General features: G+C 47.7%; 1 protein-coding gene across 1 annotated transcript; it reads right to left on the bottom strand.

Moving 5' to 3' along the window:
* Nucleotides 1–15,008: 15,008 nt before the first annotated feature.
* Nucleotides 15,009–75,684, bottom strand: MMP17 (matrix metallopeptidase 17; the record flags this gene model as incomplete). Its single annotated transcript, XM_080628814.1, has 10 exons — nucleotides 15,009–15,337; nucleotides 16,162–16,419; nucleotides 18,599–18,751; nucleotides 22,729–22,811; nucleotides 24,947–25,046; nucleotides 25,179–25,355; nucleotides 28,179–28,462; nucleotides 34,941–35,067; nucleotides 36,896–37,028; nucleotides 75,556–75,684. 10 exons carry the CDS (start codon nucleotides 75,682–75,684, stop codon nucleotides 15,009–15,011), a joined length of 1,773 nt encoding a protein of 590 aa, XP_080484940.1.
* Nucleotides 75,685–111,613: the final 35,929 nt, after the last annotated feature.

Below are 111,613 nucleotides of genomic sequence, written 5' to 3'. Positions count from 1 at the left end.
TGCAACACACCAAAGCAATGATCCCTCATCCTTGTTCATTTCTAGGAACCAGAGGGACGATTCTGCAGCACAGGAGCTTGAAGCATTGCATCTGTTTTGGTATTTAGGGCTTTCTAAAACTTGGGAAGAACCACCACCACAGCACAGCGCTGATCTGCCAAGATGCAAGACCCACTGATACCTGTACCCCAGCATTGATTGCCCCACCGCAAAGAGGAAGACCCAACGGCAAGGAGATAATGAAATAAGAGTTATTTTTAAGCTGATTTTTTCCATTTCTTTTCTGTTTGGACATACGAGCTTTCTGGACAATGAACTCGCATAGCATTGCCCAGAAATGCAGCTTAGGTGAAACACTTGGCTGGGACTGAAGGTCTCTAGCTATTGACTTCCTGCTTGACAAAGCAGAGATGCTTTTCTGAGAGGTATTTACGTACTTCAGTCCCCTAGATTGCGGTCTCTTCTTTTCCCTCATGTGTAAATAGCAAGGCCTTTGTAGACCTGATTTCTCATAATTATTTCTGTACTATTTCTGATTTTGTTATTGACTAATGCAGTAATGGTTACATCCAGTTAAAGAACAGGAATGTACCTCTCAGCACTTGTCATTTGCCATGTGTCAAATGGTACAATCAACTGATAAAAACTAATATCTGAAGGAAAGCAAGAGGAAAAAGACCAATCCTGATTTAGGAATTCTCTGTCAATAGCTAATGCTCTCCCAAGGGCTAGATACAAGCTGCGAGAGTTGCTCTGCTAATAAGCCAGGTTAATTCTAACATTTCCCACTAAAGGATTTTGTTCTTATTGACTCTCTAAAATGCTGCAGGATGCATTCATGATGTATGTCCATGCATTGAGAAGACACTTGGCCTGGCAGTACTGGACAGCAAGATCATCCAGAATTATGAGGGCTACGGAGCTCATGATATTGTAGTCAAATATTCCATGACTCATGGATTAACCTAACAAAACCCAGAAGAAAGAAAAGCTATTGGGTTGCTGTTTGATAAAAGCCTTTTAAAATTAACATGGCATAATAAGCAGGATACTAACATCCTCTGACTCTTGGGAAGCATAAGGAAGAGTTTTATCCACTCACTTATTACCAAGGGACCTCAGCTGAGGTTGTGTAATTAGGATGGGACACTTTTTGCAGCTTCGAGGCTTGAATAGCAACATTAATATAATCAATTACAGAAAGCATGACCACATGCAACATGCCATTAATACTAACATATTTAAATGCAGCTCCCTTCCATTCTAGTGTGAATAAACAAAATCTCAAATGCATAAAAACCAGATTATAGCCATTAATGAACCACAAGATAAAATACAGTAACACAAGGTTAACTGTCTCCCCTTCTGCCAAACTGCTATGCACTTACTTAACACTAACAAGAATAGTCTAACCCCATGGACAGGGCATGGAAAGGGAGTCTGATAATACATTCCCAGAGTCCTGGGTGCATTCATGCTCCCTGCTTTGCAGTTAATTTCCTGGGAAGCTCTGGGCACCTCTGCAGCAACAGGATAATCATGCTGATAAACTAAATAGTGCAGACAAACCTCTCTAACCTCTATTCTCTCTGTAAAATAGGATGAGTGGAATTGCAGGGGCCAGTGATCAATTGCAGTATATCTATAGATAGGCCTGGGATGCTGCTGGTAAAACAGGTATAAGTTGCATAGGAATACAAAGGGATTGGCAGTGGAAAGCTTGTCCACTGAGAGACTTATAAGGGATAGATTTTTGATTTGGCATTCAGTCTCAGCCTGACCCTTACCCTATCTGGGGTTCTAATGGCCTGTTTGAATTCTTTTGTATAGACAATATTACAGGCCTAAGTCTAGGGAGCAATACAATAGCTTTTGCATTTAAAACATCACAGTTACTTTTGTTGGAACAATACAGTATGTTGTTTAAACCATACTGATAGGTTAGAGCTTTTCTCCTTCAGAAGCTATATATGATAAAGATTAAAAGTAGGCAGAAGAACAGTTTAAATGGCATCCAGGGGAAAGAGGAACACTGGAACTATTTGTTTTAAGAGAACTTGTTTATTTTCTGATGGCATTATCCTGTAGTTTATAAGGTTAGGATTTGCTTGGCATGACTTCTTTCAGATCTCAGGGTTTACACTGAGAATCAGATATTTCTGTCAACAGTCTTAATCTTCTAAACTAATATAGCATCTTTCATGAAAAAATCCATAGTTCCCCATTCTCAATGCGGCACTTGTATAGGAGCCTAGAGCCTCAGCCAGATGCAACAATTCCAATTATACTGACTTGTGCCAGTGAGGGAGCTGGCTAATGCCAGCCACCACGCTTAGGACGAGAATCAGCTCTAAAGACATGTGTAATCACTGTGGCATCAGTTTAATGTGTCATGGGACACTGAAGTAAGGCCATGATAAAATGAAATCTGCCAATACCTGTATAGGTACAAACTGTCATGTAAGGCATAGAAGAGCCACCCCTGTGACTCTGACACAGAAAGAGCCATTGCACATGAGTAGGAAGAATAGCCATAGCAAGATGCACACTCATTTTCTCTCATGTGTGCATATTCATTCTGAACATTCCATGAGAGTGAGAACTGGGAGGATTAGGTCTTTGTAGATGGGAGATTTAATGTTTCTTACAGTGAGCTTCAGAAGCAGGGTCCCCTTATCTAAGCAGGATGCCCCAACAGCATTTAAAGAAATATGTGCAAAGGGAAATGTACCAGAAACAAGACTAAAAAGAAAATATACCAGAAACAAATCAAAACACAGACACTACCAGGCACTTCAAGTCAGCACTGTCACTGAGGATGAGAGCTGCTACCCACAGACCCACCCATATCAAACTGACCTGCTTAATTTGATCAGAGGAATTCTTTGTGGTTGGCTTCAGTTAGAAAGACCATGCACAGACAGGCCCTGGAGCAAATTATACCATTTTAACATAAGTGTGCTCTTATCTGAATCATAGAGGAGCTCTTGTTACACAATGAATCCAGTGTCATCCTTATAATTGTTTAGCCAGTTTCCTCATGATACAGAGGAGGCACACGCTGTCTGCGTCCCACAGGAAACATCCTGCCCATCCCTGGCTATCAGCACAGCATCGGTCATGTAAAAGCATCACTATGCATTGCAGCAGCAGCGAGTTATTTAAGATCTCTGCTGGCAGGTCCTGAAATGCACACCACATTCTGGATTTAGGCTAGCCATTCAGTGCTTTTCTTTAGCAAAGCTCTTGCCAACTCTTTAGCTTTTAAGATTAGGCTTGCCAACATTTGGCTATTTCAATACAAATGGCTCCCCAGTGGAGCAGGAGAGGTTGCAGGTGGGAATGAAGAACCACTGGGCTGAGAGACTACAAGGCTGCCAGAATACCTGCCTGATTGCTACTAGCAGGGGAGAACAGATGAAAAATTTCAGAACACAGGTAATTAAGATGTTCCAGGTTCACAATGTACTATGATTAAAGCCAGCATTAAATCTATTCTGTAACTACACAAAATGACTGCCTTATATGCTGCTGACTTACATAATGCCTGCTTTTTTTCCTCCTTCTGTTATCCAAGAAACCAAAGCCTCTTCACTGTTTACCCATTATCTCCATTGAAGTGCAATGTCTCTTATCAGGCAGCTCACTAACAGGTTTGCTGTGTATATGTTTTCCAGAAAAAGTTTCCAGCTGTACTCCATGTGCTGATTGCAAGGACTGTTATCAATTGTTTCTAAGTAGACAGTGATGCATACGTACCCTCTGCAGAGGGTTTTTTTTAAACCTATATTTATCTTGAAAAAGGAAATACGTTTATCTCCTTGTGTCTTTGGCTTTTATCCACTGCCAGTGCTAAAGAACAAAGGGCAATAAAGGAGTTAGCCATTTGCTACCCACTCCTTAAAGGTGTCAGTCAGTGGACATTAAAGTCAGGCTATGCTAATGAATTGATATAAGCATTTTTAATGTGGACTATGCAGTGTCTACCCACCTTCTACTCTCTGCCTGAGATACCTATATTTTAATACATGCTTTTATTACAGCCCCAATAGGCACATCTGTTAGGTGTCAGGTTGGGCCTAGAAACAAATTAGGACAGCGCACTTAGAAAAGCAAGCTACTTAGAAAACCTCAGCTCTTATATGATCACAGAAAATACCTAAGTAAGAAGGAGGGAGCTTAAAGAGACAGCCGGAATGGGTCCTTTTTGGAAATACGGACAGCAGCTGAAGCAGACTCAAACAGTGCTGCTTGTCTCTGTTGCATATAATATATAGGTCAAAAAAGGAAGCCAGAAAAAGCCTCATCGCTGCCATTATTGTTTTGCTGAAGCTCCTGGGATATTCGATATCTTTTCAGTTACCTGAACTAGAAATAACTTCATTGCTTACTGAGTAAAGTGGAATGTTGGAGACATCTTCCACAGTACAGCACAAAGAGAAGGTAATTCTAGACAGTATTTAAGCCTGAAGAGTCAGTCCTTGAAGTTTCAGGGCTAATGAATTCCTGATAAGAAATTTCTGAGCCAGGAAACTCATGGTGGGACTAATGGAAAATACCAAATTAGCTTGAGAAGGCAATCAGGATGTGTCAAGCACAGGTAGCTATCTAGCCCAGACTGATGCTAGGGAAGGCTGGCAGCACTGTGGCTGTCTGGGCACGGTGGGAGACCCAAAGTAATACAACAAAAGATACCAAAGGGGGTGGGGAGAAAAAAAGGAAAAGAAACACCATCTGGTTAGAGATCAAGCCTTGCCACAGATTACAGCATCTTTTACAAGAACTGGCAAAAACCTGCTTGTGTGTCCTACCAGAAACACCCCAAAGACATTCCCAGTTCATTTTGCAGCCAAAATGCCATCAGCACATCATGCCTATCCCTCTGAACTGAGCCAGGTGAAGTGCCTCAGGGCAGAAGCATCCACTATACCCACTCCTGAACAGTTGCACAGAGCCAGGCAGACCCCACAGTAGAGGACAGCAAGGGCTTCCTTAGGGTTGTTTTGAACTGCAGACATTCAACTCATGAGCACCTTGTGCAACATCTATTTCTGTACGACAGAGAAAGAGAAACTCAGTCATTGCCCTAATGGCTACTTACCTTGTCCTTCTGTGTTAAAGCAGAGTTTAACCTACATTTCTGTATAGCTGTAGTTGGATGGTTGTACTCCCTGCAATGCTTTGCTGCTGATCTGACATGTTGGCATGTGAAATTCCACAAGGATGGATTTTGCCTTTCCTGTCTTTATCCCCCAAATTTTGTGACATCCAAAAGTGGCACCAAACCAGCTTGTTTTCTGAGCTAGCTTGTTCCTGAGGCTGTCTCACCATTCTGGGTTTACTGAGTGCTGAAGCACAGCAGCTTCCTGGATACTGAAAAGTAGAGATTTGAAATTCATGATTTTATTAGCAAGCATCTTTGGCTCATTGATCAGCTCAGCCAAATGGAAGTAAGAGCTCAAATCCTAGAGAAATTCAGGCCTCAACATGGCTTTGAGCTTGGGATCTTCCAAAGAAAGGCAGCTCTGAAACATTTGCATGCAGTCTGACAGCTTGCATCCCGGGCACTAGAACAGAAATCAGCAGCAGTGCTCCAGAGTACATGGTGAAAACGCTATTCTATGTGAACCTGCAACAAACACCAGACACTTCTCGCTAGACATGGGAGAAGTCTGATTTTTAAGGCCATATTTCAATTGCCTTCAGCCATTACTCCCCAAGGTAAAACCCAAATGTTAATCATAGGTGTTTCATCTTGATGCAGATGTGAAGCTGGTGCCAGTATGGTGGAAATCTGAGACTCTGCACCAAAAGGCTCTGCTGAAGCCTGTCATTTATCGCCTGAATGGAAAGATTAACAACCCAATACAAATATTTGAACTTCTTTTTGTTCTTGGCAGGGCTCTTGCACCATACACACGAGCAGATTGCATTTGGTTTTGCTAGGATGGGAGAAGCAATAGAGAAAGAGCTGGGTATCAGCCAGATCCAGCATACAGGAGAGGCAGATGCTGTTCCCAGGGCTGTGCCCACATTCATAGGGCTGGAGCAGCAGCACAGGTAGTTTTATCAAGACAGGACAAGTCGGTTTCTGGAGCCCTGTCAGGGTAGATCAAGGATGGTTGTTGATCATGAAGAGCAGCACCGGGCAGAAACTCCAGTGGGTAAAGCCTCTGCCTGTGGGGGCATGAGGAGAACTGAATCAGCCACCAAAAGACTCCAGATCTGAGCAAAAGCCCATGTGGTCCAAACCTAGACCTTCCTCAAGACTGCTCCAGCCTGGTCTCATCCCACTTGACCAGAGCAAAGCATTAACCAGACAAACAGCACCCATAAATCAGAAGTATTTTCCTGTCCTTCTTTCCAAGGAAGGGCAGGACCAGTGGAAAGCTCAGTGATCCCAGCTGCATAACCACAGAGCTGTTGTCCATCCTACTCTCCTTTTTACATCTGCTATGAGTCCCAATACACAGCACTGCTGCTGTAGGACTAGTTTGTCTTTACAAGCAGTTACAGCGTGGTTGCCTTGTGTTGGTGCTGGAAACCCATGCAAGATGTTTCCCCATCTTCAAAAAGCACAGGAGCAGGAGATCAGAGGCCTCCACCTGCAGACCAAGAGGCCATGAACAGACCTGGTTTCACTGATAGCACTGGTGCAAGTTAAACAGCCTGTGGAAAAATAAACAGCCTGTCTGTTGATAACCCTGATTCCCTGGCTGCCAGCCCAAGGCTTGAAGCTTGAGAGCACTGAGCAAAGGGTTCAGAAGACAGCCACTGAGTCAGACATCCACCACACAGGTCAGTGACCAGCGGCCTGCATACACACAGGGAACAAGGAGCACCAGCAAAGGCACTGTCTCCCCAGCTGGATGCTGCTCAACCATCCCTCCTGCTGCTGGACTTCACTAGCAGCCACAGGGGATTGCTTGTCTCTGTTAGAGAATACAAGTCCCTAGTGACATAACTTGTAATCAATATAAAAGGCAAGATTACAATTAACTCCTAATATTTCTCCTTCTGTTCACCCTGCCCTAGCTCAGCATGGTTTGCTGAATACTGCATTCAAGCTTTTGTTGCTTATTAAAATAAATAAGCTTTTGTTGTTTATTAAAATAAACAACTGCTCTGAACTCATGGCTTCAAGAGAAAAGAAGTGAAGGAGAATCCAATGGCAAAATGGTCTTTGTTGCTCTGCCCAGAAACATGGGCTCAGCCCAAAACAGCAACAGCATAAGCTGCTCTTCTGCAGCACTAGGAACAGTAATCCAAAATACGAGCCTTCAAAAAACTGGTGCTATGATGGATATCCACTGATACATCTTTGAATTGTTTCTTAGCATTCAGAGCTCTTCACATCCATCTAAGTCAGTGTGCTTCCAAAGCCGGGTTCAAGTGAGGTGAGAGCCCTCACGCCAGCAGAGAACAATCCTGCACTTTCTCTCTGCTATCTGCAGCCCCAGGAGCTCCACTGGGCACACCTGCAGTGTCCAAACAGAGCTAGAGATAACACGCACATAAACACATGTACATTACAAGGACAGGCAGGCAGCCTCACAGCTATGCCTTCTGGTGGAGTCTGTTGGTATTTGTTTGCTCACCCTTAGCAACACAGAGGTAGGAGGCAAAGTTGAATTAAACCTCAACACCTAAGATGCATTTGCAAGGCGCACAATAGCATTAGAGCACTTCCTATGCTCTGGAAGCACAGCAGAGAGGGATACTTCTTAGGAGCTAGTAAAGCAGCCCCCTCAGGTATTTGTCAAGCCTTTATCACTTGGCAGCCTCCTTTTGGGACCCAAGGAGACAGGAATTACTAAGAGATCAACATCTCCTGGCAAGCACTTGCTGAATCAGCCTGTATCAGTCTTCAGATGCTCATGGAAGGAGAGGCATTATCCCTGAATGGCTTTGCCCGGGATCTGTAGAGGTGCTGGCTCATGCAGCTGCAGTCACCTCATCCTGTCCATGCCAAAGGGACTGGTAGAACGGGGTGAAGCACAAAGCCCTGCCCTTATGGTAAGGTGGAAGGCGAGGAAACCTGCCCTGGCTCCCAGCAGTGGGGACAACAGTAAACAAACAGATTGCCTTTGACAGCATAGAGAAGAGCTTTTCATGTTGCTAATGGGAAACAGCTTATGCCAGTGCAAGAAGGGCACTGGGGCCATCTCTCTTCGCAGCAAACAGAACAACACAAGTCCCAGTGCAGATCCCAGTGGGGCAGTTGATTGATGATACTTCAGAGCTGCTGTGACAGCATGCAGAGTGAAGTTCTTCCATTACATCACTGCTACCTTACTTGACCCAAGGGTTAAGAATAACAATCGGGTTCCACTACCTCATGCTGCCAGAATGGAACTATTTAGAGACTGGGCAGCCACAGACTTGCTCACTGGCAGGGCTCACAGGGAGGAGAGCTTTGAGAGGTAGGGCTCTTTGGTACCCCTGAAGGAGATGAAGGCCAGTAGGGACATGACTTCATTCCTATAAATGCAAGAGGTTCAAGTGTTTGGCGTGTTCTTTGCACAGTAGGATTAGCGTTGGCCCTGCAAAGCTCTACTCACCTGAGCATGGCTTTTACTTAGGGGGTTTCTGATCTCACTTGTTTGTACATGATAATGAAAGCCTTCCAGAGCCAACAGATGAAGGAATTGCATTCCTGATGAGTCAGCTCCCTCTCTTTCAGTAGAGGATTCAGCAGCCTACATGAGGCATTGTGCTTTTTATGAGACTAGGAGAGGATCCATGTCCTGTTTCTAGATAAGACCTGCTGCAAGCTGCCAAATTGCTCCACTCTTTTACATAGTCTTCTACATATGTATTTATTGCAGCCTGGGAGCTCTGCTGCTGCCCAGCAGACACATTTGGACAGATGTTTTAAAGCAGCAGCAGCACCACAGACAGGTGTTAAACTCCATCACGCAAATCTCCCTTCCATACGTGTTCCCAGGTCACTCCAGTCCCGCTTTCTCCTACTTTCATATCCCTAGGTCAGATTCACCAAGTGTGATGTGGTATTCCTGATCCTCCTGGCCTTTGGCTGAGGTCATGCTATGCTTTAATGAGTGGTGGTCATCCATTATACAGAGACATGAGAAGTTCTCTAACCACTGATGCCTGCAGAGCTCCAGGATCTTTCCTAAGAGATCATCAGTTCCAGACCATCAATCAGCCGGACCTGTGCATTCTTGCAATAAGGAAGAACTTAATGAGGAAAACAGGAGGATGAACACAGCAGCAGAAAAAGGGAGGGTGAAAGCAGATAATTGCTGTAAAACAGTGATCCCTTTGCTTCTGCATGCTCAGGAAATTAAAGCAGTTAAGAACCCAAGCTGAGCATTAGCAATGACATTTCAGATAAGTTCAAGCACAGCAGTGCCAGTAAATGGGGCAAACAGTTACCATGGCTTGTATGGAACCCCTCCCTGTGAGCTCTGCTCAGAGGCAGGGCTTCAAGGCAGGAGTTTCCTCACAGCAAGCTCTCATTGGCACAGTTACTCCTTTACCTGGCAACTTTGGAAACAAGGAAACCCATCCCACAGCGCTGCCTCCTTGCTGACACCCAGGAGCTGATGCTCACAGTGTGTAGCTGACATCCAAGTAAATATGGAGTAGCAGGGTGAGTCCCCAGGAGCAGAGGAGTTGCGGATGGGAAATGGCCATGGTGCTTTACGATGATGATGGATAATTGGCACATGAAGACCACCCAACACCATAATTTTCTATTCCCCAGACAAACCTAGCATTAGATCCAGAAGAACCATCAATTTCCCGGGCTGGGAAGAGGAAGGAGACACTGTCACTTAGTTGTCCTGTAACCACCAAGCTCCCTGCCCTACTCCACAGGGAGTATTTGGGTCTTTCTATAGTACAGATGAGTTGGGAAGCAAACTAAGGCATTTGCACCCTTTGATATTTAGTGAAGGGATTACATACAAACAGGCTTCCACAATCATCACCTATGCTTCCCCTCAAACCCTCCTCTTGTTCTGACAGAGGGGAATAGGCCAAATGTCTGATCTAGAGCAAGAGAATCCTCTTGCTCCCAGTTTCCAGCTGCACAACACATTGGCTGGGTTCAGCTTGTCAGACATGGGGCGAGAAGGCCTCTCCCCAGGATGTGCATTTCCTCACATGAAGCCCAAAGATGAGTTGCCAGAACCCAAGCAGCACAACCCATAAATCTGGATGCATTTCCTTGGGAAGCTTGTGAAGCCTTATCCTCACCACAACAAAGCGACCCTGTTGTCGATGCAGCTCTTCCCCTGACAAGCCACAAATGCTGAAAGCAAAAGCCAGGCCTGCGTTTCACTTCATTGACTGGTTTGGGTGTATAGTCAAGCTCAAAGCCCTTAAGAATCCCAAAACAAAACACAAACCCCAGATCCTTCCATACCATTGAAAATAAGCCCCCCAAAGCCAGCAACCTGGTGCATACAGGGTCACATTGTCCCAGAGGCCTGGGATTCTTTCTTTTTAAACAAGGGGACAGAAATCCAAGGGAAGGACAGGGATCTGCTCGGGCAGCTCTTACAGCAATCTTGCTAGTGCCACAAGGTCAGTGATCACTGGCACTGTGATCCAGAGACAGTCCCTCTGCTTCCCCATATACAGCCCTAGCACATGCCTACAGAAATCCTTCGCATACCATCCAACTTTAATACTCTCTTCTATTCTTAGCCCAACCTGGTCTTCTTATAGACTATTACTCAGCTCCATAGTCCCTGGTTTTGGCTGTCCAATATCCCTCGCCAGCCTGTTTTAGCCCCACGGGGCCAAGCAACTCCCCCTGTCTGGAAATTTCAAAAGCAAGCAAGCAATCCACAGCACTGATCTTACCAGGAATTCCTGGGACATGGAGAGCCAGGACAAGCCCCCTTCCCCAGGACAAAACATTCCTTGGGATTGCTTCTGCTGCTTACAGCAGCACCAGGCTTAGCCCTAGGTCATACACGACACTCACCTGGCAGAGGGTATGGAAAAAGCAATGTGGCAGAGCTGGAGGCAGTTCTGGTATGCGCCCTCTCCCAGGCTGCCATCTGAGAAGCAAGACAGCTCCATCTCTAAAAGCTACAGCAAGGCAAAAAAAAAAACTTAGGAGCCCCTACCCTTGTGCTGATATAGGGCACCATCCAGAGCCACTCCACCTGAGCTATGGGGCTGATCCCCTCCACCTGCTTTCCTGGCCCACAGATGTGCAAGGATATTCTCTGATTAATAGGGGTTGAGAAGGTAAATGTCATTCCTTACAAGGCAGAAAGTCCCAATTTAGAAAAGCCTTCTGAAGTAAGGGCTAAGTCTTCTCCTCAGCTATAAGGGGGCTATAGGAGGCAGGGACCTTTTACAGTACACATGCCTGTTGTATGGTTTGAGTCAGTGAGTAAAGATGGGTCTCTTCTCAATAACCTTATTGTACATCTCAGGTTGATCCCAGGTCTTGTCTGAGATGACTTGTTATTGGCATTATTAAATCCAGGCATTGCTGTAGCTTTGTCCTCTGAAAACTGCTCTTTTTAATTTTCCTTCTGCTTTTCCTCATGGTAGCAAACTAAAAAAGGCCTCAGGTGCTGGCTGAGCCTGGGGATGGGGACAGTGGGAGCCAGAAAACACCCTGACTGGCACCCTGGAGCCTGCCCCAGCAAGCACAGCTGCCATAAACTCAGGTTTTCAGCTTTAAATACTCCTGTGTTCAGATGACCACCCCCCTATTACATAGGAGAAGTAGAAATACTTCTGAAACGACCTCACAAAATTCTCTGAACATTTAAATAATCAGAAAATAACCAGCCTGAGCAATAAGCAATGTGAGGCTCAGGTTATTAATTCAGAGGGTGGAGGTGGGCAGAATCGGAGGAATCCAGGCACAGGGACGCTGCCATGGAGCCCGGCAGCGGAGCACCAGCAACGTTTTGGAGTAGAGACCGCATTTGTGTTACATCCGTACCCTTCAAGCCGCTACGAGCGCGCCTGTGTCCCTGCAGGCGAAGCTCCGCGGCCCGCAGCGGTGCCGGCGCTGTCTCTGCTGTCCTCCTGCGGCCGCGCTGGGGATGCCCGCGCTGCCACCGTCACCGGAGAGGGCTCTGCAGCCGCGGAGCGATGCATCCCCCGACCACACGCTGCGCCACCACAGAGACAGTGGCCGGCGTCCCCAGACTCACAGGAACAGGCGGTGAGCCTGGCTTCAGAGGGAAGCCGAGAGAGTTCCCAAATGGCAAGTGCAGGCTGTGATTTGCACCTATTGCCTCCACCCTATCAGTGTTGGGGTTGGAGCTGGCCGGGGAATGTCTGAATACACCATGGCGGGGTGGCTACAGAGGTACTGTAGGGATGCCCTTTGTATCCTTCCCTTGGGTGCTGCAGAGCCACACACACTTCTGGGCACAGGGTTCTCTCTGCTTTGGACTGCAAAGCACAAAACCCTTTCATTAGTGAATCCGCATTGCTTCACCCACAGGGAACTGCCGTGTCCCTATGGGAGATGATGCGGCACCCAGAGCACCAGCACGCCTGCTATAGCGGTGTCTTTGTGCCATGGACATCTGCTCCTGATGTCCCAGCCCAGCCGACCCCCTCAGCCCTGCACTGAACCACTGACCTTGGCAGGAAATGCCCCAGATCCTATTTCCATCGTGGGTGAGCTCGAGCCTCCTGTGGCTGCGTCCAGAGCTGATGGCAACTGCAGGGTGGCTTCACCAGCAGCTGGGGGAATGGATGAGCAAGCCACATGCCATGAGGAGACTGCAGTGTTCCCAAGGGCTGTCCAGCAGCAGCAGAGCCCTGATTCTTGGTCCATTTCTGATCATCCAAACACATAATTAGAAGTAGAGAAGAGTGTATTGAAAGCCTTTCCACAGGCTTTATTTATAAATCACAGTCCCTCATGTTAGATAAACTGAATGCAACTTGACATCCCCGTTAGTGCAGAACCCAGCACCAACTGTGACCACATCAGCATAGCTGCAGGGCCACTGGTCCTTGTCACAGCAAGCTCCTGGGTTGGGCTGGAGCAGTTGTGGAAGCAGTGCTAACTACATCCCTGCCTCCTCTGATCCTTCAGGTGCAGCTTCTGGGTAGTTCTTTTGTGAATCAAGACAAAAAAAAAGAAGGGAAAAAAAAAGAGAGGCTGTGTTCCCTAAGATGCTGTGCTCCTACCTGGCTTCATTCCCAAGAGGAATCTGTAATATGCTGACATTCATGCAGTTGTCACCCCAGCAAGGACTAAAAGCTGTGTCCTCTTGACTTGAGAGAGGAGAAGAAGAAAAGTGATGTGAACTGAAGGAAAATCCCATCTCCCACAGTGGCAAGAGGTGGAATGGGGAACTGCTTTGGGCAGAGCAAAACTAATGCAGTGGGAATACCAGAGGCAGCTTCACCCAGCAGAGAGAGCTGCTATGTGTGAGGATTTCTGGATTGTATTCTTTTTAAAGGATATTTAATGATTTAATGGGATGTTTCCATTGACTCATGCCCCACAACATCACCCTGTAGCACATCAACTTGAAAACAGCAGCACCCTGCGAATGACTGTGACTATTTCAAAACACAAACAGCAGAGAGGAAGACTCAAGGTGACCCCTGTTCTCTATCAGGAGGCACTTCTGATAGAGTGCCACAGAGTGGCTCTGGCCCCAAGGCAAAAGCCCTGGCTGGCACCAGGGCCAGTGGAGCAGCCTTGGGTCCCGTAGTGACACTCACTGCCTGTGGCTTCCTGCCTCCTGATGAGTCTCTCCAGAGAGCTGGCCCTGGCAGAGGCAGCAAGAGGCATCTCTGTAGGAGCTTTATAGAAGCAGGGCAGGGAACAGCGTGTCCCAGCTGCTGCTGCTCACTTGTCTCCTTCAGCTCCTTGACAACACCAGCCTGGAGGACCCTGGCCTTCCTGACATCTCAATCACATGCAGTTCCTAGCACAGGTTCTCACTCACTGTTTTCAAGAACTCTCAGATGCCCAAAATGTACTGCAGAAAATGGATTAGGAAAAAAACCCACCAGGAACATCCTAATGCAGTGTTTGACCTTGCTTCTCTGGCTCCAAACCCCTGGCAGAGGCATCAAGAAGAGTTTGATGCTGACTATTCAGCATTCCTCCCTGCTCCAGCCCATCCTCCACAGGGCAGCCAGGTTGACAGAGTCACAAATGAATGCAATACATCTTGATCCCTCCCAAAACATCAACCAGCCTGAAACAGGAGCTCCAAGAGCAGTTCATGTGCATGGATTAGGCAGAGGTGATGGGTGTAATTGCATCCCATTTGGCTGCACAAGGTTGCTCCTTGCACAGAGTGAGGCTGGGGAGCAGCCTCAGTAGTCAGCACTTACTGCAGATGGCAGGCTTGGTCTGGCAGAGGACTGGGAGATCTCTGTGTAGGCAGCCAAGGTTTATTAGAGAAACTGCTAGATTCAAATGACTCAGGTACAAAGATAAGCTGCAGTGCCTTCTGAAAGGCAAAGGTGTTTCTGACCCATAGAAACTGATACAGGTTACTGAGACATCAGTGACCACAATGGGTTTGACATTAAATTATCACCTTGCAGTTAATCTTAGTGGAGTCAAAGTTTCTTCCTAGCTAGTACATCCAATAGGATGCATAACTACCACCTCTCGCCTATGGCCTTGCTGCCTTTCCTCCAGGATGTTGCCATCTGTCTCAGCAGCATCTCCTCTGTTCCCATTCAATCACAGTAGCTCTCCCCTCCCTCCTTTGCTGTGTTAACATCCAAAGCAACACATCTCTATGGAACATTCTAAATTCAACATTAGGCTGCTCTCCTCTTCAACTGCATGGGGAATAAGAAGGTGCAGAACTCAAAATCTGTTATTAGACCTTTAAACTAAAATTAAGAAGAAAAAAAAACCCAAAACAAAACACCACTGTTCATTTCTCATGGAGAATTCAAACCCTTCATTGGCAAGTTCCTAGGAATGTTTTATCTCTTGCAACAGTTAGCATCACGGAATCATATCATCCTCCCCTCCCCGAAGCACCATGGTGTTGTCTGTGCAGGATGAGACGTCATAGGGCTGGATGCAGCAGCGTTGCTGTCCATATGCTGGTCAGCAGGAGGCTGGCTGCCAGTCTGAGCACAGGGCACGCGCGGAGGGATGGGGATGCCGAGGTGCAGGAGCACACCTCGTAGCCATTCTCAGAGCGGCTCTCATCGTGCTGCCCCGGCTTGGAGCGTGCCCCAGTCCTCGTGCTCCCGGCCGCTTCGGGCGAGTCGGACTGCATGTCGCTGCACACCAGCCAGTCTCTGGCAATGGACTGCGGGTAACCAGGCTGTGCCTCCAGGTCACTGTCCAGCACTTTCCAGTACTCCTTGCCCCTGAAGAAGTAACTTGCACCTGCAAAGAGACCAAAGCCCAAAGGCAAGGTGAGCGTGATGGGCGCTTTCCAAGTGGAGCATGACGAGCACTCCCACCGGAGCTGAGCCCTGTTTGAGAGGCATATGCAATACTACTGCTTGTTGCCAATACCCTCGCTCACTGCAGAGCACAGTGGCTGCTGGTGGGATGCTCAAAAAGATGATGCTGTGCTCAGCTGGGGCTTCTCACACCAGCCAGGAGCCACCAAACAAATGGGTGAGATATTTCCTCTTTTATGGTGGGTCCTAGAACACTTGCATCCCCCTGGTATGAGGGTATGCAGGGTAAAAGCTCTAGTAAATCCACAGCTGCACACACCACACATATCTCTCAGTGGCCATCAGGGGCCACTTGTGGTCTTTTCAAGGAGAGGAAACCACTGAGAAATCTCATCCCTGCAAAATAAGTTGTAACTGGGGAAAAGATCTCCCTTAAAAATACTTTCTGTTCACATCCTCATATATTAGGCTAAAAATTCAATGACAACGAATTCAGTGAGGAGCAAATCAGCACATATTAGGATAAAAACTGCTGCAAAACAACATCAACTGTGTTCTTTTAATGAAATCAATTTATTAGGCCCTCAAGATATTTCTGTTGTCTGCTTGAAATTACAAAGTCTTTTCAGTGAGCATGCAGGGAGCTCTGGCTGGAAGCCTACCTCCCCTTCAGCTTTCAGACACCAGGAACTGTCATCCCATCTGGGGCTTAGCAGTTTATGTCAGAAGGGGCTATAGCTCAAGCGCAAATGAAGCACTGATTGTTTATTTCTTGTTGTTTTCTGGACCAGCATATGGACTCACCATCTGACCACCTCATGGCATCATCTAAAGGGCTTAGTATTCCCTTCCACGGCATGGTCTCTGAAGGGTACCCAGGATCCATCCTCCGCTCGTGGTCGTCGTAACGCCAGTAAAGATTGTCCTTAAAGAAGTAAGTCTTGTCATTGTGGGCCCAGGAGAAAGCAGCGTCGATTCCTCCCAGTGGAAGGCCAAAGTCCGAAATGGGCCGTGGGTACCCTTCCTCCACGTTATTGTCTTTGAAGACCCAGTATCTGTCTCCTGTTAAAGAAGCACAGAGCAAAATCAGGTTCGCAGCTGAAACCATCGTTACCCCACAGACGAGCTGATGTTTCATTATCTGTTGCCGTGACAATCCTCAGCACTGAGCTCTTGGCATTTAAGGATGGGAATGGTTCAGAATCGAGATCTTTGAATAGATAGTTGCCTGTTTTTGTGTCAGGCATAGACCCCCTTCACTCCTGAATGGCTGCAGGTGGTGGCATTTGGTTTTCTGCCCCTGCCTGATATCCAGCTGCAGGAAACAGGAAGTTACATGCAGCTTTAGTAGGCAAATTGAGTGCTTTCTGCCTACTATTTGACTCCTGAGAAGCAAAGTATAGTCCCACTTTGGAAAAGAAATCACCACTCTTTTTAGAGCCAGCCAGGCTGAAGAACCTATGGGTTTTAAAGGATGTAAGGGAGATACACAGGGGCCAACAAATCCCATCTGAGCAGCTCATTGCTCTTTAGGTGTTCTACACAGGCACCCCACACCAGCCCTACCCTAGGCAGGAGAGAACTGTCAATATGGGTTATTTTCCCCCTGATGAAAATGAAGCACAGCACGACTGGCCCCTGCTCTGTGGCAGAACAAGAAAGTGAACCCAGACCTCTTCATTCCTACATAATCCTCTAACCACTGGGACAGTCCTGTTTGTATAGTGTCTCTTCAGGAACCTTTTAGGTATTACACAGCCTATTTTAAAGACCAGGTCTTTTCCTGTCTTGGTTTTCTAGGAAATCTGAAGAGGCACTTAAATACATGCCCATGTATCAGCAGCAGGACCTTAGAGGCCAGGGTAATTTGTGTGCTTTGGTTTGTGGCCAGGGACAAATGAAACAACACTGGAGAGAGCGGGTGAGACAGTATTTTATAGCTGGAAATAAAATCGTGAGTTTAATCTTCAGGGCTTGGCAGACAAACCTATGCATGGTCACACATCATGTGTGACCACGCAGCGCTGTGCCTTTCAAGCCTCCAGCTGTGGCACAGCTGTAATCTGCCTCACAAGCAGCCCCTGGACCTGAGCTGCTGAGGTCTGTCTGTCCCTAGCACGGAGAGAAGGGAAGGAAGTGAGTGAGTGCTGCTATGGTCTGCAGACCAGGCTGAGGGTCTAGTGCCAGGCGCAAGGGCTGCCATGCTCCAGCTGGCCCCATTCCCTCCGGATTAATGGAAAGGCAGAGCAGGGCGCACTGCCCGAGGCAGCTGGAAACGTGCAGCAGAGCCTGTTGCGTGCTGTCCCTTGGGAAGATGCAGCGCTTGGCGCTGCTCTGTGATGCTCAGTGCATAGAAGGGCTTTGGCTTGGCTTAGAAACACTTTTGCGAGCACAGAGCCTCACACAGGATTAGCCATTCCTTTAGCATTGCTGCAGGAATCGAAACCAAATTATTGCTTTTAGAAGTGCTGGGTTCAGCATTTCTGCAACTGATAATTGCACCATGCTTGGAGCATGACGGTCAGGGACAAAAGCAGTTTCCAGCTGGGGAGCATGGAAGGCTGGGATGTGTTTAGCTCTTCACGCGCACAACCTGTCCAAAACAAGAGCTGGGGGCTTGGGTGACATTCAGCACATGGGTAACATTGAACCAGCATGGGCAGATGGTTTGTGGGGGACTTGGACGTTTGTATAGGAACCAAGGGCTAATCTCTTTCCTCCAGCTCTTCAGAAAGAAACTTGTTAGTTGTGGATAACAGGAGAGGATTATGCCACTTATTTTAAGGGAAAGAAAAAGTAACAAAAATATAATCAGCAAACCCAAGCTCTTCAGGTTTCATTTTTGTCTCCTCTGCTGCTGCTTCTCTTATCGGCAGCAAATACTAAAGGAGAAGAGGCCAAAGAAGGAACTTACAGCCTGTGGAGTGTGTGCATGGGTGATTCCTGCTTTTATTTCATTCTTGGAAAGCAGAGAGTTCAGTCAGGTGTGGCTGAACTTTGTCTTCAATGACATTTCCCTCATTTTCTAGGGAGCATGGCTGCTACCTTTTGCCTGCCCTCCCTCTGAGCTGGTTTCTCCTGGCCTTGCTCATGGACAACAGGTCTCAGACCTGCCCTGGGAGATGCTCAATGGCTGCTGCTGGTGTCTCCTGCCTTCAGGAGAAGTCAAAATGCTACCAAAGTACCTTGGCACTGGGCTCTACACTGAGGAGACATACGTGTTACCTTCATTTGGTCTCACCTTTGAAGAAGACGATCTTGTGGTCGCTGATTCTCTCATAGACCGCGTCCAGGCTGTCCAGGTTGAGAGGCAAGCCCCGCCAGAAACGGTGGATCTGAGCCGGCTGGAGGGAGACCAAGTGCTTATTGCGAGTCAGTCTCCAGAAGTACTTGCCTGGAGGGACAGACTGGACATTACTGAACCACACTGCAACCCACTGTCACCGGCAGGGATGAGCGCTGGGCACGTGGCAGCAGCCGAAAGCAAAGCACGTGAGATGGGAGCTATGAACTGGAGGCACATCCTGCTTTCCAGCAGCAGCTGCTCCTGCTTTCTATTTCTGGCAGCCATTATAAGAAATCCCCTTTGGGAGATCAAAATAACCCTCTGGACACTGCACTGGAGTGGTTATCCCGCTGCTGGTGGTGTGAAGCTGTGCTGTTGAACTGGAGCAAGGTGAGAGGAGCCTTTCATCTCCTCCCTCCCTGCTTTCATGTTTAGAAAGGTGTATGAGGTTACGGTAAAACATGGAAATATCAGAGGGTTTTTCTTTAATGAAGAAAGGGAGAAAGAAATTATAGGGGGTAGGAAGCTACAGGAATAAAACTGGAAGGGGTTGAGGTGCAGAAGGAGGCACAATTGAGGAGTTTGGTACCATCTGGAGGTGTAGGATGTAGGATGCTTCTACAGGGCTGAATGTACTGGTGGTGTAAGCAGACACACTTCCAGCACCTGCAGCACCATTACCCCAGCCTGAAAACAGTTTGGGTTGGGGTATTTCTGGAATGTTCTGGGTAATGGAAAAAGAAACAGCCTGGTTCTCTGTGGGAAGGATGCCAAACTTATTCCTGTTGAAGGAGCCTTATGTGGGATTTCCTGAGGGGTCTTATGGATTTTTAGGGGCAACCCAAACCCCAACTCTCTGCAGTGTCTCTGGGATTCAAAGCCTCAGTTTGTACAACACCGCTTGTGCTGCATTCTCCCCAGAGAGCTCCATGCAGTGAGATTCGAGCTGGAGCAACATGTCCGAAAGGCAGCTCTCAACTTTGTCTCACATTCGTTAGTGCCTGTCAGAAATTACTGCGTGTTATTTACATCTGCTCTCGCGTGGATTCCCACCGGGGGATAGGCAACAGAAACCCAAGATGCCTCTTCAGATTTGTATTCATGACACTCAGCCCTTCCTCCAGAGCTGGCAGATTGTGACACCATCTTTTAAAATATTATGGAAATTGGATTTTAGCCTAATAATGCAGGAGGCGAAACTTCAACACTTCAACATCTGCAGAGAGGGAGCTTTTATTCTAATTATAAGGATTTATATCATAGTCTTGTTCTTCTGCTCCAGTCTGCGTATTTGCTCTGACCAAAGCACACCAATGAATAATACATTCACTTGTGGTAGGAATTGCTGTAATTACAGATTCTTTTGAAGAATGTAAAAGAAAAAAGGATTCAAATGTGGTGGTCATTGTATATCGATGGAAACACATGTATTTAAATAAAGATGATCTCTGCATCTCTAAGTAGCGAGGCACCAAAGACAGATCTTCACTTTTGAACAAGAAATACAGCTCAACATAATTCCTTCTTTAGTAAACACTGAACTTCGGCGTGGCCTGAGCTCCTTTGAGACAAGCAGGGAAGCCTCAGTGCTCTTGATATTACAACCACTTGCAAGCAGTGGGCTCAGCAGGTGTGCAGCTGCAGCAAGCAAGCTTTAAATCTACCCTCAAAGTCAGGCACGGTTTGGGCTGGTGGTTGGTCTGGTTGGGTTTTTCGATAAGCTCTCAGCAAAGAAATAAAGCAAGTAGCAAGGAGTTCGGAATGCAACAGCCCCAGTCTGCCTGTGCTCATGCTTTGTCACAGCCAAGCTGCTTGCCAGAGTGCTGGATGATCATCAGCCAAAGCCAGAGCCATGGGGAATTGCTGCCGTTAGCATGCAGAAGTATAATAATAACACAAAAAAAATAATCCCCACCCCATGCTTGTTTCAAAAACTTGATTTAAAGCCACTGTCTGAGCTGGAAAACGGAGCAGGATGAAAGCCAGGTGTGAAGTCCTGCAGTCCCAAGCGTCTCATTTTATACGGATGAAGGGATGAAGCAATTGCTCGCTTTAATACCAAGTGATTTTGATCCCAGCTGCATATGATGCTCTCTAGACTTTGACTGCCTCTGGCAAGACTGCTGCACACACTGTGCAGACACACACAGAGGCCAAAGTCGTATTAAAAACTTCAGGAGTCTGTAGCACGGCACCTACATCAAAACAAGCAGCATTTCCAACCCACTGTTCCTTCAATACAAGCCTGGGAGCCCTGGGGAACTCTGGTCCCACTGCCTGCGTGATGAGAGATGCTGCTCTCCAGCTAAGGAACCATCCAGACCAGCTCAAAACAAGATGTCCCTTGGTGGAGGGAGCTCTTCACTGGAGGGGGGCATTAAAATCCTGCCTCAGAGGCAACATCCCTGCTCCTTGGTGCCCCGGATGGTTTGGTGGCAGCGATGGGAGCTCTGAGGGAGGATGCTGGACTCCGGGTGCAGTCGTGCAGCTGACACCCACTGACACTGTGCTCTTTGCATTTGCGTTTTGGCCCACAATAAATATATCCAAAAATAGACACCGAGATGGATTTCTCTCTACTTCTTATCTGTTTTTTCCCCCTCTCAAACAGAGACAGCCATTTATCCCGAACACCAGTTCTTGTCTCTTATTTTCCCTTCCTCACTGTGGCTTTTTGGAGCTGGCATCTCAGCAAATGCCACAGGGGAACAGCCTCCCTATTATGCTCCCCCAAGGGCACAGACACTGAATTACCCAGAGCCCTTTTGCTGTTCTTGCCTGCAACACGAGACTCACAGTGTAATACCCAGATGGGTTATATGCGCCAGGACACTGCTCTTGATCCTTGGGGAAGATGCTTCTGCTTCCCTGCTGGATGGCTTTGGGGTTGTCAAACAGTGCCCAGGGATGGAGAGAAGTGCCTAGTGGGCATTTTTCCATTTTGGAAAGATGGCAAAATAAGCTCCAGCCTCCCTGTGCTCTGTACAGCTGAGAAGGCACTGATGGGATCCTTGTCAACAGCCGGGTACCCCAGGGACACACAAGTGTTTGCTGACATGGAACCAGACGGCTCTGCAATCACATGCATGTTGTCTTTGGGTGATGCTTAGCAAGCAGCGTTAGGGAAGGTGAAGTGTGGGAGGGATGAAAGTTGGAGGTATCCATGGAAAAAAGCAGTGGAGGGCTGTTGTTGCTCTGCTCATCCTTGATTCTACCCAGATTTTGACTTTGAAAGTGCATACATGAGATTCTAGTTCTTCACTGCGCTGTGCAGTATGATGGATCAGAGTGTGGCACGGTACATGCTGGGCTGTTACCAGCCACTTCAGAGGGAAGCATTAAACCCCAGGACATGGTACATGGACACACACCTGCCCTGGTGTGAGGACATACATCCCTTGTGGGCATCACACTGCAGTGACTTGGCCAGGCCCAGCGCTCCCAATGGTCTATCCTTCCTAACCACCTGCCAGAACCCAGCCTACTTGTGCCACTGAGTTGTGGCCACAGATCCCACAGGTTAATTATGGTCTGGGGTAAAGAGCATTCATTTTTATAACTTTAAAATAAATTGTGTTTAAGTTTCCCTGGCTTTCTCCTTTTTGAATAGAAGAAATGCTCAATTTACTGCTCAGTCTTCTGGATACCTCTACCACATCCCTTCTCCTCCTTCTCCCTCACAGTGCCCATTTAGCTGTGATCTCTGACGGTTCCCCGGTAATGCCATTACATGTCCCCAGTCATGAGCCTCTGCTGTGCTGTGACAGACAGGGCACAAGCCGGGTGGTTTCCTTCTGCACCAGAGGCAGGATTTGCATTGATTTGCATTGACATTAACATTTCCTTATCACCCGTCGTCAGCCTCAGTGGGCAGATTAAAGGTTTAAGCCCTTTGATTTGAACCAGAAGCAATCAGTGGTATATGAGACACTTCCCTGGATCTGCTGGCCCCACAGCCTGCATACCCAGAGCAAGCTCATCCTTATCACCCACTCCAGCCTGTCTGACACTTGTCTCTGCAGTGTGTGCCACCACAGCAATGCCACCGCAGGGTGATATGGGCAAAGATCACAGCGTGTGCTTACCTTTGAAGAAGAAAGCCTCTCCCCGGATCTGTGCCACTGCATCAAAGTGAGTGTTGCATCTGTTGGGCACATCCCGCCTGATCCTGTGGAGAGAAACCCAGGTGAGCATGGCCCAGATGGGTGATGAGGGGCTGCCTCCTCCCTGATGCCTCCCATCCCATGGACCACATCTCCCAGGCAGCAGACTACAGGCTGCATCCATCTGTCATTGCTCATGGCCAAACCCAGCCATGCGCACAGGGATTGCCAAGGCGAGCTTGGGCAACCCTCAGCCTGAAGACAGCTTTGTGGCAGATGCTTCCTGAGACACCAGAGACCATCAGTGGGAGTCAAGCATGGACACATTCTACATCTACCAGCTAGAGGGACTGGTGAAGGCTGAGCTGGCTTCCTGCTCCCTGGTGGCACAGCATGGCTTGACCAGCTGCACCAGGCAGCAGGACACACAGTGGATAAGAGCCAAGCAGCATCTTGCTCCAGCAGCTGAGGACATTACTGCTCCAATGTCTGAAATGCCAATGAGAGGTGACAGAGCTACAAAGCAGAAAGTAGCTGAGCCAAAACAGAGGGACACAGAGGAGTGATGGTGCCATGGGATACTCAGTGAATGCCACCTGGCAAGTCACAGCAAGGTACTGAGCTGCTTTTAACAAGGTGGATGTGGAAGGCACAGAGTATGAAGGATCGAAAGAGCCACAAAGCCTATGTAAGAGATGATGATTGATGGAGGACAAGGAGAGAATGCTGGGAACATGCACAGAAAAGCTGCTGTGAGTGACAGGGAGTCATAAATCTAATTTGCTGATAGAAGAGTTGTGCTGGGCTGCCAGCACCAGCTTCACAACCTTTTTCAGCCACAAAGCAACAGACATGGAGGTGAACCCCATCCACCCTCCCAGTCACACGCTGGGCAGGAAGAAGCAGTTGGCATGAACAAGTTTCCTGCTCCTCCTGTTAGTGGTGTGAGATGACAGTCTCCTACAGCAGCAGGGAGAAATGCTCTCATGTTTCTAGGTCCAAACAGCCACACAGAGCCTTGTGGACAAACTCTGTTAGACACTACCCAGGAAGAAAGATAACTAACAGCATTCAGCACGTTCAAGGAAAAGGGTCCCTTGGGGCCCTCATAGCCTTTCTTCAGCCCCTGGCAGCTGGGACACCTTCACCATGAGCAGGTTCTCAGCACCTCTGTACTGTGGGCATCACACTAAGCTGGGCAAAATGAGATGAAAAAGGTGCTGAGGTGAGCAAAGCAACTGCAGCACAGGGATACATTTTCCAAGATTGAATTGTTCTTGGTTCAATTACTTTAGGGCCAATCTGGGTGTTCACGCTTCAGTGCTGTGATCCTCTCTTTGCAGATGGGTCGTTGAGACACAGAGAGATTAAATGAGTTCCTGAAGGTCTCACCCCAGATGGGGCAGACCAGGAGGTGAAGGTGACCTGCTCCATCTCTGCTGCTCTCACTTGGGTCACTCCTGGTATCTGGCAAACATATGTGTGGCCATGAACTCCTGCCTTTTTGCTCAGTGACCCTTCTTCTCTTTACTGTCCTGCTGCCCTGGCAGTAAAACAATGTGGTAACTCCAACGTTTATTAATGAAGTAGATCTAGAACATCCCTTAATGAGGGCACGCTGGTTGCTTGATGGCACTCAGCATAAGCAGTCCCTTGCCAATGCAAACCTGCGTTGGAGGCAGGCTATCGGCCCACTTGTTCCAATATTCACCCCCACAGGTACATTAGGGAGTTGCTCACCGTGGAGAGATTTAGTAAGTTATGCTTGCACAATCCAGGATACTGCAGAGGAACTGATTAAAGTTTCAGCAAGGAGGAGTTTACCTGAGGGTGATGAGGGCAGATTTCCATTAACACGAGTAAAACGTTGAGTCTCAGGGAAAAGCAAAGCACTGCAAGATGCTACAGAATTTCTGGACATGCCTTGAATGATAAGAATTACTTAAGAGATAAACAGCAACTGTTACTTGTTCTTGATGTTAACCCTCCAATTGTGGGCTGGCTGGCCACATGCTGCTTGGAAAAAGCGATAGTGTATGGAGGGGACAACCAGATGTGAGAAAGAACGAGCACTCTGTGTGTGTGTTTTCCAGGTGGCAAGAGGTCCAGAGGGAAATACTGGAGCCATAGTGAGCAGGCTTCACTAAATGGAGCTTCACTACTACATGTCCTCTGCAGGAAAGAGACAAACTTGACTTACGGGACAGTGGAGCGGTTCTCTGGCAGCTCTGGCAGGACGGGGTGGTCATCAGTTTTGCTTACATCAGGCTTGGCTGTGGGGGACACCGATTCCCTGACTCCTATGCGTAAAGACAAAGAAGAAGTAGTGGGGAACGCATCCTCGCACCAGCTCCACTCACCCCACAAAACAGCTCTTGCAGTGTGCCCCATGGCAGAAATGGGCCATTGATAGGCGAGGGACACAAATTTACCATAAAGTTGCCAGATTCGGACTTTGTCCTCATAAGGTAGGTCATACTTGAGAGGATCCCCCACTGGACCTTGGTAGTAGGGTCTCATGATAGACTCTATGGCAGAGATGTGAGTCAAGCCAATGGCATGGCCAAACTCATGGACAGCTACAGCAAACAGGTCCATCCCATGATCATCTGGAAATAAAGACAAAATTGATATAGAAGTCACTAGATGCTGGTTGTATTTTGGGGATTTGGGTGGGCTGTAAGAGAAAGTGTAGGTAGATGTTGGATAAACTGGAAAGAAAAGCTTTGGATAGGTGAAGTTTGGAAAAGACATTTCTCCAGTTGGAAAAAGGGGACTGAAGAGTATCGTATGAGAACGGAAAGCAAGGCAGACATCAGCCCACCGTGTGAGTCCTCAGCCCCACACACATAAGGGGTCACCCCTCCTACTCCCAGGTCACTGATGGCACCTGAGAAAGAGCTGGACCAGTGTCTGAGACAGCGACCTCAGCACAACCATCCGTCATCCCCACCAACCAGCACTGCAGGGGCCGGGCCAGAGCAGCCTCCTCTCATATCTCACCCTGCAGCACTGCCAGCACAGTCCTCGAGATCTTCACAATGCCACATTGCTGCAGCCGGTAGCCAGAAGCTCTTCAAAGCCTGTGATAGTGTGCCAAGTAAGCAGTGAGTGCCCAGCAGTGCCCATGGTGCTCTGCCGGGCTTTCCCTGCCTCACAATGCCAGCCAAATCCACAGCAAATGCCTTCCTGCATGCACACACAGAGCTGTTCACCCGCTCGGCACACACCAACCCTGCTCATCTCTGCTGTCCCGACAGGACATGGCAGGAGGGGAAGGCAACCACAACAGGCGTGGTTTTGGAGGAGTCCTCCCCTTCCACACCATGTGCTGGTGAGGCTGCAGCTCCAGGGTCTGCTCCCTTAGGAGCATCACTTGGATGCTCACACACCACACTGGGCACCAGGGGAATTTACCGGACATTGATACCTCCCCTGACGAGTTTTTCCCTCTCAGTCTAGGGTTTCTCTGTTCTTTTCCATCAAACTTTCTTATCTGCAGTCCAACCCCTAGTGCCTCACACTGCATGCACAGACCCATCCCATACTCTCAGAGCCTCAGACACTCAGAGCAGGGGGTTAATGTCCACTTCCAAACCTACACCAGTGCTGCTAAAGCACAGGAAGAACTGCTTCCAGGAGCTGTATGGGACTCATCCTGCCCAGTGCATTCCCACCACCCAGCTGAGCCGAGCATCCATCCAATTGCTGCTCCTTGCCGCACAGCAATGCCCTGCAAAGCAATACCAGAGGGCAGCAGTGATTTTAAGTACAGCTCTTACAAAGACTGTGATTGCAAGTATTGTAATAAACAGGCAGGGAGGTTGGAAAGGTTGGCAGAGCTCAGGGGAGTCCCATGTTCCATAAGCCGTGATCAGGACCAAAGGAGACATCACACAGGAGCAGGCATGGCTGATCCTGCACTGTCCTTAGCACTCCCCACCGGGTTTGGGGTGTTGAAGAGGGATATTTTTGCTGAATTCTGCTTTTTCCATAATGACTATTATTTATATGTCTGTAAACAGCCAGGATTTTATAACCTGTGCTGGTTTCCCCGGCACTAGGGGAGAACAAGACATATGCTTTCTGACATTTTAATGCCAAACTGACAACCTTGGGGATATTTTTATATCACCTCCAAGTTGTTATTTTTGAGTCACAAGGGAGAACAAAATAAATAAAAGATGAAGCTCGGGTAGCTCCAAGACCTTCAAAATAGAGGGCAGCTTTCTTGCTGTCAGCCTCATCCCCCTGTGGTGCTTGGTGGGATCCTCCCTGTGTGGCCCATTGCCCTGAGCTTGCTCCTCCATGAGATCCTCTTCTACAGCAGCTACAAAAGGAGCACCACTCCTTGCTTCATCACGTAACACATCCACCCCAGTGAGCCCCCAGACCTCAGCCCTTGCCTCCTCCCTGGGTGTCTGCACAGCAGAGCTGCTGCTTTTTTCCTTCCCCATAAACAGACGCAGCAGCATGAACCAAGCATCAGCCTGTCCAGACCTTTACCCTTAACCTCAGACCTCCTCCAGCGCATCTGGCTGACGCTCCTGCCCACGAGCACTCAGCAGGGCAGGGAGAGCACAGGGGTGGGGAGGAAGAAGGTGTTCTCTGGCTTCAGGAAATACAACAATTAGGTCTAAACGAAATCAATAAGCTGAGGCAGCAGCAGCCCATGGGGAGGCTGGCGGAGGAGGCGGCATGACAAGAAAATTAGCAGCTGGTGACTGCAGAGGATCTATTCTGTCAAAACACGCCTGACACTAAGGCTGGGGACCTGATCCCCACAGATGGCTTGCAGAGCTGAGGAGCTCTTGCTTCTGAACTCACTCTGCTTATTAAAGCTTTGCTCCAGCCGTATGAGATGGAATAAAAGGAGAAAAAGGAATAAAACTAGCTTGTAACCACCCTGATGTCAGGTCATGGACATGAGATGGCAGGAAAAAACTAGTGTTCACAGCAGGCTTTTTCCCTGAAGACCACAGAGCACTTTCCAGGCAGGCCAGCTTATAAATACGCTTTGAAAATAGGAAACCAGGATACGTGGCAGTGAAGCCACCCAAAAGACACTAAAATCAGACAATGCAATCTTCTTCCAAGAGCTCCAACAGCCCTTAACTGTCCAACCTTTAACTGTCCAGGTCCCATAAGAGATGGGGACTCGGGAGTTCTGCAACTGCCTATGTGGTAGGGAGAAACATGGAGATGTCATTGAGGCTTCCAGCAACACAGAAGGTCCTCAATGCTAACTACTGTTGTTTCACTAGCAAGGCTGGTTTCCCTCTTGTTTCATTCAGGAGGAACCAGAGTACGGTGCTGGAATCCCCAAGCTGAAGGTGTAGGCACAGCAAAGGCCACACCACTCTAAGCAGCGGAGCAGAAGGAGGAAACAGGGAGCCCTTGCGTTTGTCTGCAGCAATCCCACCCTGCCCTACCTGATGATCGGAAGGTCCAATACTCATCATCATCAAAATGAGTGTCTCCTGCCGTGTGATGGTCTCCGGGGAAGAAAGCGTGTGCCACTGTCCCGCCAGGCCCGTCAAAGGGGTAACCGTCATTGTGATCTGCCTTGGAGAAGTCTATCTGGATGTCAGCATTGTTACCGGCCACTTCATGGAAATTCAGCGGGGTAATGTCACTCCAGACCTTCAGGGCATAGTACATCAGGGCTCGGACGGTGTCGTGGCCCAGCTGGGACTCTTTTGGGAAGGTGCGAACTCTGAAATAGGGAGGGTAAAGAAGAGGATGGGTCAGAAACATGAAACATCTCTGAGGACCACCTGGAAGGGCTCTGTGGGTAGTTGGTGCTTCACAGAGCCTCAGTGAGGCCTCCAGAGCCCTTAGCACTCCTCCAAAGTGCCCTCACACCCTTTACAGATGTATCTTTAAGTCTCTGAGTCACGTTGGTTCCGGAGCTATGAGGATTTCAGAGGCTGAGTTTGGGTCCTCTGGAAGTTCCGAGCCAGTCTTGTCCCACACATGTGAAACACAACCAGGGTTTGAATCCCAGTACCTCCTGATCCTGCTGTACCAGGTGTCAGTCAGCCTCAGAACCACACTTTGCTGTTAACACCCAGGAATACAACCGTTGCCCAGCCTGGGAAATGCCAATACCATGAATTCCTTTCCAGAACTTGCCCACTTTTTTCCCAAGCTCTCTTTCAGACCTATTGACAATTGTTTTCTCCTCACTTATTCATTCCAAGTGCAACCCAAATATGCAAAGATTACCGACTTCTGAAGCCTTTGCACCACACGGACCGATGAGTTTTCCTGCAACAAACAGCAGGTCATTGCCCATTCTTATTACATGCACACAGAAATCCAGTAAGGATTTGCTGCCTCTGTATATTTCTCAGCATGTCTGCTGGAGGTATAAAATATACCTTGAAGGCAGTAAGCGCCAGCAATGCCCGAGCCTGCAATCCATAGCAAAGAGGAAGAGAAAAGGATTCATTTGATGGAAATCTCATTTCAAATGCCTCCAGCCTATTGCCTGCAGGAGACAGCCTATCTGATGGAGCACTGCGGTTGAGGAGCTCTTGCCTTGCTTCTTGGTAGAAAAAGCATTTGATGAGCAGGGGCTTACGACACTGCTGCACACATCACAGGGCTTTTATAGTCTCCCTGCAGCAGGACTGCATCCCCTGGTCTCCCGCTCTGCCTTGCCCTGGCAGAGAAGCCAGGTAGGATGAGCTTTGTGCTGGTGTTTGCCCTGCAGCTGCAGGATTCAAACCTCCCTTTTGGTCTGAGCTGCAGTGAGAGAATGTCAGCATTTCCCATATAACCAAGCCTTGAGAAAGAATTCCTAATATTGTTGGTTTAATAGAGGAGATGAAAAAGACAAAGATGCAACAAGGCACCTTGGCTTCTGAAAGAGTATGCTTAGATAATCTTTCAGTGACAATTTTGACTAAAATAAACACAGTCCAGGATAATGCACTGTTGACTGAGTAATGATTGACAAAACCCAATTCTGCTGGAAAATTCCTGACCAGCTCTGCCCCAGTAATAACAGATATTTTATTTCTTGTGTACCAGCACGCCAACCAAAGCGATCATGAAATATTCATGGCTTGACAGATTTTTAAAGGCTGAAGCAACAATTATGATCACCTCACTTGCCCTCCTGCATAATACAGCTGGGAGAGCATCGCTCAGTATTACACCACTCCCCAGCACCAATGTGATGTAATGACCCGACTAAACCTCTAGAGGTAATTACAGGTGTCAGAAAGGGATATCACGTCACTCAAGCTCTTCCTACGAGCAGCGATTTGGGAGCATGGATCAGAGTAGGAACCACTCGCTGGCTGAGGTTGGATGCTCTTCCTTTCACAGATATTTGCATTTACCCCATGCCCTCAGAGACACGCAGCCCAAAGTGGTACCACCTCCTGATCTGGGCAAAAGCAGTGAGGGTTAAATCCAGGACAGAGCAAACAGGGATTCATGAGAACAAGCAAAAACCTCACTAACAGTTTCTCCGAGGAGCTTGGGATCCCCATCCTAGAGACTGAGAATGAGAAAGGAGAACCAGGCAAAACACACACAGCCAGATGAACAGAAATCACTCATCTATGGCTCCGCTACTCCTAAACTAGTCTGGGCAAACAAAGACCTTATCTACTAAAGTAAATTACTTTTAGTTTAGTAGATAATTGTAGGGCTTCAAACAAAACACATTTCTAAAGAAGACAGCACAAACAGTTACAAACAGTACGAGCATGCGATTAGAAAAGACGATTTTCAGGTAATTTTTAATATCTAGAAGAGCCTGTTGCTGGTGTAAACCTCTACAGTACAAAAAACCCCCATCCACCTGGTTTCCACATATTCTTTAACTGTGCGTCTTCATCTTCCAAAGCACTCGTCTGGATTTAAGTAAACCCTTCACTGCTTTAATCTCTACTGAGCAAGGCATTATATGTATAAAACACAGCATATTTAGTCCAGGAATTGTGACCTGTCTCCAAGATCTTGGTGCCTAGGGCATGGGCTCAGATTCAGAAACATTATGAGCTCCTTTTTCCTCTCCTTTCTTTTCCTTTCCTTTACCTCTCTTTCCAGCTGTAGAATGAAGACAAGAAATCTGATCCCCCTTGTAAAAGGATGGTGGATGAAAAGCCTGGTCTACAGAGACAAACATTATTAACATTCTTCCCAAGCCCTGCTCTAGAAATGTTAGATGAAGGCAGAAACAGCATCAATACTTATTTTGCTTCTTTTAAAAGGTCCTGCACCTCTGAGCTGTCCCTCATTCTGTTAACATGCTGCAGGTGTAAATGAAACCCCCCCATCCTTTATTCATTCCCACTGTTATTTGTCAAGAAAATCCCATCAGGGTTTTTCAGTTCAGCATCTGATTTGATTGCTGGAGCTCTGCTAGTTGTTTTCAATGAGATTGGGAGAAGACTATTATTGCGATAGGATGTTCGTCACCGTTGCCTTACCCAGTTCCACTGAAGGAAGCACGTTTCTAACATCATGCAGATGCAGATGGGACTAAATAAGCTTCTTCCTACCTTGATTATTATTATTATTTGTAGTAAATGGTGCTTAGGTACCCAGCAGAGAGCAGCACTCCTTCTTGGATGTCAATCCCTCCTGAGACTCCTCTTACAGAGCTCCAATCTCAGGCAAAAGCCTGATGTGAGTAATTGAAGGGAAAGCTCTCTCCTCCAGATGGTCCCTGCGAAGCCACCGGGAAGCTGATGAGGACTGGGCTGCTCAGCCCCCTCCATCCACCCCACCAACACTGCCCTGCGCTGTGGGGTCAGTCACATTCCTCTGCAAAGCCACAAGCTGGGACACCCTGAGGAGCATCTGTCCCCATCACAGATGGAGCTGCGCTAGGCAACATCAGCCGCGCTGCTTGACACAGCTGAGCAGTACATGGATGTAAGTGACACAAATAGATGCCAAGAAGAGCATCTCTGCTCTGCTTTTAGAGCTCACCCAGGCAGCAGCACCGCCACACAGACAAATGAAAGCTGACTTTCACCCAGCTGCTGCCAGCCCTTCACATACCCCCTGAGTCCCCCCTTTGCTTGTCCCATCCCAAAGAGCATTTGGGTCCAAGCTGGTTAATAAGCAGAGGCCAGAGATGGCTGATCTGTCCCTGTTCGCTATTGAGGGGCACCCACAGCAATGCTTATTTTGATTTCTGGGTTCCTTTTTGAGTCTTGTCCTCCCAAAGACAGAAGTGGAAGAGTGTTGGGATGAGGTTAGATGTATGAGAAATCAATTGCAGTTAATGAATGAGCTCCTTTACCTTCTGCAGCCCTGAAACCACAGACATATAAAATAAATGGTAATAACTATCAAACACAGCAGGATTGCCTGATAAACCCAGATTGATCTGGGCTGGGGAGAGAAGAGGGGACAGCTGAAAAGGTGGATGCTCGCTGCCTTGCCAAAGGTGCTTTCCCAGCTGTCCAGAGCCATCCATGGCACAGCAGTCCTGCCCTGGTGCTACCGCAGTGCCACAAGAGGAAAGAAGAGGGGATGTTTGCGCCCTCCATTACCCCACCCATCACATTGCAAAAATCACTGAATATTTTGGATTGATAATCCTTCTCCTATCCTTTAACATGTATGTAGTGGTAGACAGCTCCCTGCATCCAGGAGTATTGGTACCCATTCAATCCTGCAGAGAAGAGGTGGGTGAAATCAGACTTCTGAGCCAGTTTCTCAGTCTGTGAGAGCAGCGGCTGCTCCAGGGATGCTGCTGGACCATGGTACACGGGTACCACGTCTTGCGCTGGCTGCACACCTTTACCCAGTGGTAACTGCCACCCCTCCACACCTCAGTAAATCCACATCTTGGCTCAGGCAGTGGCACACCTCCAGTGCGGGTGGGCTCAGGATGCTCACAGCCATGGTGGGCAGTGACTGACAGACACCACTGCTCCCCTGCCGCCTGTGTTTGCTCCAGCTCTGGCACCCCGTGCTCTGAGCATCGCAGTTCCAAAGACTGAAGCTTTGATGAAGTAGCACCAAGGACTTGTCCTTCAGTAAAAGTGGATGGAAGTCAGCTCCGTTTGGCACCAGGCTGAGATTTCATCAAGAGAGGAAATGGGAAATGTAGAAAGCTTCAGCGCTTCCCCCTGCCCCAGGGAGTTTGAACCATGCAGAGAGGGGGCATGGCCCTGACACTGCATTCCTGATGGCTGCAAGGAGATGGTGAGTGCCGGGGAGGAGATGCCGGCTGTGAGCTCCCCTCCTGTGGGGCATAACCAGAGGCACTAAAGGAAAAGGAGCAAAAGGAAAACCAGGCTGCAAACGCGAGGAGGAACTCGCTGCGGGCAGCTCCGGGCGCTGATGCCAGCAGAGGGCATCCACAGCACGCTCCTCCTGCATCCCAGCTCTATCCCACTGCTGCCTGTCAGCCTACCAAGGACCTGAGTACCTACATACAACGCAGAAAACATAACAATAAAATCCCGTGAAAAGAAGATTTATATGCTGTAATATCCTGGAAACTTCCCGTGGAGATGAGGCACAGGAGACCGTGTGTGCCTGATGCTGTACCAGGATGCTGTACTGCGGGCTGTGCAGGATGCAACCTCTACTGTTCTGCTCCCTGAGCGATCCAGTCCCACAGGCTGGCTGTACTCAAGGGGAAGAAGAAGAAACCTGAGCAACCTATATGCCTATATTGCTAAACACTGCCTTCTCCATCAGTGCGGACACCTATCTTGAGACCATCCTTTTGTATAGCTCAGCTTTGCTCGCATGTTTATTCCAGCCTTGCAATTGTTCAGGTTTTTCTTTAATTTTTAAATGCATGGTTTGGTTTTCTTCTCTTAAAACCTTTCACCAATGTGTAAAAGGTAAAACTTAATGTCTCTATTGGTGGATTTTCACAACACTTTCAAAAAAGCTGTTTTAATCTCAAGTGCTGGGTGTAAATAAACACTATGTTGGAGTTTCTATAATGATATAGCCTTCTATTGGCTTATACAACCTCCAGTTATAAAATACAGCCCTTTGTTGAACAAAAGCCAAGATCTTGGAAAGGATCAAAGAATAAAAAGCAGAAATGAGTTTGTCAGGAGATGGATTTTTTTATGTCACATATAAAACTGTCTTAGACCTAAACCCCTTTTTATGGCCATCTTTGCTGCAGCAACGATGTTGTCCACCAGGACAGTCTGCCCCTATTTCCCTTCCCTGCTTTGCTCCAGCCTGGGACTGAGGATGTTGTGCCAGGATTTGTCTCACCCGAAGGGATTTTCTCCTCTGGAATACAAAGTTTATTCCTCTTACCCATCAAGAGGGGGCTGCTCAAGAGGGGAACAGCATTACAGGAAGCTGAAGCCAAAGTTGTTTCTTGCTGAAGCTGAATTATGTTTATCTTTTAGGAAAATAAGGTCTCAGAGGGATGTGTTCAACATGGACCAAATCCCTGGTAAGGCCACAGTTCAACAGGTATCGACAGCCACAGCCAAGATGAGATTTGTTACTGCAGTGGGAGGCAGACTCACCCTAGGGACTATGTCAGGATCAGAGAAGCTTATTATTAATAAGGAGACTTCTCCATAGCATCCACATGTGTTTCCAGGATAGTACGAGCACCTTATGGTGGGACAATCTTTCTTGGAGGAACAATCACTGCAGCACATGGGCTTTGAAGGAGGAGAAATGAGTCCCAAAAAGCACAGGTCTTGGTGGGACAGGGATCAGCTTGTTTGACAGCCCTGACCTGCAGTGTCTCTGGAAGCTGGACCAGAACTTCTGCATGGCACAGGTTCAGAGCAACCCATATGCACTGCTCCCTGATGTCAAGGTGAATATACTCACCCATGGCAAAGACCAGGAGAAAGAAAGTGACTCTATTACCTAGCAAATGCTCCTTCGTCTGTGCTGAGCCAAGTCTGTGGCAGCTGCTTGAGAAACTGCAAAGTCCCAATGAGCTCAAGAGAAATGATGCTCTAACCATTGCAATGCAGCAAAAAGCTTCTAGCTAACACATGAGCCAAAGCTGCACCATTCCCAGCCAGCAGTCAGGCGGATCTGAGTCATCCCAAGGCTGGGACCAGCAGGAAAAGAGTTCAACTAAATAGTCAGTGGGGTCCTGGGAGCACATGTTTTAACACATCACCTTGAAACTCATCACAAAGCTGTGTTTAGCCAGGTCTGTGAGGAATCAGCCCTTTGCTGCAAGATTTCAGTGGGGGAAGCTGAATTCCTACCTCCAAGACAAGTTCCTTTTGCTCCACTTGGTGACAGCCTGCACAAATCGCTTCCTCCTGGTCTCAGCGGTGGCGAGGTCGGGCAGAGAGCAGCGAGGGGTCTTCATCAGCTCCAGCGTGGCTTCATCTAGGGTGAGGAAAAACCCATAAACTCAAAGGAATGGTGCGTTATTAAGTCCTATAGCGAGATGGGAAGTGAAGTGCTAAGGATTCAGCAGCAGAGCAAAAGGCGGTGCCCAAGAGCCTACTGGGGCACAGCACGGGCTCCAGCGTCACTTGTGGTGACACCGTGGGGCACTGAGCCCCCTCCGTGCCACTGTGCACCCACCACCAGCAGTGATTCCTGCTGAAAGCCCGTTCCTTCATGCGCCCACCAACTGGGGCTGCCAGGAGGTGACACCCGTGGCTGGGGGTTCGGCACTGGCTCTACCATTAGTGTCAATGGATAGTTAGTGATTTCAGGAGAAAACACAGCAAGTTCTCTCTTGTGACACTTCACAGATCTCAGAAACTCGTGTGGAAACCACCTATGGCTGGATCTGATTATAGTTAAGAAAATACTTTTTAAATTACTCTGTTTTGTCCTCTCTTGCTGAATTTCCCATTAGTCCTCTGGCAAAGCAGAGACACATTCACATGTAAATAACCTGTCTCTCTATTCAGCTAGGAGCTCATATTCCTTCTTGTTCATTTTTATAACTGAGTGAAAGCTTAAAGCCCCTATTCTCAACTGCTGAAACAGATGAGTTGTTGCATTCACCCATTCTCTGCACTGGCTTTACCCCTTTAACACTGTTTTCAGACACAAACCACATCCATGACCTGCCCAGGGCAGCCCCTCAGGCCTGTTCCAAACACCCCTTCCAAAAACGAAAATGCAAATGCATCTGTAAAGCCATCCTTGCTCCCGGGCCTGCTGCAGCTTGTGATGAGGCGGAAGAGAAATAACTTCACATGCTCAGTTAAGAGCAGAGGGAAAGCCCCATTGATGGGATGCAGACAGTGTCTGTGAAGTGGCAGCTGCTCTGGGGGACCGGTGGAGGGCTGGTGGGGTGTTGGGATTGATGGATGGGCAGCAGCCCCTCTAACTGGAACTTCCCCTTAATCCTGTTCCAAGCAGCGGAAGCAAGCTGGCCCCCAGCAAGGGGTCACAGCCGTGTGTCAGGGATGCAAGGAGAGCAAACAGGCACGCTTCTGATGGCCGGGATAATGCTGGCTTTCTCCTCCCCTCAATGAGGACATTGATAGGAGTGACCTCAGCCAGCTGGGGAACTTGTGTTGCTTGATGCTGGCCTTGGGCTGCTCCCTTCCAGCCACCACATCAGGCAGAAGCACTCATTGCCTTGTCCCTGCTGGCTGGTGGAGCTGGTGATGGGCTCTTATCTGGCCACAGGAGATGGGGGGGTGCCCAGGGAGTCAAGGAGACCCCTGCCAGCTCTGCAGGCACTTCATGGCTCTGCATATCATGGGCAGGAGTGAGCAGGGCTGGGGTGATGCAACAGCGTCTTCCTCCCTCCCCTGCGCTGTGCCCCAGCAGCAAAGAAACCAGAATATCTATATATACAAATTGGGAGGCTTAATCAGGACTTTTGTTGAATTCCATTTGATGCTGCAGTGAAGGCTTTGAACAGGACACCCTATCAGCCTTAGTTTCTCTGTCTTTGTTATCTTTCAACACACCAAGAGCTATTTTTAGCACAATGGGATCCCCAGGGTGTGTGGGTCTGGTGAAATAATTGCTTGCCTCAGGTTCTTGAAAGCACAAGGCAACAAAGCACCTGAGCCATGTAATTACTCTTACAGCAGCAAACTGGGCCGTATGTTACACCCGCGTGAGCTTCTCCTGGAGATGATGCTACTCCACAACTCAGTGCCAAGTCTCCTTGTCCACACCTGCAAGGAGCTGTCCCTGCATCCCTCTACATCAAAGAGAGGAAGGACCAAGAGCCACTGACCTAGGACCCCTGTCGCCTCGAGCCCTCCAAACCTCTGCATGGCAGTGATGGCCTTGGTGAGCTCCTCCTGCGTCTGCAGTCGTCCTGTGACTGGATCCGGAGGGGGCAGATACCCAAATTTTGTCAGCCAGTCCTGTGAAACAGAGAGAATGGGGGTGAGAAAAGGAAGGGAAGGGGATACAGACACAGGGAAAGATGCTCCTGTCTGTTCTGATTGGAAGTGCTTTTCCCGTTTATGTGTTTTATACCCAGCTTCCCCATGGAACTGCATGGTCTCTGCTAACGAATGGGCAGATCTGTTCACATCAATACTGGTATCTGGTGACCCTCACGCGTTCCAGGGGTGACATCCAATTTGCCCACGCAGCTGCAGACCACCTCTGATGGCAGCGCAGCCCCAACCCTCGGGTCACACAGGAGCCTTTGATTCTCCCCTGCACATGGGGAGCTCTGACTGGAGACCGATTGCAGCAAGGGGGGGAAAACTGCCCATGACAGGGGCCAGGCGATGCCACCTCCCTCGGGATCCCACTTCCAGTCCTAGCCCACAGGGGGTCCTGGGGTTGGTGCCCTGCTCTGATGGAGGAACCCCTCTATCCATGTGTGCTGGGCTTTGAGCTTTCTGCTGTATCCCACAGGCACCACAGTAAGGTCCCATAAGAGGTGAGAGGAGGGGACTCTGTCAGCACAGGGAACCCCTCCATGACCAAGCCATGACTCTCTGCAAGTCCCCTCATGTCCCCACACCAGCATGAGGGCTATGCCTGCTCTACAGGTCCTTTCAGCCAATGTGCTGCAATGCTTTCATCCTGCTGTGCATTATTTGAACTGCTGTGACCTCCGGCTGCTTTCTAATCCACACATGGCTGGGGGGGATGAGCTCTGGGGATGCAGTGCATTAAGGATGCAAAGAGCTTGGCAGCAAAGGCTCCCTTCACCCAGTGGAGACAATCTGGGACACAGGGTTAAGGACATCCCTGCAGTCCAAGACCCCTCCATGCACCCTGATGGCTTGAGGTTGGCAGCTGGACTTGATGATGTTAAAGGTCTTTTCCAGCCTAAAACAATTCTATGAGGGTGGCTTGTTCTACCTTACCTTCACAACATCAGGTCTTTGATTGGCAACAAACCCAACAACAAAGTCTCCGACCCCTATCTGGGCCACGCAGTCATCCAAGACCAGAGGCAGATGACCTCAGCATTGGCACAAAATTGAGCCCAGCCCTCTGGAGAAAAGCACCATGGAGACAAAACACGCCAAGCTGCTTCCTTGGAGGCCACCATGTGTGGTGGGACCTTGGCTTGGTCCCTTCCCACCAGTTCCCTGGCAATGAGTGCTGCAGCTGTGAAGTCTCAGCTTCCAGGAACCTAAACACAGCCCCAACAAGAGCCAATGGTTTCCCAGGGGTGCTGTCACCCTTCCACCACAGCAGGAAGGGATTTGGGGACAGGGAGCATGAGAAAACCCTGCAACAATCTTGCCTCAAATCTGGTCAATGCCAAAAGTCATTCCTGGTGATGATGGATGGCCCTCAGACTAAAACTGATGAAGAAAACGCCAAAAATCTCCTTCTTACACCCACTTTTTAAATGTCTGGCAAATCATCTTTCTAAATCCTTTCTCACTCCCCTCCCCTACCTCAGTGGAAGGATCAGCAAAGAATAATAATACCACATGCAGGGAAAGCCACAAACACCTGCCCTCTATTTTGTTTATCTGTATCAAGGAAGCATTGATCTCCTGAGCCTCTTGCAGAGTGATAATGATCTGGACTTCCACCGTGGTCAATACACCGCAAATATGTTGTAGTCAGATTAGTGCCACAAGTCAGTACCTGCTTATCTCTAGAGGTTGAATGTCTCACAGCTTGGTGTTCCCTGAATGCCACAGCATTCCCAGCCCCAATCTGGCAAGCCAGATGGAATGATTTCACACTTACAGAGCTTTATGGCAGATCTCCCCATGCTTGGTGTGGTTCTACATTGGGGAGCGTGTTCTCTTGTGCCAGGTTTCTCACCAGCAATTCACTTTGCTCCTCACCCTCCTTCAAAGTTGCCTTATTTTAGTGGGATGGTGTGCTATTACAGCCAGAAAAAGCAGCTTATCAATGAGGCCATTTCTCATTGCTTAACGCAACAACATCAACCACCAATTTGCTAAGAGCACATTAGTATTGTTGCAACCTTCCCTCAACGTAAGGCTGAAGGACAGGCCAAGAGTTCTTTCCCCTTCTCCGCGCTCCTATTTGTCCCTTTTCATAGCAAAAACATTTGTGACAGGAATTAGAGGTACAATTCACCCCTGATTGTCTGTGAGAAATCAGCTGTGGCAAGGAGCTCGGCAGCTGGCCCATCGGCTGCTGGGGATCATGGAGACAGTGTCATTTATCCTCTAACAACAACAGGGATGCTGCTGCGCTGGTGATGGACACAACTGAGCTTTGCTCAGGCTCTCCTGGAGAAGGAGGCGGCAGCAAAAGCCTGGGGAAAGCAAAGGCACGGTGAGGTCCAGCAAAGTCCTCTTCATCACCTCTCGTTCTTAACCAAAGGGGGCAGAAAAAGGACAGACACAAGTGGGCACCCCAGAGCTAGATGGGACAAAAAGCCAGAGAGCACAAATCCTTCACCTGATCTCCCTTGCAAGCCCTGATTTTCCTGCATGTGATTTTTCATCTGGACCATCGTTTGTCATGCCTTACTCAGGTTCTCCGTAGTTTTATAGACCTCTGTGATATCACTCTCATTCATCTCTTTTCCCATGTACAGGCTCTGGCCAGTTTCCTCTCTTCTTGTAAGCAAAGCTGATCCATAATATTGAACTTTCACATTCCACCTTTGCTGTGGCAGAAAATTTCATTAGGGAAAATGCAGCTGGACTTGGAGATGAGGAAAAGCAGCAGGAACTGTCTGGCTACTAATCTGTGTGCCCTGTGAAAGCTCTTCAGGTATTTTCTCGCCCTTAATTAGGACAAAAGCTAAACTTATGAACTCCCAGAAATGAAAAATAGGAAAACGTTTTCCACTGAGATAACTTCAACTCGTTCCCTTCTTATTGCCACTTCTTTTTTTAATAGAAATAAACTTTTTTTTGCCAACTCTCATTAGCTTAAAATGTTTAAATGAAATAGTGATTGGAGCCGAATGCTAAATTTCTCTGAACATATTTCTTGCCTGGGTTGGCACGATAAAAAGTTTTCCTTAAAAATATGCTGTGCTAAATGAATTGACCTAATCCCAGGAGGACAGTCAGCTTCAGCAGCTCCCTATTTTAAAAGGAAAAAAATTGCTTCATCACAAAATTCAGACTGAGCCAATGACCTGACCATCTTCCAGCTCCAAGATGAGCTGCAAAAGAGCAAGGCTGCATTACATGACTCATGCTATGGGCCAGGATATGTACCTCGGTCTGGAGCTCAGGGGATCACAGCCCAGTTTTTGTGGGAATCACCTCATTGTGCCTCTGGCCCCCAATTTCTCATCTATAAAACACTTGTAATGGTATTTCCTGGTCTCCTATCTACTTGTCCTGCTCACTCTGAACTCTTTAGAGCAGCCTGTCCCCCGCTCCGCTTAACCCCAACTGTGAGGGGCTCCTAGGCTGGACCCAGCCAATGTGTTTCACTGCCATCACCAAAAGTGGACCCACACAATGGACTTCTCTAGTGCTGGGAGTTAGGAAAGATGGGCTTGGGGAAAGCTTCAGGGACTGAGCAAAGCCCATGAGGAATCCTCTGATCCAGTTCCACTACTGAGCAACGCAGAACGAAAGGTTTCCCACTGTGCTCAGGGTCAGGACAAAAACAAGAAAGAAAGAAGGAAGAACTGCACCGCCTGGCAGAAGCATCCAAAGACACCCATCCATCTGCACCTCCCTTCCTCTGCGCCACATAAACACAGCTGCCAGCAAGAGCCCTCACGCTGCTGAGTGCTCCCATCCCACCACGGGTGGTACCCAATAAAGGAGGTCTTAAAGCAACTGCTTCAAAGCAGTTTTCCTTTGATAAGGGACTATGTTAACGGTGATGCAGCGGCATCGCTCCTCCACAGAGCCACTCTGTGTGTGGAGACAGATTGCTCACTTGGTTGACTAAAAATGAGTTGTATTGGCTTTTTCCTTGTCTGGGTTCCCATACTGTTGTGGCACAGTGTAGTGGGCAAAAGCCTACTTCTTGCCTTAGAAAATGGTTCACAGAATCCAAACTGCAGAATTTCTTTCACTTCTTTCTCTTTCGGAGAAGGCACAAAGTGACAAAAACCAGCAATGAAGTCCTCTCACCTGCAAACAAACCCTGCTTCAATGCTGGACTTGTTTTAACTCCTTAACCCATTTGTATGGAACACGAGGGAGCAACGCTGCTGTGGCAGCAGCCAGGGACTGAGGCTTTCCAGAGTGAAGTGATGAGCCAGAGCAAAATGCTGGCTGCAGCAGCAGTGAAGCCTCTGATATTACTTATGCAGAGCCAATTTTCAGATTAAAATGGCAATTTTATTTCTTTCATCAACCCGCTTCCTTTGTATCAATACCCTTTTGTCCTAGAACCTACTTATCTGCTTCACTTTAAAATAGATCTAGGTATTGTCCCTCTTTTAGGGAGAGATTTATGAGCTCTGCAGGTTTGCTTTTACAAATATTAATATTATATAAGCTGATGGGCTTATTCAACTGCCACAGGCGGGAAACAGGCTCAGTCAGCAAGTTTTCTTCCTGAGGATTTCTTTTTAAGAGTCATAGGCTGGTGTTTACAGGAAGACAAACTAGTTCAGGATAACAAGGAGAGGATAAACAGGATAAACGGCAAAACAGAAATCAGGATAAGCAGAAAAACTCGACCCAAGCCAGTTCCATGCTTCTGCCTGCTCTTGTATTATTATAATGACCATGCTTTTAAAGTTTAGCCCCTAAAAACAGGGTCCTTTTCTTTTTTTAACCCTCAATGTTGCATAAACATACAGGCGGAAAAGACAGCCTTAATCCTGCAGTTTGTAGCACTCCCTTTGCTCAGGGGTGTAGATAGCTATTCCCAGTTTACCCAGCACATTGCCAAGCGGAGAGAAAAGCAGAGCTTTACTCCCAGTTGCTGGCTCCTCTGCAGATCCCTATTCTGGACCCTGAGCTTTGCACCAGCATCCCAGACTCACAGACTGGCTCCATTCCCATCCCACCAATGCTGTGTTTGAATTCCTGTCCCTGTTGACAGGGGTGTAAGCAGCACCCACAACATCCTGCCTAAGGACTGCTGGTGGTGACATCCATGGGCACCTCTCTCTACTCCATGCCACGGCTACTGGTGCTGCTCCAGACACCTCTTTGCAGCAAGCTGCACTTGCAGTGACCTGCAACAGTCCTCCAGGGACTCCTTGGGTGTGAATGGAGAGGATCCTGGTATTCAAATTCCCACATTTTCAGGGCAGTTCGAAGCTTGAGTAGAAGTATTTTTTTTTAGTCAAAAGATCCCTTTCATTAATATCCCTTGAAAAGCTTTACCAAACTGCACCTTTGCTCATTAATCAAGCTGCAAGTTGCTTTTATTCATATGAAAAGAGTCGTGTCACGGCTGAGAAGCTAAACCCAAACCCTGACCTGAATGTGGCCCTTGGCTTTCCAGCAGGGCAGCTCCAGTGAGGTCCCTTCCCACTGTGCCCAATGTTCCTGGCTGCAGGAGGAGCATAAACCACCCCAGCATGCTGCCGTCCATCCCAGATAACCAACAGAGAATCAGACTTTGCTTTGTAGGGTCACCCACCAGGGAAAGACCTTTGCAAGCTCCCTTTCCCGCTGGAAGTTCCTTTATACCCTGGGTGCAGTCGCGCTTTGCACACACTGGGGAAGAAAATCCAAACAAACTATTCAACAAAATTAATGACCCAGATTACTAAAATAAAGCCACAACTCAAACATCCGGAACTAATTTCCAAATTACACTGCACTTTATCTCTGCAGCTACCATTTAAAACAGGCTGGAAGCTTACAAAATAAGTAAGAAAAGAGAAGGCACCACCAGCAGCTCGATGAAAGGGAAATTGCTTTTGGCTCTTTGGCTTTTACTCCCAAGTTTTCAAAGGTTTACAGTATTAACATTTTTACATTCATTTTCCTGAGATCAAACGACCTCAGGAACAACGCCCGTTAATTACAGCAACACATATGGCGCTGCGATGCTCCAAGGGCAATGTAAAGGCCTCCGGGCCACATAAAGCCAATAATTCCCTTCCGAAGGTTGCCACGCACCTCTCTAATGAGCTATTGCTCTCACGGAATCAGCTGATTAATTCATTAGCAGAACAAACTGCAGTCTGGATTACAACCAGGGTTTTGGTGGATGCCACCGCTGAACTGCAGGACCGGTTTCATTAGCCCGCGCCGGAGGAGTCGCTTGAATCCAAACAGCCATTTAATTCCAGTGAATGCTGTGCACAGAATCCAGGGAGAAGTTAATGCAGCTGCTAATGATTTCCTCTCCCTCCTCCTTGCTTTAGATGTTCGATTAGGTTAACAACGGCGGCGTTACAAAAGGCCACAACCTACAAGTCCTGAAGACAACAGGTCCCTTGGCAAGGGATAGATCAAACCATTCGGTGACATTGGACCTGGGACATCTGGATCATTAAGGACCCAGTGGAGAGAGCACCTCTGCTCCAGCACGGCTCTCTTTCCAGCCAGCAACTGGATGCCAATTTGGCTGCCTGCAGGTCTTGTCAGACGGTACCAGGTCTTTCCTGCAGCCTCAAACACTTGTTTGTAGTGCTCTGCTCACATTATCACTCTCCTGGGTGCTGGGGAATTGTGTCCTCCACCAGGCAAGGTGATTTGGAAGCAAACTTCAAGCCCTCTGTGGTAGATGTTACGCAAGGTCTAAGAATCTCTTTGGTTGGAAGGGTACCAAGAGCTTCCCCAGAAATACAGAGTTAATCAAGAGATGTTGTAGAATCAGAAAGAAATTCTCTGCAGACCACAGAAACAGCCTTTTCAACCTCTTTGAACTGAAGATCAAAGAACCAATTCCCACTCATAGAAGGCAGGCAGAACAGTGCAGCGCAGAACAATGTTTGCTATAGCTGGTTTAGGTTTCTTTCCAGGGTAAGAAAAAGTGACAAAACACATAAACAAGGTACAGTTTATCCTGCATTTTCAACATAAATGTGTATTTTTCTTGGTGGAGACTTAATACAAGAGGGCTTTAGGGAGGCCTTCAATCACTGGATGTTTCTCAGCGCATCCTAAAAATTTCCACTCAAAGGCAATGAATGATGCAAACAAAATTGTGTGTAATTGAAACTCCACACGACCATCAAAAAGGAGTTTCAATGGGAATAGGTTTTCTTTTTAAATCAGCCCTAGTTTTGCATAATGCTGCCTGTTGTGGTGAAGTATCCTTTGTCATCATTGACTTATTTAGGAAGGAAAAAGAAAGTCCTGGTGTATAATAGTCTGTTGAACTGTAATGGTAAGTTAGGTAAATGATTGAATTAGCATTCTTTCATCTTGCTGCAAAAATAACTAATCCATGTAACTCATTGCTTAGCATGGTTTATGAAAACAAACCTGCTCCTTAGTATAGAGGCTGTCACCTGGCAGCCCTGTATCCTGGTGATGGATGCCATCAGCCAGACCCTGTGCTGAGCAGCACCTTGGGTCTTTGGCTCTCCCTGCATACCCTCACCCTTGCCTACTACAAAGAAAAGTGCCATTGCTTGCACTAAAAATAAAGATATGATGAGTTCTTGTCCTCTGGTTGGCCCAGAGGCTGATAACAACACCATGGGGATTCTAAACCACCCCAATACTCTATCCCACTGAGAAGCACAGTAAGTAATTACCATTGCAACATATGGCACATAAATACCAGCAGCAGAGTTTGGATGTGCTTTAAAATCTCCTGTAGGCCATCTGTGCTGCTGGTACCCAGGCTATGCCCAGCTTCATCTGCTTCATGGAGGGTGGTGGCTGTTGGATTAATTCAAAGGCTCACTCCAGTTCTGCTTACACAGGATGAACCGGAATACGGCCTTGACAGACGAGTCCAGGTAGGACAGACAGTGGCCAAGCAGGTATAAGAAAAAGCCCAGCTCCAGCGTGAGAGATGGAGTGACCGGCATCCATGAGACTTGCCATCCAACACTCTCGAAGCAGCTGAAAATTATGATCTTCAACCTTCACAGCTCACACAAAGCCCCAGGACAAGCATTTCTCCTATACACCAGCTCCAGAAGCACCCAGAGCCAGGGAGCAAATCCCCCTGGCACCCACTTTCCCCATCAGCATCATTCCGAGCATGCCCACAGGTACAACTGGATCGAATCTAAAGTCAGATCAGGTGACAGGGTTAAATTAAATGTTACCAGATGCAGTTCTGACAGCATTTGTAAGCCCAGAGCTCTCTTCCCTGTGTACCCGGCTGCTGTCCACACGTAGCCAGAGAGATTTCCCTGCTCAACACAGTGCGATAAATCACAGCAAGAGGTTGCCTCATCCCTGAAATCACATCCTCTCTATGAGGAAAAATCAAAGCTAAAACTGTATGAATTCAGGGATTTCTGGGCACAGGACATGGGAATGTCCGTGGATTCTTGGATGGTTTTGCACAAGGATTCATTGGAGTTCAACACTGCCGGAGGCTGCTATGAGCAGAGCCAGCTGTACAGTGTTCCTCAGGAAACATCTGCTGGAGATGGATGGAGGGAACAGACTGTGCCTTGACCCTCCTTTCCCAGCACTGCCCCACCTCTTCATCCATACAGCAGGAGTGCAGGCAGGGAGGGCAGCTGCTGTGCCCCTTGCACAAGGGGAATCCCACATCAGGAGGCTCCCCAAGGCCTCTCCACCATGGGAGCTGAGTCTCCTGCTCCACATGCAGAGCGGAGGCTCTGCAAGATGGGCTCTCCAGGGATTTGGTTCATCTCAGCACACAGATGTTTGGACATTTCTTTGAGGCTCTGAAGTATCCAGCGTGGGGCTGTTGACATCACTCAAGCAGACAATGCAGAGAACTTCCAAACACTCCCATCTTCCAGCTGGATCAGGACCAACATGAGCAAGAAAATGATGAATTCTCTCAAAAGAAGTACAAATTGCTCTTTACCAAAGTAAGATTACGCAGCAAGGCTCTCCTAGGGGGTGACTTTAGAGGTGCTGGTTTTGCTTAATAAGCCTGTCCCTCTCATTGGACCCAAACAGCACGTTTGCTCATGCACATAGTGGAAGTCAATGACACGTTGAGAACACAATGGCGTTAATCTATATTCTCTCCCGGTCTCGTGGAGATGAGCTCCTACTCTTTTGGTTTCAGTTATTAAACAAACCACGTCTGACAGATAACTGAACAGACTGCTATACATCAAAACAAATCTCTTGCTAACTCCTATTATTGGATCTTTTATTAGGACAGTGTCTTCTCCAGGATGGACTCCAGACCTGCTGCATGACCCCTAACACCACAGTTTGCCTTGGCCAGTCCACATCCTCACTCACAGCTCTCAGCCTCCACCCCTGACTGCACAGTTGAAGCTTCAGCATGGCTTACTTGTTTGCCTATTTACAGCAGCCAATATTTTACCTTAATAATTCAGCTCAGCTGCACATCTCCCCTCCACTCATTAGCTCAGAGATCGGTGGCTTCCTTCCTCCCCCTTGTAGCACCACACTTCCCTCCAGCTAGGTAGGGCTGGTTTTCGAGATAACCTCAGGACACAGTCTGCCTGTTTAAATATGCCCACAGTGTGGCTCAATGTCCCTTTCAGGAGATTGCAGAAATTCTCCAGTCCTCTGTGAACTGGGAATTCAAATGCTGTTATCACCATGCTCTCCGATAGGACTGGTCCAAGGGCTGCAAAAAACAGCTGCAGTTCCTGTGTTTACTTCAGCAGCTTTTAGATCAGGTCTTAGCTGCATCTTCTCATTTAGTTTTTAGCAATGAAAGTATTGTGATGTTAAGAAGCCCATAAATCAGAAGCTGTGCTGGGGTGTGAAATAGAGCATCCATTTGGGAGAAAATTAAGCCCCACTTATTGTCTCCTGTGCCTGGATCTATGTGACTGCAGGAACAACATATTTGCTACCTGTTTGGCTTTGCTGCTTCCCCCAGTCTCTTTAAAACAGTGATATTACAATGAGCTTTTCTTGTTGACAGGCGCTTTCTATTAGCTGTACAAGTGTCTTGAACAATTATTGATGCTGTGGGCAACTGTCAAACAGCGAAAAAAGAAGCCTTCTGTTCACAAGCCAGGCTATTAAACCGAAGGAAGCAATAATATCACAATTGTCAGGGGACCAGCCCTCAGGTACAAACACTGGGAACTCTGCAGAAGTACTTCAGGAGCACCCCACAGGCTGTACAAGCTGCAAGGAGTTACCCACTGAACAGCAGCAGATTACAATAAAAAGAAGCCTGCATCACCACAAAGTGTTGGGCAATTTGCAAAGCATGACAAAAACTCCTGAATTATTCAAACAAACTAACTGGAATGAATAATTTAACCTGCTCTGACTAGTCCAGGGCTTTTTCCTGTGGCTACCAGGATGACTCCACTTTCAGTGAGAGCTGGTGTTAATCATGACCTGGGACCAAAGCGGTTCTGCAGAAACCAACCAGAACCAAGCAGAAACCAAATGAAAGCACAGATTGTGCTCCTGCCCAGTGGGATCCAAATTATACAGTACCTGAGTTTGGCAAACGAGCTGAACACAGAACTGGGTTTTACCAGCACTCCCCCTGCCCCAAACACTTGTTTAAATAATAAGGGATCTGCACATCTGTACACACTGTGATCTCCTTAGGCGTGCCAAGCCATACAGAATGGATGCAGTATCACTTGTGTATGTACCAAACCACCACAACTGAGCAAACAGCAGTAACTAGCTCCCACACAAGAGTGAGAGCCAAGGATGCGTGTCCCAAGCCCTCCTCCTGCCAAGGATCCATGCATCCCTCCAGCTGTGCACAGCTGACATCCCCCCTGCAAACCACCCACTGCTCCTCCCCAGGAACACCAGGTTCACTGCTGGTACCCACAGCTCTGCCACATGGAGGAACAGGCTGAGAACAGAGTTTTTGCAATGCTTCACCCGACAGAAACGCGGGTACAGGCTACGGTTTGTGCATGTGCTACCAGTTTTGTTTGCCCTTGCTCATCCCCTGCCAGCTGCTTCCAGACACACAGATTCATCCTGGTTAAGTGCACACTGATGGGATATTGGAGAAGTAGAGGTTTTTCTGCTTCCTTGCTAGAAGAGAGGCTGCTGTTTGCAACACAGCTCTTTCCGCCCCTACCAGGACTGCAGCTCCACAGGGGAGCTACTCAGTGCTCCCTCTGAGCCCCCACGCTGCTGGTGACCAGCACACAACTGCTCTTGTTCACATGCATAACACAGGGAGAACTCCTGCATCCCTTTCACGTGTCCCTTTCACTCCATGGCTGCTATGGGGAGCATTTTCTTAGCACAGGTCCTGTTTTACCAGTGGGCAAACTGAGGCAGGGGCAGTAAAAGGAAATGAGTGATGGGGCACTGGCAGCAGCACATAACTACTTTGCAGACGGTGCAAGGGGCTTTTGGCCGCTGTTCCCACACTACCCATCCCTGGGGCGTGGGAACCCACAGATGAAGGATTATTGCCTATGTCCTACCCAGGTAGTTCAGAGGAAAACAAGATCCAAACCCCACATCCCACTTGCAGCAATGAGAACTTCCATCTGCCCAGCACTCATCATAATGTGATGGAAACATCCTCAGGTCATCCCACTGGCTTTGGAGTATTTCACTGGCTTGGCCAGTCACATCCAAACCAAACTAAGCCTGAGTGTCCCTGGCTGAAATACTACCACAAGTTGCCCATTTTGAAAATCTTCCATTTTGCCCAAATCTCCCAGTTTTCCAGATGCTGCTGTGCTTAGGGCAGCTCAGGACTGTGTACTTGAGGGAGAGGGAAGCTGTTTGCAGCCAGCACAGTGATCTGGCAGGCTGCAGCAAGGGAGCTTCAACCCTAACCCTGCTACGATTCATTAAGCACAGGCATTTCAGGTGCTCAAGATCATCTCCAGGCTCCTGTAAATGGGGTTGAAGCCAGGGGGCTTTAGGGAAGACCCAGGGAAAGGGGCTCCTCATTCTAACAGTGTCCCCCAAAACCAAGGCCTGGTAGGGGGGACCAGGCTTGGTTCAGCATCACTCATGGTCAACTAAATAACTAATCAGGAGTCCTTGTTCCCAGCACTGGACCAGGAGCAGCAAGAAGGTGCCTGCTGTGACTGATGGCACCAGCTGCAGCAGCCAGTCAGTCAGAGGGGATGCTTTATGTACAGGCTGCAGACAATAAATAGTATTTGGGTGACTTTTAATGTTCCGTTGAAGAACATGGGTACAAAGTGTTGCTGTGACTCATGTCTTTTTGAAAGGAAAGGGGACCAGGCAGCCGTGTGCTGAAGGATGGACTGTCCTGATGTACCCCCATACTGCTTCAAATAACCCCTCCAGGAGGCTGGTACCCAGCAGCACCAGCATCCCTGGGGCACCTACCAGTCACCCCAACCCCAGGTTTCTGCTGGGGGGCTCGATGCTATGTGCCCATGGCCGCAGGGTCCCACTGCTGCCGTCTTTTCACCAGCCTGAAGACCTCAAACCCCTGTTCATGTGGGTTTGGATGGGTGGGGGGCAGCAGCACCCTGAAGCCATTAGGCAGGAATAAGCCTTTTCCCAATGTGATGGCCACCCGCACGACCACCGCTGCATGCAGCACCTCGGATCCAACCCTGATCTTAATTACAGCAGCAGCAGCAATTCACTCACTGCAGTCCTGATCGCAGGAATGTGGGATGTGCAAATTAAAGCCAGTGCCTGTGATTTTACACATCAAAAGCCACTCCAGGCTTTTGATAAAGGAGCCCACTCTCCCCCCCGCCCTCCAGCCTGCATCTCTGCTCATCCCCTTACCAGCATGGCTGGCAACAGGCACAGTTATGCACAGAGATCATCTCTCCCCCACTGGGCGGCAAATGACGAGATAAAAAGATCATAAAACTTACATCTTTGAAAAAGCTTTAATGGGAAAATATCCCCAATCTTCTGTGGCCTCTCTGTGGTGTTGATACAGCCCCACACAGCTGGAGGCATCCTTCACCTTTCTACGTGTGAACAGCCAGACTTTAGATATCTATTAGATCTATTTCCAGCACAGACAAATATTGAGATTAAGGTGTTTCAGCCTCCCAGTCACACACCCCATGCTGAGACCCAGGTAGAAGGATCCCATCCAACTGCCTCACCTACTGCTGGTCTCAGCCCTCAGCCACACTTCCCTGGCTTGTTTTGCCTTGCACAGTAACCCCTATAGCATAAGCAGTAAAGGAAGAAAGACTTTCATCTTGTTGAATCTGATACTGGGTGTTGGTGGCGATGGCAGGATGAGGCAGATGGTCCATTATGGGCAGACGCTGCTTTGCTCAGGAGATTTATGCAGAAAATCATCCCCTGGCTCCTTCCTGAGACCTATTCTAGCAGGAACAACGCAGACTAGGTTTTGATACCAATCAAACTCATTAAATGGAAAGGTCTAACATTCCTACATAGGCAGAATATGAAATGCAGAGAAACTCTTGGAACAAGCCATCCTGCATAGCACAGCAGAAATCCATTCGGTAAATTGGATACACTTACTCACACCAGGTTTGTTAGGCCTTTTTTTTTTCCTCAGGACTCATATATTTTGACTTCTTCAGCTTCACGACACAAGCTCTGTCAACACCTTTGATTGAAAACGTCAAAGTGACCATCTGAATCACGTCACGAGCAGAATCACTCTCTGCGGCACCAGGACGGCTGTTCATCAGAGGCAGAGACATGCCCTGGCATGCTGAGTGGGCTGCCATTCTCTTTGGCCATATATAGATAGATAGATAGACATATATATATCATGTACCGTTTGTTAACTGCATGGAAGCCAACCATCCAGGCCTGCTGTCTCCTTCCCTAAATACCACAAGAACAATTTAATCTCCTGCTGAACCTTGTGCATAAAGGTAATTGGCATCACCTTTCAACCGCAGAGTCTACAGGTACTGCTGGTTGGAGTAGAGAAAATGCCCACAGTTTGCTGACACATAGGTTTCCAAAGCTCACAAAGGTGGGCAATACCCCAGAAAGAGCCAAATGCCTTCCCACAGAATGAGGAGAGCCACACATGGCCACCCCTGCAGCAACCTGGGGCTCAAGGACTCAGAGCAGTGATGCTTCAACAGATACTGTTATGGAGAAAGGCAAACAAAACCTGCCAGAAAGGTAGAAGACAACAGGACATGTATGTTCCTGAAGGAACTAAGGCAAAGCATCAGGTTCTGCTGACTGCATTGCTTAGGGTTTTGCCTCAAGTATGCAACAAGCTTCAGGAATGCAGGTGATGAGTTTCTTTTTCATAAAGAGCAAGGTGAATCCTTGTTCCTCCTGACCAACCTGCCAATTCTTCCTGGTTCGCTTGGGAAAGGAAGGATGCTGCTGTGCTCAGATAGCAGCGAGCACAAGAGAGCTATAAAAATATCAGTAAATAAGTGTTATTCTCTCTTCAACACAGGGAACAAAACAGTTTGATCCTTCCAGACATCTGCAGCTTTCTGTAGCTCCAGCCTGCCTTTTAAAAGATATTTTGGGGTACATCTAGCCTGGAGAATGCAAAGGTAGCACAGAGAGCTTTCAAACAGCTTTAAGCAGGGTGATGCTGAGACCTGACTAGCTGTGGTAAGACATTAGCTTCGTTTTGTTCGGGTTTGGTGGTTTATTTTCCTTTTTCTACATCCTACAGCCACCAGTGTAAACGTTACCCTTCATCTTCTTGCATAGCAAGGACACAGACATCTCGGTGCAAGCAGATCTGCTGCTTCTGTGCAATTAACCCACTTCAGCAGACAGCTGTCCCCAAGCAAAACCACAGCAGCAGCCACAGAGGTAGGACACAGCATCTTCCTCAAAGGGATGTAACTTTGAAAGCATGATTAGGCCAATTTCAGCCATCAAGCTATTAAAGTGAGTTAATCTTGTTCTTGGTAAAATAAACACAGAAATCAACATGTAAATCCCTAAGCTAATGCAATTCAAGCTTTCGCATAGATTGCCCATCACATATTTATGTCATTGCTTAATCTAGCAGCATTAAAATTCTAGCAATAGTACAAATAATAGCCCTCTGTGAGCAATAGCAACTTTGCTTTTGAGGCTGCTGTCCTGCAGGGATGCACAGAGGCTACACACAGACAGGCAGAGCCCGTCCTTCCCCTAAATTGATCTCTCCATGTCAGCAAGAGAAATGGCAAAGGGGAAACAGGGAGGAGGAGGCATGGGCTGGAGGTCACACTGTGGGAAGCACAACATGCCCCCTATGTCCCAGGCAGATGCCCCGGCCATTGAACCTCAATGCCTGTCAGCAATTACTCACAGCAGCATTTTGTGTTATGTATTATTTTCTGGCTTTTTTTTTTTTCCTGGGTAAAGCCTCAGGTTCAACCTTTTTTTGGTTTTTTTTTGTTTTTTTTTAAATATGGATTTTAAAAATAATATTATTTTCATCTCTTTTGGGCACTTTCTGCAACCAATGGGGTATTGCTGGGGAGGTGGCATGGCAGCAATGCAGCCAGTGTCTCCCTGCCGGCACCATCAGGCCATAATGGTAAACGAACCCCTCACAGCCTTTGTTTTGCTCCCTTTTATGTAGTTAATGCCACCATTTATAAGGCCCTTGGGAAAAGTGATGGTTTTGCATGTAAGTGTCCTGTGAATTTTCTGCAAGAAACCAGGTTTCTGTGAACAGGGATACAGCCAAGCGCCTGCATTTAATGAGGTTACGGCAGAGCTGGCTGGGTGGGAAGAGTAAGGGGTTTGCAAGAGCCTTTCCTTCTTCTTTCTTTTCTTTATTTCCTTAAATGAATGCCTTTTGTCATCTTTCCCCTCTCCTTCCTGCTTCACAAACAAGCAGTTAGTGTGGCTTGGGGACCGTGGTTAGTGGCTGAGCTGAGAAACTGAGGCATGCAGGGCTTCCTGAGAATCCCTAAATAAAAGCATTTGTGCTCCCAATGGAATGAAACTGCAGGGTGTGAAAATCAATTGGATTTTGACATTGGGGGCTGCATTGCCTGATTCCCTGCAGATATGGGGATATCACAGCCAGCACAGGGGGACAAACTCCAGCCTGGCCCGACGAGGAAGGAGACAAAGCCAGGGGAAAGCTTCACTGCACATCTCTTGGAGGTGCCCCAGCACAATGCAATGTCTGTCCTGCAGCACAGCTGCCCACTTGCTCCCAGCCACTGTCTTCTATTTCTTCCGTGCTCCAGGCTCCATCACCCTCCAACAAGGGGCACAGCCCGGCTGCTGGGCTGGGATCAGGTTTGAGTGAGCAGCGCTCTTCTCCTGTGGCCAGTGTGCCCTGGGCAAGCCTCTCAATGGAGCTGGGAATCGCTCAGAGACATTCCTGTCTGAGAGGGTAGTGCTGCACCAAGGGCAGCACAAACCCCATCTGCTAACCAAGTACAGCGGAAGGAAAACAAACACAGGAGAAAATGACTTGCCCCAAGAGTAAAGTTACTCTGCAGCAGCCAAAACCACATATCAGAGCCCTTTCCTTTGCCGCTGCTCTCAGACAACCCAGAGAAGGGTGGCTTCACCCAGCCCATACTGATCTCAGTTATCCTGACACTTAATTTTGGTCTGTCTCTTTTCTTGCTTTAATACAAAGACCTCGTTTGGCTTTGGCCAATCTATCCATCAGGCTGAGCTTTCAAAGCAATAAAAGAAGATGTCCAAAGTCCATCTTGTAGACAGGGGAAGAAATCTTGCAGGCAGCCCTCACTGCAGGTCAGGACAGCATTGTTATGTATATATTCTGTGAATTAATGCCTTTTAGCTAAGCTGGCAAGACTTGAACCTTTTCCAGCCCCTAGGCTCACAGTTTTACTAAGTAGCAAGTATTGACTTTTAAAAAGACCAAGATAATTTTATGACCATCAAGAATATTTCAAGCTATACAAAGCCAGATAATGGCATGGGGGGGGGGGGGGGGGGAGAAAGAAATCAAATCAGTTCATATATATCAGGACTTAATTGCTGACTGACAACAGCCAGGAAGGAATCTTTCCTTTCAGAAGCAGCATTTCATACAGTATTAGAGACACAGCTGGCAGGAGCTGAGAGCACATTTGCCCTTCACAGGACGGGCTTGGAGACGGAGCAGTGAGATCTGTGTTCCCACCAGCACACCAGGACCCTCCCCAGCCTGACCCAGCATCCCTCACCCTCAAGCCAGCCCTCCTCTCCACCACCTGATACATCAGATACACAAGCCCAGACGGATACTGCATACAAAGGCATGTTTCTTTACCCAAGCTACCAAAATAAAGAGGGAAAAGCCACCGTCATGGAGCTTATGTCAGAGCTCCAGAGGAAACACGATGTGAAAACACTCAGGAAACAGTTTCTCTTTGACCAGCTCCAAAAAAAGTAATTGCTAATTCATAGGGTGGAGAGGCTAAAGAATCAAACAGGAGCCCAAATAGACCATATTAATTGAGCTTGCAGGATGGGAGGGAAGGAGCACTGCACCCAGCAGGGATGGAGCTGATGGGCAGCAGCCAGGTGCTCCTCCACACCTGTTCCTGCAGAGGAGCAGCTGAAAACCAAGTCCTGGTCACAGCAAGGGCAGCAGAAGTTGTAAGACTGTGTTTTTCTCTTAGTTCCATGGATATAAAGTGCCTTTCTCTGGAGGCCAGCACTGAGCACAACACTGCACTCGTGCTGCTTCAAATCTGATCTCATTTGGCTCCCAGTTTGTCACTTCATGGGCTGGCAGGTTTGGGGAGGCACAAGGCAGGCAGAGCAAGGGTGAAATCTCAGCTCCTCTGAAACTGGGCCAAAACTCCCACAGCAAAAAAAGGAGCCAGGATTTCTCCTCCACATCCCATCACCCAGGTGAGGAGGTCTGAGAAATCACTTCCCTTCTCCATTGCCCATCACACAGCGAGACCCAGCCTTAGTGTCGGCCACAGCTTGCTCTGAGTTGGAATATAAACAGATCAGCAAAAGGCATCCCCGACTGATGGATGGAGAGGGAGGGACAGAAAACAATCTATTCAGATTGAACCGACACAATTAAATCTGACTAAAAGCTGCAACCACAAAGGCAGCAGCAGGCGGGCGCCCGTAGTAACCCCAGCCCACCAGCTCAGCAGGGCCCATTGTAACAGACCTTCTGTTTGCTTTGTGTTTAAGTGAGTATATCGTGCACCATGGAGTGTACTACAAAGAGCATTAAGCAGCTTCCCAGCTCTCAGAGTGTGAATGACAGATAAGATAGTCTGGGGATCCACGCACTGGGGCACTGGGGTGGGCAGGCTCCACGAGGTACCCCCCCCCCAAAATCCTGGCAGGTGGGAAAGCAGCATGCAAAACAAGCTAGGAAATGCAAGGAGAGGGCAAAAAGAAAGCATTGCATACCCTGATAGGGACCATCACAGACTGCTTGGTAAGAGAAAGCAAGCATCAGGCAAGAGCAGAAATAAGACAGATCCTGATGAAGATCTGGCTAAACAGAAAATTGCAGCAGCAATCTGCATTACAGGGATTTCTAAAGCAAAGGTAGGTTCAAGAAGGAACTGGTGCTGGTAGAAGCCTCACCCCCATGGATGCTGCTAAGGTGGCATAAGCATGGCCCACCAGCTCCTGCTGCCCCAAACCTCCCCAAGCCTTCAGCAGGCAGGCAGCAGGCACACTGCACGAGATAGGCAGCTTCCCCAAGGTGAGCTGTGCCAGCCACGAGCATCACTTGTGAGGTGATCCTCCTGCACCAGCAATGCTGGCATCAGCCGTCCCCACCTGCCTTGCCAAGCAGTCCAGGGTGATGCTGCCCACAAAACCATCATGGTTTTGCCCCCAGGGATTAGGCACTAACAAACAGGCACAGATCTCCCCATTCCCCTGCCTTTGCACCCACCACATCTCTCCTTCTGCCTGAGCCTAAAACATCGGAGATGAGCCTTGTCATCTTGAGCAACCTGGCATGAAAGCATTTCCAACAATAAACCCACCACCACACAGCAAACTGAAACTATTAAGAGAAGGCAAGCAAGATCTCTGGGTCGGAAAACTTTAACAGCTATCACAAATTTAACAAATACAAGCAGAACAAATTCAAGATGTACTTGACCTGAACAGCAAGAAATACTGTCTTGGTGGGCTGCTCCTGCCTCCCTTTGCTGCTGGGGGCCCCACTGGCTTCCTGCACTGCAAGCAGGGCTGAATGTCCCCCTGGCCGGCGCAGGCAGGATCTGAGCACATAGCAGGCAGCTCCAGCCATCCCAAATCCAGGGATATGAGGAGAGCAGAAGCAAAGGCAAAATCCCCTGCTGCTTGGGCAGATGAAGCCAGGGGGAATAAGAGTTTGTGGGTAAGCAGGGAGCAGCCAGAGATGGGAGCCTCTCCAGAGCCCCAGCGCATAAGTGCATTTTAATGTTACGCAAGGGTGGGCTTACAGCAAGGCTCTCTTTGAAATGGATCTTGTAAGGAAAGGTTAAAGAAGCTTAAATTATTCTCTCTGAACTGAAAGGCTCAGAAGTGACGTCTTTCGTGTTGCTTATGTTGCTGGTAGCACAACCCCATGTGGGTCTGGCTGCTGTGGGAGCTTTGGGCTTCGAGGGAAAACAAGAACTGTCAGGAGATTATACTTCTTTTCCTTCCAGCGCATTGCAGGATCCAGCTGGGAGTAGCTGTAGAAGTGGTGAAAAACACTTCATTTTAATTAATGAGCTGGCTAAGTATGCTGTTATTCAAGCTCATTTTGTGGTGCTTTTGACTGGGAATCTTCAGGACACCCCTAGGAAAACCAAAGCAGCATCCTCAGATACTGCTCTTCCTTCTCCCCTTGGTTAATTAGAGGGACTGAGCAGGTCCAACATGTTCAGACACTCCCTGTGGCACTCTACCCAAGCAAAGCACCTGCAGAGCCACAACCCCTCATCCAGCTCCCCTTGCAGGAGACCTGCCCCACAGTAGCAGGACATTGTATTTCTATCACTTCATAGGATGCCTGGGATAGTCTTGAAGCAGGGTTTGACCCAGCTTCTCTCAACTGCCTCCTCCATCCCTGTTCACCAGTACTCCCTATGCTATGCGCCTGCAAAGAGAGCTCCTTATCCTAAGGGAAGCATTCCCTGTCTGGCCTACTGCAGTATTGTATCTGATCTCTACATTGTGACAAGAAACAGACTAGTTAATAGACAAGTGGAAGGGGATGTATGAAACTCCCCCAAGGTACCCTAAGAAGACTGTGAGCACCTTGAAACCTGGAACCAGGAATACACTAGCAAAAGGATGTGATAAAACAAGATTATTCAGCAGTCTTAAGACTTTGCCTTTCTGCCTTATTGTATGATCTCTCACTCTCCAAGCCCAGAAATTAGGGGATAAGGGATGAAGGGGGACCACTGTCCCAGAAGGACTGGCCAGGTCCTCGCTCCAAGCAGCTCTGCAGCATCTTTAGAAGGAGCAGGAGGCAAACCCAGCCTGGGAGAGGCTTTAGGGGCTGATTACTCAGCCTAACGACCTAGTCGAGATGCTGAAGCAGCTACATGACGAACGTATAGTTATGTATCATTTTAATTATGCATATAATGGCTTTATCTTTTTGTTACCTTATTTCATTATTGAAAACTTTTATTTCACAAATACATTTTAATTCTCAAACCCAGCCACCAACAAAACTACTTACAAATAATTTAATACCCAACAAGGCACCAATTCCTCCAAAAGCAGCAGTGCTGGAATGAGGCTACTGGAGACTCTCTTGGCATCTGACACTTTAATGTCGTACCAGAGCACCTAGAAGGTTAAAAATATACGGCTCCTCTAAGCTACACATGCTCATTTAGAAGCTGTAGCTGAGGAGTTTGTGCAATAAGAGCATCTCTTGGTGATCATCAATATACAAGAGAGGTATCCAGCACACACCAAGGCTGAGAGCCTGCTAGGGAGTTTGCAACACCAGCTTAAGAGCTGCACAGAGAGAAAGGAAAGAGACCTTCAGCTGCACAGTCCTCTCTGCCCTGGAGACCCATAGCCAGCTACACAGATTGGGCTGGGCAAGAATATTTCCCTATCAGTGTCTTTTGGTACCACAATACCACATTTAGGATAGAGAAGAGTTGTTACAGCATGGCAAATCACATGGAGAAATGACAAAGGTCTCAAGCACTGATGGCAACAGCTGAGCATCAGTATCCCTGCAAAATAAACCCAGGAGAGCTAAAGCAAGACCCTCACCTCCCTGCAGTACCAGAAGGAAACGTCACTAGTTATCCTAGGCAACAATCTAATTGTCCAATTTTTCTAATTGTCAGCTTTCCTAATTACACAGATACTCAGCAAAACACCTTAATTTTTTCATGTACCTGCCCCCCTTTTTCCTTCCAATAAAGGGAAATTAAAGATTAGTCCACCCATGCAATCTCTATCCTCATAGAACAAAGACTTTTCACCACAGGCATCCACACAGCCAGGCTTTTACCCTACATTTTCACATTACATTCATTCCCCTAGTGAAGCTGCACTAAAAATGTATAGGTCAAAACAATAAATACCTGGAGATGGAAGCATGTAAGTGCTCTCTCTTTTTTGGTCCTGCTACAATGAGCATCTGTGTCTAAGACCCAATAAGGTCAATGGGAAATAAGCAGGTGCTTAAGTTTTAAACATGTGAATAAATTGTTACTGAAGAGAGCACACATGTGCATATTTTACTGACTGCTGAATCGGTGCTTTTAAGCTATCAGATGGGATCAGCCTGACTGCCATCACACAGACCCTTTTGCTTCCCCACCTCTAAGCCAAGACCTCCTGAAACTGATTCTTTTTTGCAGTACTCAGTGGAAGGGGAGAGATGGAAGGAGCTGCCCTCAGCCCCTGCTTCCACCAGCCCTTCCCATGGGGCACCTGAGTGTCTTCAGCTCAAGGAAGTGGAAGATTAAGGGTAGCTGCTAAAGAGACAACTCTTGCATTGCCAAGGGGAGACGAGTGCATCCCTGTGCTGTGGGGTTACACTCTGGGTTTGCTGCTTTAGCATGTGCTATGTGGAAGGCAGCATGGGCTCTGTTCAAGCCTTCTGCTCTGCAGTAAGATGCTTAATCAAAATATATTCCAAGGTAACATCAGATTTTGCCAGCAGTGCTGAAGAAACCACGGTTCTCATTGAACTGATAGTGGATTTGGTGCACCAACACAGTGGCGAAACATTTGCAGCTGATGGTGTCAAACGAAGCACAGGCAGCACTGCATCTGAGTGATCACCTGGATGATGAGTTTCCTCCAAATCCCTCCCACAGACAAACCCAGAGCATTTGCTAATGTCAGTAAAGGGAATGGCTGGGATCACCTCCAGCACTGTTCCGCAAAGGGCCAAATCCAGCACTGTGCAGGCAGGTTCCTGCAGTGCCTTGTGTTTGGAACTGCTGCAGGCAGGGCTGGGCAGGTTCTGCCCCAATTGACTCCTTTCCAGCCTCTTCCCCAAAACCCAAAGGCTCAGCTCCTTGCCAAGCATATCCCAAACCATGGCCCCTGTCCCTCCAGCCCCATTTATGCACAGGAAGCTGGAGGGACAGGGTCCAGGTTAATCCAGCTGCAGGTTGGATTAACTCCCATTTTTGAAGCCTTCCAAGGTGGTAAAATGAAAGTCCTATGGCCATGGCATGCATCACCCTCTGCTCCTCCCCGTGCTTTCATCCAGCATCGGAGCACCAGGACCCTCAAGAGAGCAAACAGCTTTTGCAAAGCGGCCTTATCTTTGCTGGCAGGAGCCCTTGAAGGTTCAGAAGGCAGCGAGGGAAATCTGTGCTGTCACAATCAAAGCCACTGTAATTAAACAGGAGTTCCTCTGTCCCAGGGAGGCAGTCGGCAGAGCGGTATTTGTGAGAGGGGACATGAGGTCTTGTCCTACATAAGGGACTGCACACACACAGTGCAAAACCTCATCCCACTCCACAGCACACTGCACCAACCCCATGGCTGCAGCTGGATCCAGCAGCAGGGTCGCTGGGCTGCTGAGCCACATCCCACTCACATACAAGTGCATCCGGAGGAGCCTTGCCCTGCTGTTCCAAGTTCATTCTCACCCAACAACTCAAAACTTCCCCTTTCTTAGTTCAAAACTAAGTAGATCTTCCAGAAAGGAGGAAAAAGATAAAAAAGCAGCCTCTAAACCACTTCCCAGTCTGATGTGCAAAAGCCGATTACCCAAAAGGAGGTGAATCAATGGAAAAGGCTCTTAGGTGTCAGGAGAGGCAGTGCATGGCCTTTCTCAGGGCCCAGGATTGAAGCTGCTTTGCAGCTGGCATCCACTGTCCATATTTCTATCAGTTCCAGTGATGGGTTGCCAAGGTGTCAAAGTCAAATCATCTGAATTTCTCACTGAGTGAAAGATACTCAAGGTTCAAAACTACACCTTGACCCAGTTGGGCCATTTTGCAGCCATTATCACCAATTCCTATGGTGCAAGGTGGCAAGAGTTCAGAGGAAGAGAGAAAAAATTGCTTGCCCTTTCTTCACCTTGCACACAAATGAAAAAGAAATGTGCTCTCCTTGCTTTTGACATTACTGTGTTTTAAAGAGCTTCACAAACATCCATTTCCTCATTTCAGCTCACACAGAAGACATATTATCTCTTTTAAATATGCCTTCTCCTTGGCAGCGTGCAGCCTACCCCCTGTCTTTAACATTTTAAGAAGCCACCAAGTGGTTCTTCACAAAACTGACATTAGGAGATGAATATAATCTGGTTTAACCTCAGCAAAATTGGCCAGTTTCAGGAGGTTTTTAACATACGGCTGAATTAATCAAGTCACAGGGATTATGAAACGCAAAACACGGCCCCCCTGGCTCTCCACCCGCATGGGAGTGATTCGGAAAAAGCCCAACCAGCCCAAAATCTCCCAGCACAGCAAGAGGAAAACAGTAATCAAAGGGAATGTTTCCCAACACCCACCGGCTTCCTGAGCAATGATGCTCTCCCTAGCAGAGCTTTACTGTCTTGCAAGTCTTCCACCTTCACTAGCCTTTTTGGCATTGCCATGCTCCACTCCTTCAGTGGTGGAGCCCAGGGAAACTGGGAGTGATGTCTTAAGGCTCTGCACCTACCCAGTGCTGCCTCTTCTGCAGCAGGACCAGATCCAGCCCTTCTTTCCCTCTTCCCAGATGCTTTGGCTACCTCCTGCCATTCCCTGCTGCCCTCTGCACAGGTACTGGCACCCCAGGAAAGGGGCCCCCACGCTGATGGAAGCAACTTCACCCTTTCAAGGGGAAATAAATCCAGGGAAAGGCGTTTCCTCCAACTTTAAAATTCCAGGCTCCTCTGTCTTATTTGATTTCGTTTGTGAGGACTTGCTATTCATTCACTTGGAGACTTTCATTTATTAGCTTGTTTTTCTTTGGTTTTAAATGGTTGAAGTTAGTGTTTTAACCAAGAACAAGGCCAAAAACATTGATTCCCAGGCAAAACTGCCTGGAGCTGGTCACAGTTTCCATCTTTTGCTAAAGATACATCCAATACAAAGCACGTCACCCTGCACGAGGCCCAGCGGACACGGCATCACACACAAAACGCTCCTTGCAGTGCAGGTTGCTGGCTCTGGCTGGGGCACATCAGCAGAGCACAGCTGTGTGTGCTGGGATGGTGAGGGAGCTGCTCACTGGATTTCTGTGTCTGTGCACATTCCTTCAGCTGCCACCCTCCATCAGGTGCTGTGTATGGGCAGATGGGCAGTGGCACGCTCGTGGTGGTCACCAGGAGTGCTCAGAAAGCCAGTTTCCTTCCATGTGCCACTGTCAGCAGCTCTGGATGCTCAGGAAGAGGGACGCACACCAGGCAGCCGAGCCCTAAGCTTGTGCCAGCAGAACCCCAACATCAAAGTAATTTTGATCTGTGGTGCTGACTTGCCCAGGCTGTTGGCTTGCTGCCTGTCCTCCTTCCTGGTGATGGTACCATCAGCACCAGGAAAAGCTTCCCAGCATGTGCCTGTCCCATAGGACCTGCACCAGCCAGGCCAGTGTGGGTGCAGTGGGCAGCAGCAGCTCCTCAAAGCCAGGCAGCTATTCTGTGAATTATTCAGTGCGGCAGCAACTGCCATGACTGGAGGGAGCACAGGCAGGAACACGGCTCCCTGAGAGCATGGAGAAGGCTTGCACAACAGCTGCATCACCCATGGCAGCTGCCAGATGCATCACCCCGAATGCTGGACCCACAGAGCAACTCAGAAAATAGGGTGGAGGTTTCCAGCAGTGGCAGGAGGGCAGGCAGGGAACCTGGACATGCACCAAGAGGGGTTTCCTCTCATTCCCCACCATCCTCTGGGCTCTTGTCCAACAGAGCAGGGTGCTTTGGGGGGTGCAGGCTGCAGCAGCCCTGCCACAGACACCTTCCCTCAGGTGCCTGCACTCAGTGGGGATTTCAACCAAACACCATTTTGGTGTTTCAATCAAAATACCATTTTTGATTTCAACCAAACACCATTGATTTCAACCAGCACCAAACACAGTGTGCACAGAGCTGAATGCGGCCCTCCCTCTCCCCCGGTACTGCAGGACAGGCAGCATCTCCCATGCAGCGGCTGCTGTGCAAAGCCAGGGAAGGCAGGACGCGGTCTGAATGCAGACTTGGGAGGGAGAAGAAGACGAATGGCTCTGGGGAAAATACAACGACCTCCCTGGTGGTGTCAGGAAACATTTGTCAGAAGGCAGAAGTCATTAGCTGTTTCACTGCTCACCTATGGGGAACGTCACAGCACTGGTGATGGCTGGTTAATGCAGACCAGACATGGCTTATGCTGCCGGAGCCGAGGTCAGCTCCCTGCTTCAGGTGCCAACAGCCAGGTTTGCCCAGCACAGGCTTGGCCACTGATCCTGGCATCCCTGGATTTGCCCCTGGGCACAGCAAATCAATCCATGCCAGGAAACCTGCCTGGCCTCTGGCATCCGTTTTGAAGTAACCACCAGTGTTCAGAAGATCACAAAGCCATTTGCCACTACTGCAAGCCCCTCGCAATGGGTAGGAAGCCAAATACTTGAGCAAATAAAGGGCTTTCTAAAAACCCATGGAAAGTCAGTGCAAAGCCCATTGAACCCTACAACCCATCCCTTTGGACAGCTGCACTGTATTGAGTATAAGCACCCTCTGAGGAAAGCCGCTTGCTTATATAGATGAGAGCTTAACCTAAGGGCATGCAGAGGGATTTATACAAATACTTAAATAAGAGCATATACACAGATACTTAACATAATTCAATGCATTGCAAGTAACATCCCACTCTAACTCAACCACAGCAGCAATCATTTTCCAGTGCTGGACCAGCCAAAAAGGGTAGAGCAAGAGATGAAGGAGGGTAATCCAAACCCAGGTGTGACCAAAGGATGCTGAGACACAAGATGAATGAGTGAACTTGTGAGTAAGGCTGCCATGCCAAGGTGACCTTTAAATTCAGCATGACTGCATTAAGACGCATTCAAGCTAAGATGCATTTTCTGCATTACATCTGAAATGCAAAGGGCAAGTGGTACCCCCAGCAAGGGTAGCCATGGTGGGGGCGAACAAGAGTGGTCCAGCAGCATCAGGCCCCTGCTGAACCCTCCTCTGGTAGGAGACGGCATCCAGTACTTCAGCAGCACATTGAAACCCCAGATGCATTTGCAGTATGTGCATTCCTCAGCCATCTCAGGCCCAAATTTGTCTTCCTACATAAAAGCACAACATGCATCTGAAAGCTCAGTCTGTGAAATGAGGCAGTGAAAATGAGCAAGAGGTTGATTCCACAAAAGCCACCACCCCCGGAGCAAAGAGGCCTCTTATCTGTGATGCTGCCCACAGCAAAGGAATAAAGAATTGCAATGAAGATGTGATTCCTTTTAGTGAGTGCTGAGCCTGCTTCTGCAGTGAAGACATCAATGCAGGTGCGTGTTGGTTGAGTCACCACCCCGGCTTTTGGAGGTTTGCCTTCCTGGAGGACCTTCCCCTGTGAAAGTGGCTTTAGGAGGAGAGTAGAAAGGGCTGCAAAACACACGAGTGAGCAGTCACACGGCATTGCCTCCGCACAGGGCACTGCTGTCAGCTGCCTTGATGGAGTGCTGCTTTCACACGACAGCCCTCCCTGATAACAGCATTTTCTCTAGAATGGAGCTGCATCTTACAAGTCAATATATAAGAAATATTCAGGCCTTGCCTGGCTGTAACACACCTTCCCCTGAGCACCAAGGAAATTCTCAGCTGTGCTTTCTTGCTCTTGAATCCACAGCAGACCAGGGCAGGTTCCTGCAAAGCCTCCCCAGACCCAGCCAGGGCTTCAGCACTCTTCCCCCCACCTAAAACACTTGCACATGTTTCAGTGTGTTCGGTTTTCTTGTCCCTGCACTCCGAATGCCGTGAGGTTTATGGGGTGCTCACCTCTTTCCTGGCACACAGAGGTGGCAATGCCCAGGGATGCTTAGGGCACCTGATGCCTGCCACAGGCATAGGTCATTGGCATCACAAGCACAGCACACGAAAATCAAGAGTTAATGTTAAGAGTTAAATTCAAAATGCAATGAAACAGCACTAGCACAAGGCTAGGAATAAGAAAAGGCTCTCAGAGGTGAGTGCTGGGAATAATGCTCCATTGTGGTGCTGTTTTGGTAGGGCAGGGGGGAGAAACAGGATCACCAGGAGACCCTGAGCAGGTGGTCATCCCTCCACAGAGCCATCCCTCCACAGACCATGGCAGCTTTTAGTCCTCTCTGTCTGCCCAGAGCAGAGATGGTGCTGGGGAAGCCCTGCAAGGGCCTCTCGGCTGCAGCATCTCAGTGCACACCGTGCACTCGCCTTCCCCTCCCCGGCACAGGGCTGGCAGGGCACCAGGGAAATTAAGCAGGCAATCTCTAAAGCCAAGAGAAAAGCAGCCATCTGGGCCTTAACAGACAGGTCGTTTAATGGACAAAGGGAATTTTCTAGAGAAGCTGGAGAAACGCAACAGTCTGAAGCTATAACACTGCCAGAAGAGAGAAGCTTTCAGGGAGCACTGAATACTGGGGTAATGCCCCGTCCTGTCTAATTAAAGGATAAAGCAGAAGATGGGTTGAAGCGGTGGGAAGCAGGAAGGAGCAGGGTGGGCTGGGGGTGAAGTTTGAGGCTTTCTGTGCCACAAAGAGCAAGGGCAGAGGCCCACTGCAGCAGAAGCAGCCACCCCGGCAGCCCCCTCTGCACCTACTTTTGCACCTTTGGGGATGGGATTTACATCACTAAGTCCCCTAGGAGACTCTATGTGCCCTTATCTTGAGTCTCAGCATATTCCCCCGCAGAAAGCACAATTACTACTCATGTGATGAACAGAAAACCAGCTATAGACACCTATTGTCCTTTCTGCTCTTCCTTGTAGGACAACCAGAATATCTCATAATTCAAACTACAAGTACTTTCTTACCCCATCTTGTTGTGCTCTGCCACATTTCATAACCTTGTTTTGCATGCTCGCAGGCAGTGCTCCCCGTTCTCCTGGGGCTGGTGAGCAGGTCTCTTCTGAAGCTCTTCCAGGTTATTGAACTACTATGTTAATGCAGCTTGTTTCCCATCAGTTGAGGGCACAGTGCCTGGGACATCATTTATTTTCCATGTTTATTTAAGTCAGGAGGGTCCTTAAAGGATTTGTTTGTGTCTGTTTTGGTCGCTGCTCTTGCTGAGGTCACCTCCCACCCCAACATGTGCCAGCAAGTCAGGCCTGGGAAGAATGGAGCCCTCCAGCTTCCTTCTGCTGTTTTGATTCTGTGGAAACAACTAATTTCCTTTATGCTTCTCAATGAGGAGTAGAATTGCCTTTTTTTCTAGCTAATAAGCACTTATGCACCTTGAAGGTAAGGCAAGATGGGAACCAGCAGTGACCCCTCAGCTGAACATCCCTATTTCTGCACAGTCCCCAAAGAAGAGTCGGTTTTGGTCAACTCCTTTTTGGATAGCTTGAGTATGTCTCATCTGGACTTCGATGATACAAGCACAGCAGACAGCAATGTTGGTCCCATGGTGTGTGGGCCCCCCCCCCCCAAGGAACGAGTTCCTCCTCCACAATGGTGTAGATAGAAACCTATATGCCCTTGAAAAAATGGAGGTATGTGGATTATCTCAACGGAGCAATTCCCTCTGCCCCCTCATCCTAGAGAAGATAGGGAGCACTTTAACTCAGGGAAGATGTGGGACTTGGGCTTCCTGAACAACAGGGCTAGATCCCCTGCCTGAGCTGTTCCTGCAGTGGAGGTGGGAGACAGGCACGTGGCTCACCAGGGTCCCACAGGGTTGGGAAACCAGAACAGAGGATGGAAAGCAGACTGACTGCGATTTCTGACACCTCTTGCAGAGTGGCCTGGAAGCGAGGACATTGGCGGGGTCAGAAGATGCTTGGCACTGGCAGGTTTGCTCCAAGGCAGATATTAATCATCACCCTTTGCAGCCAGAGCTGCCCAAGTGTGATGAAGGGGTGGTGCTGGGCTGCGGAGGCGAGAGCCAGCACATTGGCACTGCTGTCTCATGGGCTTGTTCACCTCCTGATGTTTTCAGGGGGTGGCTGAAGCAGATTAACACCTTCCTGGGGACAACAGCAGAGCACGGGCAGTGGTTGGTCTCTCTGGCTGCAGGAGACCCATCGGGCTCAGCTTTGTGGTACACTATTTCAAGAAGAAAGTCAAAGTTTGCTCATAATGGTATTTGCTAAGAGGTAAATGGCAGTTACTGCAGACAAGAGCAAGGAGGCACAGAAAGTGCTTTGAAAACCTTGTCTACTTCAAGCATGGACTACTGTCGCCACAGGGATTTAGTGACCAAAGGTCTGCACCATGGGGCAGGATTTGAATGCTAGGAGCCCCTGCCTCCCAGGCTAAGTTAATACCGTTTCCCTCACCCGCTATTGATAACAGCAATAGAAAAGGGACTCGGGCAGCAGTCTGGGAGCGCAGACCCTGTGGGAGAGCCCAGCACCCCACGGGCGGGTTCCCACCCTCTGCTCCCAGCTCAGCACCAACCGATTTTCCCGGATGTTTTCCCAGTTTCCACAAGAGGGCACCGGCACGACACCGACGGGCACAACCGGTGTGCCCGAGCAGCGCCCGCCCCGCACCGGCCTCTTCCCAACGCCCCTTCCCGGCAGCCGGAGGCAGGAGCAGGGGCACAGGGAGGCTCATGGACAGGATCTTGGGGTTCTGTCTGCAGAAGGAAAGCGGTTGATGCACATTTGCCAGGAGAGCTCCCTGCAAAGGCTGGAGCGAGGAGGTGTCGGTTCAGGAGCCCTGCCTCACCGAGATGTTTGCTACTGCAGGAAGAAATCCCTCTTGCTCGGAAAGGCGATTTTGTTTAACAGCTCTGCTAACGCTGCCAGGCTGTGAGGAAGGGAATGGCTCTTCTCGGTGTGTCCAGAGGGGCACCCACCACCACCCATCTCCTCCAACTTCTGCATCCCTGTGCACAGCCCAAGCAGGGAGCATGAATCCTCAGGAGCTGCTCCTCTCGAGAAACAGCACTGAGGGGCTTATGGAAAACTGATGCAGGGGAAGACCTAGCTGGAAAGAGATAGACAGTGAAAGTAAGCCCCACAGTAACAGGAGTGTGTGCACTCGCATTCATACCACAACTCTGAGCAAACACATCAAGTGCTTCTTCCTTCACTACTATTGGAAACCTGGTGCTCAGAGCTCAGGTCACCTGTCAGTAAGTGATGCAGTTGTTCGGCCAACCACTACATCTCATGCCTCAGAGTCCAGCAGAACGGGCATTTGGTCCTCCAGGTTTTAGGCAGAGAAAGATAATTTTAGATTCTTCTGGGCTGAGCTTTTTAACCCATGTGAGCTTGTAGAAGACTGCTCAATCACTGCTGCTCTACTCACTGCCCATATGAGACCCTGGAGTGTGACAGCTGATTTCCTCTAGATTGTCTTGATCCTGCTGGACACTGAGTATGTACCAAAGCACAAGGTGTATTAGAAATGCCAAAACAGCAACAGATTGTCTGATGGAACTGTCATTCTGTCATGAAATATGACATGCATTCAGCCCGGGAGGAAGAACTGGATTGCTGTGCACTTCAGTGCCGGCTAAGGCCATGCAAGATTATTCCTCCTTTCAGAGTCTCATTGATCAGACCTGGAGGATGCATTTCTGTAGCATAAACAAAAGGTGGCGAAAGTCTCGAACTACCTACCTCTAGCTGAGCCTTTATATAAAACACATTGCTATTTCACAGGTGTGTCTATGAGGGATTTCCCTTTTGTGAACCCAATTTCCTCTTGCCTTTGAACAAAAATGCATCTGTGACACAAGGGATGCAAAGGTAGAGGCAGCATGGCTTGGTGCAGAGCAACAGGGAATTGGCTGAGCAGCAGCAAAATGGAGAACAAACAAGAAAAATAAAAGCCAATTTAATGCAGAGAATTTATCAAAGGAGCAGAGATGCTTCTCAGCACATCACTGACTGCCCTTCTGTTGGCAGGTGTGCCAGAGGGACACTACGAGCGTGAAAAAGGAACAGCAATGACAAAGTAAACACAAGTAACAAGGTGGGAACAAGCCTACGGGCTGGTGGGAGCTCTCCGTGCTCCCCACCTCATGCCTTGTCAAAGGTGCAGCCCCCACCAAGAACCAGCTAGGACATAACTAATATTGAGTGGATGCAATATCTCCGGAGGACATCCCACATGTTGGTCTCAGGAAAAACAGGAGAGACAGCTTTGTTTTGCTCTTGCTCAGTGACAAACGAGACCTGTCACCCTTTCCCAAAGGCTGAATTCATCAGCTCCAGAGCTTACAGGTAATTAGGTCTGGAGTCATGGTGGGGTTGTCTTTAGCAGGAGTCACAGCTCCAACTTTAAGGGAAACATGAAAATCCATCTCCTGAGATGCGCTGCAGCCACAGTATCAGCAGTAGCACTTCTGCATGTGACAACATCTCATTGAGAAAAGCAAATCTTCATGAAGGGTTGACCAACACATAGGCAGTACAAGCCTGAGGACAAGCCATGTAGCCTGTAACTCACAGTATTTTGGAAAGTCTACAGCTGCCCATCAAGTGCATGCTTCTTCAGGTAAGTGTTTCCAGGGCTTCCTCCCAAAAGGGATCCCATGGGAACCCCTTCCTCACATGGTGATGGTCTCACAAGATGGTCTCATGACCTCACAAGATGGTCTTTTCCATCTTTTTATCTCATTCAGGTCCCTCCAGGATTCAGCCACTCACTTGGTCCCATCACTGCTCTCTGCTTCCTCAAACTCAGAAAGCCTTGGACAGTGAGATCCCCCAAGTCAGCCAACAGTCCATGAAGTTTCCTTTCGATCTCTTGGTAGCTTGCCATCTCCAGCAAGGGGTATTTTTTGGGAAGTGGAAAAATCCAGAGCCAGGTGGTTTGGGATGGGAGCCCTAGGGAAGCTGTATGGGGGTTAAATGCCCCCACCATGGTGTAGGACAACCTCTGCAGATGAAGGCAAACCTGTGGATGAAGCATTCCAGATCTCTTATCTCCCACTTGTATTTTGGATGAGGAAAACTTTTGTGCTGCATCCTTAAAAAGGGATGTGTGTAGCGGGCCGCATGGGACACACCTGAATTGCAGAGCAACCCCATGCAGTGCCTGGGCTGTTGGGTGATCTTCAGCAGCTGGGAGCTGAACCACAGGAGATGCCAGTAGGGTTTTGTTAAATGACAAGACGATACAATCCAAACATGTCCATCACCTTCAAGCAAGGACCTTGTGACACACGTAAAATTGCTTTTGTCCACCCAGAAGATCAATATTGTCAGGATGAAATAATACATCAGGTAGTGCGAAGAACTCAGCTTGGCCACTGACAGTCAACAGGCAGGAACTCCCTCTCGGGAAAACGATATTAAAAGAATCCTGAATATGCTGCCGCTTTCTCAATCACTGCATTTGGACCGTTCTCCCCATGACCTGTAGATCATCTCCAGATTTCCTGGAAGAATGATTTCCTGTGCACATGGTTCATTCTGATGCAGAAAATTCCTCAGATTTAATCAAGTTCTTTACTATTAAATCATCATGCCGATCCAACTGCCAGAGTCCCATCTGAAGACCACACTCTTCAGCAGACATCAGCATTTACTCCATGTCAGTCATGGCAGGACTTTGCTCTGAACAAACCCATTGTCAAAGGCAGTTTCTCATACAGCTCGTCTAAAACTCTCTGGTCCTTCAGCAGCTTCTTCCCCTCAGCCCCCGAACGTCTGCTTTGTTTTGCACTGGATTTAACTTTGCATATGTGGTTTGGTGTGGCTTTTTTTAATATAACATCAAATCTCTTAATTCTGTGACCCAGAAATCAGAGACAATCCTCATAAAAATCCGGGACAAAGAAGATGCAGCTGCACACACAGAGCAGTGAGAGCTGCTGAAACTCTGAAATCTACCCATTTAAAGTGCTTTTGATTAAAGAAAGCATTTTGAGAACTGTTGCTGTCAGATCTCGGGTTATTTTGAAAGCAGATCCTTGGCTTTCAAGTGCAGCTCTACTCTGAACAAGACACTTTAAAGAGCAGCAACGCACTGGTCCAGTTTTACCACAGGCAGCAATTCGCACCCTAAACACAAGAGCTTTTCCCTCCCACACCGTCATCTCCAGGAGGATGAGAGGACCTAAGACCCACACAGGGGACATGCCTGCTCTCAGAACACCCAGAAATGGTCTCTCTCAGCCACAGTCTGACCTTTTGCGGAGCCGCTCAGCCCATTCCTGCAGCACTTTTGCCAATGAGTAAGTAATGAGGAATCAGCGTGCGGCTGCGGCGACGAGGCAGAGCCGCCAGTGGCACTAATGAACCTGCAGGGACAAAACAGGGTGCTGCTGACATCCAACCCCCCCTGTTTCATGGTGACATCACCCATGTCCTCAGTGGGGTCAGTGCACGTGGTCCCACCGGTGAGTCACACCCTGACACCAAACCGGGAGAGCCCCATGGGATGCCAGCAGGGGATGGGGACGCTTTGTTCTTCTCACTGCCTCTGTGCAAGTTTTAATGAGGGAGAGCAATGAAGCCTCACAGGCAGAGCCAGGTAGGCACACACAGGCAGCAATCTCCATCAGGAGAGCCCCAAGAGCTTTTAGGGTCAAAAGGAGGGTACTGGGGTACAGTTCCATCACACACTGCACCAGGGATGATGCGGTCTAATGGGAGGGGTGGGGGTCCTACCAGGCAGGAGCTTCTTCTACCCCTCAGCACTTCACTGCAGCACCCAAGGAAGAGCAAGGCCAAGGTAGAAGCTCACCTGTCCATTCCCAGTGCCAACCATGGGGAAGTCCCCAGCAACAGCAGGATTTCATCCACCTGCTCTGAACCCTTCCCGAAGGCAGAGTCTCATTAAAGCAGGTAATTTAGCTTAACTACACCGAGTAATTCACATGGCTGGGCCCACAAAAGCAGCCAAGCCCAGGAGGAGATTGCATTACTGTATCTGGAGGTCTGGGGTGCTCAAATCTGAAAGGGAAGTGGCAGTTCAAACCAGCCAAGGTTTTAATACCTGATTAAATGCTTTTGCAGAAGCCTGTCTTTGTGAAAGCTTCCAGCCAGCCTTTTGTCAAGCCAATTTAGTTTGCATTGTACTTTGGCGTCATGAGGTACCTTAAAATGTAACCAGCAGCACATTTGTGTTCTTTTTAACAGGGTAGCTTAACTTTCTTGGAGGGAATTTGTGGACCTGGGTTGCCTACTGCTCTGTAGAGGAGGAAATGAAGTGCTTCGATATCAGAGGTGCCAAGCAAAGCTCCCCTCTCTAATGCTGTTGGCCAGAAGACATTGTTTAGGGAATCCAGTGAGCATTTTGCCCTGCAAGACTTGCCATTCCAGAAGGCTGAATGAAGCTCCAACTGGGATTATCTATTTTTAATTTCTCCATTAGCAGAAACAGAAGGTTACAAGTCTGGTATTTTCCCCTGATAGAGGGAACAGGCTATTCACATAAAAGGATTTTACTTTCAGAGGGCCAATTATCCAAAGCCTTGCACTAGGAGGTAAGTCGTGTCTCAGGGACACAGTGCCTGATCCCAGGTGCTTAAATGCAGCAATGTAGGAGAGATCCTGGCGGATTCTGGAGCAGGTGGGAACAGGAGGTGTCTGGACTGGAATGTGCAGCTGCATGTGGGCATCTGCCAGCCACAGCAGCAGGATGCTCCTACCCTCTGCAGGCAGAAAAAGCACCCCAGAAACAGCAAGAAGGAGTCCGTTCCCCAGTCGTGGGTTGGCTTTTACTTTGGAAGTTGTCACCTGGGAGACATAGGGCAGACCCATAGGAAACTGCTGCTCCTCCCGCCCTCCGCTCCCTGATGTGGGGACACAGAGGAACCTCTGTCTGTCTCCCTGGCCCACCACAGCCGGTCGGGGGGGCACAGCATCACAGGGCTCTGTGCCACCGGTGCTCTCCCCTCAAGCGGATCCTTGTCATTCAAATGAGAAGCTGCCACAAAGGCGAGGGCCCTGCCCTGAACAAAGAGCCGCTTGGGACGCAGAGGGGGATGCGAGTCCATGGTCTCCACCGATGAATGCAAATGCCTCCATCCCCTGGGAGCAACTTCTCTGGGAACAACACAGACGGGCTTTGTGAGCAGGAGGCTGAGAGAGGCATCAGTCATATGCAAGCCCCCAGGAATGCCCAGCAAGCCTCAGCTGAAGAAACGCCTGGGGGGCACACACTGACCTTCCCCATCACCCCTGACCACACAGTCAAGAAAGAGCAGCTCAGAGTTTGGTTTTTGCACCCGTGCTCTTGCAGTCAAACTTTCCTGGCACTCCTGCATCCCTTGGGCACTGATACCAGAGCCTATGGTGACCTCAGTAATGCTACCACCACTCAGCACCAGGGCAAAGCATCTCCTTCAGGCAAAGCATCTCCCCTTGACAGCCAGCTCCAGTGCAAACCAGCAGGTCTCCAAGTCAGCACCTTCAGTGCACAGACTCCAGCTTGCTGGCTCTTCTGAACTTGAAGGCAGACCTTCCTTCAGAGCTGGTTCAAAGCACAGCGAAGTGAGAGCACTTACTACTCAGTTACTACTAATGTATATAAAGTTTTTGCTGCTTGCCCCCCTGAGACGCTCAAACTCAACAGCCATAAAAAGATGCTATTTGTGAATGCAGTGAGGAGGGCTTGGGGGTTTACTGTAATCGCAGCAGAGCAAAACACAAAGTAGTAAATCTCAAAAGCAACGCACTAAAATTCAAAGGAAACACTTAAGTCAAGCTCCCTTCCATCTGCTGTTTTATGCTCTCTTTGTTACAGAAGCTAATGGAGAACAATAAAAACATTAATAATCAAGTTAGATTTATAAACTGGGCAGGATATTCCACTGGTAATGAAATCTGGAGAATCATTCAATATTATATTGCTTTGGACAGCACTCTAACAAGAGCTGCCTTTGAATTATAGCCCTCTTTCATTTTGCTGAACTTTAATTTGGCCCAGCATCACTGATTTGTTAAACACAAACCTATAGTGGGACTGCAGCAGAGGATGCAGCTCAGAGACACGGTCCTGCCCGTGCTGAAAGCCATTCGGCTGTGAGGGGTGAGTATTTGGGATGTAGAAGCTCAGCTGACATTGTGCTCTATTTACCGCAGAGAATTGCTGGATACCATTTTCAAAGGTTAGTGGAGCTTTCTATCGCTATGGTTTCACACTTCCTAGTTTTCAAATATTTGGTTGAAATGCATCACAGAGCTCTAATTTCTTAGTTGCTTCATCAAGTGGGTATCAAATAATTCTTCTGGAAGTTCTCACTTCCCACACAGTGGTATTTTCCTAACCAGCACCTCTGAAAATACCTGGTGTTTTCTACTCCCTGCTGTTCATTAGATGGCATAAGCACAAACCTGCTGTACAATCAACCCCTTGGTAACTCCACCAGCACCATCTTGAGCCAGAGAGATGTATTTGCCCCAGAAAGCACACCCATCAGAGGGAAGAAAACACCCAGACACCCATCTGGCATCATCTGTTCTGTACTTCCCAGCCTAAATAGAGCTTGGTCTTAACGTAGGACACCGTAATTCCCCTTCTCCTGCAGTTCACTTCTGCACTGTTATGACCATCCCCAGCAGCTTTTGCCTTGAGAGACTAGCACAGCTCTTCAGTGTGGTTTTGAGCTACTGCTCAAATCCAGTCCAGGACACCAGAAGGTACCTTAACACCTGAAAATTGTTAGAGGTAACTAATAAACCCCCTCGAGTATTAACATTTAACCTGTAAAAGCTGAGTGCAGCATGTACGGTAGCAAGGGTAAAAGCAGGTCAAAGATGAAGTCTGAGTCAAATTCACTGGGGCAGAATACACTGATTTGTGTGCTGTTTGCATGAAATATTAATTCCAGCTTTAACATTTGGTTATAGAGGAAAGCAAGTGAACCGTAACGATGCAGATGTACCTTATTCTCCTCACATCTCCTATTCAGCTAGGAACCGATGGGCAATGATAGGCTTTGTCCTTCCCGGCAGGTGTTTGAGCAGGAGCCTGCGAGCCCGAGCACGCACGTGGTGTCGGAGGCAGTGTTCTGGCGCACTGCTCCGTGCGAGCCCCGCTCATTAGATAACCCTGCCATGCTACGGATCCATCCTCCCGCTCTCCTTCAAGGCAGCTCTCTGAAATCCACTGAATTTCAGGGGATTTCTCCAAACTGGCGAGTCCAGCCTCAGGAATACCCACCCATACCCAGCCACAGCTTTTAGATGTGGTTTGATGTGGTCATGGAGCTTCTCTAAGCTACAGCTGGTAGCAGATACAAGAAACTTTTCCTCCTCCAGGAGCAAAGCCTCCATCTCTCCCCTCAGAAGCACGAAGCTGCCGGCACCCTGACCTGGCAGGGATACGACCTGAGCCCTTGCTGCCTGCTAAAACCTGTCACCTCACTGCAAAACGAGCAGGCACCTGTAAGCGGAGAAGCAGGACCTACAAGGATGCCCACGCCGTGCAGACTACTGCAATGAAGACAACCGTTGCCTGTCACCATCACAGAGCAGCCCCTAACACATCCCTCAGTGTGTCCGAGTCCTCAGGGATCGCTCATACTCCAAACGTGCCATTTTACCCAGCTTACGGGCAGGAGTTTGTGTGGTTCCACCGCAGGCAGGGAGCCCTTGGGAGAGGCTCAGCCCTTTCTCAGCGCCTGAGAAATCACCATCCATGTGTGAACGCTGCTGGGGCCATCACACCGGGTGCTGGGCTGGGGGAAAGCTGAGCCACCGCGCCGGGGTGCAGGGGGGCACAGCACGGTGGGCTCAGGGGCCACCATGCACTGGGCGCAGGGGATGTGAGACGGCTGCAAGGGGATGCGTGGCACAGCGGCTGCAAGGGAGGGGGGGCACCGCTTCAAAAGGGCTCCGTGCAGTGGGCACTGGGTGCGGGAGGTAAATGGACCCTTCTGCGGGCGCGGTGCAATGAGAGGCACCACGGAGAGTGCTAAGGGGAGACACGGGGTGTAAAGAGGCACCGAGCAGAGGGTACAAGCTGGAGGGCACTGGCTGCGAGGGGGACACCGAGCAGCGGGGCGCTCCGCGGAGCGTTCCCAGCGCCGCAGCGGCCGGCGATGCCCGGAGGTGGAAGGGGGGCAGAGAGGCGGGTGCGGGTGGGAGCGGGGGGGTCGCGGGTAACTCACAACTCCCAGGGTGATGTCTTCCGCCGCGGGGGTCGGCGCCGCCGGCGCTTCTTGCCACGCCAGCCACAGGGCGACCACGAGAAGCATCTCTCGGCGGCGGGCGCGGGGCCGGGCGGCGGGGCTCAGCATCCCCCCGCGCCGCCCGCCCGCAGGGCCCGGCCCCGGCCCCGCGCTGGGCTCCGCCGGGCTCCGCGCCGCATCCGCGCTCCCGCCCCGGCTGTGGGCGCCGCCGGGGAGGGAGGCGCGGCGGGGGGGTGGGCTCTGTTCCGCGTCCGCGCCGCTGGGGAGGCTCCGCTCCGCGCTGGGTTGCCGGGGGGGGGCTCCGCCGCCGGGGCGGCTGCGGGGCGGCGGGTGCGCGGTTACATCGTCCCGCACCCCGCGGAGCCGGAAAGTTGCTTCGGGAGCTGCCGCGGAGCAGAGCGCGAATCGGCAGCGGCTGCTGCTGCTGCTCGGGGTCGCCGCGGCTCCGTCGCTGCTGCCATGCACCCCTGTGCCTCGGAGCGCCCGGTCAGCGGCGGAGGAGGAGGAGGAAGGATGCTAATGAGAGAGGCGGTGTTAAGGCTCCAGCGCTGAGGGGGCGGTGCAGCGCGATCTGGACGCGGAGCTAGGCAGCGCCGAGCACCGGCCCCGCCGGGGCTGCGGGGGAGCGCGCAGCACCGAGGGCAGGTTGTGTCCCCTCCCAGCCTCAGGCTTCCGAGACGCTTCTTTCTAAGCATTGAAACGTCTTTCAGTTCCATGCTCATCCTCCGAGTTTTTAAGGCGCTGTGTTAAAGTCTGGGTAGTTGGTGCGTCCCCAACTGATAGCAGACAAATGTCTGGCTTGTCCCCATAAAAAGCATAATGGGATCCTACGGACTCTGCAGTGTGCCCTCCCCCGAGAGCTGTGAATCTGCCACATGCTCTGACAGGCCAGATGGCAGGGGACACCCTGACATCTCTAGATCCTGCCAGTTCAGGATGAAAATGCACTTCGTAGCATCTGCGTTTCCCAGTTCCTATTAGCACATTAATATACTCAACAGCTTTGCAAATGATCTTCAAAGTTGTTTTAAAATGGAAACTGTAAATGTGCTCTTAAAAATAAAATAATAATAAAAAAATAATAAAAAAAAATAATGAAGAATTGGCAGAGATGAAAAATTGCTTGTAGGTGCTGCTGGGGTGATATTGTAATGGACATTGATATGACACCTTCTGCACAAACAGATTAATTCAGCATCGAACCATAGCTGCTCCTGGAGATATTTATTATCAGACAGGACTAGAGCAAAGCAGTAAAGGAAGAATGAAGAAATCTTTGTGCAGAAGAAATTGCTTAAAGAGAAGTGACAGGGAGCCCCCGCTTCCTGCAGGCGCATTCATGCTACTCTGTGTTCTCATGAGCTGGGCTGAAATCACTGCTCCAACACCAGAGAAATCAGAGGAAAACCCTGGATTATGGGACTCAGAGCCTCACCAAACTAGAGCTACCTGTTCTAGCTCAAGAAGTGTTCTCATTAGTAGAGCAAGGTTGAGCAGCTTAAAAAACCCATCAAAAGCCACCCTCTGGTTCCATACATGCAGAGATGGGGTTTCTGCAGGGCAGGTGCTCCCCATGCCCAGGTGCTGAGCAATGGGGTTGACAGCTCCCACTGACTATTTAATGTCACTTTGGGAAGATGCTCACAGCCATCTCATTGCAAAGACCCATCTCCCCCTGTGTACATCTGTCTGCTGTCTGCAGGACTCACTCCTGCTGCTCTGACCTCATCCTGTCCATCCCACAGCTGCTGCTGCTCTCAGGGAGCTCTTTTTCTTGCTTCCAATAATGTCACACTGACCCTGATGAGGACCATTATTTGCTCTATTCGAGAATTCACTGCTCTGAGCAGAAAGCAGGAGCCACCCACCACCTCTCAACCTTTCCTGGGTTTTCCAGTGGAGAAGCATTATTCCAGGCAGGCAGGTCAGTCTGACACTGCTTAACAACATCACATCTAGGAATTCCCTGCTGAGCAGTTCCAGGGTCTCTTCTTGTTAGGGATCATTTTCATTGCCAGTTGACTTGACTGTGGGCAGATCAAAGCAATCCTTGGTACGAAGGCAAAGGCAGCACAGCCACGCAGGGCTGCGAGGACACTCAAAATCTCAGTTTAGGACAAGCCTGCAGCCCTTTCGGGAAGCAGCTTCTACACTGTCAGCCTTGACAGGCAGCACAAGTTCACTGACAGGAAGTGGGTTTGGGGTTATCACTGACAGCACCTGGAAATGCTTCCTAGGGGCTTGGGGCTCTCTTATCACTGCTCAGCACAAAAAGACCAGGAAGCCTGCAGCTCCAGGGCTTGGTCCTACACCACATGCACAGTGCCACCTCTCCCATGCTGGCCACATCCTGTAGCAGCAAGGTTACCTCAGCTCCTTCCTCGTGGTTCTGGAAGATGTTGAATGCTCCACCTGACCTTTAATCCCATTTTGCACGTAAGGGCAATGAAGTATAAAGGTTCATCATGGGCAGCCTGGAAGCTGCTAGACCAAAAGATAAAGGCTGAGCTCACTCCAGCTGGAGGAGTTTTGCTCTTAACTTCAAGGGGTCAAGATTTTAGGGCATGTGCACCAGCTTTACTCTCACCTCCTGGGTCATCCTCTCACAGCAGCACATCAGGGACAAAATCTTCACAGTTTCCATCAGATCGGGCATTTTAAGCAGGTTGGCAGCAGGGCAAATGGAAAATGCTGCTCTATGTCAAATGTACTTTAATCCTTTTAGATTCTTTCCTGTGGCACTAAACGTAAGAGTGCACTCATTTTCACCAAATGTACCATACGAAAACTTGCCTATTGCAAGAGAATACTTTCCCCACAGCCGTTGCTCACGTCCATGTATTACACTGTATGAATTGCAGAGCTTCGGGTGCTTGTAAAATGTTTTGCTGCAGCAGATTCGGCCCGAGCTGCCAGCTCCATCCTCCCACTGAGGAGCACTGTGCAGAAGCCCAGCTTCCCACCAGCTTTCCCTTGCACAGCCTCCTGCCTCCAGCTTATCACGAATGAGTTTCACTCCGATTGGGGCAGACCAGCTTTTGGTGGAGCAGATGGTCAGATGTGCTGAAGCAACGCATCATCTATTCCTGGCAACAACCCCTGTTGGGGAGCACTGTAACATTAGGATAGCTGCAAATACTGTAAGATCCAGGACTCGCATCCAGCACTGCCCAGCACTGCAGCACAATTCTCAATCTCCTTTAGCACCAGTTGCTCCGCAGCAGATGGGAACAGGTCCCCAAGAGATGGGCTTTTAACACTGAGCTCAGTTAGCAAGGGCTGGATGGACTCGCTGCTTGCTTGGTTCAGTTGCTCACCAGCACAGGGGAATTTTGAATTCCTGGTGGTCAGGACAACTTTGACTGCAACTTCAAATGCCCAAGTGCTGCCTTGGTCCTATCTATGAGCAGCAAAAGGAGAGGTGTACATGTTACTCTCCGCTGCCGAAACAGGGCCCTGAGTGATCAGCATCAGGGAGCAGTGATTCAGCTAGTGTAAAGTTTGGTGGATGGGCAGCACCCTCAGTCCTGCTCAGTGAAGCACCTCAGCTTACAGCTCAGGATCACCCTTTGCATCCAAACAACTTTGGTGTGGGCTTGGGTCTGGGGCTGTGATCTGCACATCTTCCTCCAACTGGGACTGGAACAGAGCCATGTGCCAGGTAGGAGCTGGACAGTTTTCCAGATCCGGCTCAGATTTCCAAAGAAAAACAACCCAACAAAAGGCTCAGAGTTTTCAGGTGGATGGATTTTCCAGCCTCTGACTTCTACAGTTGTCAATACATGCTCTGTTTCACCATCTGCCCAGGTATTAGTTATTAGCATCTGTGTTGTGAGAGCACCTGAGAGCCAGTCTTGCACCACAAGAACTACAGTGTAAGTAATTATGTATGCTGGATGAGTAGATGCTTTGTCCATACCCTAAGGCTTCTCAAACCAATTCCCAATGTATTTATAAGCATCTTTAGCATGCATTTATAAAAGACAAGATGGCAGATTTCTGCTTGTTAATCAAAAGATGTCACAAATTACAATACCAAAAGAGTCTACAATCATGGCATGTACAAACAGCAGGGAGAGACTCTTTAATAGTTTAATTTCATTGCATGAGACTTCCTCCTCCAACAAAACCCTGCTTGATCATCAAGGCCCGAAGAAATATCAAAGAAGCTCAAAACCTCAGACTGTTGTAGGATACGTACTATAAGTGTATGAGTAATCGTGCTGACATCACTCTAATGAAAGGAAGGTAATGAAAGTACACCCCTTCCTGGAAAGGTGGAAGCTGTGCACAACATAATGAGGCAGATGGTATGGATGCTCCTTGCAGCTACAGAGAGCAGAATTAGGCAATATGAAGAACCTAGTTAGAACAAACTGAACTGTAAATATGTTTTCCTCTCTTTCCTTTTCAGTCTAAAAAGCCCCACCTCAGTGACACAGGTTTAACCCCATGTTCGTGTCACAAGAACAATATGGGGGTAGGTAGAGTTTTCGTGCCATTCGTTACCCAGGAGAGTTGCTGAATAGACTTTATTTAAGGAAGGAACAGCGTGATGATTTTAATTCTGTTAAGCGTAGCTTCCAAAATGCATTCTTTATGCTTCATTTGTTGCAAATGAATGACTCAGTTAAAACAGCATTTTGACACATTTTAGCCAAAATATTTGCTTTGCACGACAACAAAACACAGATAACTGCAATTATCTGTAAGTAAGAACAAGCAAATGGAGAGACAGAGCACGGACCTGTTTATAAAGGTACTTGCAGTCTTTTTTAGCACAAAACTTCAATGCAAAGCAAGAAATGCTAGTAAAGCTGATTTGCAAGTTTGCATTTCCCTGATCTGCCCATTATTGCCAGTGTTTGGAAGAACCTGTAAACAAGCACGCTGTATTTATTTCGTTTCCACAGCCATTCCAAACAAAATGCACATACTAAAGGTATTTTCACCTTTATGCACCAAGATGGCAAGTATGAATTCAAAATGTCATTATCTCCTAACTGTATACACTATGCGCAAGAGGAAGATTTTCCCTCTCAGCGTCTTTAGTATAATTAACATGTATGACAACATTCAGACTATTCAATTTCCCGGTTACACACCTATACTGAAAATACCCTTTGCATTGAGTATGCAGCAGTTCTTACCAGGAGACACTGGACAACTTCTGCCCTGTTACATCACTGCAGATGCTCATGCCTTGGCAAGTTGGGAAATGAAAATTTTCTGCCCTATCAACCAGGGAGACAGAAATCACAGCACTGCAGCAGAGCAGGGCCCGGGCTGACGTGGTTCCCTTTCCCTGGGAGCAGCCGCTCCGACGGCACAAACAGCATTCCCAAAGGACAGCCACGTAGCACAGGCTTCTTGCTGAGCCCAAGTCGTGAATCAGTTGATGCTGTGAAGTGTGAGAATGAGGACATTTGTGATATTATCCTGCTGTTCTCCTAAAGGCTCTGGTAGCCATGCGAAAATCAGTTACTGGAATCTAATTTGCTTGCCTGTAATTAATATCACCCAGAAGCTACTTATTTGCCTGCCTACTTTCAGGACTGCTGGGTGACCAGTGATGACAAAAAAACAATCAATTATTCTTCCGAGACCAGCAGAAGACACTCAGTTACGTGTGTACCCTATCACTCATGGGAGGCTTAGAAATCTTTTCTTTTCCATGAGCAAAAACAAAGAACAGGGCATTTACAGGTGGCATGGGAGCATATAGCTGGTTTGCTTCCTTGTTCTCCGATTAAATAAACAGCCTGCTGACATTTCTTCAATACCTTACATGAAAGAAGGGAAGCCAAAGTTAGAAGGGGTGGGGAAACCAGTATTTTCCTGCAGGTCAGGGTTCTGGAGGAGAGGGATGCTGAGGAGATGCTTGCAATGCTCTTGGCTGCAGTAGTCCTGTTCTCCGCATCTCTGGCAAAAAGGATCTCCAGCATCTCATTGGTAGCCATCTGCCAGTTCCAGCTCTACAGGCCAAAGCAGCACTAACCACCCCCCCTTCAGTCTACTAACAAAGCTTAGACCTCTCTAACTCACTCTACAGTCTAAATCTTGCAGGTTCTCCCATGCAACACCTGAAAAATGCAGCCTTCCCTGGCTTCCACAGAGGGGCAGCTCTCCTCAGATCCTTCTCTCCACTGCTGCAAAGCCCTTTTATCTCCCTCTGCCAGTCCTACAGGTACGTGTATCCAGTGTGGTTTCAGAGGTCTTTTTCCAAGCCTATCCCTTTGACCATCTCTCTGCACTCCTCTCCACGCAGCTCTCTGCTGGATTCTGTGTATCAGATCAAACGTAAACTGCTAGTCTTTATTTCAAAGGCTTTCATTGTCAACCCTGCTTTGCCTTTTAGTACTCATTTAGCAGCAAGAAGTCAACTCCCCTCTCCAGCTGACCATGAAACCAGCCTCTCTTTTCTTAGGCTAGGCTCTCAAACAACCACACTCACACTTTCTTACATGCTGCCCTTTCTGCCTGGGGATTTTTCCTTCTAAGCAAACCCAAGTCAATTGAGCTACCTTCCCTTTGCCTATGAATATATCCTATAAGATCAGGATCCCACAGGTATATTTTTTCCAATGCAACTATGCTCCAACAAGTTACAGTTTCTTTCATCTCCCTTCCTTGCAGTCATCCCTTGTTTTGTGTCTTCTCCTGAGTAACAGCACTCTATTTCCCAAGTTTGTGAGACACCTAACACGAGGTCATCTTAATCTACTGCCCCAGTCCCTTGGCACTACAGTAATATCACTGATGGCTACAATATCCAATTACTCAGCTCACAGTTACATTGCCACTGAGCAGACACCGTATCACACACCGCTGGCTACTTCTGCCTCCCCATTGCATCCTGTACTTCTCACAGAACACTGTTTAAGGCATTAGCAACCATGAATTATGAAACAGTACAAAAGAGGCACATGTTCTCTTGGCTTGGCTTTGCTGCAAGCTTCAACACAGCAAAGCCTCCATCACGATCTTGCAATAACGACCCAGGCAGAAGGACGAGCCAGACTGCCATACTAAAGCAAACTGAAGTGTAATTGTCTCCTCACCAGCAGCATTTCCATCCCTGTTCCCATTGCTTTTTAATAACAGCATCTTTTCATGCACTGTCTTGTTTAAGCTATAGAGAGAAGTGCGGAGGTTAATTAAAGAGAAGTAGAACATAGTCCTTCAAAATAAAATCCCCAAACAAACAAAAAACAACCCAAAAAACAAAACAAAGATAAATTAAAAGCTAAAACCCAACTTTTGGAGTTTTTCAGTTAAAAAAAAGTACTAATTTTAACACTATTTAAAACCAGCAGACTGTCCTTCAGCTTAGGAAAACCATGAGGCCTTTGACCTGCTTTTCTAGTGCTTTAATAAGTGTTTGTGCTTCCTGCCAGTCAAGAAGACAGCAAATTATGTGGCATACATCAAAAGCCAGCGATCCGTAGCATGCACACGTACGCTGTACCCTACAGAGGCAGATCGGCACTTTAGCCATGGCACATCTCGTCAGTTAAATCTAGCCATTTATCTTCTTTCCACATATGACATGCTGATTGGCAGCCCTTCCAGAGACCTGGCTCAGACATCTGGGGGATTTTGCTGGCAAGGTCAATCAAGCTTCTAATGCAATGTTTTCCACCAGAGAGTCATGGGTGAGGAGTACCCAGTCCTCAGCTGCTTGCTGTGCTGCAGTGCCCCCTCCTGCAAATGCTGCATCAGGGGTGCTTGCCCTGATCTCTAGGCTGTTCCTTTTCGTGGTTTACCCCAGAATTCTTCCTCTGCCCAGCCCTTCTTATATACGCGTCCTGTAAGCTCCCTGCAGTCCCCAGTAGATGGGGTTTGACTGCAGTGCCGGTCCCTGCTCCTTTTTGAGCAGTTTTCTCAGCTCTGGCTACTTCTCTTGGAGGGCAAGAGTTATCCAAGCTGCCAAGTCCTGGGTTTGAATTCCAGATAAATCCTGGGGTCCTTCACCTTCTAGTTCTGGGAACCTCACTCCTAGGGAGATGGGGCTTACTTGGTGCTCAACAGAGAGCAAAACGAAAAGCATCCAGATGTTTTATGGGAAAGGGCTTAAGACTGACCATATCCATCTTTTCAAAAGAAAATGTCACCAGAAAATAAGAGGCAGGAAAGAAAACTCTTCACAAAGATGGGACAAGCAGAAAGGAGATTAGAAAAATGTGAGATAGACATTATAGAAACTGTAAGATAATGAAGTATTTAACCCCATTGCCTGGGAAGGCTGTGGAACCCCCACCACTAGATCAAGAAGCTCTCGGGACCAGCTCAGACATGGCTGGCCACCCTGCTGCAGAATGATGGAGAGCAGACTCCTGATGGTTTTCCTAATCTTGTTTTACATTTTATTTCTTCCGCCAGTGCCACTCAGCTTCCCTGTTTTATCGCCCTAATGGGAAAGCCCTGCATCTCTCACGCAAAGCTATTCCAGTGCATCAGATCTGGACAAATCAATACTTGCAACACTCCACAGCCTCCTCTAGACCTCCTCAGCAAAACTACAAGCAAAGGGAAGTTTAACCCTCTTGATCAGTCCTCCCTGCTTGAAGCCTGAAGGGAGAGCATCAGTTAAATACAGCAAATGCTTACTATGAAACCTGTTCTTGGGGGCAAAACTCGTATTTTCTCTGAAGGTCAAAAGTAAGTGGCTTCTGTTGGAAGAGGGAAGGTTCACTGCTGGAAACACAAGGCAAGCCCCAGGAGGAACATCCTTCTCTTACTCTGTTCTCCCCTGGATTGAAGAAAGGTGAAGAACAAAAGCCCCATTCAGACTGGAAGGATGACGCCTCTGTATGCCAGAGCCAGGCGAAACAAAGCGTAGCATAATTTGTGGAGTAACTTTGGAAACTGCATTATTTCTCAGGATTCAACTTTAATGACTCCTTCCTACTCCCTGGATCCGAAGCAGCTACTTCTGTCACGTTGCATTAGAAGCTGAAGCTGCTGCAGGGAGTACAGCATCAGACAGGAAAACCCCACAGAAAACAACAAATGCAAACAACAAAACCAGCAAAAGAAACCTGAAAACCCCCTGAATGGTTTCCTTTACCAAGAACAAACTTGGGCAATAGCACAGTGCTTCGGTAGTAAATTGCTCGTGAACCTTCTGACTTGAAGCTACCAGTAAACCTTCCAGTTTGCAATGATTCCCAGGTATATATGGCAAAAAAATCTCACTGCTCTATTAAAGGTCTTACTGAAAAGTCTCCCCGCTTTACAGAAAAGCTCTTATTTACCCCTTGTGTCCTCAAAATAACAGATTACCACAGCTCCTGGCAATCACAGCACAGCTCAGCTCTATGTCCACACTGCAGAGTAAAGTGCATTACATAGACTGCAAGCTGTTACATAACCCAAACTTTTATTATGGTGGTTATAGCAGCAAGGAGTCCAAAGGGATGCTTTATATACAGCCTCTCTCAGTGCTTAATCAAAGCACAATCAAATGCCTCTTTTTTCAAGCTTCACTAGAGAAATTTTTTATTATTTTTAAATCATCTCATACTTTACCACTAATTCCCTGCATTATTAAAGCTTCAATGAGGAGGCCAGGGCCTAGCTCTCGCAAATCCTCAGTCAATTGAGTTTGGGGTTTCTAAAGCCTCACTGCCAAGTGACTCAGCCCTGAACTCGTTGCATCTGAGTTGTCAGAAGACAGCTGTGAGTGGACATGGGGCCTAAAACTGTCCAGCTTTGCTCATTATTGTCCCTGGTTTTCCCTGAGTATGGGCAGCTACACTGCTTGGGAGCAGGATGGAGAAGGTGATGCTTTGGCCTGGAGATGCCATGTGAGATTGGGCACAACCAGCAGCATCATGTTGCTCAAAGGCTTCGTGAGGATACAGGACAGAGCATGAGATGCGCAGCCAGTGTGGCAATAAGCCCGTGGAAAAGAAATTAGGCTGCTACAACAAAGGTCTGGGGTCCTAAATCCACTGGTTTCCAAAAGATACCCTGGTCCTGATCCATACCAGTGGCTGATTATGCTCTGCTCAGCTGCACCCATGTGTGTGAGCAGTCAGAAGTGTGCATGGACATGGGTGTAGGGGCTATGTGATGCATCAGAGCACCTTAATTACCCACCTCCTGCAGCACACATCGTCCCAAATGCAGCCCCCATCCAACCAGAACCATCCCTGGAGCTCTCAGTGCATGCAAGTCCCCTCCCAAGGGACAGAAGCAACTTTTCCCTGCCCAGGATGAGCCGGCTGTCTCCTGACGGGAAAGCCACACTAATTGCTGTCTGCTACAGTTAGGCTTATTCCTACTCATAATTTAATTTGTGTGAGGATGCTGGTTCAGCACAGGAGCTTGTGTGCATTTGCGGTTCCTTCAGTTAATGGCACTTTGTAGTCACTCAATGGCTACAATGGGGTTTTGTCTTGTACCTCCTGGAACATGCTCAGAGGGCAGCAGGGCTGCAGGTCTGGGGCAGAGATGTACCCAGCCTTGCCCCTGGCCAAGTCCTGCTCAGGGTAATGGGGAAGGGCAGAATATTTGGGATGAGCCAACATTGCCAGGATCCCTCTTGCCTCTCCTGCACCAAAAGCAGCTAGGGTTAAGGGACAGGTAGGAATGGGTGGTAGCAAAAACAGGAGAAGGAGAAAGAAGCCTGACACGTACAACATGATGGCAACCTGTCCAGGGTACTACTCCCATGAGGTTTGCTGGCCCACAGGGCTCAGGAGACTCCAAAAAGGCACATGCTTCACAGAGACCACCAGCCAAGTCTGGACAATGCTTTGCTTAACTTAGGGAAAGGAGGAGGGAAAACACCCAAGAAGAAGAAGTCAGAATATGATTAATGCCAGTTTGCTGTGGCCCATGATGTTTCGCTAATCTTTATATATATAGATGGGATCAGGGACATCTTAGGTACCATGGGAGGACAAGAGTTCTTGACTAAATAAGCTGATCTTCTGACATCTGTCTTTCACATCCTTTGCTCTGCACACATATACTAGATGTGGAAAGTTATAGCATCCCTCTGACAAGCTTCTTCTATGAAAAGGGGGAAATAAAAGCACAGTTCCTTAGCCTTCAAAAAAAACCCGATTTGTAAAATGAGAGACCTGCAAGGTTTGATTTGAATTTCATCACACCTGCTCCAGAAACATGCCTAAGGACAGATACTTCAGAATGTACAGGACTATTCTCAAACTGAGCCATGACCTGCCTGTCTGGTTTGCTCTGATATTTGCTTCAAGAGCAGAGCATCACAGGGGCTGCTGCAAAGACTTTAGAGTAGAAAAGACCCCTTTGGTGCCAAGAGAGGCAAGCAGTCCCTTAGAGGGAGAAAGGCGCAGCATTGGATCAACAGGGAATTTGACAGATAAAGGGTTTTATTTGTAGAAATTAGCAAGAAAACCCCAAACCAACCCATCATCCACAGTAACTAGAGAAATTGATCTTCAATTTCTTGGGTTTCATCCCTCCCCTTTTAAATAATCTTGTCAAAACAAAACACTTTTCCTTTACTGTGATGCTTAAAGGACAGCCACAAAGATTTAACAGTTAAAATAGAACCATTTATTTCAAAAGGTTGTAGTAAAAGATGTATAATTTCAGCAGCAATTGCCTGTGGGCAGTGGAAAGAGAGCTGCTGAATGTGTCATTAGCAGAGAGATTGAAAAGAGGTTAAAGAGGAGAGCTGGGAGAAGACATTCACCTTCCCAAATGGGCCATAAACTGAAGTGACAGACTGCAGCCAGCTAAAAAAGCAAGAATATTTCCATTGTGTATCCAAATAAAGGCAGGAGGCTTGCTGGAGCCCTGAGGATGCTTTAGAGGAGAGTCCAAGTCCAACGTGATGCGCTGTTTTAGACAGGGAGCAATGCAGTTATCACACACCGCAGTCAAAGTGATTAGCCTCATACCGGGAGCTGAACACCATCCCGAGCATTGGCCCCCTTAGGCAGTGCTGTGTTGGTAAATTGAGATTTCCAACACTGAAAACTCCACAGTTTGCCCAATTATTAGCCACTGACAGTCATTTTCCCCTTGTCTCTCTTAAATCACTTGCTAGCAAACATGGATACACCAGACCAGCTGCTCTGCAGGACTCCTGGTGCCCACCGGAGCCTGTGAGCTCCCAGGGACCTGGCTCAGTTGGGTGCTCAGCAGTTTCTGGAACTGGGGTCTCTCCCCAGAACTCTCTCAAATCCAGGTTATTCCCATCACTGGATACCAAAGAAACCTGAGAGTGTGAAGGAAGGACAGAGGCAGGATCTGGAGGTGGCTGTGTCCCAGAGGAACAAATGGCAGCACAGGCAGATGCTGCTGGAGAAAGGAGAGGCTTTTTCTCATGGCTGTTGCCATGCCCAAGGCAGGAGCTGCTCTCATGGGGGACCGAGGCAGAAGAAAACCAAAGCCTCTTCCCAGGCAGCAACCATAAGGAGATGCACCTCCAACACTTCTGCAAGCCACAATAAGGAGAGACTCTCCAGACTAGCTTGTTGCAGTGCCTATTGTGAGTCTGGCAGGGTTTAAACTTGGTAAGTGATGCTTCAAGTCAGCTGCGTGCACTTTATGAGAGTCAGGAGCCCAAAGAGCAGCTCCTTGCTCACAGATTTACAACGCCACAGATTTACAACACCTTCCATCGCCTCACCCAGAAAGCCATCCTGGGATCTATAAGGGCACTGTTCTCTGTCAGCCTCATCTCCAGCATGGCCAGAGCCACTCAGCAAGGGGCACAGGAGCATCCCGCATCCTGGGGTGAGCTCCTGCTTTACCCTGATAACTGCGGTGCTTCTTTGCTGCTGCTGCTGCTGTTGGGATTTTTTCAGTCTATTTCCACACACCACCCTCCCAGCCAAAGCCTTTCCTTTTCAGCACAGCCCCCATCACCTTTACAGCCACAATCAAGGGGACAAAATTTCTGCCATCATATAAGAGCTGGAAATTCTTTCAAAAGCAGCAGAGAGAAATCTCCTTTTATTGACACCAGTAACCAAGGGGAGGGAAACAGACCCACTGCTTTATAGATTTATGTTCATAAATTGCACACAAACTCAGTGCTTGTTCAGCTCCACACAGGGAACAGCCTCAAAAGCCTTCCTGCTCCACAGCTTCCAGCCTGGCTCTCCTGGAGCACTCAGCCCAGCTCCACATTTCCCCTTCACAGGATCTCCCAGCAGTCTGCAAGAGCTTTGCCACCCTAAGGCAGTCAAAGAACTGGCAATTACTCCAGAGTAGCAAAGGGGACACAGCATCCGCTGCTCCTGAGTAGTTTAAGGGAGGAAATGTATTACACAGCCTGGGGTGACCCCACAGCAGCAGGAGGAAAGCTGGCCCAGTGGAGTCTCTCTGGTTCATCAGAACCAAACAAGGAGGTGGTGGTGAAATGTGGGGCTCTCTGCAACTTTTCAGCACCCAGGTGCCCCTTTGCTTGGGCAGAGCCGTCGCCCTGTCAGTCCAGGGCATGTTTCTGCCCTATTCCCAATGTGTTTCATTTCAAGCACAATGAACCCCCCAGGAGGGGGAAGAGGCTCCACTGCTCTGGAGTGCTCAGGGAAGGAACAGCAGCCAGTGACCAAACCCCAGGAAGAACTGAGTGACAACAGGAAACACGTCACCAAAACCTAGCATGGAGCATACAGGGAATAAGTGCTCGGAAATGCTATGGCACCAGTTATTAAAGACTTTCTTTGACCTGGAAGAACGACGTGTTTGAGGACGTGATTTGTGAGCAAGAAGACTTTTTTAAAACGTTAGCCATTTTCTGCAAGAAATTATGTAAGGGAAGGCTTCACACTTGTAGAATACGAAAAACCCATCCTGAAAAAGCAGGGCACATCACCTCCTGCTCCCTTACTAACCACACTGCAGGATCACTTTTCCCCTTCTTATCTCACCCCTACCCTCACACTTACTACACCTATAAAAATACAATACACATGCTTACCTCTACCTGCTCCATTTCACTCAGACACACTTTCCCACATCTCCAAGCCATGCTTGCTCCATGCTTCCCTTCTGATGTGCAGGATCCAGCCAGTCAAGGTAGAGATGAAGCAGGAGTATCAGTCACCCAGCCTGCTGGGAACCTTACTGTGAGCTCTCTGGAGCTTTCCCTCTGCTCCTAAACAGCTGAGCTCCATCACTCTTCCCCAGCTGCTTCCCAGCCCCAGCTCCTTCATATTAAGCAGCAGACACACCAGACCTTACAAATCTGCATCCTATTCCAACCAGCAGATATGGCTTAAGGAAAAATCTTACTGCAGGGCACAGGCCCCCTCCTGCAGAGTGTTAGGAGACTGATGCTGCACTCAAACAAAATCGCTGAAAACTTCATATAGATGTAAAATGGCACCAATTCTTTCCTTCTGCTTTATGACATGCTTTCGGCAGCTCATTTAAAAAACCCCAAAAACCTACTAAATTTATTGGAGTTTTCTACCAAAAATGCATGGCTTCATTGGTTAAAAGGATGAGCAAGAGGCTTTAGAGCTCTCCTTTAAAGTCTAGCTTTCTAGATTATTTCCTTTGGGAGAGAAAAGAGGTAGGGGAAGGCTGGAGAGGTCAGCAGCTGGGGCAGCAGCCTTGATGGGATCCTGTCCATCAGGTGCAAGGCAGCCAGAGGCAGCTGTGAGGAGAAGTCAGATATCCCAAAGGCAAACACCATTTCAACCACCACATCATGGCCAGCACAGCCGGAAGATAAGAGGTGCCTCCAGGCACAGCTCAGCACTGGTTTTACAGCTCATGCATGGCTGGGGCCAGCTCCTTCCTGGGGAAACGGCCCCCAGTGAGAGTCCCAGGCTGGGGTGAACCTGCTGGGTCAGACCCCGGCACTGACAGGTTTAGTTAAATCATGTGTTTTGAGCTGAAATGCATAAACCGAGCTGAAGTGAATGACCCGTGGGAGTACATGGTAAGGTGAAAAATCTGCTCAGTAAAACCAACTGCCTGGGGCCCTCCTGCACATGAAAGCACTTAAAATGGTGCTGTACGGATGGAGAAACAGCGGAGTTCCAGGAGAAATCCCAGAGAAACTTTGTTTAAACTTGGAGCACTTGCAAAAGCAATAGGTAAACTGGTATGAAAGCTGCATGCCCTGGGCCTGCTGCCATTCTGGTGTGTCCCTGCCCCTTCCCTGGGTCCTCCTGCTTCCCCGGGGGTTACGTGTGTGCCAGCCACAGGCTGCTGTGATCTCCTATAAAATGCTCAGGTACTGCTTGAAGTCAGAGGAGAGCTCCTGCCTCCTGCCTGTGCTGTGGTAACGGGGTCAATGCCCATCACTTGTGTGACATGAAGGTTAAATAAACCCATAGACACTGCTGTCGATGGCATGTACCTGTTCTGGTGCAGTTCTGTGAGAGAAGACATCAATGCCTGTTCTTCCCAGTGCTGTCCTCAGCATCCCCAGGTTGATGTCAGGGCTGGGATCTGGCTGCTGGCACTAGCAGGACTGTGGGAAGCTGCTGGTCTGGTGGCTATGGGATGGGGTCATTCCAGCTGGGCTGTCCCAGCTTTGCTGGCCACCGAGCACAGGCTTTGCACATCTTCCCCGTATGCATAGTCACGGATGCTAATGCAAAGGTTGGGGTTTCCCACAAGATGCACTGTGAGAGCTCAGCTCGGTGTTCACACACACAGATAACACAAGAATTTGAGCAGGAGGTGTCCAGGGCTCTCAGAAATGTCAGCCTCGCACAGCCCTGGCTTGCTCGGGCTGCACTCCCCTGTCTGCAGAGCAGGCAGGGACTTAAATGTCAGTACTTGTGAGCATCCTTTGGCAAGGATCCAGGGCTTTCACTGCATGGATACCCACCTGCCTGTCCCCAGAGCCAGACAACACAGGTAGCCACCATACTTGGGTAAGAGACGGGCCTGTAAGCAACCCAAATCCATCTGGAGCCTGTTTGAATGCCCCTGCAAGGGCTGTGCCTCGGGCATTGCAGAGCAAACTCCTGCCATGGGACAGCCTGTTTCAGGAAAGCACATGGACCCTGGTCTGTGAGGAGTGGCAGGCACATCCCATTGGTACTCAGCTCCTCAGCTCCCACACAGCATCCCATTGATGCTCCACTGAAAACGCCCACAGAGTGCTCTGTCATCCATTGCTGTGGGTCCAGCATCGCTCCTGGAGGCTTGTCAGGATGGGATCAACCCTTCACTGAGCACAGGGTGCCAGAGCCCAGCAGGTCTCACTGCAGAGAAGTGGGTCCCAACCCACAGCTGACAGCAGCACTGCATCCCCCTCTCCAGAGCAGCCTCATGAGTGGGTCAAATACTGGGCTAGAGGTTCGAAAATCACCTCATCCAACAGCTCATCCTCCTGCAGGCTGGAGAGCAGTGCGAGCACAAGGAAAGGCGCTTGATCCCATTACAATGCTAATCTCCTCCGACTCCCAGCAGGAGCCAAGTAGCATCCTGTTAATGAAATTATAACCATGGCTCACACAGTGCATTTCTGCTGAACACTTCCAAAATCTTTCTCCCTCACAGGCTACATAACCAAAGCCTGGGAGTTATCTTGCTGCTGTTATAAAAGCAACACGATTAGAGTGCTGAAGCTAATTTAAATCCTGTTGAATGCTATTGTAAAGCAGTAAGAGACAAACTGGTACGTAATGTGTCATTAAGCCATCCTCAGAGTGGGCACATCAGTTTGATACCCAGAAGTTTAAGGGCTAAATTCAGAGACTGTAACAGAAATTGCAGATCTTGTGTGAATAGGGCTCTGTTTGATGAGATTTTCGGGTACTTAAGGTACAAGTCTCATTTAATTGTGTAACCGCTCGAGGACTCTCAGCTGGCTACAGACTGAAGAATCTTCTTGGATCCCCAGTTATCCTAAGCATCCTTTGGGCACCATGGCATCTGTGCTCCCATTGTGAGCAATGGGCATGGTGCTGGAGGATATGACTGTGACAAATCTGAGCACTGGTAGTGAGGCCACAGGGGAGTTCAATTGTACAGGTAAGTTGTGCTGGAAGCACATGGGCTTTGTAGGGATTTGGGGTGTGTAAGGAGGTGTTTTATCTTTGAGAGCTGTATTTTGAAGCTCTTAAAAGAAGCGTCTAAGCCTCTGCATTACCAAAAGGCGACACCACTCCAGGCACAGCCAGGACATCACCCTAGGAGAGACACAGTGGCCCCAGTGGTACAGGACAGCCCCATCAGCCCAGCTCATGAAAAGCAACCCACATACTGAGCTAAAAGGTTTTGTCTTTACTAGCCCCATTGCTGGCTATTGGCCATGCCTGATATGGATTTCATGTCCCAGTCCATTTTCCCCTATCAGGATGTCCTCATTGGGCTTGTGGGCAGTGTTGCACATGTTTCAGCCCTTTGTGGGAGCTCCATCCTGGAATTGTTGCAATAATTACAACCCATTTAAAATACTTAATTATCAGGATATTTTCATCTTGGTGCTGAAATAGGGCATCGCTACAGTCAGAACTTAGTTTGGCTGAATTATGTTGAAAGTCTCCCCCAAGCTGAGATAATCAGCCCAGGGTTCAGCAGCAGAGCTGCAAACTGGGTTCTCCTGAGCTTTAGAGCCCAAACAGCCATCAGCCTTCCCATCACTCTTCATCTTGGTCACCACCACCACCCTGCTCTTTGAGAATTGTTGGAGCCAAACATGGACCTGCTGTGACTAGAAACAGATAATGAGGTATTTCAGGAGAGGACTTAATACTCCCCAAATGAACTCCTCCTTTCAGTTCAGGTGCTGGCAGCATGGGCTCTCACAGCTTTATTTTTAAATAGCCTTTCCCTTTACCACCAGAAAGATTTCTTCCCATTGACCTGAACAGCACCAGCAAAGTCAAGTGGAACATATATATTCCTTCCTACTCACTGAACATGGTCATTGTTAATCTGAGCATGTTAAAACCGAAAGGGACAAGACGTGGAAGGTGTTTAATGCTTAACGTGATGGGAGCAAAGGGGAAGGGGTGAAGATCAATCTTGTTGAAGCCAGAATTAGATATTTAAAATGGAAGTGAAATGACTATCATCCTGGACTCGTGGTACCTACCTCCATCTCAGGGGACACAACCACAGCATGAAGACTTTTGACTGAGAAGAGACAGGAAACCAAGGATCTTGTGGAGTTAGGAGCACGAGAAACATGGGTACATATTCACATGTATAAAACCTGGAGGTCCAGATAAGAAACCAGCAAAAGCAGCTTGCAGGGCACATCACTATCAGGTCATTGGGAAAACATTTTGCAGCCACTTTGAAAACCTTTAGCTAAGACACAAGATACTCAGAGATTCTTTTTAATGTAACATCTTTTTAAGTTAGATCTTTGCACCAGTTCAAGGTCAGGGAAAGGCAATGCACTTCTAATGGCATACTTTGGTCAGGTTAGGATCACTAGACAGCAATTAGCTATGCAAAAGTTAATCTGCATAAAGAATATTTGAGGGTCAGGCCATAGCAGGACTGTCCCATGTGGAGATGAAGGAAGGACCAGCCCTACATTCAGATCTCAGCCTGGTGCCAATGTCCATGCTGCTTGGCAAAACAAACTCACCTGAAGTGGGATGGAAATGATCTTATATGCTTCAGTACGCTCTCCTTTCTAAGAAGGAAAAGCCTGGAGGAAGGGGTTTAGAATACATCAGGCAGAGATGAGAATATTTGACTAGCTGACAGAGGACAAGCATGCTGTACTTCATCTTGAGAGTCTTACAGGAGTAAAATATGCCTGTATAATCCACCCAAGGCCTGGCAACACTTCAGTCAGTCTGAAGGTAGCTACCTGAGGGGAGTAGTAGGAAAATACACAGCAGAAGAGATTCAGCAGGACCCAGAAAGCAGACAAGCCTGCTTCCCAAAGCAGCCACCACCAGCCTCCTCTTCTCAATATTTACGTGAGAAATTCAAAAGCAAGAGCTAAGGTTATGCATTGGAATGATTTCTAATGCAGCAAATTCCAATTTTAACAGTGAATTTCATCTGCAGGGGAAAAAAAATATATGAGGGAAGTGTCAAATCACACCAATCCATCAGGAGCTGTCAGAATTGTCTTTGCTGGTACAAACGTGCGTCTTTCTCATTCACACAGCACTCGAGGCTCAAGGCAGAGCAGAAAGTCTTGCAGAGTTCTTTGGGTGGTATTTTAACTATACTACAAAATGTGGGCCTAATGAACCCCTGAAATTGGTGACATTATGCTTGGGGTGAGTCTGAGGAGGTGGGAAAGAAAAGAATAAAAATACCCGATTTGATTTCAATGCAGCCAAAGACCTAGAAGACACAGCTGCTTATTAGAGATCAGTCTTCATTCAAAAGTTAATTAAACTGTAGTGAAAAAATTCAGAGCTGAAGATGGTAAAGGTGAACTTTAATGAAGGTTTAATCACCAGAAAGACCACGAAGTGCTTCGGTTTGTATGCCCTCTGCAGCAATACCCAACTGCAGGGGCACCTCTGCTCTGGGTACCACATCTGAGATGTCAGGAAGAAAAAGCAGAACACCACAATGAACATCCAAGTTCAAAAGTCCCCAGTAGACAAGGTATTTGTACAAAGCCATCAACAAAGCAGAATGGAATCAGACTCTGTTTCACACACGGGATGATCATTAATCTGCTGCCAATGTTTTTTTACTTTGGAAGGCCAAAGTGGCCTCATTTCTGGAAGTGATGAGCCAAGCTTCATACTGCCTATAGTGGTAGTTTTAGTGCTTAGTACCTGCAACCTCCTCTTTAAAAATGCGTGTTACCAGCCTACAGCAAATTGTCATTAAGAAAAAAAGATTATGAAAATATCCTAACAAAGTAGCACAGACCTGTTTTAATGAAAACGGGTGCAACTTCACTAATAAGAAAACTATTTCCTTTTCCTAGGTGCATCGCTGTAGCAGCCACAGTGACTTTGTGGTCTATGCAATAAGCAACGCTTTAACTGGAGACAAAAGAAGCAGTGCCCAGCACATCTGAAAAAATAATCTATCTTCAAGGCATTGCTCATCACAGCAATGAAGGCCACAGTCACAATGGATCAGACCCATTCCATCAAGCTATAGCTTTAATTAATTGAATTAGTATGAACTTGGAGTTCAAATTAACATGAAAATGACAGGTCTGACAGTGTAGTTTTTAACTTAATATTTTTAAAAAATAATCAAGTATCTGCACCCAAGCCAAAATTTGACAGTGGATCTTCCGATGTCCAAGATGCCTGCTGAGCTTTGCCACTGGAACAGACCCATCCTGCTCCCACTGATGCCTCCACGTGCAGCTGAGGCACTTGGGGCTCAGAACAACCCCATCATCTCCCTTTTCCCATCGAGTCTCTCTGCCTTCGGTTTGCTGATCCCATCTTCCTCTTCATGAGCAGACAGGCTCATCATACATGTGCAGAGCTCTGTGGTCCATGCTGGATGCTGCTACTCAAGTGTGCAGCCAGAAGACCACTGCCACTTCCCAGGCCCACAGCTAACTCACCACTTGATGGTGCACAAGCCTGGCCTTGGCCCAGCCATTGCTTATCTCCTACTTTCAGAGATGGTTCTTTTCCCATTGGGTGTTGCTCTTCCAGATGGCTGCTGAGAGGTGTTCAATGCTTTTTCCAGCTGTCACCCCCAAATAGAGCACTCTCTTCTTTCTTTCAGAGTCTATTTCTTTAAGGATTCCAGCTTATCAATCACACATGATGCACCCACACCTCTGCAGTCCTCTGCCAGCATATGCTGTCCAGCCCCATGGTTGCAGACACTTTGCAGGCAGAGCTGCAGCATCCCTCCAACCCATGGAGATGGCTCCAATGTCCCAGCTGCTGCCTACTCGTGTGCTCAGCCAGCTAAGCTGGCTTTGACAGTCACTGTCTCTAATCAGATATCCCTAAAGATTTTAATAGCATGATTATGCGATGGCAAGAGAAAGCAATAACCCCAACCCTGATGTAAGCTGTTTGTGTCACAGTCTTGAAACTCCTGCTTGGAGCAGATGCCTTATTAGACATTTAATTCTCAGCTTCACGGCAAGGCACTCCAATGAGGGGAAATAAAAAATCAACAAGGCAGCTGCAAACTATCTTCATGTTCTCTCTCAAATTTAATAGAGATTCATGAGGCTTTACACTAATGTGCTGAGAGAGAAGGATTACAGGGCTCTCGCACCTCGCTAGGGTATAAGGGAGCTGAATATCAGTAATCAGCATGCAGATGATAAAGGCCTGGAAGAAGTTATACCAAAACCCAACCATGCTAATGTCAAGCAAGGCACTTCAGCTGACGTGGTGTGTCCAGTTCAGGCCAAGCTGTCTCAGAAACATGAGTCCAGCAGTAAAGGAACAGATGCGCAGCAGAGGACACATCAGTGCTGTGTGCTTCCAGAGAGCACATGCAGCATGAGTGCAAGTCACCCAATGTATGAGTGGCAGAGGGGAGGTAAGTTGTTGGGTGTTGCTGCTTCTCCTTCCCCACCAGACCAAAGAGCAGAGGGAGCCAGCAGGTTTTTAAAAATGGAAGGTTTTACTACAAGGTTTTGTTTATATAATATATATAATACAAATATGTGTATATTAATATATAGAATAATTAGTGGGTGGAGTGGCTGCTCAGATCCGCAGCCCCAAGGTGGGCAAAGGCAGGCGGTACCTGCTCTCCCCAAGACTATGCAGGAGTCAGGCTGGTTCACTCCCTGTCACAAGGCTTCCAGCCACGGGGCAGTTGTGTCCCCACACTCCCTGAAACTGCCTGTGCTGGTGGGCTGTGCCAGTCCCACTGGGTCCCAGAGCAGCACCAGCACCCGGCTCCCTCTCCCTACACACATCAGCACAGGGCTCAGGGCAGCATCTTGAGGGGTAGAACCAGACCCATATCTCTTCCCCTTCACTGGTGCCTGGCTGGCAGCTCTGGTCATGCTCAGTCAAAAACCACTGACACAATGGACTTCACTATGCCAGTGCTACATACACACTTGTATAAGTCACCGCTCGGTTCCTTTAACTCCTCATCTCTTGCGTATTTCATGCAAGATGAAAAGCAGCTGAGCATTAATCCTGCAGCCACTGGACTGTGATACTCATCCGTCTGCCTCCCCCTACTGCCTCCATGAGTCCTCCTGCTCTTTCCCCTCTCACTCAAAATGCATTTTTCCACGAAGTGCCAGGATCCCATGCAGGACCTGCCATCAGCAAGGAGTGCCTCGGGGTGAGCTGGGCACATTAGCAGAGTCTTACTGCCGAACTGCAACCCAAGCCAGTGACCTGTCAGCCCAGCCAGTGAATCTCACAGCAGCACATGAGGGAGTCCCTTGTGCTAGAGAATACACCCTATACATTTTCCAGCACATAAAGAAAACAAATAACCTTTTAATCTTAAAACGCAATGTACTCACATGAAAATGAGTACCTTAAGAAAGACTTTCCACCTTGCATCCCTTGCCATAGTCCCAGCAAATCATAAAACTTGCCACTATATATTTTTCTTTACCAGGCAGGGAACCTTGGCTGCCATTCAGGAATGTGACTGCAATATAACGGTACCATCCAGCCCCAAGCCAACCTGCATCTGGTTGCATTTATTGACATGAAAACAGCGCTGAAAGGACTTGACTGAGACTGGACCATACCATAGCAGGTACTATGAGAATCCTGACATACATAGAGAATCCATACATAGAGAATCCTGACCCTAAAAACCTTAATCAGGCAGCAGGAATGAGACGAAAGTTATTCTTACTCTGGTTTATCGGTTTGGAAGCTGTTTGCCAAAGGATGACATAAATTGCACAAACCTTGGGCTGAGCCAAGAAAGGAGCTCAAGGAATAACACGGATTTACTGCCCTGTCTGCAGCCCTCGAGCCGCGATGTGAGCAGCTGGGGGCCACCAGCCTTGCTGCAGGTGGGGACTGGTTAAACCTGGGGACATTTGTCATACGAGGCACATCCAAACCTGTCATAAATAAAGCAGGGCATTACACGGTAGTTAATCCAGCGCTGTTTTGCTGATCATGTTGAAGATACCAACCTGATTATGCTCTGCACATCTCTGATTGAAAATAATGGAGCAGATTTCACCTTAGAGCCTTACTTCCACTGAGTCAGCCTCCATGCCCCTAAATGAATGATAATAGCTGCCATGCCATTGTAATTCCCGTGCAGCAAAGCACGTTGAAACCTGTTACCTCCTGCTTGTTCTCAGCACGGATCATTGCTTCTTCCATCGCTGTAAGAGCCAGACTAAAGAAAAGCCAGTGGTCTCCCAGCAGAGGTGTTTATTAAGTTTACCATGACTGTGGGAAGATGCAGCTACAAACAGGCACCAGGAAGGCACCAGGGCTTCCCAGTGCTGGTGTGGGACAGATCCCTGGTGCCTAGAAATGGCCACCCTGGTTAGCAAAAGGGAAGCATGAAACATAGGGGGCTTTCAGCCCCAGTTGTGGCTGCAGGAACAACAAAAGCTTGTCTAGGCATATTGCTCTGATTTGCTTTACTAGAGAAAGGACAGCTGCTTTGTCTTTTTTGCACCTCTGAGGTACTGTCAGCAAATTATTTTGAGCAATTCAGGGCTTGGTTTAGTTGCTTTTTCCCCCCTCTATCTTTTTTAAACTTTGCAGAAGTATTCAGCACATGGGCACATTTGATATTTCAGGCACTGAGTGCACTTAGACAAAGCAAAGGCAATAATTCATGTAAAGCAAAAAAAAAACCAATCTGGGTTTTTGTCCAGTCTTCCAATTAACTTCACTGGCAATTTCTAACAAGGAATTCACATAAATCCTGAGGGCTTTTTTACAGGCAGGATGGAAAGTGGTTTTATTTTTTTATCTTGCAGGAAACTTCCTTTTCTTTCTCTGAAGCAAAAGAAAACACAACAATAAATAAAGAATGAACCTCCACAAACTTTCTCTGACTCAAAGGCAACCTGAAATTATACAGCCTAATTCACTGCAAGCACTCCCAGCTCAGTCCGGTGAGTGCATCATCCCCAGAGGCAAACACTGCATTTCTAAAGGACAGTCCATTAAGCAGCACCAAACCCCCCCTCTCTGCCTTTGACATATTGGGTTAGATTGCACACTGACTCAGTGTCCTTGTCCCCTCTCTTCATCAGGTCCCTAACTCAGCTCTGATTGCTGGCACAAACAGCAGAGTCCTCTGCAAGTTCCGTGCCAAAGTCTCCCACACACATCTGAAAACTGATAATAAAAGAATGAAACCATGGCTGTTTTGGCTGCAGAGTATCTGCAGAAATAGAAATAGGGATCTTTGCTCCCTCCCTGCCCTCACTCAGTGTCTGTCTGGGCCTTGACATGTGTTGTGATGGATGTTAGTAGGGAGCAACAACACCAAGCCCAGAGGAGACCGCAGCCATAACACTTCCTGGCTTCCACCCTCAAAGTGTTTCAGCACTTGATGGAAGCGTGTTGGCAAATTCAACAAATCCCTTGAGTTCTGGTGGGTTTTTTTACTGGGAAAGAGTCAGATGTCATTTCCTTTGCAAGGAAAGCAAGTGTCATGAAAAGGCACTTGAGCTGCTCTGGTTGTCTCCAGCAGCCAGAAACGCATCAGGTGTGTCAGGTCACAACAAGCATCAAGAGGGGCACTGATTTGTGTCTTTCCTCCTGCTCAGCCTTTGAGAAGCTGGGGACTATTTGGAGAAGGCTTGAAAGAGTGGAAACTGGCACTGAGGCAGCAGTGGGATTTCTGGGAGGGGGAAAAAAACCCTAAATAAACTAATTCTCTGCTCTAGGATTCTGATGGAACTCAGGGTTTCGGGGCACTTTGTAGAGAGGACTGTTAAAGAGCGGGCATGCAGAAGGGTATGTTGTTACTTCTTGAGACTGAGTCTGCAGTGTGGATATCTCATCAAGCCTGAGCCCATGGCTTTGGCCAAGTTCAATGCACATCCCTGCAGGGCAACAGCAGGCAGAGCACAGCACTGTGCCAGGACAGAGGCCAGCCCTGGTGCAGCCGGGGCAGCAGGGTGAGGGGCTGCCTCTACAACAGCACCACACAGAGGCTGAAAGAAAGGTTTTGGTTTTGCCCTAAAGGAAAACACAAACATACTCGGAAAACTCTGAATTTTCTCCATAAACCTGCTTTTCAGCCACCCTGTTTCATGTGCTCCTACCCCAGAAGGTGGCAAACCCACTCTTATAGCCAGAGTGGCAGTTCTGTTCAAAAACTGATGGCCTTAGACCACTCCTCCAAACATCTCCATTCAAGCAGTTTCCCACTTTTCCATCAACAGCTACTTCACAGGCTTTGCTCTTCCCACATCCCTTGGTTTTATCTTCTAACACCTCTTTAATTACCCCATGCACCCCTTGAGTCAATGTCTGCTAATCACATTCCCTTCTATCCTACATCTGCCTACGCTTGCAATTTGGACATAGCTTCAGATGCCTGTTTGAAGGCTGCCTTAAAACCTTACACAACTGTTTCTCCCAGTCTGAGATAATTGGGTGTTAGAGACTACTTCTCTTATTTATTTTTAGCAGAAAGTAAGACACTTTTACAGGTATTTCAGCACACAAGGAGAGAAGTCAATTACATGATCAAAAACTTCACATATTCCATCCCAAACTCCCCTCCCTCCTGTGCATATACCGCCAGTGTGTTGAGGTGAGAGGACATGCCCCAGCAGCATAAAGGTCATGTTTTACCTGCCTCAGAGGTCCTTGTCTTCAGCAAACAGCCAGATCCCCACCGTTTCCAGAGGGTATCAACAAAGGCAGAACAGAAAAGGCTCCAATCTAGCTAATTTTAAATGAATGTAACAATTATTCAGCAACTTGTATAAAGTAGGGTCTCCTTGGGTACATTTAGCTAATTATCTGGGATTTTAAAGTAAAAACATGACACATTGTTTAACAGCCAGCAACGAAAAGGATGCACTCTGCATCCTGCCCCATTGGCAATGCATCTTAAACAGAAATATGTAAATAGTGCAGAATTGATCAATGTACCTTTGTGAATGCAAAAAACCCCCCCCACAAACCCAAACCCACAAATCCCCCCACTCAAACAGACAAAACCAAACAGAAATAAAGAACAGAAAAGGAGGGCTGGTGAGGGCTTAGCTGCTGGCCAGGGTCAACCCACCACAGTCCTTTCAGCTGAGGCCGTGGGACAGGATTCTCTACCTGCCTATATGCCTATTTGCAAACAAGGACTGGACAAAGATAATTGCTTTGCCCAAGGAAACAATAGGAAACAATTTGCTCAATGGGAAATCTATAGAGATAGCAACTCTGAACTTAATTCAGATTTCCCGATTCGTCTCCCAGATCTGTGGAACAAGACCATCACCAATAGCATGCAGGTTTAACCAGCTGCTGAAGAGTACCCGAAATGCCAATGAAGGCAACAGAATGGCACCCACTGGCTGCAAACACAACTCAATAGGGCTGGCTTCTGAAATAACACACATACAGTAGTTTAACTATATTGACAATAACAGTTGCATGAATGCCTGTAAACCTGTCATTAACAGTGTAAATTAGTACGATTTCTAATAATAACCATCAGAAAAAGCTAATCTAGGTTTAGCAGAGGAAATAATATACATATTTAAGGGAACCTCTCTGTTTTTCCATGCTGCATTTAAAACAACGTGGGCATGTGAAAAGGACATGGGGAAAATAAATGCAGTAAAAATTCCTGTGCACAGAAGGCTTCTTCTGCAGCAGTGGAGGATGGATCAGAGGTGTATGGGGCAGTGTGGATAAGGTGAATTGTCGACTTTTCACATAGGGCAAGGATCACAGAGATGTCTGCAGTGATTTGAGGCAGGGATTTCACTACAGTTTGACCACAATCAGAACTGCTTCTCTGGGAAGTGCACAGTATTGCGGGCAAGTGAGGATGGGGCAGAGGAGGGTTGAAGGGTGACATGGAGCTGGCAAGCACAGCTGTGCACTGACAGCTCTGTCTTTGCAGTCCCCATCACTCATCCAGACACGCTGCCCCGTGAGCAGCCCTGGTTTGCAGTGGTTTGCAGAAGATTTCAGGATTGGTCTCTCCCATCCTGGGAAGCTGCTCTCAGTTCATTAGCGTGTATGAATTTACCAGCAGCTACAGAAACATTCGTATTGGGTAGACAAAGGAGAGGGTGGATTTCTCCATTAAGTCACTTGTCTATTATTTCCCCTGGAAAAACTATGTGCATTGCGTCAGCTCTATTGAGACACATTTAAAGCAAACGTGAGGGTCAACAAATCTGCTGTTAATATTACACACATATAGAGATGAAGGCAGCAGCAGTTCGTCACTCACAGGAAAGCTGACAGGAATGTGGCAGTACAATGGGGTCCTGTACACGTTCAGACTGTAATGCTGCTCTGAACACTGGAACTTAGTGATGGCTTTTTGTCAAGGAGGACAGGGAAAAACAAAGCTTTGCTTTGGACCCGATAAATGAATCTCCCTGGAGTACTCCAGGAAGATCTGCAAGGGAAAAAAAGAGAATCCTTTACTTACATGCATTATGTATCAGGAGCCTTTATAGGACTGGGGTTTTGTCATGAAACAGTAAATTTTCAGAAGAATAAGAAGAGGTAGACAGTATGCTTTTGAAGATGAGTGTGCTTTATGGAGATGGTCATAAATGCCTGGCGTTTCCCTGTTTATATCTATCCACGCTTACATCTGTGCAAGTTTATATAAGCTTGTCACTCACGTTTGCTTTTCTCTCCTTGGACTTTCCAGGTTTTATTATTTCTGCTCATTCTCACTGCCCCTGTAACTTTTCCTCATACTTGCACCCCTGTCCATGCTCCCTGGGCTACCTAGCTGTTCTGTTACAAATTCTTCCCTTCTCTCAACAGCTGTCCCAGTCTGCTCTGATGCCCTGGACTGTCCTGGCAATTGTAGGATCTTCCCTTCAGGAAGGTGATAGGACTGGTCCCTTCCTAGAGCTGATGTTAGTCATAATGGCTACTAACCAATTTCCTACAAGGAGATGGAAATTCCATTACACCATCTATATGCTGCTGTTTCCACTCTGCCACTCCAGAGAAAGCCCTGGAAAAGGCTATTGTGTTGCATAGTAATACTTGGTGAGTAGCTCAGAGTAAAAAGAAAACTGTATGTTCAAAACCTAGCATGCTGATTATCAAATTCATTTCTGGTTTAAGAGAACACAGTTTGAACAGAATTAATGAATTGTGCCAGCTGCAAAACTTGTGGCAGATGGAGCAGAAAAAAAAGCAGCCCTGGATGCTGGGAATGATCTTCACCTCTTTTATCTGAGGAAGATATTTCTACAATGAATATATTTAAGTGATGAAAAAAAAAAACCCTCTTGTGCAAAGATGATCTTGCTTTTCCTTCAGTCTCTGAAATAATTATTTCAACACAACACCTCTCCAGCAGATCAATAACTAGGATATAAAAATATCCCAGCACAGACTGATTGCTGCTGAGGAAAGAATTATTGCTAAGGTTCAGCTTCACTTTTTTGATATTAAATAGAGACTATTTACAGCCCAGAAAACTTCATGTTTCAAAACCTGAGATGTCATTTTTAGCTATGCATTCATCTCATTGGTTGCATCATCTGTTAAGTCAATAGTTTTGTTCCCTACCTATCTCTGAGATGTCCTGAATGAAGCCATCAGTTAAGGAAGTCTTCAGTGCTCTTGCTGCTGGAAATAAGAATAAGCATACCCACACAAAAGAAGGAACCAGGCAAGGAAAGTTTCTTTGTACATCCTCACCAAGCTCATTTTCTTGTATGAAAGTGCAAACTGTTGCCTCATCTGTGTGAGGGCATTTAGGATGCAAACCTAAAGAAAATGAAATGCACATAATCTAGCATAGCACTGTTAAGATTCCACTATTCAAGAATTTAATCTGTTTTAAGTTAACCCAAAAGCCAGTTTTAATGCTATGATGCTGCTGAAAATCAAGTAAGCTTTAAGTTCCAGAAAAGGGGAAAAATGCAGTTTAAAAAGTTAGAGAAGTCTCATATAGCACCTCCAGCACTAGGAAATACCAGCTTACCTCTACACTACTGGAAGTGCATTTCTTACGAAGAACATCATGCTCACAGTACAGGCTGCAGACATCTCAGCAGACATCTCAGTGCAGGATTACTACCTGCATTGCAGTGTGGTCTACAGAAGATTTTAGCCTCATTGCACAGGACAACAAACAGACAGGGCTCAGAGTTAGAGCAGCAGTCTTCAACCATACTTTACAACCACAGTCTAAGGGGATGGTGACAGGTGATAAGCACATTCATGAATAGCTGTTAATTATAAAAGCCTTTTGATAATATTTATCCAAATAAATTAACAGGTAGGAAGCTCAGTGCAATTAGCAGAAGAGCCCAATTCCTGCTATTGTGCACTTGGCCAGACTTCAATTAGTCAAATAGCAACATTTTTGTACAAATCCTGACAATCAAAGCCAGCAGATAATAACATTCACAATGCTAGGCTATACTGTGCAAAGACAAAAGTTGTAATGAATATAAACTAAAGCTGAAGCAATAACACAGTCTTTGAGGCACTTCCTGCAGATCTCTCTGACCAGCAGTATTTGGGGAGAGCAGAGCTGTGTGTTGCTGGGATTCAGGTTATAGTTTGGCTGTGGAAGGACTGCTTTGTTGCCTTCTTTTTTTCCCATTTAACTAAAAGCTTGAAATACTTCTAAATTTGGTAGCAGCCAACACAGGAGCAACAAAACACCTCCAAACATCCCTTCTGTTACGCCTTTATTTGTAATTTCAGCATCCCTGTTGTTGCCTGTGGCCTCACAACGCAAACCTGCCAGTCAGGAGTAGTGCTACTGCAAGGACACACTGACTTCACACACCTTTAACAGTACTTCTTCATCAGCAGGGTTGCAGGAGGTAGGTTGAAGGACACAGATCGCTGAACACCTCTTACAGTCAACAACGCAGTCAACAGCCTGACCGGGAACTAGGGGAAGCACTCATAGGACTGCAGTCCTTGAGCGGCAGCAAATGCCGTAAGCCTGTAGGTGTGAGCATCAATTCCAGTGCCCAGGGGTCCTTCCCTCAATAAAGCTCCTGCATTTATGCTACAAACAGGGATCAATAAAGGTAACAGGAGATTCTGAGATTTAGATTTCCTCTTTCTCATCAAATAGTTACTAAAACTGTAAGCAATATGATTTATAATATTCAATAGAAAAGGCAAATCCCTCTGCTTTTCATGTGGCAGCAGAGAGGCTTTTTCTTCCCTTTTGTGAGGGTGACCATTTTTGCAGAATAACTTTCAGTGCTGCTCCAAGGGAATGAGATGATTATTTTCTCTGATAGTACCAGTCCCTCTCCCTGTTTCTCACTCTGTGCAGCACACCATTAGCTTCAGAGGTACAAATAACAAAGAACATTTTACAGTGAGGAATTAGCCTGTTATGATTTCTGTTGATAGGGAGAATGGAAAGGGCAGAGTGGCACCATGCTACAAATTAGCTGCTTTAATATATTCCCATTTCTCCCTTTTGAGTTTTCATGGGTACTTCCAGACACTGCAGAGGCTCATCCTCCAGACAGTCCAATTAAAAGGAAAGTTAGATTCAGTGATTCAGTGTTCCAATGCAGCAATGTTTACAGCATTTTTCTTTGTTATTTCAGGACATCAACAGCTGGCAGAATAAAAAACATTCTATTTGATTTGTTGCTTGTGGGGCTGACTTTCTTTCCATTTACAGACTACTGACTTTTTTGAAAGAAGCATTTTTACATTGCAATGAGTGTTTCATTTTCTTCATAAAAGCAGGTTTCCAGATATTGTGGCTAAAGTCACACAACTGAACTAGGCTTAAGTATTTTAAGATTTAACCCTTCTTCTTCCCCTCTTGAAAGAATTACAATCTCCTGAATGTTCTGGTTGTCACCACCGCTTTCTCAAAACAGTCCTGAAGTTATTTGTCCCATCAGTCATATAAAAGCTTAGTACCAGCGTGAGCCTGCAGACGTGCTTGAGAAGCGTAGCCAGCAGAAGGCAGGATCTCATATAATGCATCTTGCCAGCGGGACAACACGGCACCGTGTCCTCTCCTCCCCAGCCCTGCAGCAGTGCCACAGGTGGCCCTGTCCCCAAATGGCACTTCTTAACCATTACTTTCATACTGCTTTGGCTGTTAAAACAGAATACTTCCCTCATTTCCTGCCATTGTCTGAAGCCATGACTACTAAACCCACGTATGTAACTTGAATTACAGCTGCACACCAGCAAATAGCCACCTATTAGCCACCTAATACAGCATAATTTGACACAATGAGTGATCATCTGGAATGTTTTTCAGAGTTCAGCTATGCACTGAACACTGAAATACCTCTCTAAAAAGGTGGAGAAAAACAAGTGTGATTGGCATGTCATTTTTATTTATTAGCAGATCATTCACAGACCTGGCCTCTGCAGTATGAACAACAGGAGGATTTGGAAGGCTTTTTATAAGCAGTCCATTCTGCAAAGATCATACGTTTTCAGGGAGGTTCTGTGAAACCTCCCTCCTGCTAATTTCTGTCTAGGCAACAGAAATGGTGTTGAAAGCTTTTTATAATGGAGTGAACAATATTTCAACTCAAACTATGTGATTTGGATAGAAAAAGTAACTATATGAGAACAGTAATGGGAAGCTGTTTCTTAAGGTAACAGTTCATTTATAGAAGACTGTTGAGAAGCTGCTTTTGTACTGCTGACAATGCCTGAATGAAATCAGTGACTCTTCAGTGACTTTAAAGAAACTGCAGATAGATCTTACTTTGCTGGAGCTTTTATTAAGGTGTAAAACTCATTACTAGTTAAGGGCTAAAAACTGTAAAACTTTGGTCTTGAAAGTTCCAGCGTTCAGATAATGAAAGGCCTTGAAAAAATGGGATTTGTGTTGTCTGTCAAGTTCAGAGTTAGAACTGAGCTTTGAGGTACTCATTATTAGAAATGAAACTTCAGCATGGGGCACTACGTTAGGGTCATAACTGCTTACTTCTTTCCTCAGGGAACACTGTGACTTCTGACACGAGACTGGGGCTTTCAGGAGGCCCAGGATGAAGCTGGACTGGTCACAAGTGAGTCATCAGCGAAGCAGAAAGCATGCACCACAAGGAAAAAAGTGCTTATAAGCATCTGGGGACTAGCTGCTTTTATCCAGGAAGATCCACTCACAGACAGCAGATCGCTGAGACTGTATGGAGACACTTTGCAGCAGCCTTTTAAGAGACCAAGAAACTTATTTCCCTGAGAGGATGAAATCAGCTGATGGCTGCCCAAACTTGTCATTATTTTCAGACTTAACAAGATACTCTCCAGATCTTCAGCAAGGTGAAATGGAAAGGGACAACTTTGAAGCATGAAGAATAGCAGCCAAGTGTATTACCTTCACCCATAGCTACCACCACTGGCAACGGAAGTACAGCTCCCCAACCATGTACCTACCAGTGGTTTTGGACGTACACAGTACATACACGTCTTTTGAGATTTCAACTCGCTGTGAATCACCTGGCATTGTTTAGATGATGCCTCAGCTAAGCTGTTAGTTTCTTACAACTCAGTTTTTCACAACTCAGTTCTTGAACCTGTGAACACATTAAATCACAGCACTGTTCCCCTTCTTCACTCCCAAATGAGAAAGAACATCAGTAAGTCTGAGCCAAACAAATCAAAACACAGATCTATGTCTTCTTTTGTTAAAAGCAAGGTTGGTATCTGCAGTATTTTAAAAATAAAGAAACAAGGCAAAAAGGCAAAAAAAACCCAATAGTGGAATAATTTTGAACTGTAGCTGAAACTGGAAATCACCCCACTTAGTTCAGTTCTACCTATGGTCTGACTTCCTGAATGATGCCAGGTGTGGGATCTAAATTATACTTGCCTGAACAAGTTTCTACATGTAATTCGTAACACCCATTTGAATCTATTCTTGCCATTTTAAACTCTGTACACTGTTTTAACTGATACTTAGAATATATTTCTGTTCTCTTAGGCCTCTGATGGAAGATTTCCCACAACATAACTTTTTAAAGGATAAATAGTAGTATTTACTATATCTGCATATTCTTAAAGCATAAGAGCAAATAATATTCTTTCCTTATAGAACAGTTGGTGTCTTGTGTTGGCTTGTGGCTTGAGTAAGATCATTACATTCATGTTCCTCTGTATCATCACAAGAAAACTCTGAGAAGTTAGCAAGATACAAAACCTAACTTCCAGTGACATTTCAGAATGCCTCCAACAGTACAAATTTCAGCACAGTGTATGCAGCAACACAGTGAGTCTAAACTGGGCAGCTGGGGGATCTAAGTACTCCCCTGCCTCATCATGAGCAGCCAATTCAGAGAGCAGAGGTCTCTCACACATGCACATCCTCAATAGCTGTTTCTATTTCTGGCTCTCTGTGAGATGTCACCCACTTACCCATAGGAAGAATGAACTGTTTCTTGCTTCAAATAGAGACACAGACAATTAAACCAACCCCCTACTTATAAAACGGCATTCAACTGATTTGCCCTTAAGAAAAAATGACCTACCTAACTTAGACGTTACAGAAAGCACATTCCTAGCTTTCCTAAATCATACCTTTGCTTTGGACTTGGAGGATTGTCAAAAAGGAGAAGCAACTTCAATGATTCTGAAGGCCAGCAGCTCAATCATTTCTGTAAGCAAGCAGTCTGATTGCATACTGCCTGTTATCCTCAGCTCCATGTAAAGTAGTCATTATCCTGGGAAGGAAACAGAATTGCTTCTGCCTCTAAAGATATAAGACTTCATTCATTGGCAGGGTTGCACTGGCCTTAAAACCCAGGAAATTTTCACTGTCACAGTATGAGAACAACAGCTTTTCAACACCACGTATTGTACCCATGCTCAAGAAACTATCACAGTGTCATCAAAATCATTCGGTTGTCAGAACTGAGTGAATGTCTCTTTGCCAGTTGAGAAACACTGGACAGATGCCATCAGATTTGCCAGATAACTGATAACGCACTCATTTTAACACTATTCTCTTAAATTCAACATATAATAATTCTTTGTCCATTTTGTCTCCTTATCTACAGTGCTTTGAAACAGAAATAGCTTTAGGAAAGGATGAAAGATGCGTTTAATTTTTGCCAAGTGCAATCCCATTAAAGTCATTAGCCAATATTGGTTCCAACGGGAGATTACGAACAGCGGGAATTTAACATGCTGCTTCTGCAGGATTAATAGGTACGCCTCGATGTTTTCTGCGCACAATGACAGCTTGAGACTGCCACTTTCTCCCATTTCCTGATTAAAAAACCAGGCAAGCTTACACCTATTCAAGAAGCACAAACAAAAGATGCAACTGGAGACAAACTTATGTGACGTACAAAGGTTTAAAGCATAAGAAGTTTTTGGTAATGGGATGTGTGGGTTCAGGGGGTGTTTTAACTGGATCATGAACCTGCCAATGTTCATCTATGAAGTTTCCCAGATTACATAGCATATTACTATATTTTTAAATGTATGTTTTATGGAAGGGAAGTTCAACAAAAGCTACTTTAGTACACTGGGGCTTTTTTCCCAGTCTTTGTGATCATTTCTATTGCCTATTGTGGTAAGACAGGGAATTCACCTTTGAACTTAATATAGCTCTGAAAAGCTATTCCTGAGACATAGGGGACCATTTCACCTACAATATGCAGAATGGAGGCAAAACCACAGTCATTTCCACCCTGATTAAAATGGATGGTCTTGGAGTGTTAGCAAACACTAGCCACAGAATAGCTGAGGTTGGCAGAGACCTCTGGAGGTTGTTGCATCCAAGCCCTTGACTCAAAGCAAGAAAAGTTAGGGCACAGTGTCTGTGTGTAATCAGGTTTGACTGTCTCCAGGGATAGAGGCTTCACAACCCCTCGAGACAACGACAACAGCTACTTAAACTGGAGCAGTGAGGGCCAGCTGCTCCCTGAAGGAGGTCCATGGACCTAGAGAGACATATGTATAGCCAGTTTAGCAGAGAGAGAAGACGCTGAGCTGAAACAGGGTCTTGGGTCAAAGGCTGTGGGTGGAGGCCCATGCCAAGCTGATCAGTACCATTAGGGTCTATCACTGTATTCTGAGCCCCTACAGAGAGAACACAAGTGAGCTGGAAATACCTTCCCACTGCAAATTCTGTAAATTGCAGCCCAACTCACAGGGACAGCGTGAACCCAAACAGGTAAGTGACCAGCACAAAAGAATAATGATTGTCTATTCTCTGTTTGCAAAGGCAATTCTGAGAAAACTATTAACTTACAAACTCAAAGGCTTTCACAGTTCATGGTTCAACTGACTAAACTGGTGGCTTATTATTATGCAAATACATGAAATGTTTAGTTCTGGGAATATAAAACAATAGATTGGAGCACCTAAAGAACCTTCATTCCTCTGCCCGTCATGATGATAACATTACACTTAAATCCCACATATTTCACTATAAGAATACAAGGGAATAAGGGCTTTACTGCCAGAAATACACCTCTGAGTAGCTGCCTTTTCACTCTGTGTTGAGTATCCACTGGGATAAGGTTTCTAGGTGAGGTCAAGATATATAGCTTCCTAACTTCACTTGCAGCATAGACAGTTTACTGAAAATTGACTGTAATGATGCCATTATAAAACAGGCTTCACCCATACCACCTTTTTTTAAGGTAACATCTTATGATTTTAATAAAATCTTTTAATCATTGTATATGGTGATTTATAATCTTCGCTGTGCATAAGCTAGGGCACTCAAAGACTTGTGGACGGTTGTCATGGTTTAACCCCAGCTGGCAAGTACTATACAGCTGCTCGCTCACTCCCCCTGCCCTGGTGGGATGGGGAGGAGAATCACAGAAAAGGTAGAACCATGGGTTAAGAACAGTTTTATAATTTAAATAAAATATAGTAATAGTAATAATAATAATGAAAATGGAAAAGAGAGATTAGCTTTATTTTCTTCCTTTTGATTCCAAATCCTCTGACTTATTTCTTGATCAGAGTTGAGGTTAGTTTTTTCCAAGCCTTAACATTTATGAAGGAAAAAAGCTTTTATAACAAATCAGAGCAATAATTTAACAAACAGTTCTACAATCGGCAAGGCTACCATATCCTAATAAATAAATTGCAGACAAACACAC

Source organism: Psittacula echo (genome assembly GCF_963264785.1).
Source record: "Psittacula echo genome assembly, chromosome: 13".
Classification (NCBI taxonomy): Eukaryota; Metazoa; Chordata; class Aves; order Psittaciformes; family Psittacidae; genus Psittacula; species Psittacula echo.
This window is presented reverse-complemented; position numbering and strand designations above follow the sequence as displayed.